Source organism: Amblyraja radiata, chromosome 20 (genome assembly GCF_010909765.2).
Source record: "Amblyraja radiata isolate CabotCenter1 chromosome 20, sAmbRad1.1.pri, whole genome shotgun sequence".
NCBI classification, from domain to species: Eukaryota; Metazoa; Chordata; class Chondrichthyes; order Rajiformes; family Rajidae; genus Amblyraja; species Amblyraja radiata.
Genome location: NC_045975.1, coordinates 12,069,835 through 12,210,741, shown reverse-complemented (window position 1 = coordinate 12,210,741; position 140,907 = coordinate 12,069,835). Strand labels below are relative to the sequence as shown.

Sequence of the window (140,907 nt, the reverse complement as noted above, 5' to 3'; positions counted from 1 at the left end):
TAATTGGCTTCGGTAAAAGTTGTAAATTGTCCATAGTGTGTAGTAGGATAGTGTTAATGTACAGGGTGCTCGCTGGTCAGTGTGGACCTGGTGGGCCGAAGGGCCTGTTTGCGTACTGTATCTCCAATCTAACGTCTAAATGTCGTAGACACCAACAGCAAGGAACGATATGCCTTCTGGCACCATTTTGTCTCCAAAAAGAGAATTGTCCATAAGAATCTTTATCTTTAAACCTGTGTAGAAGCATTTTTTTTTTCTGACATTGAATGACTGCTTTAATCATGAACATATATTAAACAAATTGTCTTTAAGAGCTCGATATAAATTGGATGCAAGACATTATGTTTTCGGGAATTGAATGCTGTAGTACTTTAGCTGGTATTCTGCAGAATCGCTGTAAGGTGATAATTTAACCCAAGCTTAAATCAAATTGTACCTGGGCACAACATTGAAGAGTCCGAAGAAGGTTCTCGACCCGAAACATCACCTACCCATGTCCTCCTGAGAAGCTGCCTGACCCGCTGAGTTACTCCAGCACTTTTTGTCCTTTATTGTAAACTAGCTTCTGCAGTTCCTTGTGTTCCCACGGTAACACATTTATAGTTTCACTCTGTGATTGCATCGGCGCCCTATATTTTATTTTGTTTAATAATTATGGTTTGATATGTAGCAGATGGAAATTAAAATTTCTCCTGAATATTTTCCTTTGCCTCTCCATCCGTTATTTCTTCACTAAGTCATGTCTTCACTAATTCACTAGAACATGTCCCCAAGAACTGTTTAAAATAAAATATGGGCATCAAATGACCATCAGATTTTACTGCGTAGACGGTACTAGCGTGATCCCACTACTAGCCACATCTTCCCATCTCCACCCCTTTCCCTCCGCATCTCCCTGGTCAACTCATCCCTTCCCATCCAAACCACCCCCTCCCCAGATACTTTCCCCTGCAACCGCAGGAGATGCAACACCTGTCCCTTTACCTCGCCCCTCGACTCCGTCCAAGGACCCCGACAGTCTTTTCAGGTGAGGCAGAGGTTTTCTTGCACCTCCTTCACCCTCATAGATACATAGAAAATAGGTGCAGGAGTAGGCCATTCGGCCCTTTGAGCCAGCACCGCCATTCAGTGTGATCATGGCTGATCATTCACAATCTGTACCCCGTTCCTGCTTTCTCCCCATATCCCTTGATTCCGCAAGCCCTAAGACCTCTATCTAACTCTCTTTTGAATGCATCCAGTGAATCGGCCTCCACTGCCTTCTGAGGCAGAGAATTCCACAAATTCACAACTCATCTACTGTATCTGCTGTTGCCAGTGTCGACTCCTGTATATTGACAAGACAAAGCACAGGCTCGGTGATCGTTTCGCTGATCACCTCCGCTCAGTCCGCCTAAACCTACATGATCTCCCGGTTGCTCAACACTTTAACTCCCCCTCCCATTCCCACGCTGATCTTTCTGTCCTGTGCATCCTCCATTGTCAAAGTGAGGCCCAGTGCAAATTGGATGAACGGCACCTCATATTTCGCTTGGGCAGCTTACACCCCAGCGGTATGAACATTGACTTCTCTAACTCCAAGTAGCCCTTGGTTTCCTTCTCTCTCCCTCCCCTCCCCCTTCCCAGTTCTCCGACCTGTCTTACTGTCTCCGACTACATTTTATCTCTGTACCGCCCATTTCCCTGACATCAGTCAAAAGAAGGGTCTCGACACAAAATGTCCTTCTCCCCACAGATGCTGCCTGGGAGTTACTCCAGCATTTTGTGTCTGCCTTCGATTAAAACCAGCATCTGCAGTTCTTTCCTACAGATTTTACTGCGTGTTATGTGTGTGCCTATATGCGAGTGTGTGCGTGCATGCGTGTTTGTGGACGAGCTCTCCTCAGTGTACCCATGTGCATCGGGTGGGGTTGGTGATGTGGTGATGCACTATCCCTAGGTGGATGATGAGGTGCTGATCCTTGGGCTTCACTGGAAAAGCAGAAGAGATGGAGAGATCTGTGTGAATGATGCTGCTGTAGTTGTGGACTCTTGCTGTTCATTTACCGGCATGGAGCAACACAGCACAGAACCAGCCTCTTTGTCCCACCATGTTTATGAAGAGCCATCAAGCCCCATCTATACTAATTCCATGCACCAACACTTGGTCTGCAACATTCCATGCTTTGGAGATTCAAAAATTCATCTAGATGCCTCTTAAATGTCGTGGGAGTCAAACAATGATGGTTAGAAGGAGGCCATTTGGCCCATCAAGCTTCTGCTAACTGTTTGACAAGACTATCCAGTTGCCATAATTATTGAGGTATAAACTGGTGTGCTGTGCAGGCCATGCTTGGAACATCTATTTTAGGAAAAGCATTTTCTTTGGATTCACCGTATATTCAGCTCTAGTCTGTAAACGTTAGGTCAATAATGGAAAAAAAACACAATCCAACTTTTGAAATCTTGTTTATTCCATTAATTATGCACTGTTACATCATACAATTTATTTGCTACATCAAAGTATGAGGGAAAATTAAAATACATTGAAAAATACACAATAAATTCTACCAAACCTAATTTTAATAGACAAGCATGCCAGTGTAAAACTCCCTCTTCCCCCAACACCAACTACTTAGCCTCTCCCAAAAATAACCCAGGTAAGCTAACACACAAGTCTTATATCAGATGCAATCCCCCATAATCAATTTATGTTGTATTTTAAAGAGGGTAATTTAGTGTCATAGAGTTATACAGCACAGAAACAGGCCCTTCAGCCCAACTTGTCCATGCCAAACCTATGCTAGTCCCACTTGCCCATGTTTTGTCCCATATCCTTCTTAACCTTTCCTATCCATGTACTTGTCCAAAATGTCTTATAAATGTTTTGTATTTGCCTCAGCCACTACTTCTGGTAGCTTGTTCCATATACCAATCACCCTCTGCATGAAAAAAATGCCCCTTGGGTTCATATTGCCACAGAGGGCTGTGGAGGCCAAGTCAGTGGATATTTTTAAGGCAGAGATAGACAAATTCTTGATTAGAACGGGTGTCAAGGGGTATGGGGAGAGGGCAGGAAAATGGGATTAAGAGTCAGAGATCAGCCATGATTGAAGGGCAAAGTAGACTCGATGGGCCGAATGACCTAATTCTACTCCTATAACTGGTGACCGTGAACTTATTCCCATTAAATCTTTCCCCTCTCACCTTAAATATTTCCTCTAATTCTTGATTCCCCTACTTTGGGAAAAATATTACGTGCATTTGCCCTATCTATTCCCCACATGTTGATATACATCTCCATAACATAACCCTTAACCTGCGCCTCAATGGTCCCAACCTTCCCAACCTTCCCCTAAAGCTCAGGCCCTCCACTCCTAGCAACGTTATCGTAAATCTTCTCTGTGCTCCCTCCAGCTTAACGGCATCTTTCCTACAGTAAGATGACTGGAGTTGAACACAATACTCCAAGTGTGGCCTCCCCAACGTCTTGTACAACTGTCCATCTGCCCTACAATGCCTCTTTGAATTTTATTAACTACCATCGTTCCTCCCCTCAGCAGCTTCTGCTACCTTGTCAGACAGTCACAATGAGCGGGGATAAACACAAAAGCTGGAGCTACTCAGCGGGTCATGCAGCATCTCTGGAGAAAAGGAATTGGTGACATTCGGGTCGAGACACTTCACACTGAGAGTCAGTGACTTCATTAGACTCTGATGCTGCCTGATCCATTGAGTTACTGCAGCATTTTGTATCCATCTTTGGTGTAAACCACCACCTGCAGCCCCTACTGACACACAATGAATGGGGATTGAGGCGAGGGGAAGAGAAAATGATAACTGCTTCTGTATCTCCCTGGTATTGTTTGCCGATTGATGCATTTACTGAAAAACCAAAGCAGGTCCTTAATGGGAGGCTTTTACTGGCAAGGGGGTAGGCTGAGGTAAAATTTGGTAAAGGTGTTGAAAATCACAGGTTGAGCAAACACAAACAAACTATCTGGCAGTGGGTAGGATGGTTGAAAGACCACAGATCTGAAGTAATCGGCCTAAAGTCTGAAAGAAGCCTGCGGAGGGTCAGAAGAAGGGACTCAACCCCATTCCTTCTCTCCAGAGATGCTGCCTGCCCCCGCTGAGTTACTCCAGCTTTTTGTATCTACCTTCGGTTTAATTTAGGTCATTGTCACGTGTACCGAACGAGGTACCGTGAAAAGCTTTTGTTACTGTCATCAATTCTCTCCAGATTCTACCGTTCACCAACACAAACGGGGGGGCTATTTACAGCAGCCCGATTAACCTACCAACCCGCACATTATTTGGGTGTGGGGGGGAAACCGGAACGCCTGGTGGAAAACCACGACATCATAAGGAGAACGTGCAAACTCCACAGAGTCAGCACCCATAGTCTGGGTCTCTGGCTCTGTGAGGCAGCAGCTCTACCAGCTGCGTCGCTATGCTGCCCAAAGACTTATGATTTGGAATGTGTTACCTGACAGGATTCGTAGAGAGGTACAGCAGAGATTCAGGCCATTCATCCCATCATGTTCATGCTGACCCTTTTGCCCATTTACTTTTAATCACATTTGCCCACATTTGCCACATCCTTCTACACCTTATGTAACATGACATTTATGCCTAGGAAAGATTTAGAGGGCTATGGACCAAATGGGACTAACGTAGAAGGGACTTCCAGTTTGGGATCCATGAGTTAGGCTGAAGGACCTGCTTCCCTTCTGTTTGATTCCATAACCTTCAAAAGATAAATGGATGAATAATAATTTCCAGAATATAGGGAAAGAGTGATGGTGTGGTTTAACTGGATTGCTTCTTGAGAGGACCAACATGGATTCAATGGGCCGAGTGGTCTCTACCCTGGCTAGACTGCTTTATGATCCCCATAGCTCATAGTCCTGATGAAGGGAAATTGCTTCTGTAGACTCGGTCTGTTGGAGGACCCCTAGTGGATGAGATGGGAAGTAGGGAAGATGAACCTTCAAGTGACAAAGGCTTAGCGTGCTGATCTGCCTTGCGTTGGACCTCACCAAGAGCTTAGCCTCGTCCAGGGTCACTGAGTGAATTTGACACAGATTGGCTTCGAGTCCTCGGACGGACCATCCTTTTGAAGGATCAGGTCCAGCATCCTTCCCGGAGTGACGAAGTTCTTGGTCTTCTCCATGCACTCCAGCAGGAACACGTCATCCAGCTCCTGGCCGTTCCCCAGGCGGGAGTGGAAGTCATTGCTGAGGACCCCGCAGATGGACTTGGGGTCTCCCTTGCACCCGAAGAAGAGGAAGAGTCCGTAACAATCCCTGCCGATGGAGGAGCAGAAATCGGCAATCTTCTCGTGGTTGGATTTGTTGATGGTCTCGGCCCTGGCCAGTTTCATGGATTCGGAGGCCTTGAACATCTTCTCCTCCACCTCCTCTCGCTCCCTCTCAATGTGGATCACCTGCACGGCAACCTGCAGCTTGGGGTTCTTGGAAGGCCCGTCGTGCACGGCCCAGACCCAATCTGCCCCCATCAGCATGGCTTGTTCCTCCGTCATCCGCGTACAACTGATGGCTTCCGCCACTTTGCACTGGACGCTCCGGTTAATGTAGGTCATCAAGAAAATATCAGACAGCATGGAATTACGTATCTTCAGCTTGCATTCCGGGTCCTCAAATCCAATGTATTCTTTGACTCTTTGGGATGCAGCGATGACGCACTGGTTGAATTGTTGAACAAAGGAAGACTTCTCCGGCATTTTCAGGAAATCTTTTAAGATATTAGAGTTCATATTTGGCAGTGGCTTAATCCCTTTGGACGATACAGCGGTTTCCCTGTAAAAATATAAACACATTCACCATTGGGCAAAGTTAGAACATCACTACATAAGCAATGGTCTCATCGAAAATAATTGGGCCAAAACCCTGAACATCTAGAGGGGTTGTGACTTTAGAAAGAAGTTACAGAGAAAGGTTGAACAAGATAGGTCTTTATTCTTTGGAGCACAGAAGGTTAAGGGGGGACTTGATAGAGGTCTTTAAAATTATGAGAGGGATAGACAGAGTTGACGTGGATAAGCTTTTTCCATTGAGAGTAGGGAAGATTCAAACAAGAGGACATGATTTGTGAATTAAGGGACAAAAGTTTAGGGGCAACATGAGGGGGAACTTCTTTACTCAGAGAGTGGCAGCTGTGTGGAATGAGCTTCCAGTGGAAGTGGTGAAGGCAGGTTTCGTTTTTATCATTTAAAAATAAATTAGAAAGGTATATGGACGGGAAAGGAATGGAGGGTTATGGTCTGAGTGCAGGTAGATGGGACTAGGTGAGAGTAAGTGTTCGGCACAGACTAGAAGGGCCGAGATGGCCTGTTTCCGTGTTGTAATTGTTATATGGTTATAAAGGACATATTGTTGATTTATCAGAATGATATTGATGATTAATTAATGATATCTGAATGATATCCTGACAATTCACAGTGAACGGTAGGCCCATGGGGAGTGTTGTAGAGCAGAGGGATTTAAGAGTACAAGATTGAGGGGGGATCTTATAGAATCTTACAAAATTCTTAAGGGATTGGACAGGCTAGATGCAGGAAGATTATTCCCGATGTTGGGGGAGTCCAGAACTAGGGGTCACAGTTTAAGGATAAGAGGGAAGTCTTTTAGGACCGAGATGAGAAAATCATTTTTTACACAGAGAGTGGTGAATCTGTTGAATTCTCTGCCACAGAAGGTAGTTGAGGTCAGTTCATTGGCTATATTTAAGAGGGAGTTAGATGTGGCCCTTGTGGCTAAAGGGATCAGGGGGTATGGAGAGAAGGCAGGGATAGGATACTGAGTTGGATGATCAGCCATGATCATATCGAATGGCGGTGCAGGCTCGAAGGGCCGAATGGCCTACTCCTGCACCTATTTTCTATGTTTCTATGTTTCTATGATTCTCTGAACATGCCATCACATGTAGACAGGTTGATTAAGAAATAATTTGGAATGCTAACCTTCATCGGTAAGGCCAATAAATATAGTGGTTGGGATGTTATGTTGCAGTTGTGCAAGACATTGGTGAGATGCACTTGAGGCATTGGCATGGACAAGTTGGGACAAAGGGCTGTTTCCGAGCTGTATGACTCTATGACTATGAAATTATATACTGGGTTACTCTAGTTCAGTTTCTGGTCAGCGATAGCCATCAGGATATTGAGAGTGGGGGGATTCAGTATCTGTAGACTTTAGACGTCAGAGATGAAGTGTGGAAATGGGCCCTTCGGCCCACCGAGATCGTGCTGACCAGCGATCAGCCCATACCTAGCACTGTCCTACGCACTAGGGATGATTTACAACTTCCAGAAGCCAATTAACCTACAAACCTGTACGTCTTTGGAGCGTGGGAGGAAACTGGAGTACCCGGTGAAAGCCCACGCGAGTCACGGGGAGAACGTACAAACTCCGTACAGACAGCGCCCGTAGTCAAGATCAAACCCAGGTCTCTGGTGCCGTTAGGTAGCCACTCTACAGCTGCACCACCGTGCCGACCTAAATAATGCCAGTAATGACAGGGGGCGATTGCTGGACTATTTCTTGTTGGATATCATCATTGGACGGCATTTATGTGGCATAAATATTACTAAAACAGTAAAACATAGAACCGTACATCAGAGGAACAGGACCTTTGAACTTTGACCCAGAACGTCTGTGCTAATTTAATCATGATACTGATTTAAACTAATCCCATCTGCCTGCACATGATCCGTATTCTTCTAGATTCAAGATTCAAGATTCAAGAAGTTTATTGCCATGTCAACAAGTTGATAGGAATGTGTCTTGGTTCGCTCTCTGACAGATACAATACAGTACAATACAACCACCACATACACCACAATAAATAATACAGACAATACCGTACGAAGGACAATATATACAGGAAGGACAGTACCCAGCAGCGTCATGTTAAGCGTAAGTGCAAGTGCACAAGAAAGTGCAAAGTGATTAGTGCAAATTCAAATATCTGATGGCTTGGAGGTAGGTGCTGTCTCTGAAGCGAGATGTTTTATTTTTAATGCTTCTATATCTCCTTCCTGATGGGAGGAGATTAAAGAGGTAATGAGCCGGGTGAAAGTGGTCTGCTATGATTTTTTTGGCCTTTCTGGTGAGTCTTGTTGAGTAAAGTGATGTCACTGAGGGAAGTCTGCTGCAACCGATGATCTTAGAAGCTCGGCGCACTATTCTCTCCAGCCGAATCTTATCCTGCGAGGTTGTGTGACCATACCAGACAAGCATGGAGAATGTGAGTATGCTTTCTATGGTAGACCTATAGAAGTGGGTCATGGCTGGTCGACTGACCCTGAATTTTTTGAGCTGCCGCAGGAAGTAGAGTCGCTGGTGGCACTTACTGATTATGAGACTAGTGTTGAGCTCCCATGATAGGGATTGATGTATGGTGGTCCCGAGGAACTTAAAGAAGGTGACCCTCTCAACCACCTCTCCATTGATGAAGAGAGGGAGGAGGGGGGTGGCCTTCTTTCTATTCCCTGAATGTTGATGTGCCTGTCTAAATATCTTTTAAACATCGATATCATTTCTGCTTCCACTACCTCCCATGGCAATGCGTTCCAGGCACCTACCATTCTCTGTGTAAATAATCTTACATAGATACATGGACATTAGGTGCAGAAGTAGGCCATTTGGCGCTTCGAGCCAGCACCGCCATTCAATGTGATCGTGGCTGATCATCCACAATCAAGTACCCCGTTCCTGCCTTCTCCCCATACCCGTGATTCCGCTAGCCCTAAGTGCGATATCTGAAGGCCCTGTCCCACTTGGCAATTTTTACGGCGACTGCTGACGTCATTGACTGATGTATCAGGGTCGCAGAAAGATTTTGAACATTTCAAAATCCAGCGGTGACAAAAAAAATGTTGCGACACCTGAGGAAACACCGCGTGTCAATACGTCATCACGCCACGTCCCGCCGTATCGTGCCGCGACTTTTTCGGTGACCTGATAGGTTAGTCAATGTTGTCGGCAGTCGCCAAAATAATCCCCAAATGGGACAGGCTCTTAACTCTCTTTTGAATACATCCTGCAAATCGGCCTAAGGCAGAGAATTCCACAGATTCACAACTGTGCGAAAAAGTTTTTCCTCATCTCAGTTCTAAATAGTTCTTAAACTGTGCCCCCTTTCTTCTCTTCCCCCTCTCTCTTGCTCCACCCATCCACCAGTCTTGCACAACACATCTGCTTTAAACTTTTTAAGAAGTAACTGCAGATGCTGGAAAATCGAAGGTACACAAAAAAGCAGGAGAAACGTTGCCTATTTCCTTCGCTCCATAGATTCTGCTGCACCCGCTGAGTTTCTCCAGCTTTTTTGTGTACCTTCCTTTAAACTTTTCCCCCTCTCATTTTAAATCTCCGCCCTCAGTTATTTGACATTTTCATCTTGGGGGAAAAAATTGAGACTGGTACCCTGTCTGTGCCTCTCTTAAGTTTACATACTTATATCAGTTCTCTCCTCAGCTCCTGAGAAAGTGTGGGAATGGGAAGGAGAATTAAAGTGTTTAGCAACCGGGAGATCGGGTAGGTCCAGACGGACTGATCGGCCAGTCTACATTTGGTCGCGTCGATGTATTAGAGTCCACATCTTGAACAACGGATACGGTAGATGAGGTTGGAGGAGGTGCGAGTGAACCTCTAGCTCTAACCAGCATCTGCAATTGCTTCCGACACATTTTGTCTCCTGATCTGACACCCTTTTGTCTCCCCAAGCCTCTCTTCTCTTGCCTCTCTCTCTTGCTCCATCCATCCACCAGTCTCCATCTGTCACCTGCTGGGCTTTTCCAGATTTCTCTTCCCAGCTACAATCAGACTGAAGAAGGGTCCCAACCCGAAAAGTGGCGAACACATTCCCCCCCCACAGATGCTGCCTCACCCACTGAGTTACTCCAGCACTTGGATTGGATTGGATTCCTTTATTGTCATTCAGACCTTTCGGCCTGAACGAAATTTCGTTTTTGCGTTTTTGCGTTTTACTCAATATTCCAACGTCTGCAGTTCCGTGCATCTCCCTGTCAACTGAGATTCCTCGACTATGAGGAATATTCTCTTAATCCCCTTCAGAAATGAACATGTTTCACTTTCTTACGATACAGCAACAAATACATTTGAACAAAATATTCCTTATCTTGATGTATCTCACGCAGAGGGTTAAACCATTTTGATTCTTTGCAAGAGGGAGATACAAGAAACTGCAGATGCTGGAATATTGAGCAAAACATAAAGTGCTGGAGGAACTCAGTGTGTCAGGCAGCATCTGTGGAGGGAATTGACAGACGATATTTCGGACTGAAGAAGGGTCCCGATCTGAAACATCATCTTCCATTTCTCTTCACGGATGCTGTCTGACTTCCTGAGTTGTTCCAGCACTTTATGTTTTAAAATTTACCCCTGGGCAATTAAGATTAAACTATTTTTAGTTTAGTTTAAAGATACCGTGTGGAAAAAGACCCTTCGGCCCAACGGGTCGACCAGCGATCCCCGCACATTAACACTATCCTACACCCACAAGGGACATTTGTTTTTTACATTTACCAAGCCAATTAACCTACAAACCTGTACGCCTTTGGAGTGTGGGAGGAAACCGAAAACCCACGCAGATCACGGGGAGAGCGTACAAACTCGGTACAGCCAGCACCTGTAGTCGGGATCGAACCCGGGTTTCCGGCGCTGCATTCGCTGTAAGGCAACAACTCAACCGCTGCGCCACCGTGACGCCCTATTTATTGTAGTCAAATCCAATTGTCAACCACTTTAATCTCTTCCTTCATCGGACTTTGAACACTACAGGACAGGAACAGGCCCTTCAGCCCTGCATGCATATTCCCTGCATATCCATGTGCCTATCCAAAAGCCTCTCACACGTCGTCTGTAGAATCTGCGTCCCACACCAACCCTGGCGCCCACCACTCTCCGTGTAAAATCCTGTCCCGCAACAAACGTTCCTCCCCTCACCTTAAAGCTCAAGTCTGGAATGCGTGGTGGAGGTAAAGGTTCTGACTGTTTACTCCGTCTATTCCTCTCATGGTTTTAAAAACTTCTATCAGGTCTCCCACCAACCTCCAACACTGCAGCGAAAACAACCCCTTTGCAAGTTATCACCAATGCATTCACATTTCACAATGAGCACACTTGAAACAGTTATTGCTTACCCAGCAGTTACGTTTAGTTCCAATGCAGATCACCTGTGCAGTTGTGCGGGCTGCAGCGTGGGCAATGTGCTGGTGATTTCTGCTCCACTCAAATCTTCAACGATTAAACAAATAGAGAAAGAGTTTGAAACAGACTGGAACCATGAGTCATCCGCCACTAAGTTTACAATTTGCCTTGCAAATAAAGACGTTTTCTAGTGTATCTGGGTGGATCACAGACGGTGACTGCTTTGCAAGCTTATTAAAGAAAAGCTTATCATGAAATGGGTTGCAATGCAAATGTAGAGGGAATTTATTGCACTCAGAAACCCACACCCGTAACGCTGGAGAAGAGTTTACTGAAGTATGTAAACTAAAGTCAATATTTATATAAAAGTATATACATATCCTGATAGAAACATATAAAGTTATGAGAGGCATAGGTTGACAGCCAGAACATTTTTTTTCTCCAGGGTGGTTATGCCAAAGACTAGAGGGCGTAGGTATAAGGCAAGAGGGACAAAACTTAATGGAGATGTGCATGGCAAGTGTTTTACACAGAGAGTGGTGGGTGCCTGGAACGCGTTGAGAGTAGAGGTGGTGGAGGCAGACATGATAGTGTAGTTCAAGAGGTTTTTGGATATGCAGAGAATGGAGGGATATGGATCACCTGCAGGCAGAAGAGATTAGTTTAACTTGGCATCATGTTCAGCACAGATATGGTGGGCCGAAGGGCCTGTTCCTGCACAGTACTGTTCTGTGATCTATGATAAATTGGTAAAGCTCTGTAATTTATTTCCGGCAACAGAGTGACGCACGGTAGAGTTGCTGCCTTAGAGACCCAGGTTCGATCCTGACTATGGGTGCTGTCTGTGTGGAGTTTGTACGTTCTCCCTGGGACCGCGTGGGTTTTTGAGATCTTCGGCTTCCTCCCACACTCCAAAGTCGCACAGGTTTGTAGGTCCTGTGTGTAGGATAGCGTTAGAGGCAGGGGATCGCTGGTCGCCATGGACACAGTGGGCCGAAAGGCCTGTTTTTTGCGCTGTTTCTCTAAACTAAAAATCACGTGCACTCTGGATTTAAACCTCCCCTACCACTGGTGTAAAAAAAGGTGTCAAGCTGTGAGATTCTCTGTGGGACGACAGATGGCACAATGGGCTAAGTGTTCGGCTGGCAACCGGAAGGTAGCCGGTTCGAATCCCGCTTGGAGTGCATACTGTCGTTGTGTCCTTGGGCAAGACACTTCACCCACCTTTGCCTGTGTGTGAATGTGTGTGAATGTGTGTGAGTGATTGGTGGTGGTCGGAGGGGCCGTAGGCGCAGATTGGCAGCCAAGCTTCCGTCAGTCTGCCCCAGGGCAGCTGTGGCTAAAGAAGTAGCTTACCACCACCGAGTGTGACTGAGGAGTGAATGAATAATGCGATGTAAAGCGCCTTGAGTATTAGAAAGGCGCTATATAAATCCCATCCATTATTATTATTATTAAAGTGTCTCACCATTCCTGTATTGCTTAAAATCAAGTCATAGTCACAGTGTGGAAATAGGCCTTTCAGCCCAACTTGCCCACACCTACCAACATGCCCCCATCATCACTTGTCCCACCTACCTACCATAAAAATATACCAAGGATGGCCAACAATATTTCTTCTGACCCCAACCACGTTCTGAACAGTGAGTACAATTTGCTACCATCAAACCGGAGATATAGGGTTCCAAAATTGAATAAGGTTAGACTGAAGCACTCTTTTGTCCTTTGTTATTGTAATGTTGGGTTGAATGTATGTATTTTGGGGTCCTGTCTTGATATCTTAATGCATAACTTTTCTAGTGTCTTTTATCTTTTATGTGATGCTGTAAATGGAGCTGCTGCGGTTCAAAACAAATGTCAGACTTTGTTCTGACTATAAAGTAATATCGTATGATATCGTATCTGCCTGCATTTGGCCCATATCACTCTAAACCTGTCCTATCCATGTACCTGTCCAAATGTTTTTTTGTAAACATTATCATGGTACGTGCCTCAACTACCTCCTTTGGCAGCACACTCCATATACCTGCAACCCTTTGTGGAAAAAAGTTCCCCCTCAGGTTCCTACTAAATCTTTCCTCCCTCACCTTAAACCTATGTCCTCTGATTCTTGATTCCCCTACTCTGGGTAAAAGACTGAGCATTTACCTTGTCTATCCCTCTCATGATCTTATACACCTATATACGATCACCCCTCATCCTCCTGTACTCCAAGGAATAAAGTCCTAGCCAGCTCAACCACTCAGGCCCTCGAGTACTGGTGACATCCTCATAAATCTTCTCTGGACTCGTTCCAGCTTAACAACATCAAATGTGTGATCTCAACAATGGAACATTACAGACCTCCTCTCACACGAACATGGATGTATTTCCTAATTGTGTTTTGCATCTATGTCTTGATTGTGTTTTGCACACTCTTTTACTTTTCATTGCTTTGTAGGATCCTTGAATCATCTAAGTATAAAATATACTTTTGTGTCTGCACAGCCTGTCTGAAGAAGGGTCCTGACCCGAAACATTTCCCTCCACAGCTGCTGTCTGACCCATTGAGTTCCTCCAGCACTTTGTGCTTTGCTCAGGATTCCAGTTTGGAATCAGCAGTTTCTTATGTTTGTGTGTGTTGTCCGAGTCCGTGTGCAAGCAAGACTTTTATTGGATCTCCGCCTCACTGTTTCTGTGCCAAGGACAATAAACTCGACCTGATCTCTTTAAAAAATACCTGCTGGTATTTCAGAAATACAAGAACGGTCCTGCCCTGAAACATCGCCTGTCCTTTTCCCTCCACAGATGCTACCTGACCGGAGTTCCTCCAGCACTTTGTGTTTTGTTCAAGATTCCAACATCTGCAGTTTCTTGTGCACTCACTCCAGTGATTGTTAGGAGTGAAGTGGTAGTTTGATGAGGAATGGGTGAGGAGAATGGGTCTTTGGTCAATGCCACTCAGAAGTGTGAGAGGTGAACTTATGCGCTACCAGGGTAGGTGGTGGAAGCAGATCCGATAGCGATATTTAAGTGGCATTTAGATAGGCACACATGGACTGGCAGGGGATGGAGGGATATAGACCACATGCAGGCAGATGGGGTTAGGGCAATGTTAGTGCAGACTAACCAATACATCCAGTCCAATTCACCCATCACCTCCACATTCACCGACCTAGAAGCACAGTGGTACAACTAGTAGAAATGTTGCCTTGCAGTTCCAAGGGATCCGGGTTCGATCCTAATCTTCGGTGAACTCTGTGTGGAGCATTTACGTTCTCCGAGCAAACTATCTTGGTCAGCATGGACAAGGTGGGTCGAAGGGCTGTTTCTGTGTTGTACAGCTCTATCCCTCTACTTGCAGGCATTTTTCTATGGACATTCAAGCTATTCTTTTTCTTTCTTTTTGTAAATTTATTATAACTACCGGGAGGCACAGTGGTGCAGCAGTAGAGCTGTTGTCTTTCAGCGCCCGAGACCCGGGTTCGATCCTGACTACAGGTGCTGTCTGTGTGGAGTTTGTACGTTCTCCCCGGGACCACGTGGGTCTTCTCCAGGTGCTCCGGTTTCCTCCCATATTCAAAAGACGTGCAGGTTCGTGGGTTAATCAGCCTCTGTAAATTGCCCCTAGTGTGTAGGATGCGAAAGTGTGGACGTGGTGGGCTATAGGGCCTTTTTTCACACTGTATCTCTAAACTAAACTAAACTAATCTACTGCTATTTCATAAGCAAGCATTGCAGCACTTTTGAAGTGGATTTTCACTTGAATCTTCTGTATAATTTTAGATCCCTTTCCAACTATGATCACGACATTGTGCACTTTGCTTTTTATCATTGATTGTACAGAATTAGGTTTCGACAACAGAGGAGTGGGGTGAGGAGAATGGGTCTTTGTTCAATGGCGCTCAGAAGTATGAGAGGTGAACTTATGGGTAAATGGAACAAGCTGCCAGAGGAAGTGGTAGAGGCAGATTCAATAACAACACTGAAAAGACACTTGGATGGGTAGTGTGAATGTGTGTGAATGTGTGTGAGTGATTGGTGGTGGTCGGAGGGGCCGTAGGCGCAGATTGGCAGCCACGCTTCCGTCAGTCTGCCCCAGGGCAGCTGTGGCTACAGAAGTAGCTTACCACCACCGAGTGTGACTGAGTGAATGAATAATGCGATGTAAAGCGCCTTGTGTATTAGAAAGGCGCTATATAAATCCCATCCATTATTATTATTATTACATGGATAAGGAAAGGCATGGAAGAATATGGGCCAGGTCGGAGCAAATGTGATGAGCTTAGTTAGATAGATAGGGCATCTTGGTCAGCATTGATGAGTTGGGTGGAGTGGCTGTTTGGCTGGTGCATGACTCTATCAGAAACCGGTTCTCCTGAGAAACAGCTAATTTAGTGTTCTCACAGTCATGGGACACCAATCATTTATCAGAATGTTGGCCAGTTTGTTATCCAATGTTCACTGACATATCTTTGAATTTGAATCGAGCATTTGCCTAATGAGGCCACGTATGGTGAATCGTACTGTACACACAGTTGCTCCATTAGATGCAGGGTGATGTGGTTGAAGTCTGAGTCATAGAATCACAGAGTCATTGAGTCACACAGCATGGAAACAGGGCATGCGGCCCAACTTGCTCATGCCGACCAAGGTGCCTCATTGAGTTAGCCCCATTTGCCTGCATGTGGCCCATTTCCCCCTGCACCTTTTCTATCCATGAACCTGTCCAAGCTTTGTGGGAGAGGACTAGAGTCGAGTGTCCTTCTGCTGCTGGACTTTGAGGTCCTGACTCTGGTGGGGATATCCCTCAAACAAAGGAAGGGATATCACCCGGTGGCTCCATGTGTGTCAAGGGTGTTTGTTTAAAGTCAGATGCAAACACTATTGAGTATGATACTATTGAATGCATAGAGAATGTATGAAGAGTTTCTGCACAGTTTTTGTTTTGTATATATATTTTATTCTGAGTAAAGTTTATTTTTGAAATATTTTTAAATATTTCAAAATATTAAACCACTTTAAAATATTGCCCCACTTCCTCTGTCAGTTTGTTCCATATACCCACCGCCCACTGTCCCTGTACCTAACATGTAAACTTTCCTCTCGTCTTTGACGCTTCCGCCAAGTGAACATGTTTCAGACTGTTTATCTTATCTATACTTCTCATTATTGTACTTCTATCCGGATTGCAACTGTTGTTGAAACAGGGTTGAAACTACAGTTGCCAACTTTCTCACTCCCAAATAAGGGGCAAAAGGTCGAAATATGGGACAAATTCCCGACGCCAATTCATTGACTGACTCGGCCGTGACTGATCAGTTGGCACGGGTGCTGGATTTTACACAAAGTCCTGCCGGTGGGCCAGCTGAGCAGTTTTGGCCCGGGCCGCGCAACGTCGCACGCAAAGTCCGGCACCCCATCGAACTCATGAACCGATGATCGGTCATGAGAAGGAGGGGTGGTGGTTTGGGCGCTAAGCAAAGGTCCGAAGGTCAGACAGCTGGCCGGGCTGCCGACCAACAGGCGAGGCGCTGCTGCTGCACTCCATGAGCTGCACCAAAGATCTTTGGGCTGCACTACGTCGGGACGGGTGAGGCGGGGCCGGACGCGGCACTCTGACCCGACAGCCCCCTCGAGCAGTCAAATACAGGACTAGGGCGGTCCCGTATGGGACAAACCAATTTGTCACGGCTAATAGGGACAGTTGGCAACCCTAGTTGAAACAGGCTTTTCAGCTACAATGGAGTTGACTGCAAACTATGAATGTGTGAAGAGTTTTTGCACAGTTTTGTTTTGTATGGCTATGTTAAGCAAGCTGGCTCACTTATAAAAACAATTAGGTGTTTAGGAAAATACTTGGACTCACTTGGAAAGATTGGAAAGTCGCAAATCATGCGGGCTTAAGGACATCAAGTAAATCACACTTTTCTTCCCAGAGACATCTGAGATTCATAAGTTCATAAGTGATAGGGGCAGAATTAGGGCATTCAGCCCATCAAGTCCACATGACCTCATTCTCCCTCCTTCTCCCCACATCCCCTGACACCCATACTAATCAATAATCTATCTATCTCTTTCTTAAAAATATCTATTGACGGCCTCCACAGCCTTCTGTGGCAATGAATTCCACAGATTCACCACCCTCTGGCTAAAAAAATTCCCCCTCATCTCTTTCCCAAAGGAACGGTCTTCTATTCTGAGGTCTGGTCCTAAACTCTCCCATTAGTGGAAGCATCCTCTCCACATCCACTCCATCCAAGCCTTTCACTATTTGCCAAGTTTCAATGAGGTCACCCCCTCATGCTTCTAATTAGACTACTCAATCCTGATGTTATAAATAAGCTCCATTTCCAATACTAAGGAGAACACCTTGTTTTAAAACATGTTGTTTGTATGTTAAGGAGGAAACGTGGGCTTATTGACTTATTTGGGACGACAGATGGCACAATGGGCTAAGTGTTCGGCTGGCAACCGGAAGGTAGCCGGTTCGAATCCCGCTTGGAGTGCATACTGTCGTTGTGTCCTTGGGCAAGACACTTCACCCACCTTTGCCTGTGTGTGAATGTGTGTGAGTGATTGGTGGTGGTCGGAGGGGCCGTAGGCGCAGATTGGCAGCCACGCTTCCGTCAGTCTGCCCCAGGGCAGCTGTGGCTACAGAAGTAGCTTACCACCACCGAGTGTGACTGAGGAGTGAATGAATAATGCGATGTAAAGCGCCTTGAGTATTAGAAAGGCGCTATATAAATCCCATCCATTATTATTATTATTATTGAGTATATGTAAGTACACATGACAATTAAACACTCTTGACTCTTGACATAAGTCTTGACTGATGACGTACTGGGTAGTAAAAAGGGAGGAGAGTCTGGATGGATACAAGGGGTAACCTATAATTGGCCAGCGATGACTGAGTGACATGTGATGGAACTGGCTGAGAGTGAATCGCTCAGTGAAGGAGAATCTGGAGGGATGTAAACAGAATGAGAATGAAACCTGACATTTATGAAGAAATGGCAGCATGGTGGCGAAGCGGTAGAGCTACTGCCTCACAGCGCCAGAGTCCCTGGTTCGATCCTGACTACGGGCGCTGTCTGTGTGGAGTTTGTATGTTCTCCCTGTGACCTGCACGAGATCTTCGGTTTCCTCCCACCCTCTAAAGACGTATAGGTTTGTGAGTTAATTGGCTTGGTATAAATGTAAATTGTCCCTTGTGTGTGTGTGTGTGTAGGATAGTGTTAATGTGCAGGGATCGCTGGTCGGTTCGGACTCGGTGGGCCGAAGGGCCTGTTTCCAGGTTGTGTCTCTATCAAGGAACTATAAAGGAAAAAACAGGAGACACAAATAAAATGTAGATGCTGGAATCTTAAATAAAACAAAACTACTGGAGGAACTCAACGGGTCAGGCAGCATCTGTGGAAGAGAATGAACAGACATTTCATATCGTCAGACTGAGGAAGGGCCCCGACCACAAAAGCCATCTGCACATTTCCCTCCATAGATGCTGCCCGACCCACTGAGGTCCTCCAGCGGTTTTGTTTTTTTTAATTAAAAAAAAAATTGGTTCTATTTAATAAAACATTATTGCTTGTGCTCATGTTATTTCCTTCCTTGATTCACTGCCATCCCTCTCATGATTAGATTAAAAAAAAATATTGTGCCTTTCATAGCTTCCGTCGCAGGAATAAACTCACTAGGGGAGAGGATTTGTTTAACATTATTTTTTAATTTATTAAATCACTTTTCACCTTTACAGTTTCCAAGAGTGAAACTGACTCAGTTTGTTGGCAGGTCATTAGAACAAAAGCATTCTGGGTTCTGTATATAAAAAAAGTGGGCAAAAAGTACCTTTAAGGAACAGCACCTTTAAATTTACAGTCCGTTCTTTAGCCGAAGAGTTATGAATTCATTCACAGGATGCACACCTTAAACCACGATGATTGAACACCCAAGATAAAATCTTATTATTTTTTAAGGAACTGTATATATCATCAAAACAAAATCTCCTTATGAAAGGAACCTTTGACGATCGAGACAAAAATGAAATTAGTCATGTATCTGCCGAATGGATAACATTTAATTTAATGGTTTTCGTGCTCTGAATGGAACAAAAATATGTTTGAAATCAATTCAGGTAAGGTCATTGGCATATAGTACAGAAACAGGCCCTTTGGCCTGACATCCATGCTAGTTCCACTTGCCCACCTTTGGCCCATATCCCTCTTAACCTTTCCTGTCCAAATGTCTTTTAAATGTTGTTATTGCCTGCCTCAACTACTTCCTCTGGCAGCTTGTTCCATATACCTACTAGCCTCTGTGTGGCAATAGTTGCCCCTCAGGTTACCACTAAATCTTTCCTCTCTCACCTTTAACCTATGATCTCTAGTTCTTGATTCCTCTCCCCTGAGAAAAAGAGCGTATTCACCCGGTCTATTCTTATACACCCTCGTAATATCACCCCTTAGCCTCCCGTGCTCCAAGGAATAGCCGGCCTGACCTCTCCCTATAGCTCAGGCCCAACGGCAGCAGGAGGTACAGGTCCAGCAGGTCCAGAGCAGAGTGAAGAGCCAGTGAGATAGCATCTACCATTGGCCTGTTGTGGCGATATAGGACTCGGGTAATTTCTGAGTTGACTTGTACCATAACCACCCTCACGAAACACTACATTACGGTGGATGCAAGGGCTACAATGAAGGTAGTCATTGAGGCAGGTAACCGCGTTCTTACCAATTATTAAAGGAAAACGTTATCAGGTGGTCAGCCAGGATTCAGCGGATAGAACTCTTGCCCGGGGAGAAGATAATTGAATTTTATTGCCTTCCCTCACAGTGGGAAACATTGATTCTGCTGTGTGGGGGTGTTCATGTTACATTCTATCGCGTATTGTGTTTTTGTTTTATTCGTATTGCTGTGTGGTAATTCAAATCTCACTGTACCAATTGGTGCATGTGATAACAAATGTAACTTGAACTTGAACTCATGGGTTAAATCCAATTCCACAAAATCAGTCACCAGATTTATGAGCAAAGAAATGCAATGAGCAAAAAACCCCCACAAAAGATACTAACTCAGTGGGTTAGCCTCCAATCTCTGGAGAATACTGATAGGGCTGCACAGCGGTAGAGTTGTTGCCTTACAGCGCTAGGGACAGAGTTCGATCCTGACTACAGGTGTTGACTGTGCAGAATTTGTTTGTTCTCCCAGTGACCGCGTCGGTTTTCTCCAGGTGCTCCGGTTTCTACCCACACTTGAAAGACGTACAGGAGGTTGCAGGTTAATTGGCTTATGTAAAAGTCGTAAATTGTCCCCAGTGTGTGGGACAGTGATGGAGTACGTGAATCGCTGGTGGGCACGGACTCGGCCGGCTGTCGGGCCTGTTTCCGCCCTGTATCTCTAAAGACTAAAGCCCGGTGTTTGAAACTCTCGACAAGCCACATGGTTACCCACGGCGCTACGATTGTTAGGGTTTTGTTGGACAAATGCAAGCTTGGTCTTCACTCCATGACATGGGTCCTAGTCACGGAGCACTTTGAGTACGTTAACTAGTCTCCCGTGCGATGGGAGTGACAGGAGGCACACACAAGCAATGAGAGAACTTCAACAGGACATGCCGTCCTCACTAAGGTTGTTGATGCCTTCAGAGAAAGTCCAAATCTGATGGACTGTCCCTTCAGAATCTTCCACCTGCAAAACCAGGCCCCATCCCCATCAACACTGTATCACAATGGCAAAGACCAACCACAATTAAAGGGGTTGGCGTAGGATTAGAGTAAAATTGAGTGCTTGATGGTCAGTTGGCATGGACTCAAGAGTCAAGAGTATTTAATTGAACAGAAAAATGATATTCTTACTTAGAAACATAGACACAGAAAATAGGTGCAGGAGTAGGCCATTCGGCCCGTCGAGCCATCACCGCCATTCAATATAATCATGGCTGATCTAGGAGAATCAGTACCCCATTCCTGCTTTCTCCCCATATCCCTTGACTCTGTTAGCCCTAAGAGCTATATCTAACTCTCTACATGCTGCAGCTTAACAGAAATAACATAGATAATATATAACAATAAAAAATTACAAATCAATAACCATAGTAGGTAACCATAATTGGTGGGCTGAAGTGCCCGTTTCCCTGCTGTATCTCTCCATGTTCATTCTTCCATGAATGCTGTGAACAGCCCGTGTGGGTAAAGACGTGCAGATTTGTAGGTTATGCATAGGAACTGCAGACGCTGGTTTACACCGAAGATAGACACAAAATGCTGGAGTAACTCAGCGGGTCAGGCTGCTTCTCCAGAGAAAAGGAATAAGGCACATTTCCGGTCGAGACCTTTCTTCAGACGGTTTGTAGAGTTCATTGGCCTCTGTAAATTGCCCCTAATGTGTAGGGAGTGGATGAAAACATGAAATAGCATATAACAGGTGATCAATGGGCTGCGTGGACTCAGTGCGCTACTGCAGTATCTCTAATCTAAACTAAACATGACAACTTTGAGGAAACTCTACTGCCCTCTTTGGTGGGAGTTCTACAAGTAATTCTCTCAGTGTTCTCCCACTGTGACTTCTCTTATTCATTGCTAATGTTCTCACAAATACCCGGTACCACAGCCATGTCCTGAGCGTGCATCCATTTTATTTCCTTGTCTGCTTCCTTCTCTCACCCACCAGCCCCCAGAGGCATCAACCACCCCCTCCGCCCACCTGCGAATCATGCTCACCTCACCTGGCTCCAGATATCCATCACAACCCCCCCCCCCCTACTTCACCCATGACCTTCCAGCCTGTTCTACCCCTCCCTCTCTGTACTGGCCATTAGAAAAGGGAAGTCAAATGACTATGTGCCAGTTTTTAATGGTGGGGCGGTGGTGGAGAGTGTGAGCAGCTTCAAAATGCCGGGCCCAGCACATAAAGGCAATCGTGAAGAACGTACGCCAACACTTGTACTTTCTTGGAGGTTTAAAGAGATTTGGGATGTATCGGAATACTCTAACGATGTACTGTAGAATGTATCCTGACTGATCATGGCCTGGGATGGCAATTCTAACGCAAGAAGTTGCAGAGTGGTGGACTCGGCCCGGTCCATCACGGCCACTGTCCCCTCCACCATAGAAAGCATCTACACCAGGAGCTCCCTCGAGAAGGTGGCATCTATCATCAAGGATCCCCACCATGCCATGCCCACTTCTCTCTGCCACCGTTGGGCAGGAGACAGAACCCGGAAGTCTCGCACCAACTCCACATTCAGGAACAACTACTTTTCTACATCAAGTGGACTGCAGAGAAAGGGGCCATTTGGCCCACGTGACAGAGTGTTGTTGGGGCTCAGACTTGCTCATGCCTACCCCAGCCCAAGCCTGCACACACAGAAATAAACACACACACATACACACGGAAACGCACACACACACACACACAGAAACACACACACATACACACGGAAACGCACACACACACACAGACACGTAGACGTCCACACACAGAAACATGCAAAAACACACAAAACACACACATAAATCACACACACACACACACACACACCCTTCCCGTAAGGAAATGAAAGAGTGCAATCTTGACAATAAAATTCTCTTTATTTGCAATTTTATAAAAAAACAAAAATTAAAACATTTTTGTATATATTCTGTAAAATCTAAGTTTCCCCACAGTGAGAAATACCTTTAAGAAACTATTCAGTGGTGTTGAATAAAGGATATAAACCTGATAGGAATATTTAAGAATATCACTTTTGGAATTTGAGGTTAAAAGTTTCTTCTTTACAAAGATGAGGCTTATCAAAATTGATTTGCATATTAGACTTTACTCAGCGAGTAAAGTAGTTTTCTCTGGCTAGTTGGAGATCATTAGAAATAGAGGCAGAGCGAGGCCATTTGGCCCCATTGTTCCTGCTATACCACTCAGTAATATCACGACTGGTCTTTTACCTTTCGTTCTGCACTAACATCATTGGCCTCGATTTCCTATGAAAGTAAGTAATGTTTAAAATACACTTGGACAGGTAGATGGATAGGAAAGGCTGAGAGGAATATGGGCCAAACATGGGCAAGTGAGAGAATCAGATGATGGCTCTTGACCCAAATATGGACTGTCCGATTCCTTCCACAGATACTGCCTGACCCAGTTTCTCCAGGTACTCTCCAATTCTTGCTACAGGCAAATGGGAAGAGTTTGGACAAGCACCTTTATCAGCATGGACTAGTTGGGCTGAAGGCCCCGTTTCCAAGCTGTAAAATACTGGGAATAGAATCAAGATTAAATCCACATTCCTCTTAATTTGGCTTCATTCATATTTCTGATATGACTTTGTGATTTGTCACCAATGTTAATAACACACATTCCTAAAATTCAGGCCTTGCACATTTCAGCAAGGCAAGGCAGTGAGATAGATATACATGTCTACACCAGTCCAAGGGGTTCATCAGTATTGTTGGGATCTCCGAAAGTTAGTCGATGCAGTGATCGAAACAAGGAACTGCAGATGCTGGTTTACAGAAAAAAAGACACAAAGTGCTGGAGCAACGGGTGAATGTGAATAGGTCAATGGCCTGCTGAGTTACTCCAGCACTTTGCGTCTTTTTTTGATGCAAATATCTAGTTCTGTGGGTAGACACAAAATGCTGGAGTAACTCAGCGGGTTACTCAGGCAGCATCTCTGGAGTAAAGGAACAGGTGACGTTTCGGGTCGAGACTCTGGTGTTCTGTGGATTAATTTGAGTGGACTTTGTTGTATAATACATTGTTGACGTCGGGACTTTGGGTTGGGACCCTTCTCCAGTCTGAAGAAGGGTCCCGACCTGAAACATCTCCTGTCCATTCCCTCCACAGATGCTGCTTGACCTGCTGAGCTCCTCCGGCACTTGTCTTGCTCAGGATTCCAGCATCTGCAGTCTCTTGTATCTCCCGTATGTGTAGATTAGATCTCTTAACCAATGTGAGTGAATCATCTGGGTGAAACATCATCCCACTTACACACCAGGTGAAATATTTATTCTCAGTTTAAAAAGCATGTAGTAAAAACATTGGTTTTAAAGTTAAAAATGCCACAGAGGATCCATGAAATGCAACCCCACAACACAGCCTTGAGTGTTGGAATCCCCGGAGTGGATTTTACACATTAAATTAGATCAGATCTTCACCATGAGGGAGTAATCTGGCGGGCAGGAAAACGGCAGGCAACGGGCCAGTGGCTAAATGTCGAGCCTGGTCGGTGATACGGATGAGACAGCAACTCACGGACAAGCCAATGTTACCAAGAGCAGAGAGGCCGATGCTCCTTGCCTTCGAGTACATTCTTTTAGACTTTAGAGATACACGCGGAAACAGGCCAATCGTGTCGAACATCTCTCACCCCGTACACTACATTTCCTACCCTCTGTATTCCCCTGGAGAATGATCAGGAATAAAAAAACAATTGGAAGATGCTGGTGGCAGTTTGGGGCTAAGAAACAGAATATGTCACAGATACTCGAAACACCAGTTAGCATCTGTGAAGAAAGAAGCACAGATGGTTGGAAACAAATCTTAGCTCTCTCTCTCTCCACAGACGCTGCCTGACCTGCTGAATGTTTCCAGCAGTTTCTGCCTTTATCTGGGTTCATCTGTGGATTTTGACATTTATTTTTGATTAAAAAGTGCGAAGAATCTTGGATTAATTAAATGAAGGTTACCAATGGGGAGAAGGCTTGGCAGTTTGTAGGAGGAAATTCTATGTGTCTCTGGCACCTGATTTTGGCCATTTCTTTGCCCCCCCTCGAGTGGTTTGGGGTGAGGGGGTTTGGTGGCAGGAGGGAGGGGCAGGTGTGTTTTCACAGGGGTACACAGCAGGATCCCACGGCAGTGCCGGCCACAACTACCCCCCCCCCCCCCCCCACTCCACCCCCAACACGAAGCCCGACTTCCGAATCCCATCGGAATTTTTCACCTTTTAAATGGGAGGCCCAACACGTCGGACACAGAATAGCTGTCGGGAACTTACTCCACATTCCCACTCCACCCCACCCTACACAATCCCAAGGACACGATACTGTGGTCAGAGTGGGTCCTAAAAACCTCCCTGGAAAGTTGTGATCGAGACGGCCCCCTCTTTCCACACGAGGTCTACTTCTGGCTCAAGGGGGCCCGAGGCACAACTTCATCTCCGAATCATAAATATAAAATATGTCCCTTTGCACACAAATAATACATTTTACACAGATTTCAATCGTCTAAAATTACACAGTACAAATGTCATTCGACCTGGCTTTACCTCCTGAAAAATATATTCTGGTGAATCTGTACAAAGAATGCTTTGGTTTCACAGACGGGCACACAGAGACGGGCACTGTGTGCACTTGCACGCCAGCTTCTTATGTCATAGACAATGAGTGCTTGTGGCTCAATGTCGGGATGAGCCGTTATCGTCGCCCAGCGATTAGTGTCGTCACACAATGGTTATTTGGCCTGAGGTTGTGGAAGGAAGGCCCACAGAAGGTGTCAGTGAGCTGCTGGGACAAGGCTGGCCAGACAGTACAGCTGGGACCGCGGCCCTCAGTCCAGGCTCCTCACCTGGCCTGGCCGACCCAGGCCCCTGTCCACCACGGCATTCTTCCCTCGGTGACCCGCGCTGCTCCTCTGGGAGCCATTGGCTGCTGGCTGCATGGAGTCCGTCGGGCAAATGTAGTCTGTGCATTCATCGGGCCTCTTCTTCCTCAGATTCCCAAAGTGGGAGAAACTGAGTCTCTTTGGCTACACAGAGTGAGAGAAAAAAATATAAATAAAGATTCGAGCGAGAGACAGAACAGTAGAGGTGCTGAGGAGGAGAGGGAGAGAGGAAAAGAGTGAGAGAGGCAAAGAGAGAGGGAGAAAGAGACAAAGAGAGAGAGAGAGGGGAGGAATGAGAGGCAAAGAGAGAGGGGGAAAGAGGCAGAGAGGCAAAGAGAGGGAGTGGGAGAGGGAGGGAGTGGGAGAGGAAGGGAGAGGGAGTGGAAGGGAGAGAGAGGGAGTGGGAGAGGGAGGGAGAGAGGTAGAGGCAAAGAGGGAGAGAGGCAAGGAGAGAGGGAGAGAGACAAGCATATAGGGAGAGGCAAAGAGAAATGGAGAAGGGGGTAGAGTGAAAGGGGTGACAAATGGGGAAGGAGAAGTATATCAGGTGGGTGGAAGGACTGGATGACATTGTGGGATTGAGGTGGAAAGACAGAGAATGGAAAGTTACTGCGGTCAGACAAGACCGGGTAGAAAGTGGACAGCCCCCATTCCACGGGAGGTTCTGTGAGAGAGGCTGAGGGGTTGGTGTCTGCCGGTACCTACCTTCACTTTGGCTGTGGTGTTGAGGGGCATGAAGTTACTGGACTCTATTAATTCTCTCTTTTCCTGCTGAGCATCGGGTCCGATCAGCGTGTTGAAGTGTGTGGTCAGGTGCCGTCGAAGTAAGGTCTTCTGAGGCGGGATATTGAGTAGCAAAGCCAACGTTTCAGAGTTGAACCGTGGTTCCAATATCTACATCAAGGCAAGGAGTTTAGTTTTGAGATACTGAGCGGAAACAGGCCCTTTGGCCCAGCGAGTGCTCGCTGACCTGCGATCCCCGCACACAAACACTATCCTACACACTGGGGATAATTTACAATTTTACCAAGCCAATTGGCCTACAAACCTCTGTTATCCCGCTTTCACATCCATTCCTTACACATTAGGGGTGATTTACATTCTACCGTTTAACTTGCAAGACTTTGAGATGTGGGAGAAAGCCGGGGCAGCTGGAGGAAACCCACTCAAACACATGGAGAACGGGCAAACTCCACACAGACAGCAACCAGGGCCAGGATTGAACCTGCGTCACCGAAGCTGGGAGGCAGCGCCACTCTGCTGCCGCACTAGTTTCCGTGCAAGAGAACGTGCGCTTGAACCGATGCACTTACAACCAGGCCACCGTGGACTCCACTCCCGCGGAGGTTTGGCGCGTACTCCGCCAGATCGACAGCCCTCAGCCACTCCATCACGCGGTGGTTGGACCACTGGACCACGTCAGAAGGGGTCGTGTGATTCTGCGCACACACAAGCGGAAAACTAAAATTATTCATCGAATCAGAGGTGTGCAGCACAGAAACAGGCCCTTTGGCCCACCTTGTCTATGCCGACCAAGCTGGCATTGCGTGCTACTAGCATAGGCCAGCATTTGGCCTACATCCCTCTAATCTCTTCCTATCCATATATCTGCACTAATGTCTGTTAAAGGTTATACACAAAGTGCTGGAATAACTTAGCGGGTCAGGCAGCATCTCTGGAGAACTTGGGTAGGTTAGGTTTTACATGGGTCGGATAGGTATAGAGGGGTATGGGGCAAACGCAGGCAGGTGCGACTGGTGTAGATGGGGTATGTTGGTCCCTCTTAACTCTCTCCCCTCTCATCATTAACATAGACCCTCCAGTTTTAGAATCTTCTACCGTCGGGAGAGGACTGAGAGGACATAGGAAGAAAAGATTTACGAGGATGTTGCCAGGACTAGAGAGTGTGAGCTATAGCGAGAGGTTGAGTAGGCTGGGTCTCTTTTCCTTGGAGAGCAGGAGGATGAGGGGTGATCTTATAGAGTTGTATAAAATCATGGGAGGAATACATCGAGTAGATGCACAGAGTCTCTTGGCCAGAATAGGTGAATCGAGGACCAGAGGGCATAGGTGAAGGGGAAAAATTTAATAGCAATCTGATGGGTAACTTTTTTTACACAAAGGGTGGTGGGTGTATGGAACAGGCTGCTATGAACAGTCTGCTATCCCAACATTTAAGAAACTGTTAGACAGGTACATGGAAGGCAGCTGGGACGAGTGTAGATGGGACATGTTGGCCGTTGTGGGCAAGGTGGGCCAAAGGGCCTGTTTCCACGTTGTGTCCCTCTATGACTGTGAGCGTTCATTTTATCCATGTCCCTCATGAACTTGTACTTGGGGGATCCATGACAGAAGCCTCCTTGTGGCGCTCCCTGGAAGCCACGACGCGATGCGCTCTGTGACGTGTCGGGCGACAATTCTGTCAACATGTTGGACAACGACAGAAGCTGACGGCGAGCTACATCGTCTGACACACGAGCAAATGATGAATGTACACCTAAATAAGGTCACCTCTCAGCCTCCTACAGTCCAAAGTAAAATTGTTCCTGCCTATCCAAACTCTCCCTATAACTCAATCACGCAAGCCCAGGTAATATCCTGGGGATGAATCTCTTCTGCACCCTTTCCAACTTTAATCATATCCTTCCAGTAACCGGGGAACCAGAATATGTGGGAGAGTTTTGCAAAGTGAATGCAATTTTCTTCAAACCTCTCCTGAAAATTCCAAGATTCTTGTAGAAGGATTGTCTAAACAAATGGCAGTAGTTATCAGGCAACGGAATCATCCTACCACAACCAGAAAGCAGTGCTGGACTACTATCTACCTCTTTGATGACCCTTGGACTATCCTCGACCGGACTTTTCTGACTTTACCTTGCACTAAACGTTATTCCTGTATCATGTATCTATACACTGTAAATGGATTGATTGTGTTCATGTAGTCTTTCTGCTGACTGGTTAGCACACAACAAAAACTGTTCACTGTACCTCGTGACAATAAACTAAACTGAACTGGAAGTAAGTGTGAAGTGAGGTCAGATTCCCACTGACTTCACAAGGACAAGGAAGCCTGACTTTGCCTCAGTTAATCGATGCACACATGCTCTCATAAACAGCACTCTGATTCGGACAAGAAAACACGTGGCTTAAGAACAGTAGCTACGTTTCTGGACTAGAAGCCTGGACGTGAACTGGAGACTCAAGTTCAAATCCCACCAGAGCAGCTGGCAAATTTACACTTAAATGAATCTGGAATTAAAAGTTATGTCCCCATTGGCGATTCCAAATCTTAGTTGGTTTAGTTTAGTTTAGAGATACAACGTGGAAACAGGCCCTTCGGCCCACCGAGTTCACGCTGACCAGCGATGCCCGCACACTTATACTATCCTACACACACTCGGGACAATTTACAATTATGCCAAGCCAATTCACCGACAAACTTACATGTCTTTGGAGTGTGGCGGCAAACCGGAGATCCCGGAGAAAACCTCACGGGGAGAACGTACAAACCGGTGGATTGTGGTAAGAATCCACCATTAGGCGAGATGAGATTTCAACGCTTCAAATCCGATTTGATTCTGTAATTTGGTCCTTGGTTCTGCGCAGACTAGGTTCTCTGCGCTACGACACACAACTGCACAACAAAGCATCGAAGGGGGTAAGTTGGGCACAGGGCCCTTCATCGACATGTGACATTGGGAGACCCCATAGGCCCAGTCTTAGTCACGTGTGTGACCGAAAAGATGAAACATTGTGGAATACATCTCTTCTAATTCTGAAAGCATTACAGGTGCATTGTTTTGTACTATATATATGATCCATATTTTTTTCAGTTTGTTTAGGGTAGGAGGTAAAATACGACTGGTCACGTTAGAATGTTCATGTCTGTGGCAGACATGCATTATAGTTCTGTGGGTAGGAAAATAGTAAGGCATAAGATTAATCTCTTACAAGAATTTTTTAATGCATCACCGAGCGTGATGACATATGGTCACGTGTGTGACACGTCGGGTAAACTCTCCGGAGAATGGGGCCCTTACCTCATCAGAAGGTCGACGTCGCAGGCAGTTTGGGTGGAACTTGTTGGCGTGGAGCACATGGATGGCACACTTGATGCTCAGGTGATGCAACTGACTGGTAACCTTCAGGAACAAGAGGTCGTTCTGCAATAGAACAAAAGAGTGTCACCCAGCGGTATCACCCGTTGCCAACACGTAAAACATGAACAAATGCAACAAGGAACAAGCCCTTCGGCCCACCCTGTTTGCACCTGCCATGATTCTACTTTAAACTAATCCCATCTGCCTGCACCCCTCCATTCCCTGCATATCCACATGCCAGCACAGTACTAGTGGAAACATCCTCTCCACATTCACTCTATCCAGGCCTTTCACTATTCGGTAAGTTTCAATGAGGTCCCCCCTCATCTTTCCGAATTCCAGTGAGTACAGGCCCAGTGCCTTCAAACGCCCATCATATGTTCACCCAATAATTCCTGGGATCATTCTTTTCAGTCAGTTGCTGCATGACCCACTGAGTTCATCCAACACTTTGTTCAAGAGTCAAAGGACGTTCCTTAGCAAAGTTAGCATGCATGAAATGCGATTGACTCACTACTGGAGATACAAAGAGTCGGAGAGGTTGGGTTGAAGGAATGGATGGCACACTGGTGCAGCTAGTACAGTTACCTCACAGTTCCAGTGGCCCAGGTTCAATCCTCCCCTCGGGTGCTCTCTGTGAGGAGTTTGCACGTTCTCCCTGTGACCATGTGGACGTTCTCCAAGATCCTCCCATGTTTCAAAGTAATTTGTGTTGGTGCGATAATCGCATGTTGCCGCTGGTCTGTAGGTGAGCGGTAGAAATTTGGGAGGAGTTGATGGGGATGTGGGAGGGGTAAACTAGGTTTAGTGTGAATGAATGGATGATGGCTGGTGCAGAGTTGGTGTTCTGAAGGGCCTGTTTCCAAGCTAAGGTATCTTTCTTGACAGAAGTTGATTTGAAACCCTTCTCTTTTGACTTTACTTCAGAGATACGGCATGGGAACAGGCCCTTCGGCCCACCGAGTCCACGCCGATCAGCGATCACCCCGTACACCAGCACTACCCACAAACTAGGGACAATTTTACAATTTTTACCCAAGCCAATTTTTACCCAAGCCTACAAAACTGCACTGCTTTGGAGTGTCGTAGGAGACCCCAGCACCTGGAGAAAACCCACGTGGTCACAGGGAGAACGTACAGACAGCACTTGTAGTCAGGATTGAACCTGGGCCTCTGGAGTTGCGAGGCAGTAAGCTTCCCGCTGCGCCGCTGCGCCAACCTTCACGTGCCACGAGTTGTTTGTTTCACGCCACGGGACTCCAAATTGTTCAACATTTCAGACATTCGTTCATTCCAAGAGCCCATAATCGGATTTGCAGCACGGTGCCGGCAACTGGTTAACTCACCACAGTGAGGTACTGCAACACTCGGCCATCAACCCTAGACTCCGTGAACTGGTCCTTGTACTGAGGCAGGCCAATGTCATCCAGCCAACCTGAGACACAACACAACACAAACAGGGTCAACAGAGCTGAACGCAAGACAGCTTAATAGCGAATATCACCACAGAACAAGAACAGGCCATTCAGCCCACAATGCCTGTGCCAAACACGATGCCCAGTTAAACTAATCCCCACTGTCCCATATCCCTCCATATCCATGTGCCTCTCCCAAAGCCTCAAGCACCACTATTATATCTGCCTCCACCAACAACCCCTGGCACAGCGTTGTAGGCACCCACCATTCACCATGTATTAGTGTGGGACACAAACCTCTCTCAGCTCTCTCGTGCTGAGACCCATGCGGGTGAACGCAACTGGCTTAAAACAAACTCAGGAACAGCACCAGCTGTTTGATTGCAGCATGGACATAGGCCCCACGGCCCACTGAGTCCACGCCGACTATTCATGACCCGTTCACACTAGTTCTATGTTATCCCACCTCCGTATCCACTCTCTACACACTGGGAGCAAGTTACAGCAGCCACTTAACCTACAAAACCACATGTCCCTGGGATGAAACCAGAGGACCTGGAAGAATCCCACATGGTCACAGGGAGAACATGTGGACACCACACAGACTGCCCCCAAGATCAGGGTCGATCGGGGGTCTCTGGGGCAACTGTTCTGCCAGCTGTGCCACTGGTGGAGCTGAGCAACCTTTTCTCATCTAAGTCTCTGATCCAAAGGGTGGCGTTGACACTGGATGAAGATCTCTGCTCGGTCCCACACTTGGAGCCAGGAGAAGCATCAAGATCAGCTCACGGAGTGATGTTCGGACATTTTATATGAAGCAACAGAGAGCACCGGGCCTCAGCTTCTATTCAGCGCAGCAGAAATTTGTCGCAACTGAATGATCTTTAGACTTTAGGTACGCTAGGCGGAAACAGGCCCTTCGGCCCACCGAGTCCATGCCGACCAACGATCACCCCATACACTAGCACTATCCGACACACGAGGGACAATTTATAGAAGCCAATTTACAGTACCTACAGACCTGCACGTCTTTGGAGTGTGGGAGGAAACAGGAGCACCCGGAGAAAACCCATGAGGTCACGTGGAGAGGGTACAAACTCCGTACACACAGCACCCGTCGTCAGGATCGAACTGGTGTCTCTGGCGCTGTGAGGTCATAGTTCTACCGCTGCGCTATTGTGCTGCCCGGATCATTGACCGTGGTGGAAGCTCAACATTGTGAAGACCAGGCAGATAGACCTTGGTCTGCAGGCGTGGACTGTACTCACGTGTCACCCAGATGTGGTTAAGCTTCCCTGCACTCTCGTTCAGCCCACTCTCCACTGCCTTCTGGAGCACCTGAATCTTCTTCCTGTGCAGCGGGTGTTTTATTCCCAGCTCCTGCATCCAACATTATTAGAGGAGAGGAAACACACAGAATCAAGAGAGAGTCATTTATCTATTTAACAATTCACCGTACCCAAGCCCAAGATACCCCAGGGACCTTCGAAGCCTATGGAGGAGACACAGGAAATTGCTGATGCTGGAATCTTATGCACAACACAAAGTGCAGGAGGAACTCTGTGGGTCAGGCAGCAGTTTAGTTTAGAGATACAACCTGGAAACAGGCCCTTCGGCCATCCGAACCCGCACCGCCCAGCAATCCCCGCACACTAGCACTATCCCACACACCGGGGACCATTTACAACTTGATCAAAGCCAATTGACCTACAAACCTGTACATTTTTAGAGTGTGGGAGGAAACCGGAGCACCCGGACAAAAATCCGCATTGTCACTGGGTGAACGCGCAAACTCCGTACAAACAGCACCCATGGTCAGGATCGAACCCGGGTCTCTGGCGCTGTGAAGCACAAACTCTACCACTGCTTTTACAGCCGTCCTACTATAAAAAGGGCCCAGGATTGTAGGACTGAATGGTCATTCACCCGCAACAGATCATCAGCTCCACCCGCAGCGACGGAGCCGTATGCCGTGTAACCCACTTCTCCGGCGTTTGTCCGGTGTACCGGGCTCGGCGGGACGACATCTTACCTTCTCGAGCTCCTGAGGGGTTGCCATCAATAGTTTCTTCCCAGACGTTACCCACTGCCTGGCCAACGCCACGTACTGACTGAGGCCAGAGTCCTCGAGCCAAGCGCACACCTGGTCAGTTGTCCACTGGTGGAAGGGCGTGTTCGGATCTCTGAAACAGGACGTCATAGGAGGGGTTTTACTGTGGAGTTATGCAACATTCGGGGAAAGAAATAGGCCATTCAGCCCATCGGGGCAACAGTAGTGTGATAACAAGGAACCGCAGATGTCGGTTTATACCAAAAAAAATAAAATGCCGGTGACACAAAATGCTGGAGTAGCTCAGCGTGTCAGACAGCATTCCTGGAGAACAAGGATAGGGGATTAGTACAGCTGTCGGTGGTTATGGGGAAAAGGCAGGAGAATGGGGTTGAGAGGGATAGATAGTTCAGCCATGAGTGAATGGCAGAGTAGACTTGATGGACCGAATGGCCTAATTCTGCTCCTATCACTTCTGAACATGCCAATCCATATTCTCCAGGGACACTGCCTGACCTGCTGAGTTACTCCAGCATTTTGTATCATTCACTGGGGCAACGGGGGCTTGGGGCTTCTAAACTGAAAAGAGCATCCAGGAATAAGGGGGAGTACGGTGACCTGGTGCAGAGATGAAGCATCAGCCCTGATCCTATTGAATAGAGGCAATTATAAGGTGGACAGTCAAGACTGTGGGGTAATGCAATTGAAGGGATTGCCCTGCTGTGGAACTGACATGGACATAACAGGCTGTATGGCCTCCTCTGTGTTGGGATAAGCAAGCTTTATAAATAAAGACCATACGAGAAAAGCTTATCGTTCATAATTATTTGGACAAGATCCCCCTCCTACCTTAAACATACAGGCACCTTGCGTCTTACGTGGGAGTTATATTCTTGAAAAGCAGCGCGCAATTAAATAATGTGAAAATTAAACATGTGCCCAACTGCATTGTCATGTGTAAATTTGAGTGCATCATCCCATGATGCAGGCGTGTACATCAAACTGTGATCTGAAATTAACAAGCACGTTATTTCAAAAACGCATTAAACAAACACATAAAATGCGAGGTGCCTGCATTCTCTGCCAACATGTCACGTGGGCAGGGAAGGTTTGGAGGGAGATGGGCTAAATGCAGGTAAATGGGGCAAGCTTGGATGGACCTATAAAGGACCCCACACATCTCCATCATGGACTGTTCACTCTGCTGCCCTCGGTCAAAAGATATCATAGCATAAGTAACAGAACGTCAAGGTTTTGCAACAGCTTCTTCCCACGAGCCATCAGACTCTTGAATGCCATGTAATGTGCCGCCACCATTATCTATTGTATCTTTTTATCCATTTTATCCTTCTGTTTATTTTTGTGTTGCACGGGGAGCCAAATGCAACAGAATTTTGTTTAGAATTGCATATATCAATGTATTTCTAAATGACAATAAAGTTTTGATTGATTGATTGATTCAATTGTAATCACGTATTGTCTTTCCACTGACTGGGTAGCACGCAACAAAAGCTTTTCACTGTACCTCGGTACACGTGACGATAAACTAAATACAACTGTGACTCCAATATGTCAGATTCATATTTCTAACAGCACAGGAGGGCCGTTCAGCCCATCGGGGGTATGACGTCTTGAGAGCCATGTCAACAGTCCTATTCCCCCCAGTAATCTCACTGGAACCCACTCTTTCACACGATTCATCCCCGATTCTCTTACCACTCGCCCACGCACCCAGGAGTAATTAACAGTGGCCAATTGACCTACCAACCTGAACGTCCTTGTGATGCGGGAGGAGAACGGAGTAGCCAGAAGAAACCCTCGGGGAGAACATGCAAACTCCACACCAACATCACCGGAGGTCAGGATCGATCCTGGGTTTCTAGAACACTGAGGCAGCAGCTCCACCAGCAGTGCTGCTCTGAACCTAATCTCTCAACATACACCCACTTTAACAGCTTTGCTCCCCAGTTTTGCCGCAACACTTTGAGACTCACATCCGCAGACCGGACCACTCCCCGGACCGTATTAGACAGGGACCCGCGGTCGCTCGTAGTCCGCCTCTCTTGAACTCCGTTGTGCCCTCGTCGTCGTCCTGGAGCGAGCTCGAATGCGTCCTGCGTATTCTAGGTGACGGAAGAGCGAAGGAAGAGAGAAGGATGGTTACAGCATGGAAGGAGATCTTGCGCCCCATTACGTCTACCCAAGAGCAAACCATCTTCCCATTTCCCCCACCTTCTCCCCACAGATACTACAATTCATTACAGATACTGTATTTCACTCATTCATTACAAAATGGAGCATTGCTCGCTCTGCAAAACTACATACAAACATAATTGAAGCAGGCCGTTCAGCCCTACAAGTCTGCTGCCCCATTCAACGCAGTCATGGCTTGGTCAATTCCCTCAAATTGGAGATGCTCGAGATCTTCAAGTTCCTCTGTGTAATTATCACCAACAATGTGTCCTGGACCAACTACATTGAAGCTACAGTCAAAAGCGCACACCAATGCCTCTACTTCCCCAGATGATGAAGAAAGTTTGGCATGTCTTATCAGCTTCCATAGCTGCACTCACTTACACTGCATAACACATCTCATCAGAATGCATCACAGCTTGGTCTGGCACCAATTCTGCCCAATACCACAAGAAATGGCAGAGAGTTGTGGATGTCGCCCAGTCCACACGTTTCCATCCTGGGAAAACGTTGACGATCGCCAACCCTACCTCTGCCTCGCATAATTAAAGAAAACCTCTATCAGCACTCACCGCAACCTCTAACGCTCAAGAGAAAAGAATCTAAGTTTGTCTAACCTCCCCTAATAGGCGATGCCCTCTAATCCAGGCAGCATTTTGATAAACCTTTTCTGCACCCTCTTCAAAGCCTCCCCATTCTTTCTGCAATGAGGTTTCCAGAACTGCACACAATAACCAAAGTCCTATAACAAGGCAACATGATTGTTATACTCAATGCCTCAAACAAAAGCAGGCAAACACACTCGAGGCCTTCGTTGCCACCTCTTCTATGTCTATTGCTACATTTAAAAAAAGTTGTGCATATACGTGTTACTTTTTAAGGCCCTTGACTCAGTCCTGAACATCAATCATCCATCACGGGACAGTGGTTTAGCTGGACGAGCATTAGCCACACAGCGCCGGAGACCCGCGTTCAATCCTGACCTTGGGTGCTGTCTCTGTAGAATCTGCACCTTCTCCCTGTGACTGTGAGGATCTCCTCCAGCTGCTCCGGTTTCCTACCACATCCCAGAGACTTGCGGGCTGGCCCGCTGTAAATCGCCCCTGGTGTGTAGGGAGTGGATGCGAAGGTGTGGTAACATAGGACTCGTGTGAACGGGTGATCGATGATTGGCGTGGACTCGGTGGGATGAATGGCCCATTTCAATGCTGTATGTTTCCTTCAATCAAAATCCCATTTGATCCCGCCCTTATTCTCACCATCTCCCCTCACAGACCCATCTGTTCAATAACACACCCTTTGGCTATCTTTAATTGGACTTGATCTTGCACTGATGTTGTACCTTTATCCGTACACTTGTGGACGGCTTGAATGTAACCATGTGTAGTATTTTCTTTGACTGATTAGCACGCAGCAACAGCTTTTCACTGTACCACGGTGCCCGCGACAATAATAAACTAAACTGAATGAACAAAAAGCACCCGGGGCAATTTACTGCAACCAACTAACTAAAGAACCAAATGTACACAAAAATGCTGGAGGAACTCAGCGGGTGCAGCAGCATCTATGGAGCGAAGGAAATAGGCAACGTTTCGGCCCGAAACGTTGCCTATTTCCTGCGCTCCATAGATGCTGCCTCACCCGCTGAGTTTCTCCAGCATTTTTGTGTTCCTTCGATTTTCCAGCATCTGCAGTTCCTTCTTAAATACTTTATAACTAAATAACCAGCAAGTCTTTGTGATCTGGGAGGAAACCCAGGCGGTCACAGGAAGAACGTGCAAACTACACACAGACAGCACCGGAGGTCACGATCGAACCAGGGTTCCCTGCAGCCATGAGGCAATGGCTCTATTAACCGGCCTTGTTGCATTTGCTTTTAAAGAGACACAAGAGACACAATTCCTCCCGCGCGTTGCTCCTGGGAACAGTGCGCCCTGTTACAGCAGAGTTCACAGCTAGGCATCAATCACACTGCAAGCTTCCCACATGGCGGAGAGGCTGCAGATTCCAACTCACTTCCCCAGGAATTTCTTGAGTCCTTTGTTCTTTTTGTTCTCGGAGGAAATCGAAGGGAACTGGTCTGCCTCGGTGGTGGAGGAGGGAGGTGAGAGGTCAGGCGAGCTAAGGGTGGAGTCGACACTTCTCTCTGCCTCTCCTAAGGGGGGGGGGGGGAAACATAGTTCGAAGTTTAGTTTAGTGATACAAAATGGAAACAGGCCCTTCAGCCCACCGAGTCCACACCGACCATCGATCATCTGTTCACGGGTTCTATATTATCCCACTTTTGCATCCACTCCTGACACCCTAGGTGGCAGTTTACAGAAATGAACGAATCTACAAACCGCGCACGCCTTTGGGATGTGGTGGGAAACTGGAGCACCCTTTGCTGACCCATGTGGTCACAGGGAGAATGTGCAGATTCCACAGAGACGGCACCCAAGGTCAGGATCGAACCTGGGTCTTTGGCGCTGTGTGGCAGATGCTCTTCCAGCTGGACCACTGTCCCACGAGGGAACAATGTCTTGTTCTTGTGAGGCTCACTGTGGAATTACACAGCGTGGAAACAGGCCCTTCGGCCCAACTTGCCCCCATCTACACTAGTCCCACCTGCCTGCGTTTGACCCATATCCCTCTAAACCTGTCTAGCCATGTCATGTACCTGTTCAAATGTTTTTTTAAACGTGGCGATATTACCCGCCTCAACTATCTCCTCTGACAGCTCGATCCTGTCAGAGGAGCTGTCTGGTGTGCCTGGTGTGGGGAGTTCCTCTCACACCCCTCCCCTCCCTTTAAAATGGTGCCCTAACTATTGAAGCAGATCTGTCCATCCCTGGCTATCTGTCCATTACAGTGGTCAAAGAAATGAAAGGATCAGTGACAGTTCCAACCCTAAACTGCCCATCTTACAGCCCTCTCCAGAAAATAAAAATTCTCCTTTAATCACCATTCTTTAATATCTCACCCAGTCTAAAATTGCACTCGTAGCAGCTTTTAATAACCCACCCAGTCTAATCCCACTCTCCACAACCTCAAATACTTCACCCAGTCTAATTCCTCTCGACTCTCACTCACCCACACCCTTAAATTCCCCGCTCAGTCTAATTCCACTCTCATCACATTCTTTAACACCCCACTCAGTCTAATTCCCCTTCCGACCCTTGTTTAAACTTGGTCTGCTACCTCTGTCTGAGTGTCATTAGGTAGGTTGTTGCATTTCTGATTAAACAGAGCCACAGGCAGACTGCTTCTGGAAAGGGTGCAGTGCTAAATTAAAGTTTACACTGTCAACACGTCAGGATCTTGGCGGTGGACTCAGACCGTGTACACTTCAAGTCCACTGCCTGGGATCCCAACATCTTGAGCTCAGACAGTCTCCCTGCCAGAACTGCTGGGAAGTTGGCACTGGCAAGTTGTTGTTGGCTGACACCCAACATGACAAAGCTGTACCTTGCTTCTCCGCAGACATGTTCATCCTTGTCAGAAAGCAATGAACATAGAACAGCACGGGAACAGGACCTGCAGTCCAGACTGGCTGTACTGAAGCGGGGCCTGACCTCGCCCGGCGCGGCTTGAACAGCCGCGGGACTTGCTAGCGCCCGCCGGGGGCTCCAACATCAAGACCCGGAGCAGGGCCTTACATCGCCCGGCGCGGCTTTAAATGGCCGCGGACTTGCTAGCGCCCGCCGGGGGCTTTGACTTTGACATCGGGAGAAGAATGGAGAGCAGGGGAGAGACAAGACTTTGCCTTCCATCACAGTGAGGAGGAGATTCACTGTGATGGATGTTTGTGGAAATTGTGTTGCTGTGTGTCTTGGTCCTTTTCTTGTATAACTGCAGAAACCAAATTTCGTTTTAAACCTCATGTGAGGTTCAAATGACAAATAAATGGTATTGTATTGTATTGAACATTATGCCATGTTAAACTATTCCCCTCTGCCTGCACATGACCCATAACCATAGGATTAGTGTACACGGGTGGTTGGCATGGACTCAGTGGGCTGCAGGGCCTGACATTGACACGACGGGCTGAATGGGCTCTTTCTGTGTTGTAGTTCCTGCGAAGGGTCATCCCAGAACTGGCACGATGGGACAAATGGTGTGCTGTGAGACTCCATGGACCATTTGAGAGACAAATGTTACCAGTCAAACTTACTCAGATTGGTTGCCGCGCTCTCCCAGTCTTCAAGAGCTTCTGATGTTGATGTTGGGCCTGAAGCCGGCCTTGGGCTCCGGGGGAACTGGTTAGAGTTGGCCAAGTGATTGGACGGCGGAAGTTTCCCCGGGAGGGTCTGGTATTTGCTGTCCAAGTAAGGCTTGCCCTGTCGGACAAAGTCAAGAGGCACGGAATAAACGTCCACTCATCCCGAAGACTCGCGAGGCTGCAGATGCCGGAATCTTGAGCTAAAAAATACAAACCTCCCAAGGAACTCGGCAGGTCCGGCAGCATCTGCGGAGGGAAAAGGACAAGCAACCTTCCGGGTCGGGACTTATCTTTTATCCGGACACAAGATGATGGGAAGGAAGAAGCTGGCCTCCCAAACCTGCTCCCTATCCCCCACCATGATCTTAGCATCAGGGTTAAACTTTTCCTCCCTGCACCTTTACTCTCTCAAAAACCCATTCTCAAATCTATAACGTGGTGTTTGAGACATTGGACACAACATTCTAAATCCGACATTGGGTTTAGAAGGATGAGGAGAGGACCTCATTAACACTTACAAAATAGTGAAAGGCCTGGATAGAGTGGATGTGGAGAGGATGTTTTTCACTAACGGGAGAGTCTAGGACCAGAGGGCATAATCTCAGGATAAAAGGATGTACCTTTAGAAATGAGTTGAGGAGGAATTTATTTTCAGTCAGAGGGCGGTGAATCTGAAATTCATTGCCATAGAAGGCTGTGGAGGCTGTCAATGGATATTTTTAAAGCAGAGATTTTTGATTAGTAAGGGTGTCAAACGTTATGGGGAGAAGGCAAGGGAATGGGGGTAGAGAGGAAAGATAGATCAACCATGATTGAACAGCAGAGTTGGGCCAAATGGCCTAATTCTGCTCCTATAACATGAACTGGGGTTCAGAAGGAGACGGAAAAGGAATGGCGAGAGACTGCTTGGATAGAGATGCATATTTTAAGGAACATCATAGAAGGGGCAGGAGATGAGAAGGTTTGGAACCTAGACAGCTGAACCCAGAGCACCGATCTCCAATGCTCCAGGGAAAACAATCCAAGTTTGTCAACCTCTCCTTGTAGTTAATACACAATAATCCAGGACAATTAGGCAGGGACAAGAAACATCAGCCTCACCAGCAGTGCCCGCACCTTGCAAATGGATGAACACCAGACCACCCTTATCCAACATAATTGGCAACGCAGAACTTTGCAGGAGAGACAAGTTAATTTTGTATCAGAGATTCCAGAGGCAGGTTGACAATTCCACAAAGCTTACACCGGGACACACACACACACACACACACAGACACACACCAGACAGTGAGTGACACAGCAACCAGTAGGAGTAGCAGAGTGGAGGGTAAAGATTAAATAAACGAGTTAATACCTCAGACTGCGCTGGTTCCTTGTTTTCCCAGACTGGGAGCTGCTGAGTGGGAGGAGGAGAGAGGAGGAAGGTGGAATCAGTACACGGATTAATGGGAAAATACACACACACACACACACAGAGTTAACGTTGACGTGTGGTTAGGACACTAGCTGCACAGAATGGCAACACAGCAATATATTCGGTTTTGGAGACATTGGAAGACACACCTGTGAATAATGTGTAGGAATGAACTGCAGATGCAGGTTGACACCAAAGATAGACATAAAATGCTGGAGGAACTCAGGAATAGGTGACGTTTCAGGTCGAGACCCTTCTTCAGACTGAAGGCAAGTCTGAAGAAGGGTCTCAACACAACATGTCACCAATTCCTTTTCTCCAGAGATGTTGCTTCACCCGCTGAGGTAATCCAGCATTGTTTGTCTATCTTCAGTGAATAATGTCCCAGGACTGGTTGCGTCGTGGCCGTTTTCGGCAAAATTAAACGCCCAGGAACAAAGGAGACCACAGAGAATGGTAGACACTGCCCAGTCCATCACAGGAACTGAACTCCCCGCCATCGAAGGGATCTACAGGAGGCACTCCCTCGAAAAGGCGCCCAATATCATCAAAGACCCACGCCACCCTTGCCACACTCTCATCTCGCTGCTACCATCGGGAAGCTGGTACAGGAGCACAAAAGCGGTGACATTCACGAACTGCTAATTCACAAGCATCCCTTTAAAATAAGACGCAACTAATTGGGGGTGGGTGGGATATAGAGTCAGGTCTAGTGCTCAAGGCTGTGATTCTCCCTCCTCCTGTAGCAATAGAGAATACTGGTAGCACTAACCTTCTGGGTTCGACTACTGTTCAGCTCCTCCATGCTGGCAGATGAATGTCTTGGTTGTATCCTGTAGACGTTCACAAGAGAATGACAATTGGTAGAGCAGAGGCTGGAGATAGCGCGGACATCCACACAAGTCGCAAGGCTTTCTCTCCCCTCCACTGCACTCTGGACTGCTGCAGGGTTTAAGGGGCGCTGGAAGGAGGGGGGGGGGGGTGAGGGGTCCCTAGGGTGACTGATGGATCCTGAGGGGGCAACTAGGGGCTGATTAACATCCACTCCTGCCAATGGTTGATTCCCTGCCCCTAGTTGGGGAGTGTCCGAGCCAGCCAGGTAGTTGTCGGGGGGTGAATCGTGGGGTCTGATAGCGAGGGCAAGGCTTTACTTTGGAGATTCCGCATGGAACAGGCCCTTCGGCCCACCGGGTCTGTACTGACCATAGACCTGTTCACAATAGTTCTATCCTACACACTGGGGACAATTTACAGAAAGCCAATTAACCTACAAACCCGCACGTGTGGGAGGAAACTGAAGCACCTGGAGGAGACCCATGCGGTCACGGGGACAATGTACAAACTCTGTACAGATAGTACCCGTAGTCAGGATAGAACCCGGGTCTCCCTTGCGCTGTAAGGCAGCAACTCTACCACTGTGCCACCCGAACAGAGAGAAAACACAAGAGTGGGGTAAATGGACTAGTGGGGCGGTGCAAAGAAAAGTGGGGAAGGGGGTGGCCCAAAGACGAGAAGGGAGAACTGAGGGGAGATTAGGGGCGCAGGAATCATGTGAGGGAGGCAGGTGAGCTTGGGGCTGGGAGGGACATGGAGGGTGAGTGGGGATGAGTGATGGAGCGGCGGAGAGATGAGGGTCCTCACTGCATCTGTCAGTGGGTAGGATGGGCGTGTCTCTGGGCTTCACGTCAATGAGCTGTTAGTGAGGCTCACCTCTGGGGCACCATGTGGACCTGGATGGCTTACCCGTACCGGGGGGGTCTAACGGTTCGTGGTAGAAGAGGTCAGACTCACTACCAGACGCTAGATAGACACAAAATGCTGGAGTAATGCCCCTGTCCCACTCAGGCGATTTTTTCGGTGACTACAGGCGACTAGGCTGTTTTCGTGGGGTGATGCCTTAATGGTCGGGAGTAGTCTCATTCAAGTCGCTAAAGAGTCGTAACGTTTTCCTGGTCGCTGCTGGATTTTGAAATGCTCAAAACTTTTCGGCGACTGTGGGCTTGACGTAGCTTGTCTTCTCCTGTCGTAGGGGCTGTTGTAGGTTGTCGCCAGGAAGACGCAGGATGTCGCCATGTGACGTTGGTTGTCGCCGGGTGCCGACTTCGGTGAATTCCATTGGAGACGTCGTATGTCAACCTACGTCAACCGGCGCCAAGTACCGGCAGTCGCCGAAAAAAATCGCTTAAGTGGGACAGGCCCATAACTCGGTAGGGCAGGCAGCATTTCTGGAGAGAAGGAATGGGTGACGTTTCAGGTCAAGACCCTTCTTCAGAATGAGTCAGGGGAGATGGAGATACAGAGGTAAGAAAGTGTAAGGTGTGAAAACGAGACAAAGGGGATGAGGATCAAGGAAAATGTAGAATAGATCATTTGTTAGCAAGGAGAAGGTAACAACAAAGCAAACAGAGATAAAATGTAAACGAGGGCAGTCAGACTAGTTGGAGAACTGGAAAGGAATGGAGAGAGGGAAGGCATGTGTTACTTAAGATTAGAGAAGTCAATATTCATACTGCTGGGGTGTAAGCTGCCCAAGCGAAATATGCTGTTCCTCCAATTTGCGCTGGGCCTCACTCTGACTATGGAGGAGGCCCAGGACAGAAAGGTCAGTGTGGGAATGGGAAGGGGAGTTAAAGTGTTTAGCAACTGGGAGATCAGGTAGGTTTAGGCGGCCTGAGCGGAGGTGTTCAGCGAAACGATGTCACAGCCTGCGCTTGGTGTAGTGCAGATACACAGAGCTCTGGGCAGCCGTGGTCATCACCACCGCTGGATCAACCAGGGATCCATGCTACTTGTTCTACTCACCAATGCATGGGAGCCTCGATTTCCTCGTCTGCAGACATGTTTCTGTCAGGTTGAAGCTGGGCGCTTCTAGAATGCAAATAAGGCTTGATTAGTGCCTGAGGTTGGGGGCAGATTTGTATTGGTTCATTATTGAAACGTTTACATTGATACGGAGAAACACTTTATTTGCATGCTATGCAATCAAATTATAGACTATACACTTTAGAGATATGGTGGGGAAATAGGCCCTTCAGCCCACACCGACCAGCGATTACTCCGTACGCTAGCACTATCCTGCACACCAGGGACAATTTACAATTTTTACCGACGACAATTAACTGACAAGCCTGTACGTCTTTGGAGTGCGGTGTGGGAAGAAACCGGAGCACCCGGGGAAAACCCACACGTTCACAGGGTGAATGTACAAACTCCGTACAGACAGCACCCATAGTCAGGATTGAACCCGGGTCTAAGGCAGCAACTCTACCACTACGCCACTGTGCTGCCGTACATAAGTACAATCAAGCTCTACACAAAGTGCAAGATGTAGTGCAATGGGAAAAATACCAGAGTGGTAGCAGAGTACCAGTTTTCAGCATTGCCACCACCCTTTGTGTGAAAAAGGTACTCTTCCTATTCCTATTAAATCCTATTCCTATTAATCTGGTCCTCTGGTCCTCGATTCCCCTACTCTGGGCAAAAGACACTGTGCATCTAACCGATCTATTCCTCTCATGATTTTGTATACCTCTATAAGATCTGTCCTCATCCTCCTGCGCTCCATGGAATAGAGACCCAGCCTACTCAACCTCTCCCTACAGCTCACATCCTCTAGTCCTGGCAACATCCTTTTAAATCTTTTGCTGAACCCTTTCAAGCTTGATAATATCTTTCCAATAACATGGTGCCCAGAACTGAACATAATATTCTAAATGTGGTCTCACCAACATCTAACTGCAACATGACCTCCCAACATCTATACTCAATACTCTGACTGATGAAGGCCAAAGTGCCAAAAGCCTTTTTGACCACCTTATCTACCTGCGACTCGACCTTCAAGGAATCATGCACCTGTACTCCCAGATCCCTCTGCTCTACAACACTACCCAGAGGCCTCCCATTTACTGTGTAGGTCCTGCCCTCGTTCGACGTCCTAAAATGCAACACCTCACACTTTTCTGTAAATTCCATCAACCGTTCCTCCGCCCACCTGGCCAATCATTCCAGATCCTGCTGCAATCTTTCACAACCAGCTTCACTATCTTCAAAACCGCGCACTTTTGCACCATCAGCAAACTTGCTAATCTTGCCCTGTATGTTCTCATGCAAATCATTGATGTAGATGACAAACAGTAACAGATCCAACGCCGAATCCTGAGGCACACCACGAGTCACAGGCCTCCAGTCCGAGGAGCAACCTTCCACCATCACACTCTGCTTCCTTCCATGGAGCTAATTTGCTATCCATTCAACTATCTCTCCTTGGACCCCATGCGATCTAACCTTCCAGAGCAGCCTACCATGCTTGTCGAATGCCCTGTAGTCTGCAGCCATCTTCACCTCAGCAGTTCAAGAGGACTCCAACACATTCTGCAACCCCTCCAATAACATATCCCTCAGGTCCCATACCTATGCCCTCCTAATACCCCTATCATGGGAAAAATGACTGATTGTTTACCTCTCAAGATCTTATATCATAAGTCATACAGTAGAGCCATGGAGCCATAGAGTCATACAGCATGGAACAGGACCTTCAGCCCATCTTTCCCATGCTGACCACCATGCCCCATCTACACTAGCCCCAACTGCCTGTGTTATTCTATCAGGTCGCCCTTCACCTGATCAGTTTAAAGGACAGTTCTGACCCGAAATGTCATCTGTTCATGCCGCTCCACAATGCTGGCGACCCGCAGCGTTCCTCCAGCACTGTTTTTTGGCTCAAGATTCCAGGGTCTGCAGTTCCTTGTCTCTCCATTCAAACGCTCTCGATGAGACACAACGGCCTCTGCCCCAACCTCTCCACCCAGAGTTGAGTTTCTCTTTACCTCATTTCGATCTCAACAGGAGTCGGACACAATCCCGCCAGTGACGAGGGGACTCTGGGTGACAGCTGTATCGAAACAAGAAGAAATTAAAAAAAAACATGTTTAGCAAAAGGCACAACCGTGCAAGGCCAGAGTTCCTTCCATGTTGTCTGGACATCTCAAATTGCTTTCTGAGCCGGGTTAAATCCAGTCACTGAAGTTTAGGTCAATTTAGAGATACAGCGGAGAAACAGGCTCTTCAGCCCACCGAATCCGCACCGACCAGCGATCCCCGCACATTAACACTACCCAACGCACACTAGGGATAATTTTACATTTATACCAAGCCAATTAACCTACAAACCAGCACGACTTTGAAGTGTGGGAGGAAACCGAAGATAGCTAAGAACACCCACGCAGGTCACGGGGAGAATGTCCAAACTCCGTACAGACCAGCACCCGTAGTCAGGATTGAACCCGGGTCTCTGGCACTGTAAGGCAGCAACTCTACCGCTACGCCACCGTGAAGTGACGCGAGGAAAACGGTGACCATGTTATGCACAGCAACATCCCACGACAATCGCTGGATCAAGCCCACTCTCTGGTGGGAGAAGTCTTTAGGCGACCAGGGCAACATCCATAGAAAGCAGGCCCTTCAGCCCATCTCGCCCGTCCCAACCAAAGTACCCTAAGCTGGTCTCATTTTCCTGCCCTTGATCCATATCTCCCCAAACCTTTCCTATCCATGTTCCTGCACAAATATCTTTTAAATGCTGTTGTTGTACCTGCCTCGACTACTTGCTCTGGCAACCTTCAGTTTGACCCATGGGCTCTTTGCATCCACCTGATTGCATGTCATCTGCTGTTGGACTTCACTTCCTTTGGAAAATACATTTCCCTGTGAGTACAGCATTTTCAGTTCTGCACAAATTTGTCCAGTGCTCAAATTCCTAGAGTTCTGGAGAGATACTGCACAGAAACAGGCCCCTCGGCCCACCCAGTAGCTCTTAAAGATAGCGGAGTCTGGGGATATGGGGAGAAGGCAGGAACGGGGTACTGATTGGGGATGATCAGCCATGATCACATTGAATGGTGGTGCTGGATCAAAGGGACGAATGGCCTACTCCTGCACCCATTGTCTGTTGTCTATTGACCCACATGCTTTTGAGATAGGGGAGGAAACCGGAGCACGGGGTGACACAGACACAAACTCGACACAGAAAGCACAAGAGGTAGCATCTCTGTCCCAGAGGGAGATTTGAATGCATAACCGTCACGGGTAAACAAGAATGCTGCCCTCTGAGCCCCACCGACGTACACAAAATGAAAGGTGATGGGACACATTAGAAGACAACTGAAAGGACATTACCTCGGGTTTCATTTCTTCAGCGTACCCCATTTTGGTGGGGGTTGCTCTCTTTGAACAGACAGTCAGCTCCTCTTCACTGCTCTCCAGGTGTATTTGTTCTGAAGATCCTTAGGCAAAACATTGGGAGCAAGTTTACCATAAGCTTATGTAGTGGCAAGATATAGAGATGCACAGCATAAGGCCAAGATAAACTAATCTCCTCTGCCTGCACGGGATCCGTGTACCCCCATTTCTTGCATATCCATGCACCCATATCCATGGGCAGCACAGTGGCGCAGCGGTAGAGTTGCTGCCTTACAGCACCAGAGACCCAGGTTCAATCCTGACTACGAGTGCTGTCTGTACGGAGTTTGTAGGTTCTCCCAGTGACCTGCATGGGTTTTCTCCGGGTGCCCAGGCTTCCCCCCACATTCCAGAGACGTGCAGGTTTGTAGGCCGATTGGCTTCAGTAAAATTGTAAATGGTCCCTAGTATGTAGGATAGTGTTAATGTGTGGGGACTGCTAGTCGGCGCAGACTCGTTGGGCCGAAGGGCACTGTATCTCTAAACTAAACTTAGATGCAAAATCTTGAACCCACATTACACCAGATACAGGAACGGCTTCTTCCTCACTGTTATCAGACTACTAAACAGTCCTCCCATAAGCTAGGGCTTTAGTCCTGATCTTCCAATCAACTTCATTGTGGACCTTGCACTTTTTAATCTAAAAGCCTTTTAAACACCACTATCGTATCAACCTCCAATAGTTCTGACACCCACTACCCTCTGTGTGTAAAAAAAAAAACTTGCCTCATTCATCTCCTTAAAATTTTGCTCCCCTCACCCTTTTGCCCATCATGCCCACTCCATCCTTTTTTCCCCAACCACTTTAATCCAATTTGCCCACGTTAAGGCCCATATACTTCTATGCTTTCCTATTTAAATATGAATCTAAAGGGCCTGTCCCACGGCAATTTTTTCGGCGACTGCCGGCGTCATATCAGTGTTGCCAAAAGATTTTGAACATTTCAAAATCCAGCGGTGACAAATAAATGTTGTGACACTTGAAAAAACACCGCGCGTCATACATCATCACGCCGCGTCACGCCGCAAATTTTTCGGTGACCTGATACGTCAGTCAATGATGCCGGCAGTCGCCGAAAAAAATCACCAAGTGGGACGGGCCGTTAAATGCCTCTATAATAGTGGTGTTGTATCCAATTCCACCACCTCCTCTGGCAGCACGCAACAGATATCAATTACTCTCTGCGTAAAAATAAACCTGCCCCTCAGATACTTCTTTCATGGGAAAATGATTATGAATCTCCACTCTATCTAAACCTCACGTGATTTTATATTACTCCACCAGTTCACCCCTCAGCCTACTTCTTGGCAGAGGAAACAAGGGTAGTCCAACATTACTTGAGGAGACTGTGTGCCAGTTATTCGTGTAGGAAGGAACTGCAGATGCTGGTTTAAACCGAAGATAGACAAAAAAAAAAAGCTGGAGTAACTCAGCGGGACAGGCAGCGTGTCTGGAGAGAAGGAATGGGTGATGTTTTGGGTCGAGATCCTTCTTCAGAGTCAGTTATTCGACTCTCCTGGGAGATTGGGACAAAATTATGACTCGAGCACAGACACTGGTGACGCATAAACCTTGGAGAAAATCAAAGTGCTGCAGTTGCTGGTTAATACCAAAGGGAGACACAAAGTGCTGGAGTAACTCAGTCGGTCAGGCAGTTTCTCTGGAGGGAAAGGATAGGTGTCGTTTCAAGTCAGGACTTCGGACTGAAACTAGGAGGTAGGGGTGGGAGAGGGGTTGAAGAGCTGGAGGCGAGAGGCTGATCCTGGTCACCCCACCCCCTATTTTCAGTCTGAAGGAGGGTCCTGACCTGAAACATCACCTGTCTTTTTCCTCCACAGGTGCTGCCTGACTCACTGAGATGCTCCAGCACTTTGTGTCTATCTGGTGATGCATCACTCATTACTTGCCAATTCCCAGATGTGGTCATAGAGTCATACAGGGTGGAAACAGGCCCTTCGGCCCAACTTGCCCACACCGGCCAACATGCCCCAGCCACACTAGTCCCACCTGCCTGCGCTTGGTCAATATCCCTCCAAACCAAATGTGGTCAGAACATACAAAACCATAGGAACAGGTTCACGCCCGCTGTATCCGATAAGGTGATGGTGCATTCCCGACAGGGCGCTTTTCGCCTCCTGACTTCCTCGAACCCACCATCTCCACTGAGGCTTTCAGTGACCAGCCCGTGCCCAAATGAGTCAATGGTGGACGCCAGGCCGGAATCATCACCAGCTTCGGCAAAATGCCACACAGAGAGTCAGGCAGCGTGGAAACAGGCCGTTCAACTCCTCCACGCTAACCAAGATGCCTTCCTGGGGTGGTCCCATTCAGCGCAAGATAAAGCCAGTAAAGTCTGATCAAAGATAGTCCCAGGGTTCTCATGCCCGCCAACATCCTTTATGACCAGGTGTATCACTGACGGGGAGAATTGACTGGGAGATGAAGAGCGGCCCCATTGGGCTAGGCCAGGAGGAGGTGACGGAGTGGCCTTCCTTACCTTGGACCATCAGCATCATCTGCTTCATCATTTTGCACTGGACCAGCAGGCGACTCAACTCCTCAATCCTCAGATCCTGGCCAAAGAAGAACCATTTTTAAAAACTGTTGACCACTCCCACAATGAAAGACATACATTTTTTTAGCTCCTTCCACAGCTTTGGAATCACCTTGCTTAGACTCTTTGCAACGATGTGCAATGCAAGGTTTAGAGAGGAGTGTTCGGGCCCAGCTTTGCACAGCAAGATCTCGCCAATGGCAAGCAAACCAGGACATCTTCTTTGTAAATAAAGAAGGGATGCAAGAAGGTGGATAGAAATTCTTCTGCGTCTATGGATCTGCTACATCCACCTAAGAGGGCAAAGGGGGCCTCGGTCGCTGGTCTTGGCACTGACAATACTGGCTCCAATCTGCGTAGCATTAGCTGCTGATCCACAGCAAGAGAAGCAACCTGAAGCCGCCACTACAGCATCAGAGGGAAAGCAGGAAGGCAGGAAGACGTGGATGGCGAGTGGGGAGTGGGTCCGGGCTATGGCTGGAAGGGTAGAGGGGAGGGTAAGATGGGCTGGGAAGATATTTCTGGACATTATCCCTTACCTTCTCTTCATTGGAAGCCAGGAGAGAGTCCAGTCCAACCTTTAGCTTCTGCACCTCTTGGTCTGTAACAGATTTGGTGACATTACCAACATGCTGCTTTGCACACTTCACCATCACTTATAGAGTCATACAGCATGGAAACAGGCCCTGTGATATTCACGTTGAAAATCAAGGTGGGGGGGGGGGGGGGGGGGAGGAGAGATAGAGAGGGTGTAGGCACACTATTTTTCTCCAGGGTAAGGGAATTAATAACTAGATGTCTTAGGTTTAAAGTGAAGGGAAAGATCTGATAAGAAACTGAGGGGCAACTTTTTCCACATAGAGTTTGGTGACACTGACCATTCAATAGGGGTTGGTGGCATTGAGTAGTTTGGCCACTCCGAACTGCTTTGGTCACACGAGGGACTTTGCTCTGTTTATGCATTAAATTGGACTTCACATTTATTGAGCCTTTTAGTGCTTGTTTATAATATTATATATTGAGTACAGGTACTGTGTTTACAAACCCGTTGTGCTGCTGCAAGTAAGAATTTCATTGTTCCAATTCGGTACAGACGACAATAAAACACTCTTGATTCTCTTGTAAATGGGACGAGCTGCCAGAGGAAGGAGCCGAGGCAGGTACAATAACAACATTTCAGTGATGTTTGGACATTTACATCGATAAGAATAGTTTAGAGTGCTATGGGCAAAGGGGACTGGCTTCCACAGGGCATCTTGGCTGGCATGCATGAGTTGGGCCGAAGGGCCTGTTTCCATGCCGTCTGACTCTATCACACCGAGTGAGTCCCTAGTGAGGGTGCAGGAAATGGAGAAGGATCACCTCCGAAAATGTTGATGGCACGAACTAAGCAAGTCTCACAATTTAGGTACGCCCAATAAATTTGCATTGCAAAATTGCTCCAATTTTCCTACTCGCTGCATCAGGGATAATTAGTTTAAAAACATCTTGATCTCTCTGTCTTTTTCTTACAAGCTACTGTTTAATGCTGAGAGCAAGACCAATGCACTTTGTACTGGGCAGCGCAGTTGTGCATTCAATAGTGCAGCTGTCTCACAGTTCCAGTGACCTGGGTTCGATCCTGACCTCTGGCGCTGTCTGCATGGACTCCCTGTGACCCTTGGTTTCCCCTGGGCGCTCCGTCTTCCTCCTGCGCCCCAAATAATTAGAGGCAGCACGGTGGCGCAGCGGTAGAGCTGCTGCCTCATCGTGCCAGAGACCCGGGATCCACCCTGACTATGGGTGTTGTCTGTGCGGTGTTTGTACATTCTCCCTGTGACCGCGTGGGTTTTCTCCGGGTGCTCCGGTTTCCACCCACATTCCAAAGGCTTGCCGTTGTAGGTCACTTGCCCCAAGAGTGTAGGACTTAGAACTAGTGTACACGTGATCGAAGGTCGGTGTGGACTCAGTGGGCTGAAGGGCCTGTTTCTAAGCTGTATCTCTAAACTAAATACCACTCCTCTCCTGAATCTTATCTCTTGCTTGCATCTATTTCCCTTACCTCTTTGTACCAACCTTCACATCCCAAACTCCTGACCCTACCCTCTATATAACTTGCCCTGTCCCACCCACTATATTACTTCTCCCATCCCTCTCACCCCAACTCCCACCACCACACCCAGCAAAGAGAAGATAAGTGCTTACATTTGTCTTTGAGCTTTTTCCTGTACACGTCCTCTGTGATGTCCCCGGGGAAGAGTGCGGGCAGGAGGAGATGGCACAAGGCAAAGATTAGTCATCGACACCATAACTGGGACATATTACATTGGGTGATCAGGAGGGTTGGCAGTGTGGCGGGGAGGTATGTGCACTTTTGGGAGGGTACTTGGAACTTCAGCACTCTGGCCAAAAATCTTCCCCCGAAAGACCGCTCCCTGCAATCCTCATCTCCCCATCCTCTCTTCAGAATCATTCCACGCCACCACAAAATAAATTGCTTCATTTTGGTCTTTGAGTTCCATCAACCATAGAATCTGCCATTTTGTGACCTGTTCATTGCCAACGGGAAGAAGCTAACTGGTCCTGGGAGTTAGATCACTGGGGATATTTAAGGATGAAGGGGATAGATTTTTGATTGATCAGGGGATGAGGGAGATGGGAAGCCGGCACAAAAGTGAAGAGGTCTAGGATAGTCCACCATGGTAAGCTGAAAGGCAGGGCAGGCTTGGTGGGATGTGGAGGATTTGGAGAGTGTGCAGAAGAAGTTTACCAGACTGCTACGGATGCAGTATAATATAGATAAATGTGAGGTTATCCACTTTGGCTGCAAAAACAGGGGGGCAGATTATTATCTCAATGGGGTTAGGTTAGGTAAGGGGGAGGTACAGCGAGACCTGGGTGTCCTTGTACACCGGTCACTGAAAGATGGCGTGCAGGTACAGCAGGCAGTGAAGAAAGCTAATGGAATGTTGGCCTTCATAACAAGAGGATTTCAGTATAGGAGTAAAGAGATTCTTCTGCAGTTCTATAGGGCTCTGGCGAGACCACATCTAGAGTATTGTGTACAGTTTTGGTCTCCTAATTTGAGGAAGGACATCCTTGTGATTGAGGCAGTGTGGCGTAGGTTCACGAGATTGATCCCTGGGATGGCTGGACTGTCATATGTGGAAAGATTGAAAAGACTAGGCTTGTATTCACTGGAGCTTAGAAGAATGAGGGGGGGATCTTATAGAAACATATAAAATTATAAAAAGACTGGACAAGCTAGATGCAGGAAAAATGTTCCCAATGTTGGGTGAGTCCAGAACCAGGTGCCACAGTCTTAGAATAAAGGGGAGGTCATTTAAGACTGAGGTGAGAAAAAAACTCTTTCACCCAGAGAGTTGTGAATTTATGGAATTCCCTGCCACAGAGGGCAGTGGAGACCAAGTCACTGGACGGATTTAAGCGAGAGTTAGATAGAGCTCCAGGGGCTAGTGGAGTCAAGGGATATGGGGAGAAGGCAGGCACGGGTTATTGATAGGGGATGATCAGCCATGATCACAATGAATGGCGGTGCTGGCTCGAAGGGCCGAATGGCCTCCTCCTGCACCTATTTTCTATGTCTATGCTACTGTCCTTAGTGGACATAAGCTATTAGGGGAGGTTGGACAAATGTCAATTCTTGCCCTGGAACGGCAGAGGTTGCGAGGGGACCGGCTCTGCCGAGTGAACATATTCAGTGTTTAGATGATCCAGGATGCCATCAGATGCCAAGCTTCAATATTTCTTCAGAAGTAAATCCTCTCCGTTAGTTCACGTCATCGGGAGAGGTTGGGTGGGCACGAACCTTTTTTTCTTTGTAGTGTAGGTGTCTGAGGGATGACCTTGTTGAGTTGTACAAGATGATGAGGAGCATGGATAAAGTGCATGCTTACGGTGCTTTTCCCAGGGTTGAGGATTCTAAAACTAGTGGGCGTAGGCTTGAGGTGGGAGGGGTAGGATTTAAGAAGAATATGCCACAAAAAGCTACAGAAACAGACGTGCGTAGATGTCTTTTTGGGTCAGGAGCCTTCTTTAGTATGGAAGTGACTGAAGGCATCGCAGGGAATGAGGGTGGGAGGAAAGGCTGACTTTGGCTTCCAGCAGCCTCCTCCTCACCTTTTTATATGGCTGACGCTGGGATGAGAGACTTTTAGTTTTTCTTTCAGAGATACAGCGCAGAAACTGGCCCTTCGACCCACGCTGACAAGCCATCACTACACGTACACAAGCACTATCCAACACACTAGGGACAATTTGCAATTTTACCAAAGCCAATTAATCCACAAACGTATATGTTTTTGGAGAGGAAACCGGAACACCCTGACAAAACCCACGCGGTCACAGGGAGAGGGTACAAACTCTGTACAGACAGCACCCATTAGTCAGGATCGAACCCGGGTGCTGTATGCTGTAAGGCAGCAACTTTACTGCTGATCCACCATGCCGCCCAAAAATGGCCGTCAAAGATTACGGAGAGATGGCAGGACAATGGGGTTGAGAGGGGGATAACAGGTCAGCCATGGTCAACGACAGAGCGGACACGATGGGCCGAATGGCCTAATTATGCTCTATTGCCTTATGTTCTGAACAACCACTGGCTGGGGATTAGCTGGGACAGCAGGAGATGGGCCAAAAAGCTACCTGAAGCTGCTAGTGCAAGACATAGCTCAGAATACAAAGTAGTCTACATTCCTGAGACAGAAATCATAACCGCAGCCCACACCAAACACAATGAGCTACACAATGGAGTCATTGACGACTTGTGCCAAAAGAACATCTGGCTTTTTGCAAGGATTCACATTGACCTGTTGCCCTGGAACTTACTGTAACAAATGTGTTTGCGAAAGACAAATTATTTCTACCGGTTGAGAAATGTTGCTACAACCTGGTCAGGTTGTTTACTTAATGGATTTTATGCTGAATATTATTCAGGTTCTATCAGGGGTGGTGGTGGAGGCAGATATGACAGTGTGATTTAAAAAGCTTTTAAGTAAGCCCATGGTTATGCAGGGAATGGAGGGATATGGACCAAGTGCAGGCAGATGAGATTAGTTTTACTTGGCATCAAGTTTGGCTCAGTTATCATGGGCTGAAGGAAGGGCCTGTTTCTGTGATGTACTTTTCTATGTTTTATGTTCTAAGTCCAGTTAATTGGCTCATTGGTTGAACGGGTGTCCAATTGTCATTGTGGATTCTGTCAGCTGATTTACATCGGCGAGACTAAGCGGAGGTTGGGCGATCGTTTCGCCGAACACCTCTGCTCAGTCCGCAATAACCAACCTGACCTCCCGGTGGCTCAGCACTTCAACTCCCCCTCCCATTCCCAATCCGACCTCTCTGTCCTGGGTCTCCTCCATTGCCAGAGTGAGCAACAGCGGAAATTGGAGGAACAGCACCTCATATTCCGTCTGGGGACCTTGCGTCCGGATGGCATTAACATTGAATTCTCCCAATTTTGCTAGTCCTTGCTGTCTCCTCCCCTTCCTCAACCCTCTAGCTGTCTCCTCCCACCCTCCCATCCGCCCGCCCTTGGGCTCCTCCTCCTCCCCTTTTCCTTCCTTCTCCCCCCCCCCCCCCCATCAGTCTGAAGAAGGGTTTCGGCCCGAAACGTCTCCTATTTCCTTCGCTCCATAGATGCTGCTGCACCCGCTGAGTTTCTCCAGCAATTTTGTGTACCTTCGATCTTCCAGCATCTGCAGTTCCTTTTTGAACACGAAGTCATTGTGGATTCGGTGGGCCGAAGGGCATTTTTCAATGTTGTATCTTTCAATCAATTAATTCCCTTAACATCCATGAATAAGTGTTGTGGGAAGGAACTGCAGATGCTGGTTTAAACCGATGATAGAGACAAAAATGCTGGGGTAATTCAGCGGGACAGAGGCCACATCTCTTGATAGAAGGAATGGGCAACGTTTTGGGTCGAGACCCTTCTCAGTCTGCAGAAAGGTCTCGACCCGAAACGTCCGGCAGAGATGCTGCCTGTCCCGCTGAGTTACTCCAACATTTTGTGTCCATCCATGAGTTACTCCATCATTTTGTGTTCAGTTACTGCAGAGACTGCTGGAACCAGTCAGTGTATCAAGCGCCCCCCTGTGGGGGGAGAAAGGTAGTGCTGGCATTTCAATTCTATGGCCCTTTCACCAGAACCAGTCTCTCCCTCCACAGCTGCTGCCTGACGTACTGAGTATTTCCAGCATTGCAGAGTAATTTGAGTTGTACAAAATTTGTTGAATTACTACTATTTTCACCCAGCCCCTCTGGAAATACACAGCTATCGGGGCAGAATAGGCTATTCCTGCTACTGTAGCACAGATTCTAATGACTCAGATAGGCTGCGAGGACCATTCCTACCTCGGTCTGAGCCATCACTCTGCACAGAAGCTCTGGAAGATAGTTGGCTCTGAAGCCGCACAATCTCCATATCTTTTACGCCGAGCTGTTCCTGAAGATCTTGGATTTCATCCTGGATCGGAGAAGAAATTTCGAAACATTAACCAGATCAATAATGTCCAAGTATCCAAAATTTGTCATCTTGTTCGTATAAAATGGAAAACTATAACTTTAATAAGCCTGTTTGTCAAGTTCAGTTCATATTCGAGATACAGCGTGGAAACAGGCCCCTCGGCATATGGAGTCCGTGCCGACCAGCAATCATTCATACACTAGTTCTATCCTGCACACCAGGACAATTTACAGAAGCCAATTAAGATCATAAGAGATAAGAGTAGGCCATTCAGCCCATCAAGTCTACTCCGCCATTCAATCATGGCTGATCTATCTCTCCCTCCCAACTGCATTCTCCTGCCTTCTCCACATAGCCTCTGACACCCGTAACCTGCAAACCTGCACATCTTTTGGATGTGGGAGGAAACAGAGAAAACCCACGTGGTCATAGGGAGAACCTACAAACACCATTCAGACAGCATCAGTCGTCAGGATTAAACTGGGGCCTCTGGTGCTGTACGGCAGCAACACTACCGCTGCGCCAACATGCCACCCTAAAGTTTATTGTCATATGCCCAATTTTGGTGAGATACTGATATAATGAACATTTTGCTCGCAGTAGCATCACAGGTACACAGACCCAGACAACACACAAAATATAAATGATACATAAAATCTGCACAAAATTCTACAAGACAGTGAAAAGAAATAGTGTGGCAGACAAGACACTAGCGCTAAAAACAGAATTAGAAAACAGATCTATGGTCGTGCAAGTGGCGTTCCATAGTGTTCTGTTGCCTGCGTAGGATCAAATATGCACACTGTAGGAAGGATATGATGAATCTAGAGAGGGTGCAGAAAAGATTCACAAGAATGTTGCCTTGACAGGAAGTTGAGATTTGTTTAGAGATACAGCGTTGAAACAGGCCCTTCGGCCCACCGAGTCTGTGCGGCCAACGTTCACCCGTACATTGGTTCTTCACCCGGACAAAACCCACGTGGTCACGGGGAGAACGGACAAACTCCTATCAGGCAGCACCCGCGGTCAGGATCGAACCCGGAGGCAGTTTGTGAAGGAGGCCGAGGGATTTTGGTTTAGATTTGTTACTGCCACATGTATCACATAGAAACATAGAAACATTGAAAATAGGTGCAGGAGTAGGCCATTCGGCCCTTCGAGCCTGCACCGCCATTCAATATGATCATGGCTGATCATCCAACTCAGTATCCTGTACCCGCTTTCCCTCCATACCCCCTGATCCCTTTAGCCACAAGGGCCACGATACAATGCAAAGCTTTGTTTTGCTATCAAATATACCATAAATATCGGTCAATATGTAGGTGTAACTCAAGTACAATAGAGCAAAGGAAAGATACAGTGTGCAGATTATAATTCTCAGCATGGTCGTGCATCAGTTCCATAGACAAGGTCTAATGTCCACATTGGGGTCAAACTTAAGTTAACCCACTCATTTTTGGGATCTTCTGGATCTGATTTCTTTTGGATCAACGTCAAAATGTGTAAAATGTCTGAGTAGTCATCTTGCATTTAAGAACAAACGGAGCTGGTGGTGATGGATTACAATGAAACTCACTGTTCGACGGGGAAGAAACACATCAGGCAGGAGGATGATGCCTGGCCAAAGTCTCAGCAAACCTGACCAAACAATACTGCAACTGTGCTGACTTTGAGGAATGCCAAATATTATGAGTAAGAACACAGTAAAGTACAGCACAGGAACAGGCCCTTCGACCCACAATGTCTGTGACGATCAAGATGCCAAGATGAATCAACTTCATCGGCCTACATATGATCCAGATCTCTCCATCCCCAGCAAATCCATGTGCCTATCTAAAAACCTCTTAAATGCCACTATCTTATTTGCCTCTCCCTGGCAGTGCGTTCCAGGCATGCAAGATCCGTTGTAATGCAAGAAAAAAAATCACCCAGAGGACAGCACAGTTGTGCAGCAGCAGAGTTGCTGAGACACGGGTTCGATTCTGACTACGGGTGCTGTCTGCACAGTGTTTACACATTCTCCCCGTGACCGCGTGCGTTTTCTCTCCGGTTTCCTCCCACATCCTCAAGAGGTGCAGGTTGGTTGGCTTCTGTAAATTGTCCCTAGTGTGTGGGATAGAACTAGTAAACAGGGTGATCGCTGGTCGACGCGGAGTAGGTGGGCCGAAGGGCCTGTTTCCACGCTGTATCTCTAAAACTAAAAAACTAAAACAGATGTGATTTGGAAGAGACGGAGCCACTGGTTGAAGGTAGATGAAGAAGCATTTTCATTGCATTAAAAAAAATATCTCCAAGACATAGAAGGTCTGTAAATGGTTTTAGTGTATGATCATAAGGTCACAAGTGATAGGAGTAGAATTAGGCCATTCAGCCCATCAAGTCTACTCCGCCATTCAATCATGGCTGATCTATCTCTCCCTCCTACCCAATTTTCCTGCCTTCTCCCCATATCCTCTGACACCTATACCACTCAAAAATCCATCTATCTCTGCCTTAAAAATATCCACCGACTTTGACTCCACAGCCTTCTGTGGCAAAGAATTCCACAGAATCACCACCCTCTGACTAATTGTGGGCATTTGGTACCACAGCTCATGAAACCTGGTTATAAAATCCATTGTGGTCCACTGCGTATTCAAGGAAGGTAATCTGGCATTCTATGGTTTTGTTTTGTCGTGCTATCCAGTTCACACCATGCCATACAGAAGTTCCAAGAGTTAGTGCCAAGGAGAAACATTACCAGAGTGCAGAATATAATGTTACAGCTTTACAGTTGCAAGAAATGTGCATATTAAAAAAAAGTACCACAGTGAGTCTATGTTTCTATGTAAGGTAGTTTGGGAGACTGGCACTACACTCTTGGCTTGTGAGAGGAGTGTTCCAAGAGTCCGATAATAGCGGGGGGAAAGAAGAAAACCCACGCGGTCACGGGGAGATTGTACAAACTCCGTGCAGACAGCATCGGTTGTCAGGATCGAACCCGGGTCTCCGGCACTGCAAGAGCTGCAAGGCAGCAACTCTTCCGCTGCGCCACCGTGCCGCCCTCTTTGCAATTTCTGCCGGTCTTGGGCAGAGCCCCATGTGATCCCAAACCCACCAAATAATGTTGGCCCTTAACTACCCTCTAAAATGGCTTGGGAAGCCATACTTTATTCAAGGGCAATGGGGGGGGGATGGGCAATAAATGCTGTCCTTGCCCAGCGGCTGGTGAATGAACAAAAATGCACATCATCAAAACTCCAGGAGGAGGGGTGGCGACCGTTACTCCCTACCTTTGTGGCATCCAGTTCCTGCTTGTACTCTATCTTTTCAATTTCTAGCACCTCCACCTTGGACTTCAGCCTTTGTAGTTCACGGAGCAGGTTCTGGAAAGTCAGCGAATGCAAGCGATGTTAGCAACAATGGAACAGGGGTCGCCAAGACAGCAACAGAGTCTAAACGCAGACCGGCCTAACGGAGTTGGCTGGAGGTCAGAGAGCGAGGATGTTCCTAAGGTGTAGGAGCGGAATTAGGCCATTCGGCCCATCATGTTCAGTTCAGTTCAGTTTATTGTCATGTGTATTGTCATGAATAGCTTTTGTTGCCTGCTAATCAGCCAGCGGTAAGAAAATACACAATTACAATAGAGCCATCCACAGCTTACAGATTACATAAGGGAAATAACATTTAGTGCAAGGTAAAGCTAGTAAAGTCCGATCAACGATTGTCCGAGGGTCCCCGGTGAGGTAGCTAGTAGTTCAGCACTGCTCTCTGGTTGTTGATAGGATGGTGCTGTTGCCTGACAACAGCTGGGAAGAAACTGTCCCTGAATCTGGAGGTGTGCGTGTTCATACATCTATACCTTTTGCCCGATGGGAGAGGGGAAAAGAGGGAGTGGCCAGTGGTCAGACTCATCCAAGTTTACTCCGCCATTCAATCATGGCTGATCTATCTTTCCTTCTCAACCCCATTCTCCTGCCTTCTCCCGATATAGAGTTATACAGCAAGCACACTAGCCCTTCGGCCCAACTCATCCATGCCGACCAAACTGCCATATAGCTGGCCCATTTACCTGCGGTTGCTCATATCCCTCTCAACTTTGAAAATAAATGCTGGAACTTGGATTGCACTCGAGGCCCTCAGCGGGTCAGGCAGCATCTGTGGAGTGAATGGTCGGAAGAAGGAACCCAAACCCGAAACATGGACTATTCCTTCCACAGATGCTGCCTGACCCGTTGAATTCCTCCAACAATTTACCTTTTCTAAACCTTTCCTATCCATGAATCTGTCCAAATCTTTTTCATCTGTTGTTATTCTACATGCTTCAACGATTACCTCTGTCAACGTGTTCCATGTACCCACCATTCTCTGTGTGCAAACATTGCCCTTTCAGGCTCCTATTAAATCTTTCCCTCTCACCTTAAACCTCTGCCCTGCCGTTTTAGACGCCCCTATCCTGGGAAAAACACTGTGACCCTTCACCTTATCTATGCCCCTCATTATTTTTACACACCTCTATAAGATCACTCTTCAGCCTCCTATGCTCCAAGGAATAAAGTGGCAGTCTGCCCAACCTAGCCTATAATTGACAAGGCAGCATCTCTGGAGCGAAGGAATGGGTGATGTTTCAGGTTGAGACCCTTCTTCAGACTCTATTCTTTAATTCTCTCAATATCTCTCAGCAATTCTTTCAATAAAATCATGAAAGGAATATTGTACCTAGTGGGTATAGGATAGTTTTAATGTGCGGGGATCGCTGGTCGGCGCAGACCCAGTGGGCCTAAAGGGCCTGTTTCCGTGCTGTATCTCTGAACTAAACTAAGATCGGGTAGATGCACAGTCTGTTGCCCAGAGTAGGTGAATCGATGACCAGAGGACATAGTTTTATGGTGAAGGGGAAAAGATTTAATAGGAATCTGAGGGGTAAATGTTCCACACAAAGGGCGGTGGGTGTATGGAACAAGCTGCCAGAGGAGGCCGCTGAGGCAGGGACTATTCCAACATTTAAGAAACAGTTAGACAGGTACATGGATAGGACAGGTTTGAAGGGATATGGACCAAACGCAGGCAGGTGGGACTAGTGCAGCTGGGACATGTTGGCCGGTGTGGGCAAGTTGGGCTGAAGGGCCTGTTTCCACACTGTATCACGCTATGACTCTATCCAGAAATCTATAGGGATGCCGGTTTTGAGTGAACTCAGTGAAGGAGTGTCCAGACGGCATTTGAGGTGGAGAATTCCAAAGGATCGCTTCCCTCTGATTGAAGAAATGTTTCCTCATCTCAATCCTCAAAGGCTGACCCCTCATTCTGAGATCTTGCCCTCCTAGTTCCACACTCCTCGGCCGATGGGGAACATTGTCCCTGCATGCAGCTTGCTAAACCCCAGCAAGAATATTGCAGTGAGATCTTCTCTCATTCTTCTAAGAAAAGTAATACATGCCAATGTCTCCTCATATTTACCACTCCCTGGAAATACTGGAATGAATTTTAGTACAATTAGATCTTCATGGAAAAAAGGAAAGAGAGGGAGAGGGAGAGAGAGGGGGAGAGGGAGAGGAGAGAGAGGGGGGGGAGGGGGAGAGGGGGAGAGGGGGGGGACGGGGGGAGAGGGGGGGAGAGAGGGGAGAGGAGGAGGCAGTACCCGTTGTCAGGATCGAACCCGGGTCTCTGGCGCTGTTAAGCAGCAACTCTACCGCTGCGCCACCATGCCGCCCCCGTTACACTGCCGTTGCTGAAACAGGCCATGAGGCTTCAATTAGAAGTAAGAATAACCTCGCACATCCCCTCAGCAAACCCCTACCCCACCCCCCACATCTTGATTATGTGCCTCAGGAAAGTTTATAAAAACGTGATAGAAACCAGCTTGGAGAACATAAGAGATTTGTCCATTACTGACCCATGGCTTCGACTGAAACACACTGAATCAATTTAATCATTCTGAAACCCTCAGGCCCCTCTCTCTCTCGTCTAATTAAGTTGCTCGAAGCTTTCAAAAGATACAGACAGAACAGCACGCTGAAACGGCAATATAATTTACGCGGAAATTGGAACCAGCAGCGGTACTAAAGTTTGTGTCAAGTCAGGTTTATTGTTCCATGCACAAGTTCGGTGAGGTGCAGGTACAATGAGAATCTTACTTGCAGCAGCATCACAGGCACACAGACTCAGACAACACACAAAGACATAAGTTACACATACATTCTGAAAGAGAGCGAAAAAGAAACTGCAAAAAAGGGAACACATTGGGGCGGTACGGTGGCGTGGCAGTAAAGCTACTGCCTTACAGCGGTAGATACTCGGGTCAGTGGCCAATCTGACTACGGGTGCTTGGGTTTCCTCCGAGATCTTCGGTTTCCTCCCACACTCCAGGTTTGTAGGTTAATTGGCTTGGTATAAATGTAGATTGTCCCTAGTGTGTGTAGGATAGTGTTGATGTGCGAGGATCGCTGGTCGGGGCTATTTCTGCGCTGTATCTCTGAACTAAAACACACTGAGGGAACAAATCCATGGTAGTGCAAGATGTGGGCTGTAGTGTCCCCTTGTCGAGGTGGGGTTAGGGTTGTGCGGGTTGGTTCAAGAACCTGATGGTTGTTGGTAAATAGCCGTTCCTGAACCTGGTGGTGCGGGACTTCAGACTTCTGTACCTCCTTACTTAAAGAGAGTTTCTAGTTTTGGAAACTTCCAAAAGGAAACTTCACTAAAGACACCCCTGAGAAGCTGTTGCTGACCTTAAGGTTGAGTTCCCAGGATTATTTATATGCGTAAATGCAAACTCCAAAAATCTTCCAGGGACCAGTGCAACCTGACAATGCTATAGTAAAAGGATTTGCGTATAGGAGCAGGGAGGTTCTACTGCAGTTGTACAGAGTCTTGGTGAGACCACACCTGGAGTATTGCGTACAGTTTTGGTCTCCTAATCTGAGGAAATACATTCTTGCCATAGAGGGAGTACAGAGAAGGTTCACCAGACTGATTCCTGGGATGTCAGGACTTTCATATGAAGAAAGACTGGATAGACTCGGCTTGTACTGGCTAGAATTTAGAAGATTGAGGGGGGATCTTATAGAAACTTACAAAATTCTTAAGGGGTTGGACAGGCTAGATGCAGGAAGATTGTTCCCGATGTTGGGGAAGTCCAGAACTAGGGGTCACAGTTGAAGGATAAGGGGGAAATCTTTTAGGACTGAGATGAGAAAAACATTTTTCACACAGAGAGTGGTGAATCTGTGGAATTCTCTGCCACAGAAGGTAGTTGAGGCCAGTTCATTGGCTATATTTAAGAGGGCGTTAGATGTGGCTCTTGTGGCTAAAGGGATCAGGGGGTATGGAGAGAAGGCAGGGATGGGATACTGAGTTGGATGATCAGCCATGATCATATTGAATGGCGGTGCAGGCTCGAAGGGCCGAATGGCCTACTCCTGCACCTATTTTCTATGTTTCTAGTACATAGCTCATTCCCATTAGAAAAGTTGTTTTCATAATTCCCCTACTCTGGGCAAAAAACTCGTTTACCTGATCTATTCCTCTCACGATTTTGTACACCTCTATAAGAACATCTTTCAGCACTCCAAGGGATAAAGTCCTAACCTGCTCAACCTTTCCCCTTTAGCTCCGGCCCTCGAGTCTTGGCAACATCCTCGTAAATCTTCTCTGCACCCTTTTCCAGCTTGACAACATCTTTCCTATAACATGGTGCCCAAAACGGAACACAATCCAGTCTCTGTCACTATCTCCATTATCTTCCCATTACCCCCCTCACCTGGATCCACCCATCACTTGCTAGCTCTTTGCTACACCCCCACTTTTCCAGATCTCTCCCCCCCCTACTGCATCAGTTTGAAGAAGGCTCCCGACCAAAAACATCGTTCATCCACTCCCTCCACAGGTGACCCGTCGAGTTCCTCCAGATAGTCCTACAGGAAAAGAGTCCTCATCTTAGAAAAGGTGATTGGGCGAGTTGGGCTGTAGGGTCCGTTTCCATGCTGTATGACTCTCGAGGCATAAAGAAGGTTATGTGTCTGAAGAAGAGTACCAAGCCAAAATATCACCTATCCATGTTCTCCAGGGATGCTGCCTGACCCAACGAGTTACTCCAGCACTTTGTGCATTTCTTTGTATACCAGCATCTGCAGTTCCTTGTGTCGCCAGACTACCTAAGTACCTGCTCAGAAAGCTCGCTCATGAAATCCACCAGGAGACGGAGAGGGTTGGGGAGAGGGAAGAGAGGAAGGGGAAAGGACACAAGCGGGGAGGGATAGATCCAGATCGCAGAACCACAACATGCGGCCAAGGAGGTGGTGTAAATTAATTGGGGAGGAGGAGAGTTTAGGATGAGTGGAGTTCAAGATGAGCTCAAAGTTGACGGGGGGGAGGGGGGGTGTAAAGGTTGACCCAGGCTGGTCGTGGCGATAACAGAGAGAGTGAGAGAAGATGTTGCTGACCTCACTCCTGTGCAGATCCTCATTCTCCCACTGATCCTCTATTTCAGCCAGCTTGATTTTCAGGCTTGTTACTTCCTCCATCAGATCCAGTTTCTGGGTCTCCAGAGATGTCCTGCTGAGCAGCTCCTAGAAACAGCAGGAAGGAACATTTACAGACCAGAAACTCTTCCCCCATTACCAGTCCACGGATCCCGGAGAGAGCTTCGCAGCATGGAAACCTAGTCCGCGCCGACCAGCAATCACCCCGTACACTCGCACTATCCCGCACACTAGGGGTAACATACAATTTCATCAAAGACAATTAACCTCCAAACCTGCACGTCTTTGGAATGTAGGTGGAAACCGGAGCACCCACACTGCTAAATGGAGAACCCCGTACAGATCCCGTACAGACAGCACCCGTAATAATAATAATAATAATGGATGGGATTTATATAGCGCCTTTCTAATACTCAAGGCACTTTACATCGCATTATTCATTCACTCCTCAGTCACACTCGGTGGTGGTAAGCTACTTCTGTAGCCACAGCTGCCCTGGGGCAGACTGACGGAAGCGTGGCTGCCATTCTGCGCCTACGGCCCCTTCGACCACCACCAATCACTCACACACATTCACACACATTCACACACAGGCAAAGGTGGGTGAAGTGTCTTGCCCAAGGACACCACGACAGTATGCACTCCAAGCGGGATTCGAACCGGCTACCTTCCGGTTGCCAGCCGAACACTTAGCCCATTGTGCCATCTGTCGACCCGTAGTCAGGCTCTCTGGCGCAATAAGGCCGCAACTCTACCGTTGTTCTGTGCCACCTACTGAAAGGGTTAAACAAAATAACTCAAGAACTTATACCTTTCTGTTTTGCCCCTATTGCAATCATTTCTGGACTATTTTAATTTCAGCAATTTTCCTTCCCATCTCGTTTTTACTAAATACGTTTTTTATTAATCCCCTTCCTCTTGCAGGTCGTGAGAAATAGTTCAACTCTGACCTGAAAAAAAAAACTTCTCAGAATTCCAGCTGGTGATATCTCTCCCATTTAACCCTATCACAGGGTGAACTTGTTGTTCTATGGTTAAGGTATCTGCTCCCTCAATTGTAAAGGGATCGCATCATAAAGTTTCCATGAGAGAAATGGGTCGGGTAGACGCACAGAGTCTCTCGCCCAGAGTAGGGGATTCGAGAAGCAGATGACATAGGTTTAAAGTGAGGAGAGATAGATTGAATAGGAACCCAAGGGGTAATATTTTCATCCTAATGCCCCGTCCCACTTAGGAAACCTGAACGGAAACCTCTGGAGACTTTGCGCCCCACCCAAGGTTTCCGTGCGGTTCCCGGAGGTTTTTGTAATTCTCCCTACCTGCTTCCACTACCTGCAACCTCCGGCAACCACCTGCAACCTCCGGGAACCGCACGGAAAACTTGGGTGGGGCGCAAAGTCTCCAGAGGTTTCCGTTCAGGTTTCCTAAGGTGGACAGGGGCATAAGGGTGGTAGGTGTAAGGGTGGTAGTTGCCGGAGGAGGTAGTTGAGGCAGGTACTATCACAATGTTTAAGAAACATTTAGACAGGTGGGTGGGACTAGTGCAGATGGGACATGTTGGCCGGTGTGGGTAAATTGGGCCGAAGGGCGTGTTTTCATGCTGTAACTCTATGAGTCTAAAGTCATAGCATTATACTACAGGGAAACAGGGTGTTCGGCCCAACTCGTCCATGCTGACCAAGATGCCCCATCTGAACTAATCCCAATTGCCAATGTCTGGCTCGTATCCTTCTTACCGAATCAATCCAATTACTGAATTTTGACCCATTAGTTCAGAAACCTGTGTATTGGTGACAATTCCAGGCTTGTGTATGGAGAATATCTCTGCAAGGCAGCCTCCTCATTCCCTCCCACTTCATCCATAGGGCGTAGCTCCAAGGGAGCGGCAATACCGAGAGAGGTCGCGCTGTGGGAAAGGGGCCACCAGGAGGGCCGTGGCAGAGGGAGTATCACACCATGGGGGAGAGAGGGCTGGTTGAGGGAGTACGGCCCCATGGAGGTCCTAAGAGAAGGCCACACTGCTTGTAGGCACTGTCAGGAGAGCACCTCCCAGTGCATGCAGCACTGGAGGAGATGCAGCCTGTTGGCCTTCTCTGCTCTCTGGCATTCTGCCCAACAATTAGCCTTTAATAAACATTGCTAAAAATAACTGGCTCTTTCTCAGTTCTCACACTGTTGTTTAAGGAATATAGATTTCTCCAACTTCAAGTAACCCCGGCATTCCCTCTCTCTCTTCCCATCCCTCCCCCACCCAAGTCACACCAGCTTCTCATTTTTGCTCAACAAACAGCTAACAATGGCCTGTTTCCTTTATCATCGTTAGTTTTTTTGCATATCTTTCACAGTTCTATATCTCCCTACATCATCGTCTATATATCTCATTTCCCTTTCCCGTGACTGTCACTCTGAAGAAGGGCCTCGACCCGAAGCATCACCCATTACTTCCCTCCAGCAATGCTGCCTGTCCCGCTGGGTTACTCCAGCTTTTTGTGTCTATCTGCTGTTTAAGGAACCATGTGCATCCAATCGACTGTCAAGTTTATTGCAGGAGTGACTGATTATGAGGGGCAGAGTTAGCATGGAGGCAGGCCCTTCGGCCCACTGAGTCGATGCCAACCATCAAGCATCCTTTTACATAAATCCCATGTTATTTTCCCCACATTCCCATCAACTCACTTCAGAGTCCACCACTCACCTGGACACTAGGAACAATTTATAATAGCCAGTTTACCTACCAATCTGCATGTCTTTAGGATGTGGGAGGAAACGGGAATACTCGGAGACCCACACTGTCATAAGGAAAACGTGTAAACTCCACACAGACATTACCCGAGATCATGATTGAACCTAGATCACTGGGGCGGTAAGGCAGCAGGTCTATCAGCTCCACCGTTCATTTAGTGAAAGAGAGCTAGCAAAGAGCCCAAAGTTGTGAAGAAACACATGCATAGAAATATAGAAAGTAGGCGCAGGAGTAGGCCATTCGATCCAGCACCGCCATTCAATATGATCATGACTGATCATCCAGAATCAGTACCCTGTTCCTGCTTTTTTCCCCCATATCCTTTGATTCCGTTAGCCCCAAGAGCTAAATTTAACTCTCTCTTGAAAACATCCAGTGAATTGGCCTCCACTGCTTTCTGTGGCAGAGAATTCCACAGATTCACAACTCTTTGGCTGAAAAAGTGTTTCCGCATCTCAGTCCTAAATTGCCTGCCCCTCATTCTTAAACTGTGACCCCTGGTTCTGGACTCCCCTCACCCCATGCGTCATGTTCACCATCGTTATTCCCCAACCTGGTATCCATCAACTCTGTCAACTGTCAGGATAATCCTCAATTCCCACAAAGTAGTCCGGCTCGCTCCGTGCAGACAGTCATGGGACGTGTTGGTAACTGCCCCGTATTCCATGAATCCCACTCCAAATGATTTTCTCAGGAATTCATTGTTGATAGTCATTATAGATGCAAAATGCTGGAGTAACTCGGCGGGACAGGCAGCATCTCTGGATGGTCTCGACCCGAAACGCCACCCACTCCTTCTCTCCAGGGGTGCTGCCCGTCCAGCTGAGTTACTCCAGCATTTTGTGCCTATCTTCGGTTTAAACCAGCATCTGCAGTTCCTTCCTACACATGGATAAGTTGCATGGTCAGGGACCAATATGTCACCATGAATCATGGTGTGGATTCAAAAGGTTTGGAGACACAAGAAACTGCAGATGCTGAAATCCCGAGTAGGACACAAAATAAGGCGGAACGCAATGGGTCAGGCAGCATCTGTGGAGGTAAATGGATAGATGACGTTTTGGGCTGTCTGACCTGCAGAGTTCTTCCAGCACTTTATTTTTACCTCTCAGCAAGTTTCACATTCCCGCAGCGAGGGACAAAGTTTAAAGGAGATGTGCAGCAAAAGTTTGTTTTTATATAAACGCAGAGAGTGGTGGATGCGTGGAACGTGGTGGTGGTGGACGCAGATACAACAGTGGTGATTAAGAGGCTTTTAGATAGGTACGTGGATATGCTGGGAGTACGGATCACATGCAGGCGGAGGAGATGAATTTTACCAGGCATCATGTTCTGCACATTGTTGGCCGATGGACCTGTTCCTGTGCTGACCTGTTCTACGTTCCAAACCAGCAGAGAAATCCTGTAACAAGAGCCTGCACACAGCTGCCTGGAAAGTTGTACAAGGACACTTGCTGCTTGCTGCCGCTGTGGGCACCCTCTATACAAAGTCCGGGCACAATCCAGGAGGCAACCCTACAGCCCTTCACACCCCTTTGCAAGAAGCCTCCATTTTGTCCCATTCCACTGCTCCACCTTGCAAATTCTTCTCACTCTGCACCCGACCCATCCCCTCCACAGATGCTGCCTGCCTGTGGTATCTGTTCCCTCCATCCCCTCAGGCAGATGAAAACAAGTCCGGCAAGCAAATTAAAACCAATCCCCGCAGCTATTTGGCAGCTATTTGCATTGGCAGATTTGCATTTACTGTAATGCAATGTATCTCACACCCATCGAATGCTCCTGAACTCAGCCACCCTCTCCTTGTTGGGTGAAGGCAACACATGAAGCAACATGCCCTAACCCTTGGAAAGCCCCTGGTGGGTATATTGGTCACTGACAACACATCTATAATGCTTATCCACAGTGAATTCCTCAGAAAATAACTGGGAGTGGTTGTAATCCCCATGGATTCCAGGGAGGTTACCAACGCCTCCCACCACTCTTAACAACTTCTACAGATGCGCTTTAGAAAGCGTTCTGCCGAGGTGCATCTCCGCTCGGTTCGGCTACGGATTTGCCCCAGAGCACAAGTAGTTGTGGATGTAGCCCAGTCCATAACACAAATCAGCCCCCAACATCGCCCCATCAACTAACTGCATTTACACTTCAAACTTCCTACGGAAACTAATGCCACCAATTTTCCGGCACTTGGTGACTCGGCACCTCCTTTAACTACGAGGGTCACATCAAATCCCCCTGGCCGTCCCCCGAACACGTGGCACTTAGGCCAGGTGAGGCGACCGATCTCGACCTCATCAGGAGCTCCGGGTCAAATTTGCCTCCCTGCGGCCGGAGCTCCGGCAGATCTGTTCTCGTAGCCGACTTGCAAGGCTGACTTCACAACGCCGGCATCGCGACCCCTGGGCGGCCTCGGCGGACCGTTCCGGTACCGCTCGACGTCTCTCGGAGGCCGAGACCGCTATTTCTCCGGTAAAACGGATAATCCAGAAAGGCTCTGGAACTAAGCTTGCCTGAATATCGATGGTGGGCCTGCATGGTGTTTACAGGCCCGTTATGTTTCTGCATGCAAGAATTATCATTGTTCTGTTGTTTTGTACACACGACAAATAAACTCTCTTGGCTCTTGAGCATCTTGATTCAACTGGAATTAATGTTATCATTCAACCACATTGGTGTGCACACGACAGCACTTTCAAATTAGCAGAACCTCCCGCCTCATCATTTCAGCCACTTTCAACAAAAGGAGACGTGCGTCAGTTTCTAAGAAACATGGAAAGGGAGGGAGTGGCCACCCAGGGAGGCTCATGTAGAACAAGCACTAAAACTTGGAACCGACTTATTCAGCACCTGTACTCGGGTCTCTGGCGTTGTAAGGCAGCAACTCTATCGCTGCGCCACCGTGCCGTTCCCCATGTGAAAAACCTGCCCCTCAGGTTCCCTTTAAGTCTTTCCCTGCTCACCGTAAACCCATAGCCCTCTAGTTTTATACTCCCATTCCCTGGGAAAAGTACTGTGACCATTCTCTTTATCTACGCCCGAAGGCAAAGATTATGGTCGTGCACTGCATTGAAACGCACCACGGCCCAAAGTTGGGTCCAATTAAATCAGAAAGCTGGGGAGGCGCTTTTGAAATCCCTCGCCCTCGTTCATCACTGAAATTCCTATTGCTAATTGTAATCCTTTTGTGTAGGAACATCGATAGAGGGAGAGGCCATTTAGCCCTTTGAGCTAGTCTTCCATTCAGTTGGATCATGGTTAAACATTCCATTTATTTGTTTTGATGTAGAGTTTAAAACTGGAGCTAAAAAGGGGGTGGCACAGTGTTGGAGTTGCTGGCTTGCAGCGCCAGAGACCCGGGTTCGATCCTGACTACGGGTGCAGTTTGTTACGGAGATTGTACATTCTACCCGTAACCGCGTGGGTTTTCTCCGGGTGCTCCGGAGTCCAAAGACACAGGTTAATTTGCTTCGGTATAAATTGTCCTTAGTGTGTGGGATAGTGCTTGGCGCACAGGTGACCGCTGGTTGGCATGGACTCAGTGGGCTGAAGGGCCCGTTTCCACGCTGGATGTCTAAAGATTAAAAGTTCCAGATTGATGGGTGGAAAGAGTTTCTTTACTCAGAGAACAATGGCCCGGAGCTCACCGCCTGCAGGAGATAGTTTCCCTGTGCCTACTCATCACCTCCCTGAATCGTCTTGTAAACATCTCAATAGATCAATGCCTATCACTGCTTGAAAGGACATGACAGATCTTGTCTATATAACCTCCTAGCGCTGTGAGAAAATTTGGAATTAGCAGTGGAAGGAACAGCGAGTCAGCAGGGTAGCGGAGTGGCGCAGCGGGTGGAGCAGCTGCCTCATGCCTGGGCTCGATTTTGACCTTTGATGCCGTCTGTGTGGAGTTCGCTTGTTCCATAGGTCCTCCAGTTTACTCCCGCAGCCCAAAGACGTGCGGGTTGGTGTGATAATTTTGCTGCTGTATATTTGCTCTAGTGGGTAGAATCTGGGGGCAGTTGTTGGGGGAAGTGGGAAGAATAAAATAAGGTTAACGTACGATTATATAAATGGGTGGTTGACAGTGGCAACAGATTCGATGGGCTGAAAGGCCTGTTTCCGTGCTCAACTCTAAGGTGAGAGCTTTAACTGGGACGTCACGGGCAACTTTTTCCACGCACAGGGTGAGGGATACATAGAGCAAGATGCCAGTGGAAGAATGCACAAAATGCTGGAGTAACTCAGCGGGTCGAGCAGCATCTCTAGAGGAAAGGAATAGGTGACGTTTCAGATCAGAACCCTTCTTCAGTCTGAAGATGGGTCCCAACCCGAAACGTCACCAATTCCATTTCTCTAGAGATGCTGCTTGACCCGCTGAGTTACTCCAGCATTTTGTGTCTATCCAGTATAAACCAGCATCTGCAGCCCCCTTCCTACACATGTTGTCTGCCTGAGGAAGTAGTTGAGGCAGGTACAATAACACATTTAAAAGACACTTAGACTGGAACACGGATAGGAAAGATTTAGGGGGATACGTCAGATGGGACCAGCTTAGATGGGACACCTTGGTCAGCATAGACAAGTTGGGCCAAAGGGCCGGTGTCTGTGGTGAATGACTCTATAACTACGACAGGGGCACGGTGGCGCAGCGGGAGAGTTGCTGCCTTACAGCGCCAGAGACCCAGGTTCGATCCTGACTACAGGTGCTGTCTGCTCGGAGTTTATAAATTCTCCCCGTGACCTGCGTGGGTTTCCTCCCACACTCCGAAGACGTACAGGTTTGTAGGCTAATTGGCTTGGTATACATGTAAATTGTCCTTAGTGTGTGTAGGGTAGTGCTAGTGTGCGGGGATCACTGGTTGGGCCGGACTCGATAGGCCGAAGATCCAGTTTCCGAGCTGTAATTCTAAACTAAACATACAATAGATGCAGTGACAGGCAGTGAGTGACATCTCTGTGAATGAGTCTCTCGGTCTTGGCCGGGTTTCACCGCATCTTACCTGCTGCAGCATCTCCTCGGTTGAGTTGAGCTTCAGTTGGTGGTCTTCCAGACACGTCTCCAGGTCCCTGATCTTCTCCCCCTGGGCTTCCACCTGGTCCGTGAGCACACTCACCTGGCGGCAGAGAAGTGTCAGTTTAACAAGAAGGCTGGGCTCAATTCATCCTCGGCTCGATGGGGAAAAATACACAGCAGAACAGCAAAGGCAGCCATATCATCGTGCCTCTCCCCTCTGTAACTTTTGAGGCAGTGACAGGTTTTGCCAGTAAACTTCTACAGTCAGTGCCTGTAAATGAGGAAGTAGGGTTGTTTTGGTATGTACATTTGCATCGGGCGTGTGTGTGTGTGAGTGAGTGAGTGCGTGAGGATTACGGTGACTTGCTGTAATTCCCTCTCGGAATGCGGGAAGGGGCAGTGCAGTGCTGAGGCCGGCGTTGATAAGGGCCTGGCCTGGCTGAGCAAGCCCGAACTGGAGCCTGGAATGCGAGGGAACACGACAAATAGCAAGTCGAACCTGCTGGCTCTGTCCCAGCACTGTAGTGTACAACAGTGCTAAAGGTCACCACACTAACCACATTGCACTTCCAGGGAGCAAAGATTGGTCCCTTGCAGAAATGTCAAAGGTCAGGTGGCGTTTAGGATAAGCGGGGGAGTCAAAGTCTAACAGAGAAACCCAGTCTTGGATACACAGAAATCATTCCAGTTGCATTTCAAACCACCAATTCTATTTTCAATGAATCTCCACAGAACAGTGCAAATTCTGCTGTCGACTAGACGCTCTGGTACCCCTACTGGCTGGAGGGATTCATTACTGCACGATCGTACAGCATCTGGCACAGGCAGGATGGGCCAAATGGCCTTTTTTGTGCTGTGATTTTTGTTTCGATTCCAATACAATTGCAGAGTGAGGCCATTTGGCCCATTGTGCTTCTGCTGCTCTGCTGTCCAAAGAATCCCACCCTCCTGCCCTTTCCTCAACGTGCTGCGCAGTTATCAAAAGACAAAGTGCTGGTGGAACTCAACAGGTCAGGCAGCGGCTGTGGAGGGAATGGACAGATGACGTTTCGGGTCGGGGCCCTTCAGACGGATGGTGCGGGAGAGGGGGTGGGGGTGGGTATAAATTTTGTTGGGTATAAATGCAGGAGTAGCAAGATGGATTCAGCAGTGGCTGAATGGGAGAAGCCAGAGGGTAATGGTGGATGGCTGTTTGTCGGGTTGGAGGCAGGTGACTAGTGGGGTGCCTCAGGGATCGGTGTAGGGTCCTTTGTTGTTTGTCATGTACATCAATGATCTGGATGAAGGTGTGGTAAATTGGATTAGTAAGTATGCAGATGATACCAAGATAGGGGGTGTTGTGGATAATGAAGAGGATTTCCAAAGTCTACAGAGTGATTTAGGCCATTTGGAAGAATGGGCTGAAAGATGGCAGATGGAGTTTAATGCTGATAAATGTGAGATGCTACACTTTGGCAGGACAAATCAAAATAGGACATACATGGTAAATTGTAGGGAATTGAAGAATATAGTTGAACAGAGGGATCTGGGAATAACCGTGCATAGTTCCTTGAAGGTGGAATCTCATATAGATAGGGTGGTAAAGAAAGCTTTTGGTATGCTAGCCTTTATAAATCAGAGCATTGAGTATAGAAGCTGGGATGTACTGTTAAAATTGTACAAGGCATTGGTGAGACCAAATCTGGAGTATGGTGTACAATTTTGGTCGCCCAATTATAGGAAGGATGTCAACAAAATAGAGAGAGTACAGAGGAGATTTACTAGAGTGTTGCCTGGGTTTCAACAACTAAGTTACAGAGAAAGGTTGAATAAGTTAGGTCTTTATTCTCTGGAGCGCAGAAGGTTAAGGGGGGACTTGATAGAGGTCTTTAAAATGATGAGAGATAGACAGAGTTGATGTGGACCAGCTTTTCCCTTTGAGAATAGGGAAGATTCAAACAAGAGGACATGACTTCAGAATTAAGGGACAGAAGTTTAGGGGTAACATGAGGGGGAACTTCTTTATTGAGAGAGTGGTAGCGGTGTGGAATGAGCTTACAGTGCAAGTGGTGGAGGCAGGTTCGTTGGTATCATTTAAAAATAAATTGGATAGGCATATGGATGAGAAGGGAATGGAGGGTTATGGTATGAGTGCAGGCAGGCGGGACTAAGGGAAAAAAGTTGTTCGGCACGGACTTGTAGGGCCGAGATGGCCTGTTTCCGTGCTGTAATTGTTATATGGTTATATGGTTATATGGTGGGTGGGGTGGAGGGTGGGGAATGCTGGAAAAGTGAAATGGAGATGGGATGAAGTCTGACAGGTAACATTTACCCAGTTTCTTTCTATTACCTCTTGTTGTATGTTCCTCTACCACCCAGGACAAGGGCAGGAAGCATAGAAACACCACCTCCTGCAGGTTCCTCTGTGAGTGACACACTATCCTAACCTGGAAACAAATCACCACACTTTCTAAATCCTGGAGTCAAAGACCAGAGGGCACAGCTTTTACGTAAGAGCGGCTGAGATTAAATGAGATTTGTGAATCAAGTTTGTTTTTATATTATGTACACACATAGAGCGGTGGGTGTCTGGAACACAGTGCTCGGGGTGGTGGCAGGAGTAAGTACAACAGTGATGTTTAAGAGTCATGTGGCTCTGCATCGAATGAATGGACAGCCAGAGATTGGTTTAGGTGGACATCATGTTCAGCATAGACATTGTGGGCCGAAGGGCCTCTTCCTGGCTGTATGGTTCTATATTCCATGTTCTGTAGCATAGTGCGAGCATCTTCAGCAGACTGTTGCCATTCAAGAAGACCTTTGTACTTCAGGCTGGTGGGAGAACACTTCTCAATGTTTATTGTTTCACTCATTTTAGTTTTGGTTTAGAGATACGGCGCAGAAACAGGCCCTTCGGCCCACCGAGACCGCACTGACCAGCGTTCCCTGCACACTAACACTATCCTACACACACTATGGGAGGAAACCGGAGCTTCCAGAGAAAACCCAACTGTAGTCAGGTTCGAACCCGGGTCTCTGGCACTGTCAGGCAGCAACACTACCACTGTGCTGGCTCAGCCTGGCATTTTCACACCCTCCCCCCCCTTTTCCTGCCTTGGGCAGCACAGTGGCGCAGTGATAGATTGCTGCCTTGCAGCAACTGAGACCAGGTTCGATTTTGACAGCGGTGCTGTCTCTCTGGAGTTTGTATGTTCTCCCCTTGACTACGTGGGTTTTCCCTGGGTGCTCCCGTTTCCTCCCACACTCCAAAGATGTCCACGTTTGTAGGTTAATTTGGCTTCGGTAAAGATTGTAAATTGTCCCTCGTGTGTAGGATGGTGCTAGTGTGCGGGAATCGCTGGTCAGCATGGACTCGTTGTCCGAAGGGCCTGTTTCCGCGCTGCATCTCTGAACTAAACAAAACATGATCTACACTAATCAATCACAAACACACCACTTAAATAGATGGCACAAATTCATATTTTTAGCCACTGAAAGGCATTCGGGATGTAAACTACCAAACATAATTATCATCCCAAGTGTGATGGTTCACGCTGGTACCTCTAACAAATTTAAAACATCCGCCGAGTCCCCGCTGACCTGCGATCCCCGCACGCCAGCACTATCCTGCACACACTAGGGACAATTTACATTTTTACCGAAGCTAATTAATCTACAAACCTGTATCTTTGAGAAGTGGGCGGAAACCGGAGCACCCGGACAAAACCCACGCAGGTCACGGAGAGAAGGTACAGTGACTGTCTCACTCACCTGTAGCACCAGGCACTCCCGATCGCTCTCCAAACGCGTCAGTCGGTCCTGGCAGCTCTCATTGCTCGCAGACGTACGGTGATTGCCCTGGAATAGAATAAAACCAACTATCAAGCTCAATAACAGTTGACGAATCAGCATTGCATGTAACAGGGCAATCAGCCTTCTTCTCAGGGGCCCGCGGTTCAGGTGACCAAATCTAATTAACTTTCAACGCACACAAATCTAGATTTGAAGACAGAAAATGCTTGAAACACTCAACAGGTCAGGCAGCATGTGCGGAGGGAATGCACAGATGATATTTCGGGTTGGGAACCTTCTTCAGTCTGGATTGGAGGACTTCAGTTTGTGGGGAGATTGGAGTGGCTGGGCTCATGTTCCCTGGAGCGATGGCTGCTGAGGAGTGGACTGATATAGGTGTAGATAGAGGGAGTGGCACGGTGGCGCAGCAGTAGAGTTGCTGCCTTACCCGCCAGAGACCCAGGTTCGATCCCGACTATGTATGTTCTCCCTGTGGCCAGCATGGGTTTTGTCCGGGAGCTCTGGTTTCCTCCCACACTCCAAAGACACACAGGTTTGTAGGCTAATTGTCTTGGGATAATTGTGAATTGTCCCTAGTGTGCGTAGGATAGCGTTGGTATGCGGGGATTGCTGGTCAGCGTAGACTCGGTGGGCTGAAGGGCTTGTTTCCGCTCTGTATCTCCAAACTAAACTAAATCATAGGGAACATAGATAGGGAAGATCGACAGACTCTTTCTCCCATGTTAGAGGTATTAAAAACAAGAGGGCATAAGTTTAAAGTGAGAGGAAAGAGTTTAAAGGGGATCGGAGGGGAACGTTTCGTTTACACGGACAGTGGTTGATATCTGGAAATGCACTGGCAGAGGAGGTGGTGGAATCAGATACAATCACTGTTTTTAAGAGGTCATAAGTCATAAGGACATAAATGATAGTAGAATTAAGCCATTCAGCCCATCAAGTCCACTCCACCATTCAATCATGGCTGATCCATCTCTCCTAACCCCAATCTCCTGTCTTCTCCCCATAACCTCTTACACGTGTACTGATCAGGAATCTATCTATCTCTGCCTTAAAAATATCCATTGACTTGGCCTCCTCAGCCTCCTGTGGCAATGAATGCCACAGATTCCTCTGACTAAAGAAATTTCTCCTCATCTCCTTCCTAAAAGAGCGTCCTTTAATTCTGAGACGTTGAGACAGAAGGCACAGAAGGATAGGGGCCTAATGCAGGCAAGTGGGATCGGTGTAGATAGACAAAATGTTTGGTGTGGACATGCTGGATAGAGCTGATTTTCTGCTGAAGAATTCAATAATTCTCTATGCTCGATGCTTACCCTGAGGGTTCCTTCAGCCCCTCTTTTCACTCAGTGAACCAAAGAACTACCTCTTCGACTGGATGGATCAAGCACATCGAAAAAGGGCCCTGTCCTTATCCATAAAGATTTTAAAGCCAATAGAATTGTGGGCCCAAAAGGCTCCCCACTGACACTTCAGTCACTTGCTTCACTTCAGACTTTAGAGATACAGCAGGGGAACAAACACACCGGCCACCGAATCAGTGCCGACCAGCGATTGCCCCGTACACTAGCACTATCCTGCACACTAGGGACAACGAACATTTTTTTTACCAAAGCCAATTAACCTACAAACCTGTGCGTCATTGGAGTGTGGGAGGAAACCGGAGCACCCGGAGAAAACCCACGTGGAAAAGACCAACTCCGTACAAACAGCACCCGTAGTCAGGATCGAAGACGGGGCTCTAGTACTGTAAGACAGTAATGCCCCTGTCCCACTTAGGAAACCTGAACGGAAACCTCTGGAGACTTTGTGCCCCACCCAAGGTTTCCGTGCGGTTCCCGGAGGTTTTTGTCAGTCTCCCTACCTGCTTCCACTATCTGCAACCGCCGGCAACCACCTGCAACCTCCGGGAACCGCACGGAAGCCTTGGGTGGGGCGCAAAGTCTCCAGAGGTTTCCGTTCAGGTTTCCTAAGTGGGACAGGGGCTTAACTCTACCGCTGTGCCACCACAGCAATCAACTTTAGCAAGTTCCCAATACTTCAAAGTTGGCCTTACTTACGAACCTAAACTTCTGGGCCTGCCTTGTCGTTGTCCATCATGATTTTAAAGCTAATAGAACAATGGTTGCTGGTCCCAAAAGGCTCCCCACCGACACTTCAGTCACTTGCTCTTCCCAATTTACTTAGAGTGGGTGACGCTCTGCCCTCCCCTGTGTAGGCCCCTCTACATGTTGGCTAAGGAAACTTTCCTAAACACTTTTGACAAATCGCTCCGCCGAAGCACTTGTCACTACGACAGTCACAGTCTATATTGGGAATGTTAAAATCCCCCATCTCGACAACCCTATTAGATTTGCAGCTGCTGGCATACTTGTTCTTATAATTCCCGCCGACTATTTGAGGGCGTATAGTACACTCCCAACAAGGTGATCATCCTCTTTTTATTTCTCAGCTCCACCCATATAGTTTAGCTGAGCAAGCCGCCAGTAATGGTCATCTCAGATCCTTGCCGTGATGTTCTCCACTATCAGTAAGACACCACGCCCCCCCCCCCCCTTCTCTTTTACCCCCACCTCCAGCTCGCCTGTAACACCTGCACGCTGGAACGTTAAGTTGCCAGTCCCGTTCCTCCCATAGCCAGGTTTCCGCAAGGGCTATAAGGTGCCACTACCTATCCACGCCCTGGGTTTATCCTCCTTACTCTTCAGGGCCTCTCACGTCCCTGCAGAGCGAGATGTCCGTCGGTGAATGTTGCTGACTGGCCAGCTCCACACTGCAGGAGTCTGTGCTGAGGGAAACGCTGAAGCTTGGGGCAGCCAACGTCAAGGCTCTGTGAGGGAGGACCACAGTCTAGTGCCCTTCTGCTGCTGGACATTGGGAGTGGGAGTGGGAGTGGGGGGGGGGGGGGGGTGTTAGGTATGGTGGAAACGTCCCTCAAACGAGGGAAGGGATATCACCTCAGGAGGCCACATGAGTGGCAAGGGTGGCGGATACAATGATATTTCTGTGAACACTACGATACGACGCCAATGAGTGTATGTATAGCCTCCGAGAATGTCGGAAGAATTTTTTGCACAGCTCTTTCTTGCGTACATTTTAAATTTGAACACAGTTCATTTCCTTTTTTTTTTTTTTTAATTGAAATAAGTGCAGGTTAATCCGACAGTTCTTCCTCACTTCCTGCTGTGCTCGTGCCTATTCTGTCGGCGGAACTCGCTTTTATTCACTTCCAGCCTCTTATCTGACACACTCCTGCTTTGGATTCATTCACCCTGTCCCAGCTGGTTTATAGGATCCCAAGTAACATGCTTGACTGGAGACTGGCTCCCGTCCAGTTCAGGTGCAACCCATCCATGTTGTACAGGTCAGCTCTGCCCCAGATGACATACTGATCGTCCAAAAACATATGAACCCCTGCCCCCTACACCGGCCACACATTCACCCGTCCTGTCCACCTCCCCTTTATACACCCAGTCACTCCATGATGTTAACAGTTTTCAGCTTCTCCAGCTGAAACTCACCTCATCTCATCTCATTAATCGTGTGGCCGCCATAAGTGTGTGGCCTTTTTATTTATTTATTTTTTTAAAATAAAATAGTCCCGCTCCTCTGGCCCTCCTTCCAGCTACTCCCACTGAAGCTTGCAGATGCTGCCTGACCTGTTGAGTTCCTCCAGCACTGTGATTTTGGGGCTCAGGATTCCAGCATCTGCAGTCTCCTGGATAATATGCAATCTGGCACCTGCTTTAACTCATCCCCAGCCAGTGCTATTTCTCAGCAGCCTGTCCAAAGCCGATCTCTCCTTCCCGCATCCAGCCACTGTACACAATTGAACAAGTTGCACAAGTCGCCACACAGCTTAACCACAGATCCCTCCTTTTCCTGTTTCCACACTTTGTACCACAGCCGCACACTCCTTTACTAGTGTCGGTCACGTGTGCCGAGATTTGTTTGTGTGCTATCCTGTCAAATCATACCATCACGCCACACACAAGCACAACAGTGCAGGAGGGAACTTCAGATGCTGGTTTACACCGCAAATAGACACCAAATGCAGGAGTAACTCAGCGAGACAAGAAGCATCTCTGGAGAGTGAGGATGATGTTTCAGGTCAGAATGGTCTCGACCCATTCCTTCTCTCTAGAGATGTTGCCTGTCCCGCTGAGTTACTCCAGTATTTTGTATCTATCACGTACAACAGGTTGTACAAAGAGAAAAATACCAGGGAGCAAAATATACTGTTGCAACGTCCCAGTTACAGAGAAAGTGCAGATTTAAAAAGCGCAAGGCCTACAATGAGGTAGACTGGAAGATCAGGACTAAATCCCTAGCATATGGGAGGACTGTTCAGTAGTCTGATAACAGTGAGGAAGAAGCCGTTCCAGTCTCTGGTGTAACGTGGTTTCAAGATTTTGTACCTTAGTTTAGTTTAGATATCCAGGGCGGAAACAGGCCCTTCAGCCCACCGAGTCTGCGCCAACCAGCAATCCCCACACACCAATGCTATCCTACACACACTAGGTTACAACTTGCAATTATATCAAGCCAATTAACCTACAAACCTGCACGTCTTTGGAGTGTGGGAGGAAAGTGGAGATCCCGGAGAAAACCCACGCATGTCACAGGGAGGACGTACGGACAGCACCCGTAGTTGGGATTGGACCCATGTCTCTGGAGATGTAAGGCAGCAACTCTACCGCTGTGCCATCAATGCCCCACCATCTGTGCTGGAGGATCTCGAGAGAGAGGAGAGAAGAGGAAACCTAAAGAGGTGAACATGGTCCTTGATAATGTTGTCTGCTTCCCGTGGCAGCGTGAAGTGTGGAAGGAGTCAACGGGTGGGGGAAGGGGAGGCTCGTCTCCGTGCAGTCCACAGTTTGAACAAGTTCAAGTATAAACAAAGCGGGACTGTTTCCTATAAACAGCAACCGAATGCTATAAACTGCCGACGACAATCAGATGCTGTGTGTGAAGGAACAGCAAATTTACGGTAATCTCAGGTTAACAATCCAAATGGAAGACAGGATGAAGTACAAAGTCGCCCGAAGGAGAAAGACCATGAACTTTAATAGCCCTGTACCCAACTATTTCACAGCCAAATCTGGAGCAGACAGAGCAGAAGTAGTGGGCTGCTATTAATTAACTGAGCTGCCTGTTTAGAGTGAATTTAGTTCATTAGAACATGGAACATAGAACAAACAGCACAGCACTTCAGCCCACAATGCCCATGCTGAACATAATGCTAAATTATGCTTCGGCACGGACTAGAGGGGTCGAGATGGCCTGTTTCCGTGCTGTAATTGTTAAATTGTTATATGGTTAAATGAAACTAAACTCCATTGCCAGCATGTGATCCATATCCCAGCATTTTGTGAATATCTATGTGCCTAACCAAAGGTTTGTTAAACACCACCATCATATCAGCTTCCATCACCACCGCTGACAGCACATCTTTAAACGTTTCGCCCCTTCATCCTTGAAGCCATGCCCTCTGGTCTTTGACATTTCCACTTTGACTGTCCACCCCATCTATGCCCCTCATCATTTTATAAACTTTTATCAGGTCTCCCCTCAACCTTTGAAGAAACAATCCAAATTTGTCCAACCCCCCCCCCCCCCACCCCACCTTGTAGCCAATACTCCCTCATCCAGGCGCCAATTCCCTACTGTGTCCTCTGCACAGCCTTGTATCCTTCCTGTACTGGGGTGACCAGAACTGCAAACAATATTCCAAATGCAGCTGTACCAAACATTTATAAATCTGCAACATAGCATCCTGCCTCTTATTCTCAATGCTCTGACCAATGAAGGCAAGCACACCATACACCTTCTTTATTAGAACCTGTACTGTTCTGTATTCTAAAGAATGTAGAACAGTACAGCTTGGGAACAGGCCATTTGGCCCATCTATGTTTCCATGTTACTATAAGGGATAGGAGTAGAATTAGACCACTCAGCCCATCAAGCCCACTCCACCATTCAATCATGGCTGATCTATCTCTCCCTCCTAACCCCATTCCTGCCTTCTCCCCATAACCGCTGAAACCCATACTAATCAAATAATTTATCTATCTCTGCCTTAAGAATATCCACTAGCGGCCTCCACAGCCTTCTGTGGCAAAGAATTCCATAGATTCACCACCCTCCGACTAAAGAAATGTCTCTTCATCTCCTTCCTAAAAGAACGTCCTTTAATTCTGAGGCTATGTCCTCTAGTCGTAGACTCTCCCACCAGTGGAAACATCCTCTCCACATCCACTCCCCGTCATTCTTCTAAACTCCAGGGAGTTCAGGCCCAGTGCCAACGAACACTCATCACAGGTTAACCTACTCATTCCTGGGATCATACTTGGAAACCTCCTCTGGACCCTCTCCAGAGCCAGCACATCCTTCCTCAGATATGGTGCCCAAACTAGCTCACAATATTCCAACTGCAGCCTTACCAGTGCCTTACAGAGCCTCAACATAACATCCCTGTTTTTGGATACAAGCCCTCTTGAAATAAATGCTAGCATTGAGTTTGCTTTCTTTATTATTGATTCGACTTGTAGTTTGGGCCGGACTTGATGCCAAGTTAAACTAATCTCCTCTGCTTCGTTTAGAAATCATAGTGGGATATGGTTTGGCCAAACTAAGAGATGGCGCATTCTGGAGGGATCAACCAAATGCCTCCTGATACAGATGAGGAGTTCAAAAAATAGGAAGGACCCCTTTGTTTTGAAAATCACGTTTACCACTATGAATATCCAAGCACCGACTTTGTACGGAAGCGTAGATGTAAAGGAAACACGGCAGCCAATTTGTGCACAGCAAGATCCACAAAGAGTACCTCCATCGGCAACCAGATGGCACAATTACTGGGACAGTCTGGGGAGTATTGAGGAACAGGGTGATCTTGACGAACTGGAGTCATAGAGAGTCATAGCGTCATACAGCGTGGAAACAGGCACCTTTGGCCCAACTTGTCCACACCAACCAACATGTCCCACCTACACTAGTCTTACCAGCCTGCGCTTGGCCCATATCCTTCTACAGGAGTAACTCAGCAGGTCAGGCAGCATCTCTGGAGGAAAAGGATGGGTGATGTTTCGGGTCGAAGTTTCGGGTTGAAGAAGTGTACCTGACCAGAAGCATCACTCATCTTTTTTCTCCAGAGATGCTGCCTGATCTGCTGAGTTACTCCAGCACTTTGTGTCGACCTCCTGTGCCATACTGTTCTATGTTCTCTCGTTGGTTACAGTAGGTCTACAGTATATAGATCTGGTCACCACACTACAGAGGGAATTGGGGAGGCTGCAGAAGAGATTCACCCCCAGGATAATGCAAGATGTAGTCTCTCAATCATGAAAAGAGGCTGGATAGCCAAGGTTTGCTTTCCTTGGGGGACTGGGAAGGAAGATGATTGGGGTATAGACAAGGTAGCTGTGCTCCATATCTGAAACCAGAGTATGTGGGTTTAGGGCGAGGCTTGAGAGATTGAGATAGAATCCGAGGAAGAACATGGAGAAATAAAGAACTGCAGATGCCGGTCAATACACTAAAAGATACAAAGTGCTGGAGTAACTCAGCTGGCCAAGGAGGGCTTAGGGGATGAGTATATAGTTCCCAGAAAGTGGCAGCACAGGTAGATAGAGTGGTAAAGATAGCGGAGTCAGGGGATATGGGTAGAAGGCAGGAACGGGGTACTGATTGTGGATGATCAGCCATGATCACAGTGAATGGTGGTGCTGACTCGAAGGATCAAATGCACCTATTGTCTATTGTCTATTATCTACAGCATGCTTGCCTTGACTGGCCGTAGTTTAGGAATTGGAACATCGTATTGCTTGACTAGGCTGCACGTAGAGCATTGTGTGCAGCTCTGGTGGCCGTGATGTGGGCAGGATGTGATTAAGCTGGAATGTGTGCAGAAAAGATTCACAGTAATGTTACCTGGAACAGAGGGCTCGCAGCAACAGGAGAGTCTGGTTAGGCTGGGACTGTTTTCTCTGAAGCATCGGATACTGAGGGGTGACCTTATGGAGTAAGTACAGTTATGAGGGGCAAAGTGGATGGTTATAATGTTTCCCCCAGGGTTGGGAATCCAGGGTGGGGGAAATCAGATGGTGCAGCAGTAGAATTGCTGCTTTTCAGCGCCAGAGACCCGGGTTCGATTCTGACTACGGGTACTGTCTATACGTTCTCCCTGTGACCATGTGGGTTTTCTCCGGGTGCTCCAGTTTCCTCCCACACTCCAAAGGCGCACAAGTTTGAAAGTCATGTTTAAGAAGGAACTGCAGATGCTGGAAAATCGAAGGTAGGCAAAAATGCTAGAGAAACTCAGCGGGTGCGGCAGCATCTATGGAGCGAAGGAAATAGGCAACGTTTCGGGTCGAAACCCTTCTTCAGAATTCTTCGGTTTGTTGTTTAATTGGCTTCGGTAAAGAATGTAAATTGTCCCTAGTGCGTAGGATAGTGGTAACGCACGGGGTGATCGCTGGTCGGCATGGACTCTATGGGCAGAAGGGCTTGTTTCCACACTGCATATCAAAACTAATCGAAACAAAACAGAACTAGAGGGCATAAGTTTAGTGAGAGGGGAAAGACTTAAAGACCCAAGAGGCAACATTTTAACTATCGATAGTGTTTGCCAGAGGAAGAGGTATAATTACGACATTTAAAAGATCTTTGGACAAATAAATGGATAGGGATGGTTTAGAAGGACGTGGGCCAAACACTGGCAAAGGGAATAGGTTAGATGGGGCGTCTTGCTCGGCTTGGGCTGGTTGGGGTGGAAAGGGCCTGTTTCTGTGCCGTACAACTGTATTAAATATTATCCCGGGAACACCGGAGAGCTGACACCAGCACGGTTTAATGCCTCATCCAAAGATTAAAGAACAAAAATACAAGTTTAATGCTACACTTTTAAGCATGAAATGGTTGAAGGTTCCCACAGACAGAAATACACGCTGGTAAGAGAGGTGTGGTTACATGTTGCTTGGTCAGAGCGGTGGCAATTAAAATATTAGATAAACATGAAAGGAAATTGTGGTTAGAAATATGTTTTAAGGGAACAGTTTCGAGATGTTGGAGGAATTTAGTGGGGTGCTCGGTATTTTGGAAGCTCAGTTCTGGTATGGTAAATAAGACCATTTAGGGCGGCGCAGTGGTAGAGTTGCTGCCGTGCAGCGCCAGAGACTAGGGTTCGATCCTGACTATGGGTGCTGTCTGTACAGAATTCATACGTTCTCCCTGTGACTGCGTGGGTTTTCTCCGAGTGCTCTGGTCTCCTCCAACACTGCAAGGGAAACACTGCGGAGAACTGTGGAACTGGTAAAACGACTAAGCGGCAAGGAAAGGAGTAGGGGATGAAGCTACTTAAAATTAGAGAATTCAATGTTCATCCCGCTGGATTGTGAGCTGCCCAAGCGAAATATGTGGTGCTGTTCCTCCAATTTTTGTGTGTGTGAGTGTGTGAGTGTTTGGCAATCGTGAGATCGCATATGCTAACGCGGACTGAGCGCAAATGTTCAGTGAAACGCTCGCCGTGTACGTTTGGTCTCGTGCGGCCTTGCTCTTCCCCTCTCGTGACATCCATTACGTAGACACAAGAGACTGCAGATGCTGGAATCTGAAGCCAGAAACAAAGGACTGGAGGAACTCAGCGGGTCAGGCAGCATCTGTGGAAGGAAACGGACAGTCAACGTTTTGGGTCGACTCTCTTCACAGGCCCAGATGAAGGGTTTCGACCCGAAAAGTCAACTGCCCGTTTCCCTTCACGGGAAGTGTATATCTCCTTAACCCCCCGGTCAAAGGTCAGGGAAGGGTTAAAGGTGGTGGTGGTGACGATGGAGAGGGGAAAAGTGACCTCGGGGACAGTTGAAGGTGGGTCTGTTGGGCCAGTGTGGGGGAGGAGCTTCTGCCGAACAAATCAGGGAACCAACGCTTGGATTGGCAACAGCTCTGCGTAAGACTACACAGAGTGTGGTGAATGCAGCCCAGTCAATCACACAAACTAGCCTCCCCATCAACTCCATGCATATGTCACGCTGTCTTGGGAAAGCAGCCAACACAAACAAGGACCTGCGTAGTAGGAAGGAACCGCAGATGCTGGGGATCCCTCCTCAACCCGAAACGTCACCTATTACTTTTCTCCAGAGATACCGTCTGAACTGCCGACTTACGCCAGCTTTTTGTGTCGCTAGTCAAGGACCTTTAATCGCGACCCTCTCGCCGGGTGGAAGACTCAAAAGCTTGAAAACAAATACCACTGGATTCAGGAACAGCATCTTCCCCATTGTTATTAGACTACAGATTGGATCTTTCATAAGCTAGATCTCTTAACCTACTGCATTCTGGCCACTGCGCTGTTTTATCTGCACTTTCTCTTTAACTGCAAAACTATACTCAGTAACACTATATTCTACACTCTGGCATTTTTCTCTTTGCACTACCTGTTGTGATTGTGTACGGCTTGACAGCACTCTTGCATGGTATGGTTTGCCTGGATAGCATGAAAGCAGAGTTTGGCATTGTATCTCGGTAGCCCAACCATGACTAGTCACGGGGACAATTTACACAGGCCAATTAACCTACAAAATTTCTCTGGGAAGTGGGAAGAAACCAGAGCACTCGGAGGAGCCCCACACAGTCACAAGGCTGGCGCAGCAGTAGAACTGTGGCCTCACACCACCAGAGACCCGGGTTCGATCCCGACTAAGAAAGCTGTACTGTACGGAGTTTGTACCTTGACTGCGTGTGTTATCTCTGGGTTCCCCAGTTTCCTCCCACATCCCAAAGCTGCGCAGGTTTGCAGAATAATTGGCTCCTAGTTTGTAGGATGCAAAACTGGGATAGCATAGTGTATAGGGGATCGCTGTTTGGCACGGACTTGGTTGGCTGAAGGGCCCGTTTCCATGCTGCATCTTTAAACTAAACGAGGAGAACATGCAAACTCCACAAAGACAGCATCCAAGGTCAGGATGGAACACGGGACACTGGCGCTGTCAGGCAATGGTTCCACCAGCTGCACGGTCCCACCTAAGGCACTTTGTTATTTTACCTGAATGCTAGCTGCATTAGAAGGTATTAGCTGTAAGGAGAAATTGTACAAAGTCGAGTTGTTTTCTTTGGAGCAGGTACTGTGGGCCGAAGGGCCTGTTCCTGTGCTGGAACTGTTCTATTTTCTATGTTCACACAACGAGGTTTCTCTCTGCACAAAGATTCACGGTTTTCCACACTTTGAGCAAGCTTCCACTTTTCTGTGCACACTCTCGCCTCTCTCAGCTGCGGACGGCATGTATACTTTTAAACACTCGGACGGGGAACCTGAACCTCCCCTCTCCCCCCCACCCCTGCCTGACCGAGACACCCTCTCACCCTCCACTGTGAACATGCTGCTCCAATAATACAGAAATGCAAACTATTTCCTGATCTGTTGTGTAGTGAAGTGAAAGCTCATCTGCTCTGTCCCCATCGCCTTACAAGCCTAACCTCCTGCCCACCCCCCCCCCCCCCTCCCTCCCTCCCTCCCTCCTTCCAAATCACTGCTGTACTTATTTTTAAAAGAGGAATGAACAACAGGACCTGTGCAAACCTTTCAGTAACTTTTAAAATCACAAACTTAATATGAACTGCACATAATTGCGACACCATTTAAAAATTCCTTAAGTACAAGCCTCACAACGAGCAGAGCAACAATTTTCTTGCAATCATCCACCCGATGAGAGGGGGTAGCAGGACCCTGGGGGGTGGGGGCGATTTAAATGCAGAATGAGCTTTTTTAAACTTGCACGGTTTTCTTAAGTTAGGCACAAGACCTACTTACCCTCTTCAACCAAGTGAGATGCCTGTAAATATCGATCTCACCATCCATGCTACACACTAGCCATCATCCCGAGGAGGCAGAGAAAGGAGGAATAAGGGAGGGAGGGAGAGAGAGAGAGAGAGAGAGAAAGAGAGAAAGAGAACAGGTGAGAAAAAGAGAGGAGGGAAGAGAAAGAGAAAGAGAGAGAGAAAAAAGAGAGAAAGCGAAAAAGAGTGAAAAAGGGAGAGCAAGAGGTGTGAGTGAGGAGAAAGAGAGAGAAAGAGAGAGAAGAGAAAGAGAGAAAGAGAGAGAAAGAGAAAGGAGAGAAAAAAGAGGAGAGAAAGAGAGAAAGAAAAAGAGAGAGAAAGAAAGAGAGAGAAAGAGAAAGAAAGAAAAAGAGGAGAAAGAAAGAGAAAAAGAGAAGGGAGAGAAAGAGAGAGAGCGAGCTTTCAGTGCAGTTGTAATTCCTTAGCAGCTGCAGTGTGTTGACTGATATTGCAGGCTGATAAACACTTCAACAGCTTCCCCCTCACTGCCTGCTCTCCCTGAAGTCGAGCTGAGACTAAAGCCGAGGCGACGTACAACATGAGCCCAAGACAAGCCGTCCCGCCTCAGTAAATCCACAGCATCTGGTTTGCGGCACAAATCCCCAACTTCAACCAGAGGTTTGCAGCCCGGCCGGCATTGGGTTACAGTGGCATCAAAGCCGCCAGCAAGCTCACTGTGGCCGCCAACGCAACCCGACCCGCACACTCCATTTAAAAAGAGAAGTCAAGTGTTTGTTGTTAAGGCAGCAATCCCAATTCAATGCAGATCGAGTGGGGACCAGCCGGTGTCCAATTGCTTCTGAGCGCATTAGCAGTGTGGAAACGCCAAGAGCCCACCCTCCGCCCTCAGCCACCAGGCTAAAAATAACATCTTCATCCACGTCCGTGACCTCTTGAAGGTGAGCCGGTGAGTTCTGGAGAGTTAGAAGCTTTCTTTTCCCCTCACTGGGTAAACAATTGGTCAAAAATAAGAAGTTGAACACCGGTTTACTTTGATCTATTTTTCATATAAAATCAAGATAAAGGCTGCACAGTTAATGGGAAGCAGACACCAGAGTCTGAAGAAGGGTCTCGACCAGAAACGTCCTTGTCCCTGTGTTCAAGAAGGAACTGCAGATGCTGGAAAATCGAAGGTACACAAAAATGCTGGAGAAACTCAGCGGGTGCAGCAGCATCTATGGAGCGAAGGAAATAGGCAACGTTTCGGGCCGAAACGTTGCCTATTTCCTTCGCTCCATAGATGCTGCTGCACCCGCTGAGTTTCTCCAGCATTTTTGTGTACCTTACATCCTTGTCCCTTCCTTGGCCCCAGAGATGCTGCCTGATCCGCTGTGCAAGTCCAGCTGTTTGTGTCTGGCCTCGGTTTAAACCAGCATCTGCAGTTCCTTCCTACACTAAATGCTAGAAATACTCAGTGGGTCAGGCAGCCTCTGCGGCGAGCGGAGCAGAGTTAGTGATTTTGCTTGAACTGTGTAGGGAGGAACTGCAGATGTTAGTCTACACTGAAGATAGACACAAAATGCTGGAGTAACTAGCGGGTCAGGCAGCATCTCTGGAGAATAAGAATAGGTGACGTTTCAGGTCGAGACCCTTCTTCAGACTGAGAGTCAGGGGAGAGGAAACTACAGGTTTATTTTCATACCTTTTCTGAAATTTATCATTCCTCTAGTTTCCCTCTCCCATGACATTTAGTTTGAACTGAAGATTCTTCTTCAGACTGAGAGTTAGGGGAACGGGAAATGAGAGATATAGACGGTGATATAGAGAGAGATATAGAACAAAATGAATGAAAGATATGCAAAAAATACCGAAGATCAAGGAAAGGTGGAGCCCACAATGGTCCATTGTGGGCTCTGAGCTAGGTGATAACTATTTTATGTCTATATTGCATATAAACCATCATCTGCAGTTCCATCCTACACATCCAGGTGATAAGTTATACAGATAGCGGATCTCAACCGGATGACAATGAAACTAGTACAACTAGGGTGGGGAGGGACGGAGAGAGAGGGGATGCAAGGATTCCTTGAAGTTAGAGAAAACAATTTTCATACCGCTGGGGTCTAAGCTGCTCAAGGGAAATATGAGGTGCTCTTCCTCCAATTTGTGTTTGGCCTCACTCTGACAATGGGGGAGGCCCAGGACAGAAAGGTCAGTGTGGGACGGGGAGTTAAAGGGGAGATAAAATGTTTGGCAACCAAGAGACCATGTAGGCCAAGGAGGACTATGCGGAGGTGTTTAGCGAGACGATCGCCTCGGCAGCATTTGGTCTCACCTACAGTATGTAGGTTGTCGTATTAGTTTCACTGGCGTCCTGTTGAGTTTCATTGTATCACTTGTTACCTAGTGAGTTGCTACAGGCCCTTCGGCCCACAGAGTCCGTGCCGACCAGCGATCCCTGCACACCAATACTATCCTACACACACCAGGGACAATATTACAATTATATCAAGCCAATTAATCACAACTCTGTACGTCTTTTTGGAGCGTGGGAGGAAACCGGAAAAAAACCCGCGCAGGTCACGGGGAGAACGTACTAACTCCGTATAGACAGCACCTGTAGTCAGGATCGAACTGGGGTCTCTGGCGCTGTAAGACAGCGACTCTACCGCTGTGCCGCCGTGCCGGCCACCGTGGTGTGGAAACCTCGGTGGAACACTCCGATACTCATCATCCAGAACTGTCATATCAAGATAAATGTGTTTCCTGAAAGGATGTGAACTGCTTCGGAATAACCACTCAGCTTCACTTCCCCTGCTCCTTCCTGGCCAGAGATGAATGCCGGATAAGCCTGGGTGGACTTGTTGGTCGATGCGCTCGTTCACACGCCCTCTCCACACACAACGATCTGTCTGGGTTGATGCAACCTTCTAACGTTAGTAGAAGCTGGGACAGAGCTTGTAACATGTCCCCTGTCCAGGGATGCAACCAACACAAGTGGATCATCTTGCAGCCCTGTGGCCAGTGGACGATTTACACCTCGACCACTACCCTCCACTTGCCAGTGGTGTGTAGGAAGGAACTGCAGATGCTGGTTTTTTTTTTTTTAACCAAAGACGGCACGGTGGCGCAGATGTAGAGTTGCCGCCTTATAGCCCTTGCAGCGCCAGAGACCCGAGTTCGATCCCGACTAAGGGTGCTTGTCTGTGTGGATTTTGTACATTCTCCCCATGACCGCATGGGTTTTCTCCGAGTTCTTCGGTTTCCTCCCACACCTCAAAGATGTACAGGTTTGTAGGTATCTGTCTGAAGAAGGGTTTCGGCCCGAAACGTTGCCTATTTCCTTCACTCCATAGATGCTGCTACACCCGCTGAGTTTCTTCAGCATTTTTGTGTACCACAGGTTTGTAGGTAAATTGGCTTGGTATACGTGTAAATCGTCCCGAGTGTGTGTAGGATAGTGTTGATGTGCGGGGATCGCTGGTCGGTGCGGACTCGGTGGGCCGAAGGGGCTGTTTCTGCTCTTTATCTGAAAACTAAACTAAAACAAACACAAAGTGCTGGAGTAGCTCAACGGTTCGGGCAGCATCTCTGGAGAAAAAGAAGCGGTGACGTTTCTGGTCAGAACTCTTCGTCAGGCTCCAATGGTAGCCCAATGGTATAGGGAGAATGGCAAGTGAGTGTGTAGATATATCTGTGAAAGAGTGCAGACAGTAGAGGAGTCCAATCATAGGATCACTGCAGACCAGCAGAACCTGGCGAAAAATTGTACCGCTATCGTGTACCGTTTTTGCGCAAATAGAAAAACTCTGCTAACCGGAAGGGCACAAGATCAGTTTTAGTTATGCATAGATACATAGATAGATCGATAGAAGAAGATAGATAGAAGATAGGTTATCTCACCCTGGATCCCATGTGACCCAACTTTCCTAACCAGTCTACCATACGGTACCTTGTCAAAGACCTTGCTAAAATCCATGAAGATAACCACACTGCCCTAATCAATCTTCTTGGTCACCTCTTCAGAAAACTCAATCAAATCGTTGAGACAATTTTCCACATACAAGGTAATGCTGACTATCCCTTATCAGTCTAGTTTAGATTAGATATACACCGCAGAAACAGGCCCCTCGTCCCACCGAGCGTACGTCAACCAACGATCCCTGAACACTACACACACGAGGCCCCCGACCAAGGAAGAACAACAAGGGAAGGACTTGAACTTTATTTTCACCTTTCATCACAGTGAGGAATGTGTAGGAGTCACTGTGATGGATGTTTATGTCAAAATGTGTTTTTTTGAGTCTGTTGGTTTTTTAAATTGTATGACTGACCTGGCCAGTGAAACTTCATTACACCAATTGGTGTATGTGACAATAAATGAACTTATGAACTAAAGACAATTTACAATTTTACCAAAGCCAATTAACCTACAAACCTGTACGTCTTTGGAGTGTTGAAGGAAACCGGAGCTCCTGGAGAAAACCCACGCAGGTCACAGGGAGAATGCATAAACTCTGTACGTACAGCAACCGTAGTGAGGATCGAACCCAGGTCTCTGGTGCTGTAAGGCAGCAACTCTACCGCTCCGCCACCTATGCTGTGCCGCACTGCAGTTCTTGCCTTTCCAGATGCATGTAGACCCTGAATCTCAGAATGTTAATGTTTCCCCTTTAAGCTAATATTCTCGCTTGAATTACAGGAAAGCAGACTAAAAACAGGAAAGCAGACTATTATCTAAATGGTGGCCGACTAGGAAAAGGGGAGATGCAGCGAGACCTGGGTGTCATGGTACACCAGTCATTGAAAGTAGGCATGCAGGTGCAGCAGGCAGTGAAGAAAGCGAATGGTATGTTAGCTTTCATAGCAAAAGGATTTGAGTATAGGAGCAGGGAGGTTCTACTGCAGTTGTACAGGGTCTTGGTGAGACCACACCTGGAGTATTGCGTACAGTTTTGGTCTCCAAATCTGAGGAAGGACATTATTGCCATAGAGGGAGTGCAGAGAAGGTTCACCAGACTGATTCCTGGGATGTCAGGACTGTCTTATGAAGAAAGACTGGATAGACTTGGTTTATACTCTCTAGAATTTAGGAGATTGAGAGGGGATCTTATAGAAACTTATAAAATTCTTAAGGGGTTGGACAGGCTAGATGCAGGAAGATTTCTCCCGATGTTGGGGAAGTCCAGGACAAGGGGTCACAGCTTAAGGATAAGGGGGAAATCCTTTAAAACCGAGATGAGAAGAACTTTTTTCACACAGAGAGTGGTGAATCTCTGGAACTCTCTGCCACAGAGGGTAGTCGAGGCCAGTTCATTGGCTATATTTAAGAGGGAGTTAGATGTGGCCCTTGTGGCTAAGGGGATCAGAGGGTATGGAGAGAAGGCAGGTACGGGATACTGAGTTGGATGATCAGCCATGATCATATTGAATGGCGGTGCAGGCTCGAAGGGCCGAATGGCCTACTCCTGCACCTAATTTCTATGTTTCTATGTTTCAACAGTTACTGAAAGATGGTGATTATTCAGATGCCAAACTGAACGGAGGAACAAGTTCTTTAACACCAGGATTTAGGCATGGATGTGACCTTCTAGTGAGCCGAGTCAACTTCCCTGTGAGATCGCTGCCGGAGGTTGTCCTGTGCCCATCCAAGTATTGAGCAGGAGATTCGTTTCATTGCACATTCTGAAAATTGTACATAGTTCAAAGCTACCATTTTCTTTTGAACAGGAGGTTCGGTTCATTGGCGAGAGGGACTGAGTCCGGATCAGGGGAACCGCAAGCATCGAGATGTTGAGTAACAGAGCCATACATCGTGGAAGCAGGCCCTTCGGCCCAACATGTCCCATCTACATTAGTCCCACATGCCCATGTATCCCTCTAAACCTGTCCTATCCATACACTTGTCTGAATGTTTCTTAAAAAGTGTGATAATACCTGCCTCAACTTCCTTCTCTGCAGCTCATTCCATACACCCACCACCCTGTGTGTGAAAAGGTTGCCCCTCAGGTTCCTATTACATCTTTCCACCCTACCGTAAACCTATGACCCGTGGGTCTCGATTCCCCTACTCTGGGCACTTTCGCTGTGGTAATGGAACTTTAGCGGTTTTTCGACAGGCACATGGTTATGCACGGAATGGTTGATATGGACCACATGCAGATAGAGGAGATTAGTTTAATTTGACAGACTAGACATTGTGGGCCGAAGGGCCGGCTCCTGTGCTGTACTGGTCATAAGGTCATAAGGAATAGGAGTAGAATTAGGCCATTCAGCCCATCACGTCTACTCCACAATAGGGGAGCTCTATGTTCTATCAGTCTGAGTGGCTCATCCCAGTCAATGCCGAGGATCACATGGGCAAATTGAGAAACTATGGAACACATCTTGCTAAAAGATGGCTGTGGTTGTTGGAGGACAGTCACTGCAACACCAGGACGTCACTGCGAGAGATCCTTCCACGATACGGTCAGAGGCAGGGATGGTCCCTGATGGTTACACTCAATTACATTCTCAACTCCTCAGCAAATGAACCACCCGTATACCTGGATGCAGCAAGCCTGAGACCAAGTTCAGGCACTGGATGAGAAGTAGCCGGCCACATCTGGACCACAGGCTTATTTGGCAATGACCATCTCCAGGAAGCCTAACCACCTACCTTCGACGTTCAATAGTTTTGAGTTTAGTTTATTGTTTGTGTACTGAGGAAATCCGCCCCTAACATTATCTTTTTTACCCTCTTTCTATTCCTCTCCCTTTGTCTGTCCATCCATCGGTACCTCTCCCCCTCTATCAGTCAGTCTGTCTGTCTGTCCCTCCCTCTCTATGCGAGTGTCTGTGTTCCCCATCTGTTAGACTGTCAACCCCCTCCTCTGTCTGTGTCTGGCCCCCACCCTCTCTATCTGTCTGTCTTCCCCTCTTCTCTATCAGCAAGTCTATCACCCCACTTGCTGTCAGTGTGTCTGCCCCCTCCTCTGTCAGTCTGTCTGACCCCCCTCCCCCCCCCCCCCATCTCTGTCAGTATGTCTGTCCCCTCTGACAGTCAGTTTGTTTATTTCCCTCCTATCTATCTGTCAGTCTGTCTAACCGCCCCCTTCTGTCAGTCTGTCTGACCCTCCGCCCCCCCCTCTGTCAGTCTGTCTGACACCCCTCCCCCCATCTCTGTCAGTGTCTATCTCCCTCCACTCTGTCTATCCGTCTATCCCCTTTTCACTGAAGATAGACACAAAAAGCTGGAGTAACTCAGAGGGACAGGCAGCATCTCTTGAGAGGAGGAATGGGTGACGTTTCGGGTCGAGACCCTTCTTCAGACTGGTTAGGGATAACGAGAGATATAGACGTTGATGTGGAGAGATAAAGAACAATGAATGAACCCTTTTCACTATCAGTCTCACTCCCTCGCTCGCTGTTTCTCTTATTTCCCCCCCACCCCCCCTCCCCCCCTCCCCCACCCTCCCCCCCCCCCCCCACCCCTCCCCCCACCCCTCCCCCCCCTCCGTCTCATAGTAGTAGATCCAGGTAGCCCATTTTCCTTACAGAACCCACACTGATTGCTAATTTCTAAGTAAAATGCCTTAGGATATAGATGAATAGATTGTAAAATTAAGAAACCTTATTCATTGCCAGGGATGGAAGTTACTGTTTTCCAAAAGACTTGCTAGAGGAGACCGAAGTTTAATTTCACCGTTAAAAGATTAAACTGCAAGCTGCCAGATTAAAAAAAAAACATCTTTTAAACAACCGTACAATTCTCCTCCACAATGTAAACAGTGTCATTTGTTTGACTTTAGTGTTCAACGCCTGCCTCCTTCTCAAGCCTGCAACCTCGGACAAATCTGGCCTCCCACATCCCGGGCCTGCTCCCTCCTCCCTCCCCCCTCCCCTCCCCACCACCATTCTCTAGAGTCCAGGAGGAAAGCCCTCTGTGTTGAGTCATTCCTCAGGCCCACACAGTCTGTGGGTCAGGCCCATTATCCGGTTCAAAATGCGGGCAGGGACAAACCCTCTCAGCGGCCCTCCCCCCACCCCTGATCGCACGGTTTGATGCCTTTTGCTCAACACACGCAGTTTCCTATGCTCTTAATCAAATAAAACACCAAGTGTGGCATGGTGGCGCAGCGGTAGAGTCGCGGGTTCGATCCTGACTACAGGTGCTGTCCCGACAGCGTTTGTATGTTCTCGTCCTGACCTGCGTGGGTTTTCTCCAGGTTCCTCCCACACTCCAAAGACGTACAGGTTTGTAGGCAAATTGGCTTGGGATAATTGTAAATTGTCCCTTGTGTGTGTAGGACAGTGTTAATGTGCGTGGGGATCGCTGGTCGGCGCAGAATCTGTGGGCCGAAGGGCCTGTTTCTGCGTTGTATATCTAAACTGAACAAAATGGCTTACATGCCCTACTGGTTAGACCCGTTCATGCACATTTAGGTTTTAAAACACTGGCACGCCAGAGTTCGCTGGAGAAACTAATCTAAACTGATGCTGACAACCTGTGAGTAAAGAGGCATCTGGAACCCATAACAGATGGGATGAAAAGTACATGAGAGCAAAGGTTACATAGTCTCCAATCTGGGATGTTAAGTGGTCTCTACAACCTACCCCTAATGAAGGGGCGGGGGTGGGGGCAGGAAAATGAAGGGGGATTACAGCCATACAAGGGTGGCACAGTGGTGCAGTGCCAAAGACCTGGGACCCTCCTTCATAAAGTAACATTGTCTGTCCAGTTGCCTCCACAGATGCTGCTTGAACCATTGAATACCTACAGCGTCTTTTCTTATTCAAGAACACAGTGGCGCAACAGTAGAGTAGCTTCCTTACAACTCCTGAGACCCGGGTTTGATCCTGACTACGGGCACTTCCTGTACGGAGGTCTCCCTGTGACCGCGTGGGTTTTCTCTGGGTGCCCTGGTTTCCACCCACACTCCAAAGATGTACAGGTTTATAGGTAACTTTTTTGCAAAAATTGTAAATTGTCCCTAGTGTGTAGGATAATGCTAGTGCATTGGCTGGTCGACGCAGTCTCGGGGTGCCGAAAGGCCCGTTCCCGCGTTAAATCTCTAAAGAGAGAGAAGTTACAGAGTAATAAGTGGAGGATTGGGATGGATAGCATTGTACTGACAACAGTCAAATTCAATGTGCTATTTATTTAAGAAAAAAAAGTATACAGCGGGATTGAGTTCAGCTACAGAAATGGGCAGAGAAATGGCAGATGGAGTTTAATCCAAGCTAGTTCTAGGTGCTGCACTTTGGGAGCTTGAATATATGGGGAAAGTGTACTGTTAATGTCAAGATCTTTAACGTCATTGATGTACAGAGGGATCTGGGCTCCAAATCCCATAGCTCCAAAAGTGACAACACAAGTGAATGGAGTGGTGAAATTCAGCAGGCAGGGCATTGAGTGTCAGAAAGTCAAGATGCAGCTTAATAGGACTTTGGTTAGACCACACTTGGAGCAAGGTGTGTCGTTCTGGTCCATCCCAATACAGGAAGGATGTGCAGACTTTGGAGAGGGTGCGGCAAAGGCTGACCAGAGTGCTGCCCGGATTAGAGGATATTATTTCCACAGAGCAGTTGGCCAAACTTGAGATATGTTTTCTTTAAAGTGTTGTAGGCTGAGGGGAAACTTGCAAGAAGTGTATAACATTATGAGAAGCTTAGATAGGGTAGATAATCAGAACCTTTTTCCTCCCACTGAGTAGAACTGTCAAAGACTAGAGGGCATCATTTTAAGGTGAGAAGGACAAGGTTTAAATGATGTATGGGAGGTTTTTCTTAAAACACAGAGAGTGGTGGATGTCTGGAATGTGTTTCCAGGTGGTGGAGGCAGATACAATTGTGGCATTTCAGAAACTTTTGGATAGACACGTCGATATGCAGGGACTGGATCACGTGCAGGGGATATGGGGAGAAGGCAGTAACTGGGTACTACTGATTGTGGATGATTAGCCATGATCACATTGAATGGCGTTGTTGGCTCGAAGGGCCGAATGGCCTACTCCTGCACCCTTCGTCTATTGAGATTAGTTTAACTTGGCATCATGTTCAACGCAGATATTATGGGCTGGAGGTCCTGTGCATGTGCTGTACTGTTCTATGTCCTTAGATAAGATTGGAAGGAAAAGTCATAAAACTACAACTTTCCAACTCCAATAACTTTCGAAATATTAAAATCTCCACAGTCAACTTTCTGATCAGGGGAGGCAGCTTGGGCGAGTGGGAGCAACTTGTTACCTATCGTTACCTATGCTGATCCTTTAAATCAAACTTAAACCTGCCATGAGTTTCATTGGTAATTGGACATGCAATTGGAGCAATGTTGCAAAAATCACAGGGGGCACGTAATTGGAGAGGCGGGTTTAAAGGAATTAGTCGAAGGATTGGAGAGGAGACACAAGAGACTGCAGGTGCTGGAGTCAGTTTTGGCGTGGGAACAGGCACATCAGCCTCCCATCGGGCCGAGCCACGATCTCCCACACACTAGTTCTATCGTAGACATTACTGCCAATTTACAGAAGCCAATTAACCTGAAGAAGGGTCTCGACCTGAAACATCACCCATTCCTTCTCTCCAGAGAAGATGCCTGTCCCGCTGAGTTACCCCAGCATTTTGTGCCTATCTTCGGTTCAAACCAGCATCTGCAGTTCCTTCTTAGACAACCTACAAACCTTCACGTCTTTGGAATGTGGTTGGTAACCAAAGCACCCGGAGAATACCCACGCGGTCACAGAGAGAATGTAGAAGCTTTGCACAGACAACACTCGTAGTCAGTAGATTGAACCCAGATCTCTGGAGCTGTAAGCAGCAACTCTATTGCTGCGCCACTGTGTTCTTCTGTAAGAAAACAGTGCTGGAGGTACTCAGCAGGTCAGGCAGCATCTGTGGAGGGAACTGGACAGACAAAGTTACAGTATGTAGAAGGGTCCTGACCCGAAATGTCAAATGTCCATTTCCCTCTGTAGATGCTGCCCGACCCGCTAATCTCCTCTAGATGCTCGTTCGTTTTCCGCCCAGAATCAGAGAGGTGTTGAAGAAAAGGAGAGTGTGGAGAGGTCTGGAATTCACTGTTAGAAGGGTGGGAGAACATTCAGAGTACCTGGATCTGTACTTGCAAAGCTGCGACTTACATTGATATTGCTACAGGTATATTATTGTCACGTGTACTGTGAGCAGGTACATGGGCAGGAAAGGTTTGAGGAATTTGGGCCAAACGAGGAGGATTTGGGGCAGCACAGTGGCACAGCTGTAGAGTTGCTGCCGAAACGGCACCAGAGACCCGGGTTCGATCCCGACTACAGGTGCTGGCTGAACGGAGTTTGTACGTTCTCCCCGTGACTGCGTGGGTTTTCTCCGGGTGCTCCGGTTTCCTCCCACATTCCAAAGACGAACAGGTTTGTAGGTTAATTAGCTTGGGTAAAAATAAATGGCAAATTATCCCAATTGAGCAGGATAGTAAAACTGTACAAGGATCACTGGTCAGCACTGACTCGGTGGGCCGAAGGGCCTGTTTCTGCATTGTAAAATTGGACTAGCTCAGATGGGACACTTGAATGGCATGGACAAGTTGGGCCAAAGTGCCTGTTTCCCTGCTGCATGACTCCATGCCTGAAGCAGCTCCCACACTTGGAAATAGTTTCCAGTCTTAGATTCTTCATCTTCAAACACGCAGCTTCCTGCGAAGCTCAAAGACGTGCACAATTCCAGAAGTAGATGCTCAGCCAACAGCAAGAGCCGGCCAAAAGGCAACTAAACCCCCGCAGAAGGTCACGGTGGAAGACGCTCTCTTTCCCAAATTAGGAATTGTCAGCTGCAATTGGATCCCAGGCGAGTGGGAGAGTAAACAGAAGTGTAGCTGAAATGTCAGACAAGATAAAGTGGAGCATCAGAAGCAGCCGGGGTTCAGCCTTGTGTTGACGAGCAGGACATAAAAGTGTTGGAGTAACTCAGTGTGTCGGGCAGCATCTGTGGAGGGACATGGACAGAAGACCTTTAGGGTCTTCAGACTGATGGAGTGGAGGGGAGAAAGCTGGGAAAAAGAAGTGGGGGGTGCTGGGCAAAGCCTGGCAAGTGATAGGTGGATACAGGTGAGAGGGGGTGGAGTATGTAGTAAAGTAATAAAGGGTCGAGGTCAAAAATGGGAAAGGGTGTCAGATAAGGAAAGAAGAGGATTTAAATATAAAGCTGGAAGGAGACGAGGTGGGGAGGGGACGGGGAGGGGAGATTGAGAGTAGGATAGCGGGTGCTCTACAGGGTGGGTGGGGGCACAGGAAGGAGGGAAGGGGATGGGAGGGATTTGCATTGCATTGGGTAAGTGGGGTTAACTCTTCGTTAAAAGCACTGGGTGTGTGGATATTCTGCAAACCCTGCCATTGTCCACATTGCCAACTCTGGTTGGGTTCTTCCTGAAGTTCACCTCACCTCATAACCCCCACCCTCGCATCAATCCCACCGCTTGCCGACCTGCTACTCTTGTTGCCACTCCCCCGCCCCCCCCGCCCCCCCCCCCACACACCATCTGCCTCTCTAGATTAAACCCTTCCCGAGCGGCACTCATCAACCTCCCCGCAAGGATATGGATTGGTTCTCCCTCCAGTTCAGGTGCAACGATTGGGACCAGCGCACAAACAGTGACCGCGCTTCGGTGCCATCTTGAGTTCAGGTTCCAATGTGGACGACAACCTCAGGCTGCTCATCCCCCTCCCGCTCAGAATGTCAGACACGGACACACAGACGCAAACACAAACAGACACACGCACGCGCACACACAGGCGCACACTCGCACAGACACTCAGACACACACGCACACACGCACACAGACACACACGCGCACACACACAGAAACACACACAGAAACACACACGGTCTCTTGTACAGGTCACACCTTCCTTGGAGGAGCACCCAATGCTTCATATATCTGAAACCCTCCCTCCAGCACCAGGTCCACAGCCATGCAACATCGTTCTACTTCCAGCCTCACTTACCAGTGGCACAGGCACTAACCATGAGATTACAATCCTGGAGGCCCAGTGTTTTTTTTTTTAAACCTACTATCCAACTCCCTAAATTCGCTTCAAACACCTCACCTCCTTTCCGACCCTGGTTTTGGTTTGCTATGGTCACGTGTACTGAGAAGCAGCAAAATGCTTTTGTTTGTGTGCTAGCCGATTAAATAGATCGCCCTGTACACAAGTAGAATCACACCATAGACAAGTGCAACAGATAAGGCAAAGAGAAAAATACCACAGTTCTGAATGTTGTTTTAGTACAGTATGTCACAGAGACACGGAGACAGTTACTAAAACTGGAGAATCACTCAATGACTTTCTCTCTGCACGGTATAGAGGGTGTAAGGGCCTGGGGTCTAAGATGCTTAAATCCCCCCCCCCCCCCCCCACTCAGAGTTGTCCTGAAATGCTACATCCTAGCTTCAAGAGTCATAGATAGAGTCATAGAGTAATACAGCATGGAAACAGGCCCTTCGGCCCAACTTGCCCACACCGGCCAACATGTCCCAGTTACAGTAGTCCCACCTGCCTGCGGTTGGTCCATATCCCTCCAAACTTGTTCTATCCGTGTACCTGTCTAACGGTTTCTTAAACGCGGGGATAGTCCCAGCCTCAACTACCTCCTCTGGCAGCTCGTTCCATACACCCACCACCCTTTGTGTTAATAAGTCACCCATCAGAATCCTACTAAATCTTTTCCCCTTCACCTTGAACCTGCGTCCTCTGGTCCTCGATTCCCCTAAACTGGGCAAGAGATTCTGTGCAATCAAGAGAGTGGAAACCACGGCCAAAACCTGGGGGAGGAGTGCTTCCCGCCTGCACCCAGACATGTAGACTTGAGACAGCCGCTACCCCAACAAGGGGGGGACAATCTCTGCCCCAAACAGGGACAGACCCCTACAGCAATACCCCCACAAAGTGGGGCAGAGAGTCACGTAACATTGAAACAGGTCATTCGGCCCATCATGTCCATGCTAACCATCACCCACCCATTTTATTCAGTTCAGTTTATTGTCACGAGTACCGAGGTACAGTGAAAAGCTTTTGTTGCGTGCTATCCAGTTAGTGGAAAGACAATACATGATTACAATTGAGTCATTTGTAGTGTATAGATACGTGATAAGGGAATAACGTTTAGTGCAAGGTTAAGCCAGCAAAGTCCGATCAAGGATAATCCAAGGGTCCCCAATGGGATAGATAGTAGTTCAGCACTGCTCTCTGGTTATGGTAGGATGATTCAGTCGCCTGATAACAGCTGGGAAGAAACTGTCCCCGAATCTGGAAGAGTGCATTTTCACATTATCCTATCTGCATTCCCATCCAGTCCCCCACCCCCCCCCACCCAAATTCTGCCACACATCTACACACAAAGGGCAATTTACAGAGTCTAATTAATCTACTGACCCACACATGGTCACGGGGAGAACATGCAAACTCCACACAGGCAGCACCGGAGTTCAGGATCGCACCCGGTTCTCTGGCGCCGTGAGGCGGCGCCACTATCCAGCCACCCGTTTTATGCAGCGTTGGTGTCACTTACAGGGTAGGCCTCCAGCCAGCTAGACACGGCCTGCAGCGTGGTGGCGGGGATCTGACTCCGCACTTCTTCCTTCTCGCGCTCGCTCCCCATCATCCCCAGCGCCTTCCGTAGGTCATCCACCAGCTGCAAGATCTGCAGGGACCTCAGGTAGCAGGGGGGGATGGGGGATGTGATGTCGTACACCCCATTGGAGTAATCTGCCACTGCCTTCGAGCCTGAGGAGCAAAAGGAGAAGCATTTTCACCTTGGGACTTTCAATCAGAGCTTTCTCAGAATCTGCTACACCAACGAGCCGCAGGGATTGTGAAGGAATAGAATCGTACAGTGATACAGCCTGTAAACAGGCCCTTCAGCCCAACTTGCCCACACCGACCAAAATGTCCCATCTACATTAGTCCCACCTGCCCGTGTTTGGCCCATATCCCTCCAAACTGGACTATCCATGTACCGCTCAAATTGTTTCTTAAACATTACGATAATCCCTGCCTCAACTATCTCTTCTGGCAGCTCATTCTATACACCCATACACCCCCTTTGTCTGAAAATGTTACCCCTCAGAATACTATGAAATCATCCCCGCTCACTTTAAACCCATGTCCTCATGCATTTCCAAACCGCAGGAAGAAACCGCACTGCAAAGGCGTACAGGTTTGTGGGTTAATTGGCTTGGTAAATGTAAAAATTGGCCCTAGTGGGTGTGGGATAGTGTTAACGTGCGGGGATCGCTGGTTGGCGCGGACCGGGTGGGCCGAAGTGCCTGTTTCCGCGCTGCATCTCTAAACAAAACACGAGATCAGAGAGTCATACAGCAAGTCCACTCCAACAAGAGCGGCACAGTGGCACAGCGGTAGAGTTGCTGCCTCACAGCACCAGAGACCTGGCTTTGATCCTGACTACGGATGCTGCCTGTACGGAGTTTGTACATTCTCCCTGTGACCGCGTGGGTTTTTTCCAGGTTGCTCAGTTTCCCTCCCCCACACTCCAAAGACATACATGGTTCGCAGGTTAATTGGCTTCTGTAAATTGTCCCCAATGTTTAGAATAATGCTCGTGTATGGGTGATCGCTGGTCGGCGCGGATCCAGTCGACCGAAGGGCCTGTTTCCACGCTCTATCTCTCAACTAAACTAAACGCTGGGCAACCATTGAGTATCATTTACCCGATGGGAAAAGGGGAGAAGAGGGAATGACCAGGGGACCATTGATTATGTTGCCAGCTTTCCCAAGGCAGCTTTCCCAAGTGTCGGTGGAGTCAATGTTGGGGAGGTGAATGTGTGTGATGGACTGGGCCACATCCATAAGTCTCTGCAGTTTCTTGCAGTCTTGGGCCAAGCTGTTGCAAAACCAAGTGTTGATGCATCCAGAGAGGATGCTTTGTGCATAGAACCCTTCATCCATTTAGACTCACCCCAGGAAGCAATGTTTTGTCCAGTGTTTTTTGAGTGGAAGCCTGAATCATAGTGACCCCTTGCTTTTTGAAAGAAGTACTAATAGTTTAGAGCTCAAAATAAGGAAAAAAAAAGTAGTTTGAAGATAATAGGAAAATTGGCCATGTGACGTGGAAAGCTTTTAAACAATTGGAAGGAGGTAGTTAGGGTCATTGAGTTATTAAGCACGGAAACAGGCCCTTCAGCCCAACTCATCCATGCTAACCAAGGAGAGGGGGAAGGAACAAGCTGCCAGAGGAGGTAGTTGAGGCTGGGACTATCTCAACGTTTAAGAAACAGTTAGACAGGTACATGGATAGGACAGGATTGAAGGGATATGGACCAAACACAGGCAGGTGGGACAGGTGTAGCTGGGACATGTTGACCAGTGTGGGCAAGTTGGGCCGAAAGGCCTGTTTCCACACTGTATCACTATATGACTCTAAGAAGGAGCATAAGCTTGGGAAACTGTAGTTACTGAATGGGACCACATGGTGGCAGGGTTGTGCACAAATTGGTACCCAGGTCACAGTCAGATTCTGAGACATTCTCACTGAGATTGTTCACAAATCAATCCACGTCAAAGCTGACACGGGCGGTCTTGTGGATGTCAGGCTGAGGGCATCAACGTCTCATCATTGATGTCAACACACCTTTGACACCGAGACCCTGAGCTGGATAAAAACGGAGTCAGGTGTTGAATTGGCCAGGAAGGAACTGCAGATGCTGGTTTATACTAAAGATAAACACAATGTGCTGGAGTAACTCAGCGGGTCAGGCAGCATCTCTAGAGAAAAAGGATAGGTGACGTTTCGGGCCAGAACCATTCTTCGGATGGAAAGTAGAGGTGGGGGGGGAGGGTGGGGGGGGGGGGTGATAAACTGGACGTAGCAAAAGGGCAACAGAAAAGGGCAACACATCAGGTCCGGCAACAGATGACCTCAGTAAGTGTGGAGCCCACAATGGTCCATTGTTGGTTGGGGATGGTGTACTAACGAGAGGGATACAAGGATGTGACCAGTGGAACTGATAGAACAACTATGAAGGGGGAGGGAGGAGCAAGGGGAGGGGAGAGAACGCAGGTGTTACTCGAAATTAGAGAAATCAACATTCATACCGCTGTGTTGTAAGCTGCCCGTGAAATATGAGGTACTGTTCCTCCAATTTGCATGTGGCCTCACTCTGACGAAGTGAGTGAAGGAAGCCCGGGATTGAAAGGTCAGTGTGGGAATGGGAAGGGGAGTTAAAGTGTTTGGAAACCAGGAGTTCATGTAGGCCAAGGCAAAACGATCGTCCAGTCTGCGCTTGGTCTCGCCGACGTATAGGAGTCCACACCTGGGACAGCGGATACAGGAGATGAGGTTGGAGGTGGTGCAAGTGGTGGACTCAGCCCGGTACATCATGGGCACAGCCTTCCCCACCATCAAGAGCACCTGCATGAGGTGTTGCCTCAAGGTGACATCTTTCATCAACCATCCGGGACATGCCCTCTTCTCACTGCCACCGTTGGGCAGGAGGTACAGTAGGCTGAAGATTCAGGAACAACCATCTTTCCTACAACCATCAGCACAACCCTAATCCCACCTCAGCAACAGGCCACCTCTTGCCATGGAATTGTTTTCCCCAATTGTGTTTTGCACTAGTTTAGAGATCTAGCATGGGAACAGGCCCTTCGGCCCACCCTGGGTCCACACCGACGAGCAATCGCCCCCGCGCTCTATCCTACGCACGTGAGGGACAATAACAGCATACCTACAAACCCGCACGTCTTTGGAATGTGGGGGAAACCGGAGCACCCGGAGAAAACCCACGCTGTCACGGGGAGAACGTGCAAACTCTGTACAGACAGCAGGGGTGTCAGGAGTTATGGGAAGAAGGCAGGAGAACGGGGTTGGGAGGGGAAAATAGATCAGCCATGATTGAATGGCAGAGGTGACTGGATGGGCCGAATGGCCTAATTCTGCTCCCATAACCTATGAACACGAGCCTTCGTAGGTCAAGATCGAACCCGGGTCTCTGGCGCGGTAAGGCAGCGACTCCACCAATCCACACCAATGCATCGCTTTTTGTAAACCTTTTTCATCTCAATGTCTCATAGAATTATATTATTTATGTATAACGTATGTTGGATAGTTGGTTCCAAGAAAGTGGTTTGCCACTTCCTTCATTGCAACACTCTCCTAGCCAAAGACACCCAATGGTGCGGTACAGGCACTCTACACATGCAAAGTCTACTTCCATCCATCGGTCCGCTTTTGCCCATCAGGAGCTTACCGGCGATTATGTCATCCATTTGTTCCAAAGCTGCTTCGAGCATGTGACTGGCATCAGAAGCCATGCTGGTGGCCGGCACGTCTCTTTAATGAACCCGGCGAGCGTTCCTGCTGTGAAGAACAAGGAGGCAAAGCCAAGTTTAGAGATACAGCGTAGAAACAGGCCCTTCGGCACACCCCCTCCCCCCCCCCTCACATTAACACTATCGACACACACTAGGGACAAATTTTTTTTTGCGCATACACCACGTCAATTTACTAACATACCCGCACATCTTTGGAATGTGGGAGGAAACGGAAGATCCCGGAAAAAAAACAACGGTTAGAACGTACAAACTCCGTACATACAGCACCCGTAGTCAGGATCGAACCCGGGTCGCCACCGTGCAGCCCACAGCCAAGGCTGGGCTACAAGGAACAACAACAAAGGCCCCTTCCGCACAGCTGGACGTTCTGATGCTCTTCACGAAAGGTTTACACGATCAAAAATGGAAACTTGAGAGACACGTGGAATAAATGACCGACAGCATGGTCAAAGAGGAGGCACTTCGGAATAAATGAGGAGAGGAGGATCTTATGGCTGAGCATCACCATAGTCACCATCAGAAGTCGTCAGAAGGTCAGAAATGCTGGAACCCAAGTGATTCCAAAACCCAAGAGATTTGGTAAATACAAGCATTTAAGAAGGAACTGCAGATGCTGGAAAAATCGAGGGTAGATAAAAATGCTGGAGAAACTCAGCGGGTGAGGCAGCATCTATTAGCGAAGGAATAGGTGACGTTTCGGGGCGAGACCCTTCTTCAGATACAACCAGTGGGTTCTACCGTTGCCAAAGCTTGATCGCATTCAATGTTTGTGGCTTCTTTGATCATTGACTTAAAGTCATCATTTCATGCCTGTTCTTCAATTTCCCCATACCTTCAATTTCTCCCTCCTTCCCTCCCTTCCTCCCTCCCTTCCTCCCATTGAAAAAAAATCCAACCCAGCCGAGAATTTGAACGCAAATAAAAAAAACTGCAGAAATGTTGGAAGTTTGAACTAAAACATTAAATGCTGGAAACACTCGGCAGGTCAGGCCGCATCTGCGCAGGAATAAATAGCTAACATTTCAGACCCTTCGGAAGTTCTGATCTGGGATCCCGGAAATATTAACTCTACTTCTCCTTCCGCAGATGCTGCCTGACCTGCTGAGTGTTTCTGTTTCTATTTCAGCCTTCGGAGTCGAGATGCAGGGAGAACAACCCTCCTCACCGTGACCTCAGCCTGCAACATAGGGCTGAGATCGCAAACACCCATGAAGGGGGAATATTCCCACACCTTGGTCCCTTCTACACTGCCCGATGTTCAGTTCAGTGATACGGCATGGAAACAGGCCCTTCGGCCCACCGAGTCTGCGCTGACCAACGATCACCCATACACTAGTTCTATCCTACACACTAGGGGCAATTTACAGATGCCAATTAACCTACAAACCTGTACATCTTTGGAGTGCGAGAGGTAACTGGAGCAGCCGGAGAAATCCCACGTGGTCACGGGGAGAACGTACAAACTCCATGCAGACAGCGCCCGGAGTGAGAATTGAACCCGGGTCTCTGGCGTTGCAAGCCAGCAACTCTACCGCCGCGCCACTGTGCTGCCCTAGTTCTGACCCACTTCGTGGGAGGGTTAATGAACAAAACTGGAATCTCGAGGAACGCCCCTTGGAATAAATAACTGACAGCAAGGTCAATGATGGTGGCCTGTTAAATGCCCTCAGAATCTCACAGGAGTGGAAATGTGAAAAAAGTGGGAAAAAACTGCAGATGGGAAGTGAGGAAATGGTGGGATTTAGGAATCTTCATCCCAGGTAACTGAGGGTATGGACGCTGAAGGCAGAACGACCAAAGCATGAGGCGATGAGATCAGTTTAGATCAGAGATCGCAGAGACCTCTAGAGGTGGTATCATTCTACCCTTTTAATGTCCCCCTCTCCTTCCCAAGCTGAGCCATACCTGAAACCATTTATGTAGGTCAATGCATGATTTCCAATGCTTTGGCTTCTAGCAATTGCAGGCAATTATTTAATACCATGTAGACTGTTGGCAGATGTAGGTATGGATGATAACAAATGTAACAAGGGCAGGGAAAGGGTGGCACAGTGGTAGAGTTGCTGCCTTACAGCGCCTGAGACCCAGGTTTGATCCTGACTACAGGTGCTGTCTGCATGGCGGAGTTTGTACGTTCTCCCTGTGACTGCATTGATTTTCGCCGGGTGCTCCGGTTTCTTCCTACACTCTAAAGGCCTGCAGGTTTGTCGTTAATTGGCTCCTGTAAATTGCAAATGGCCCCTAGTGTGTAAGATGGTGTTGGTGTACGGGGTGATCGCTGGTCAGCACGGACTCAATGGGCCGAAGGGCCTGTTCGTCCGCTGTATCTCCAAAAGTCTAAAAAGTCAATAATCTAAACGCAAGTATTATGGGATGTGGAGTGCCAGAGGGTCGGCATGTGGGAGAAGAGAAAATGCAAAGTACAATTTTTGGCATCGATGCGCGTTTATCTGAATCACAGGGCATCAAGCGACAAAGTTACTGCACAAGTAAATAACTCATTACCATGAGGTTTTCAGAAACCCATTTACTTGTTGATCTTTAAAGTGGGGTTAATTACTCAGCTCAAATGGAATTGAAATTTGTCCTTTTGTTTGCAACACCATCTCAATGAGTCAGGGCGTCCTGACCACATGCAAAGTCATCTTGTGGTTATGGTAACAGAAGAGACTGCAGATGCTGCAATCTTCTACAAGAAATACAAATTACTGGAGGTGCTCAACAGGTCAGGCGGCATCTGTGGTGGGATGGGACAGACAGTTTCCCTTTCCCCTGACTCAGTCTGAAGAAGGGTCTCGAGCCGAAATGTCACCTATTCCTTTTCTCCAGAGATGCTGTCTGACCCGCTGAGTTCCTCCAGCATTTTGTGTCCATCTTCAGTTTAAACCCCCCCACACACATTTTGACTACGATGGATTTCCAACACCACTCCCTGTCATCTTAACACCTTTCACTCAGAGGGTAGTGGATAAATGGTTCACTCGGAGGATGGTCTTCTTCTTGCGGATGGCGTGCACAGCCTAAAGTTGTAGGACAACTTGTTCTATTTGATCTCATGTGATTGTGCACGCCGGGTTGATTGCATTTATCGAAACAGGGCGGACCGCGTGAAGGTTGCAATCCCCCCACCCCACTCGGAGGATGTTGAGTTTTTGGAACAAGTTGCCAGACGAGGTCGGGGTACGAGAACAGCATTTAAAAGACACCTAGACAGGGGCATGGATAGAAAAGGTTTAGAGGGAAATGGGTCAAACACAGGCAAAGAGGACATCTTGGTCAGCATGGACATGTTGGACCGAAGGGCCTATTTCTTTGTTGTCTGGTTCGGATTCTATGAATCACTGGAGACCCTGCATAGAGGCTCTGTTCTAGAGCAAAGCCTCGCACTTACGGATGGGAAGGAGGTTGTCGTAACCTTTCTGATTTACAGCTGTCCTCAAACTGAACACCATTGAAATATAATGTCCATCCTTTACTTAATTTTGCATTAACTGCTAGCGGCTGGGTCTTATTAAAATGGCCACGGTGGTGCGGCAGGTAGTGCTGCTGGCTCTGCTCCAGCGACCCAGAATCGATCCTGACTCCAGGTGCTATCACAAGGTCATGTGATAAGTGAATTAGGCCATTCGTCCCATCTACGCCATTCAATCATGGTTGATGTATCTTCCCCTCTTAACCCTATTCTCCTCTCTTCTCCCCATAACCACTGACACCTGTGCTAATCAAGAATGTATCCATCGCTGCCTTAAAATTCTTGAGCGTCAGAGGCCGAGGGGAGACCTGATAGAAGTATCTAAAACGATAAATGGCAAATAGATAGGCCAGTCTTTCTTCCCCCGGGTGAAAATTAGAGGGAAAAGGTTTAAGGTAAGAGTATAAAGGTTTAACACAGAGAGTTCTGAGTCTGTGGAATTCTCTGCATCAGAGGGCAGTGGAGGCCAGTTCTTTGGATACTTTCAAAAGAGAGCTAGATAGGGCTCTTAAAGATAGCGGAGTCAGGGGATATGGGGAGAAGGCAGGAACGGGGTACTGATTGAGGATGATCAGCAATGGTCACATTGAATGGCGGTGCTGGCTCGAAGGGCCGAATGGCCTACTCCTGCACCTATTGTCTGTTAAAGATGTTGAGGGCAAGTTCTCGTACACAGGGTGTGGGGGGGGATGCCTGCAACACACTGCTTCTGGAGGTTGTACACTGCAAACAGACAAGACAGCAACGCACAAGGGGCATTTAGACAAGCACATGCACAGGAATGAGATGGTGAAGTCTGAAGGGTCTCGATCCGAAACATCACCCATTCCTTCTCTCCAGAGATGCTGCCTATCCCGCTGAGTTACTCCAGCATGCTGTGTCTATCTTCAATTTAAATCAGCATCTGTAGTTCCTTCCACACAGGACTGGGATGCTGGGCAATGGGCAGGCACTTACGATTAGTTTAGTTTGAGTTGAGTTGAGTGGAATATCACGTGGACCGACGGACGGTGAAAAGCTTTAGTTGCAGATACACGATCAAGGGAATAACGTGAATGTTTAGTGCAAGATAAAGTCCGATTAAAGATATTCCAAGGGTCGCCAATGAGGTAGATAGTAGTTCAGGACTGCTGTCTAGTTGTGGCTGGATAGTTCAATCGCCTGACAACAGCTGGGAAGAAACTGTCCCTGAATCTGGAGGTGTGCATTTTCACACTTCTATACCTATTGCTCGATGGGAGAGGGGAGAAGAGGGAGTGGCCAGGGTCCTTGATTATGCTGGTGGCATTGCCGAGGTTGGCATCATGGTCAGCTCAGATATGATGGGCTGAATGGCCTCTTCCTGTGTTGTACTGTTCTTTGCTCTGCTGTAAATTGCCCCTCAGTTATAGAAGTGGCAAACGGATCGAATGGAAATTGATGGGGCATGCATAGGAGGGAGAATGTCTGAAGCCTAAATAGAAATCAGGGATGGATAATGGAATTGCAAGGATTGTTCAACTAGAAGCTAGCCAGGACATGATGGGCCAAATGTCCTCCTGTGCATTACATACACAAAGGCATTTCTACAATACCTTTTCATATTCCTCGCAGAATCGTATTACAAACACTGCATGGAGTTTGGCCATTGCTGTATAATGTTTAAAGTCTACTGGATGTGGTTTAGTTTAGAGATACAGCGTGGAAACAGGTCCTTCGGCCTACCGAGACTGTGCCGACCAGTGATCCCCGCACACTAACACCATCCTATACACATAGGTATAATTTTACCGAGCCAATTAGCCTACAGTCTTTGGAGTGTGGGAGGAAACCGAAGCGCCCGGAGAAAACCCACGCAGGTCACGGGGAGAACGTGCAAACAAGGCCCGTTTCCATGCTGCATCTCTAAAGTCTAAAATTATGAGGGGCATAGATAGGGTAGATAGTCATAGTAACAGTCCCAGTTCCCCCCCACCCACACGCAAGCGAGTTTAAAACTAGAGGGCATTGGTTTAAAGTGACAGGGGAAGTTTTAAAGGGAACTCGAGGGCAAATTTTTCATACAGAAGATGGAGGGTAAATGGAACGAGCTGACAGAGGAAGATGTAGAAACGGGTACAAGAACTACCTTTAAAAGACAGGTACGTTGATAGGAAAGTAAAGAGAGAGATATGGGCCTAACATAGGCAAATTAGTGCAGCTAGGCGTCTCGGTTGGCATGGAGAAGGCAGGCCGAAGGGCCTGTTTCTATGACGATGATAACTTTGCTTTGTTTTTCCTGTCAAAATATTCAAATTAAAAGGCTGCTAGGTAAAAAGATTCATGGAGCACGAGAGATAAAAAAAGTGCCCGGCATTTAAATGGTTAAATGGCTGAAATTCCCGTTTCCACACAAACCAAAGAATGGAGCACAATGCACGCCCTTTCACCTCCAACTCTGTTCCTGTTAATCTTTGTATCCAGACATTCGAGGCCCAAACTAAGACGGAACTGTACACAAAGAATTTTAAGCTTGGGAGACTGTTCCACAGGGTACTTTCTTTGGCAGATAATGAGGTGCTGGCATACATATCAATTTTAAAAAAAAGCTACATTTATCAACAATTATTTTTCAATACACCCCTGTGTACAATTATTAATCAAAGCTATTAAAAGTTAAACAATCATCAGAATAATGTACACGAGATTTTCAAATGTTTTGAATTTTTTGTTTTTTACCTCTTTACTGTCTATAGAAAAGCACCGATTCCGTCCAACCTGACCATTGTTTCAAGCCCCATTACATTATCTTTGAACCCCGCTCGCAGCTCTGCTAGTTTCCTATTTTTTTCATTCATTTCCTCCCTCCATGTTTATTGTTAACTTAGTTCGACCACCCAGTCTCTCTGTTCATCTTTCACTCTCTGTAGACCAGAGAGGATACCAAACCCTGCCATCCGTTACTAAGTTCTAGCAGCAGAATTAGGCCGTTCGGCCCAAGTCTACTCCGCCGTTCAATCATGGCTGATCTATCTTTCCCTCTCAATCCCATTCTCCTGCCTTCTCCCCATAACCCCCGACACCCGTGCTGTCTGTACGGAGTTTGTACATTCTCCTGGTGAACGCGTGGGCTTCCTCCGGGTGCTCAGGTTTCTCCCCACACTCCAAAGACGTGCAGGTTTGTGAGTTAATTGACTTCTGTAAATTGTCCCTCGTGTGTAGGATGGAGCTTATGGGTAATCGCTCCTCTGTGCAGACCCGCGCGGGCCGAAGGGCAGGTTTCCAAACTAGTGCAAAACACAATTGGAAAACAAGTTCATGGCAATGCAAGAGGTGGTCGGTGGTGTTGTGTCACTGAGGTGGGATTAAGGTTACATGAATCAAGAATCTATCTATCTTGGCCTTAAAAATATCCATTGACTTGGCCTCCACCGCCTTCTGTGCAAAAGGATTTGAGTATAGGAGCATGGAGGTTCTACTGCAGTTGTACAGGGTCTTGGTGAGACCACGCTTGGAGTATTGTGTACAGTTTTGGTCTCCTAATCTGAGAAAAGACATTCTTGCCATAGAGGGAGTACAGAGAAGGTTCACCAGACTGATTCCTGGGATGTCAGTACTTTCATATGAAGAAAGACTGGATAGGCTCAGCTTGTACTCGCTAGAATTTAGAAGATTGAGGGGGGATCTTATAGAAACTTACAAAATTCTTAAGGGGTTGGACAGGCTAGATGCAGGAAGATTGTTTCCGATGTTGGGGAAGTCCAGAACAAGGGGTCACAGATTAAGGATAAGGGGGAAATCTTATAGGACCGAGATGAGAAAAACAATTTTCACACAGAGAGTGGTGAATCTCCGGAATTCTCTGCCACAGAAGGTAGTTGAGGCCAGTTCATTCGCTATATTTAAGAGGGAGTTAGATGTGGCCCTTGTGGCTAAAGTGATCGGGGGGTATGGAGAGAAGGCAGGTACAGGATACTGAGTTGGATGATCAGCCATGATCATATTTAATGGCGGTGCAGGCTCGAAGGGCCGAATGGCCTACTCCTGCAACTAATTTCTATGTTTCTATGGCAATGAATTCCAGATTCACCACTCTGACTAAAGAAATTCCTCCTCATCTCCTTTCTAAAAGTACGTCCTTTTATTCTGAGACTATGGCCTCTGGTCCTCGACTCTCCCACGATTGGATACATCCTCCCCACAACCTCACTATTCAGGCCTTTCACTATCCGGAAAGTTAAAATCAGCGTACCATGTTTCCCAAGTTCCCTTTAAACTTCCCTGCTTCAATAGGGGGATTTTTGTCTACCTGCTTCAATAGGGTAATTGTTTCTTACTTCACTTTTTTTATGTTACAGAGAATTGATTGTGTGTTGGTATATTAGCATGCAATAGACCGCACAGTCTGTATGTAGGTCCAGCACTACTGATAGGGTTGCCAACTGTCCCGTATTAGCCGGGACATCCTGTATATTGGGCTAAATTGATTTGTCCCATACAGGACCACCCTTGTCCCGTATTTGACTGCTACTACACGGGTCGAGGGGACTGTCGGGTCGGAGCGCCGCGTCCGGCCCCGCCTCACCCGTCCCGACGGTAGTGCAGCCCATGGAGTGCAGCAGCAGCTCCTCGCCCATGGCCCCGTCGGTCGGCAGCCCAGCCAGCTGTCCGACCTTCGAATCTTCGCTTACTGTCGACACCACCACCCCTTCTTCTCCTGGCCGATCATCGGTTCATGAGGTGAATGGGGTGCCGGGCATTGCGCGCAAAGTGTTACTGATGTCTTCTCTCTATCTTGGTGATGGCACATGCTGTGGGTCAGCTGTAGTGGGCAAAGAGGGGGCAACGATTCATTACCCCGATGGGCATCAGTCACGTTTGCTGCATGATTCTATCTGCCATGTTTCCATTTTGTTCTAGCCACAGAAAGAGACCATTTGGCCCATGAAATCCATACTGGCTGGCAGGGATTTCCCAATTCCCCGCCCCCACTAATTTCCCTGCTACTCTATTTTTTTTTGTTGCACAACTGACCACATTCGGATTGAAAGCCTCATGGGCCTGTCCCACTTACGCTACTTTTACGGCGACTGTCGGCACCCGTCATAGGTCATTGCCGGTTGCCGAAAATTTTCAACGTGTTGAAAATCCAGCGGTGACCAGAAAGATGCTACGACTCTTTGGGCGACTGAGGAGACTACTCACAATCATACAGGCGACACCCTGGAGACATTTCGCGAGGTGAAGCCTGTATGGTCGAGAGTAGTCGGCCAAAGAGTCGTACCTTGTTCTGGTCACCGCCGGATTTTTAACATGAAAATTCGAAAAAAATTGCGTGGGTGGGACAGGCCCATTAGTCACCAAGTTCCCAGTGCACCAGTGCCATATCCATTAGCAGAGAACATAGTGCTGGAGGAACTCAGCGGACCAGGCAGCAGCTGCGGAGGGAATGGACTGACGACTTTTCTGCTCGGCACCCATCTTCACTGATCAAGTGGGGAAGGGGGAGAAAGCTGGAAAAGAGAGGTGGGGCTGGAACAAAGCCTGCAAGTGATAGGCGGAGGAAGGAACTGCAGATGCCGGTTTAAACCGAAGATAGACATAAAATGCTGGAGTAACTCAGCGGGTCAGGCAGCTTCTCTGGAGAAAAATAGACGACATTTCGAATCGAGACCCTTCGTCAGACAAGTGATAGGTGGATAAATACAGGTGAGGTGAGGGGCGGGGGGTGAATGTTTTATGAGCAGCACCTCTTATTCCACTTGGCTATCTTACAACCCAACTCCAATTTGAAGTAAACTCCCCCATTCTCTTCCCTCCCACCTATCCGCACCTGATTCTCCCACTACCCGTCACCCTGTTCGTTTCCCCTCCACTTTATGCTCATCTCGCAACAATCCCTACTACAAGATCCCCGCTCCATCTACTACTTGCCAGGTTTTGCACCACTCCACCTGTTTCAAGGCAGAGATAGATAGATATTTGATTAGTACAGGTGTCAGTGGTCATGGGGAGAAGGCAGGAGAATGGGGTTAGAAGGGAGTAGACTTGATGGGCCAAATGGCCTAATTCTACTCCTATATCCCTTATGACCTGTTTCTTGGTTTCTTGGTCCTCCAAAATATTCCAAATGGAATTTAAACTGGAGGTGTTTCCAGTTTTATATCACCCCACCACTCATTCAGTCTGAAGAAGGGTCCCCAACGCAAAGCTTCTTATGTCATTTACTCTATATCTCTCTGTATCATCGTCTATATCTCTCGTTTTCCTTCCCCCTGAAACTCGATCTGAAGAAGTGTCTCGACCCGAGATGTCACCTATTCCTTTTCTCCAGGGATGCTGTCCAACCCACTGTTACTCCAGTATTTTGTGTGTATCTTTCATCCTATTCAAAGTAAGTTATCGTATAACACTACACAGAATAATGAGCAAACACACCCTTCAGTGCATATTGTATGAAGTTAATATTATATTACACTAAACACACACACACACACACATAAAGACAGTGACAGTCTGAAGAAGGGTCCCAACCAGGAACGTCACTCATCCGTTTTCTCCAGAGATATATTCGGGGTACGCAGCATCTGCAGTTCCTTTCCACACAGTGAAATTAAACCAAGCGTACCTCTTCCGAAGTCAGGAGGCTCGCCAGTAGTGTGGAGTGAGAGCCATGCCTTGTGTCCACTGTGGTTGCACAGACAGTGACTTGCTGTCACAGTGGGTCAGTAATTTACATGTGAACTCTGAAGAATGTGTCCTGCTCGTTCACTCTCCCAATGCTGGCTTCAGCCCAGCTTCCTGACAGCTGCCGTTAAACAACACAGCCCACAGAATGACTGAAGCATTCATAAACTGCGAGCGAGAGATCTGCGTCTTTGTTTCTGCAATGTCAGATTATTAGCTTCATTTGTTTCCCCAATAACACTCCTCCTCTTCTTTGGGGCTGTCCCTATATATTGATATGTTTCAGCAAGAGATGGGAATGACTAGGGTTTGTTCTTCACATTTAGACCCTCAAACCTTTGCTGGTTAACAGCTCCATGGCCTTAGACTTAGGAGATACAGCGCGGAAACATGCCCTTTGGCCCAGCGAGTCCGCGCCGACCAGCGATCACCCCGTACACTAGACTACCGCGCACACTAGGGACAACTTTACAATTTACCAAAGCCAATTAACCTACAAACCTGAAGGTACACAAAATTGCTGGAGAAACTCAGCGGGTGCAGCAGCATCTATGGAGCGAAGGAAATAGGCGACATTTCGGGCCGAAACCCTTCTTCAGACTGGGTACAAAAACCTGTATGTCTTTTGGGAGAGTGGGAGGAAACCGGAGCACCCGGAGAAAACCCACGAGGTCACAGGGAGAACGTACAAACTCCGTAGAGACAGCATCCGCAGGCAAGATCGAACCGGGTCACTGGTGCTGTAAGGCAGCAACTCTACTGCTGCGCCACCATGCTGCCCCTATGTGAAAGGGCTGTGTAAAAGGGGATACACTGTTTGTTTTGTTTTTTTAACCCATTCACTGCCTTAATCTGATCATGTTCATGGTAGAGGTGGGCCCAATTATAATGTTTAAAAGGCATTTGGACATGACCATGGATAGGACAAGTTGAGGGGGATATGGGCAAAATGCAGGCAAACAGGACGTTCTGGTTGCCAAGGATGGGTAGACTTCAAGGCTATTTTATTATTACGTGTACCAATTAAGGTACAGTGAAATTCGATTTACTATTGGATGGTAAGGGTGGGTTGGGGTGAAGAGCCTGTTGCTCTGCTGTGTAACTCTATAACTCAATCAAAGGTGAAACAAACAATTAGCTACCATCCTCTCTGCCAAGCAGCACATTTATTGGCCTATAACCTACATTCATTCCCAATCATAGAAACATAGAAAATAGGTGCAGGAGTAGGCCATTCGGCCCTTCGAGCCTGCACCTGCAATCGATATGAATGAATGAATACTTGTCACAAGTCACAGTGATATCCTTTGTTTAGCAAAGGGCGCCCTCAATGTTACAAAGTATCCCACGCCAGGTTCTCCTTAGTTGTTGCCTCCCTCCCCCCCCACAACACAGCGGGTATACAAGGACTTAATGCCACTGCCTCCCAGAGTCTGGGACCCAGGCTCAATCCCGACCTCTGTGTGGAGTGTGCACGATCTCCCAACGATAGTGTGGGTTACATCCGGGTTAGACAGTAGGTGCAGGAGTAGGCCATTGGCCCTTCGAGCCAGCACCGCCATTCATTGTGATCATGGCTGATCATCCACACTCAGTATCCCTTTCCTGCCTTTTCCCCCATATCCCCCGACTCCGCTATCTTTAAGTTCTCTATCCAACTCTCTCTTGAAAGCATCCAGAGAATTGGCCTCCACTTCCTTCGGAGGCAGAGAATTCCACAGATTCACAACCCTCTGTGTGAAAACGTTTTTCCTCATCTCTGTTCTAAATGGCCTACCCCTTATTCTTAAACTGTGGCCCTTGGCTCTGGACTCCCCCAACATCGGGAACATGTTTCCCGCGTCTAGCATGTCCAAACCCTTAATAATTTTATATGTTTCAATAAGATCCCCTCTCATTCTTCTAAATTCCTGAGTACACAAGCCCAGCCGCTCCATTCTATCAACATATAACAGTCCCGCCATCCCGGGAATTAACCTGGTGAACCTGTTGTCCCGTTCCCTCCCAGATCCCAAAGAACATGCGGATCAGAAGGTAAATTAACTGCTGTAAATTGTCCCCAAGTGAGTAAGTGAGGGGTAGAATCCAGGGGGAATTGTTGGGAATGCAGGGAGAATAAAAATGAGATCCACATTGGATTAGTATAAATGGGTGGTTGATAGTCAGTGCAGACTTGATGGGCTGAAGGGCCTGTTTACATGCTGTATCTTTCTCTGCGACTCTAAATCTGCATGTATAAAGCACCAACTCGCCTCAAAACATTTCACAAACATTTGGAACTCAATCCATGACGATGTGGGCAGGTTTATAATAAATGTGAATGCAGACTCCCGACACAAGAAACTGCAGATGCTGGGATCCTGAGCAAAAGATAAACTGCTGGAGGAACTCAGCAGGTCAGGCAGCATCTGTGGAGGGAAATGACTGGGCACGTTTAGATCAGGACTGACGGGGTAGAGGGCAGGCAGCTGGCAGAAGGAGATGAGACTTCTCCTACCTACACCATCAGTCTGAAGAAGGCTCCCAACCTGAAATGTCATCTGTTCGTTCCATTCTCGACTGCTGCCGGGCCCACCGAGTCCCTCGCTCCAGCATTTTGTGTTTTGTTCAATGCAGACTAGGGTGGAAACTGGTTACTCTGCTTTTGATCTTGATAGGCAACACTGGCCTCCAGCCACAGAATGGTTTACCTGCCAAACCTAGGCCTAGGAGCTGTACAGGAAAGGTGTTTATCAGCTGTGATACTTACAGTCAAAGTGCCCTGTATTCTGGACCTGACATCTTGTCTCACTCACCATGACCTCCTTTGTATCTCTGATGGCAGCTCAAGCCAGTAGTGCTGAAGGTTCAATTTTACCCTGGTGCAGCGGTAGAGTTGCTGCCTTACAGTGCCGGAGACCCGGGTTTCAATCCTGACTACGGGTGCTGTCTGTACTTCGTTTGTACTTTCTCCCTGTGACCGTGTGGTTTTTTTCCGGGTGCTCCGGTTTCCTCCCACACTCCAAACAGTACAGGTTTGTAGGTTAATTGGCTTTGGTAAAACTTGTAAATTGTCGCTAGTGTGAAGGATAATGTTAGCGTACGGGGATCGCTGGTCGATGTGGAAACGCTAGGCCGAAGAGCCTGTTTCCGCACTGCATCTCTCAACTGAATCAAGGAACCATCACAGTTAGATATGGTGGTGAAGAAGGCTTGCTTTCATCGGTCGGGGAATTGAGTATAGAAGTTGGGACATTATGTTCCATTGTTCAAGATGTTGGTGGGACCAAACTTGGAGCGTTGTGTTCACAGCACAGATAGGGGCCCTTTGGCCCACCACAGCCATGCTGATCCTTTTTCTCAGCTATATTAACCCCATGTGTCCATGTTAGGTCTATTCCTTTATGCCTTGCCTATTTAAGTCTCTGTCTATATGCCTCAGTCATAAAGCACAGGAACAGGACCTTCAGACCAACTTGTCCATACCAACCAAGCTCACGTTTGAGTCCTGTCCCTCTAAACTTTCCTTTCTATGTACCAGTCCAAATGTCTTTTAAATGTTATTGTTCCTCCCTCAGCTACTACCTCTAGTAGCACGTTCCCATATACCTACCATCCTCTGCATGAAAAAGTTGCCCTCAAGTTCCAATGTCTTTAACCTCGCATCTTAAACCTACTCCCCCCGACTCATGATTCTATAACCATAGGAAAAGGACTCCGTGCATTACCCTATTACCCCTACCCCACCCCCCCCCCCCCCCCCCCCCCCCCTCCCTCCTCACCTCCAACTTGTTAGATCACCCTCAGCCATCCTGCATGCCAAGGAATACAATCCTACCCTTCCCAATGTCGGCCTACAGCTCAGGCCCTCGAGTCCTGGCAACACCCTCATAAATCTTCTCTGCGCTCGTTCCAGCTTAATGGGATCGTTACAATAGCAAGGTGACCAAAGCTGAACAAACGGTTAATAGTATCTGATTTCATCATCTCCTCTGACTGCATGTTCCATATATCAACCAAAACAAAACTACCCTTCAGATCCCCTTGAAACTTCTTACTCTCACCTTAAAGCAGCAGCACCTTGTTTGTTTTTTTAAACCCCTTTTACGAGTAAACGATTTTAGCTATTTACTCCTGAAATGCTGCACATAATATTTCCATCAAGTCACCCCTCAGTGTCCTTCACTCCTGTTATTCATGGCTGGGTCACTCTTCCTGTTGTGTTTTTGTGCCACAAAGCAATACAGGTTTTTGGCATTTAAATATTATATCTTTCAATATTGTTCATTGTCCAACACTGCTTTACCTTTTGATGAAGTTTTCCCCAACCTACCCCATCCAATCTGCCCCATCCTCTCACACCTAGAACATAGAACTGTAAACGTAGCAAACATAAACTAATCCCCTTTTCCTGCACTGAATTCACATTGCTTCATATCAGGTCGGGTCGGGGGGAGCTCCCCCCGCCACGGGTACCATGTAATCCCGTGCTACCTGCTCCATGGTCGGATAGTCGGCGACTAAACCGTCTCCCCCACCTGGTTTGCCAGGTGAGGAGGGGGCTGTGGACCCCCAGCAGGACCAAACACAAGACCTGTCAAAGTGAAGATGAGCTCCTAGCGAGCCAACAGCCATCCACACTTCAGTCGAAGTTGTGATCACTGTTGTACATAGCACTGTAAGGAATGATGATAAAGCACACACACCAATATCCTATACTTCCAGCGGCGGAAGTCTGCAGGAACTGGAGGACAGAGATGTGTGGTGCGTCCGTCACCGTCGGAAACCAGCACCACTGTGTCGCTAACATTTTGAACGATGATGAATGAATGCTTCATATCCTGTCATATTCATGTGCATGTCTAAAAGTTTTTTTAAATGCCACTATCGGATCACAGTCCACCGCTGCCCCTGGCAGTAGGTTCCAGGCACCCATTACCCTGGGTAAAAAATTAAAAACAACTTGCCGTTCACATCTCCTTTAAGCTTCCCCCCCTCTTGTCCTTAGAGCCACGCCACCTAGTCTTTGACATTTCCAGTTGCCTTTATTTACTAAGCAAAGAAACCTTCAGTTCCCTTTGTTTTGGTTGCAAACACTGCCTCAGATTGAAGTTCCAAAGTGATGTAAAGTTTGATAATATAATGACGGCTCTTTCCCGACTGCCTCTTTAAAAGATGATTAATTTACCCTTTCTCATTAGATCCAAAATTGCTTGTTTCCCCAGTCAGTACGTCAACATAATGCTCCAGAAATCCACACTATCTTCAACAATGTTGCACCTACTGTAACACCAGTCAATATGTGGATGAGAGCTTTAAGGGCCTGTCCCACGAGCATGCGCCTGCATGCGGCAAGCGCGACCTAACGTGGTCGCTTGGGCCGTACGGCCTCGCGGGGCCGGTCCCACTTCGATCGCCGGAGCCGTATGGAGTTGTCCTGACAACGCGCGGGGCTCCGAAAAACTGACACTGTTCAAAAATTCCGTGCGGCAACGGCCTGCCTGCCCGCAGCCGCATTGAGGCCATATGCACCGCCTCGAAGGGAGTGTCCAGCATCTTGACGCCGTACGACACGCACGAACTTCCCGCGAACTTCACGTCACTCACTCGACCCCCGCGCAGCCCCCGCTTTCGGTTTGGTCGCGCTCGCCGCATGCAGGCGCGTGCTGATGGGACTGGCCCTGTACGGGGATCACTCGACCTCCGTGCGGCCCCCGCTTCCGGTTTGGTCGCGCTTGCCGCATGCATGCCGCATGCTCGTGGGACAGGCCCTTTAGTATAGTTTATTATTATCTTGTGTACAGTGAAAAGCTTTTGTTGCATGCTACCCGGTCTAAAAGATTATACGTAATTACACTCAAGCTGTCCACAGCGTGTAGATAAATGATAAAGGGTACAACATTTAGTGCAAGATAAAGTCTTGTGAGTGATTACTGTGTCACTAGTTATATGCAATTCTACACAAGCCTCCCTTTATGTTGCTGAAGTTATGGATATTTTTTTCCCCCAATCCCAACTCTCTTATATCCCTGCAACCTCTAATACATTGGCTTTCTCGGCATCCACTGTTCTTTGAAGCTTGCTCCAACAACACAACATCAACTTTCCAGCCGTAAATCTTCATTCCAGAAATCAGCATCAACTCATTAACCCTTGGAGTGCTCAATGCAGCTCTGCTAATCAGAGTAGGACGGAATTGAATGTGCTGGTTTACACCGACGATAGGCGCAAAATGCTGGAGTGACTCAGCGGGACAGGCAGCACCTCTGCCTGGAAGGCACCCTTTGTCTCGTTTTCACACCTTGCACTTCCTTGTCTCTGTATCTCCCTCTCCCACGACTTCAGTCTGAGGAAGGGTCTCGACCCGAAACGTCACCCATTCCTTCTATCCAGGGATGCTGCCTGTCCCGCTGAGTTACTCCAGCAATTTGTGTCTATATTCTGCTAATTTGAGTCATTGAGTCGTACAGCACAGAAACTGGCCCTACCTGTTCATGCTGAGTAAGATGCTTCATCTAAGCTCATCAGTCTCATTTGCCTATATTCCTTCAAACCTTTTCCATCCACGTATTAGTATAAAATGTTTTTTAAATGTGGTTATTGTACCCACCTATGGCAGCCTAAGCCATATACACGCCACCTTCTGTATGAAAATAGTTGCCCTTCATATTTAATTTAGATTTTAGAGATACAGCGCGGAAACAGTCCCTTCGGCCCACCGAGTCTGCGCCGACCAGCGATTCCTGTACACTAACATTATCTTACACACACTGGGGACAAATTACAATTTTGCCAAAGGCAATTAACCCACAAACCTGTACATCTTTGGAGTGTGGGAGAGAACCGGAGCACCCGGAGAAAACCCTAGCGGCCACAGGGAGCGAATGTACAAACTCCGTACAGGCAGCGCCCGTAGTCAGGATCGAACCCAGGTCACTGGAGTTTTAAGGCAGCAACTCTACCCATGCCGCCCCATGTTTTTAATAAATCTTTCCCCTTCACCTCTAATTCTTGATTCCCCATACCGTGGTTAAAAGACTGTGCATTCAGCCTTTCTACATTCTCCTTTTTAGTCATTCCTTGTACACTCACATCCAAGTCATTGATGTAGATGGCAAAGAGCAATGGGCCGATTATTGATATCCGAGGCACACCACTGGTCACAGTTCTCCAGCTGGAATAACAACCTTCCCCCACCACCTGCTGCTTCCAACTATGAAGCCAACGCTGAATCAGTCTGAAGAAGGATCTCGACCCAAAACCTCACCAAACCATGTTCTCCTGCGAAGCTGCCTGACGCACTGAGTTACTCCAGCACTTTGTGTCCTTCTGGATCCGGTTAGCTAGCTCTCCCTGGATCCAAGAGGGGGGTTGAAACTTCAGAAATGACTGAAAGTCAGTGAGTGAAAGTTCATTTTAACAAGGAGGAAGGGGAAAAAAATCTTAAGCTTTTGAAAATAGAGACACACAATATGTGGCTCAATATTTAAATGCTTACAGAAGGTACCCACATGGAATTTACCCTTGAAGCATCATTTTGTGAAAGTCATTAGCTACAGCAGCAGCAGGAAGGAACAATATACTCATTAAGCTACTGATATTTCCAGCCAGTTGCAGTATTTCCAACTTATTGCTGATTAAGGCATATGTTTAAAGTGAACTGCAGGGGGAAGTTGGGCAGGCTGGGACTTTATGTCGTGGAACTAAGGAGGCTGAGGGGTGGACGTATCGGGTGCATAAAATCACGAGGGGAATAGATGGGGTGAGTGCACAGTCTTTTTCGCAGGGTTGGGGGAAATCAAGGACTAGATGGCATAGATTTAAGGTGAGAGAGGAAAGATTGGTACCCAAGGGGAACATTCGCACAGAGGGTGCCGAGATACTCCTCCCCCTTCTGTCATGGGGTAGACTGAGACAAATTCCCCTCCCCCATCTTTGCATAACCCCAATCCTTTCCACTTGTCACTTTAAATTCATGTTTAGCTTAGAGAAACAGCGTGGAAACAGGCCCTTCGGCAAACCGGGTCCGCGCCGACCAGCGATCCCCGCACATTCACACCATCCTACACCCACTAGGGACAATTTTTACATTTACCAAGCCAATTAACCTGCAAACCTGTAAGTCTTTGGAGTGTGGGAGGAAACCGAAGATCTCGGAGAAAACCCACTCAGTTCACAGGGGAGAACGTGCAAACTCCGTACAGACAGCACCCGTAGTCGGGATCGAACCCAGGTCTCTGTATTTTGTGTTTTTATGACTGTTGGCTGATCAATTCCCCTCCTGGGATAAATAAAGTTCTAGTGTATCATATCGCATATGGAACGAGCTGCCAGAGGAAGTAGTCGAGGTAGCCACCATACCAACATATATAGGATAGTAGAACAAGGAACTGCAGATGCAGATTTACACAAACGGATACAAAGTACTGGAGTAACTCAGTGGCTCAGGCAGCATCGTTACACAATGTGGGTAGCTGACTCTTCTTCAGAAGGAAGGTCCCAACCTAAAACATCACCTATCTACGTTCTCCAGAGATACTGCCTGACCCGCCGAGTTACACAGGAAAATGCTGGAAATACTCATTGTGTCGTGCAGTACCTATGGAGAGACAAACAGGTAATATTTCAAGCCTGAGCCCCTTCCTACAATGAAGTCTCAAAGCAAGGTTAGTGTCAAAGTACATGATGGAAACAGGCTGTTCAGCCCATCGAGTCCATGCCAACTACCAATCACCAATTCACACTAGTTCCACATGTTATCCCACTTTCTCATTCACTCCCTACACATTGGAGGCAATTTACAGAGGGCAATTTACCTACAAACCCACATGTCTTTGGGCAGTTTGTTGGAGGAAACCAGAGCACCCGGAGGAAACCCATACGATCACAGGGGGAACAATCAAACTCCACTCAGACAGCACCTGAGGTCAGGATCGATCTCGTGTCTCTGCTGCTTAATGAGGCAGCAGCTCAACCAGCTGCGCCACCTTGCCGGGTCTCTGTTTAAGGTAGTGAGTTTTCACATGTTCCGTGGAGGAAACCTTCCGAACATTTCACCAGCAAGAAATACTCAGCGCACAGTTTCTCTCCGAATCTTTGCGCTTCACTCTTATTTATGGTGCCGTACATGGCAGAGCAGCTGCAGATCCAGAGAGCGTGGAAGTGGCGCGTTATTCTTCCCAAGCACTCCCCAGGCAAGTCTCCTGGTTCAACAACAAGGATAAACAGCCCATAACAATGGAGCCTCATTCCGTGTTGTTTAAAGTTCATCTTACTAGAAAAGAGATTTACTAGAATGTTGCCTGGGTTTCAGCAACTAAGTTACAGAGAAAGGTTGAACAAGTTAGGTCTTTATTCTTTGGAGCGCAGAAGGTTAAGGGGGGGGACTTGATAGAGGTCTTTAAAATTATGAGAGGGATAGACAGAGTTGATGTGGATAAGCTTTTCCCATTGAGAGTAGGGAAGATTCAAACAAGAGGACATGACTTGAGAATTAAGGGACAGAAGTTTAGGGGTAACATGAGGGGGAACTTCTTTACTCAGAGAGTGGTAGCTGTGTGGAATGAGCTTCCAGTGGAAGTGGTGGAGGCAGGTTCGATTTTATCATTTAAAAATAAATTGGATAGGTATATGGACGGGAAAGGAATGGAGGGTTATGGTCTGAGTGCAGGTAGATGGGACTAGGGGAAAATAAGTGTTCGGCACGGACTTGAAGGGCCGAGATGGCCTGTTTCCGTGCTGTAGTTGTTATATGGTTATCTAAATCACGCACTGAGTTTTGACTTAGACCAACATGTTTTATATCAACTGGGAAACCCCAAGCTCAAAAAGGATAAAAGACAGTGTGGAGGTGGGAAGGGGAAGAGGGATTCAAAGAGGGGGCGCAAAATAGACAGATATAAAAGCTGTTGGAGGAAGCAAGGATTCGTATTTCTCGACTTCCTTTCACAACCCGTTAGCTGAAGGTATAACAGCCAACAATGTCCTTCTCAATTTAGCAGCCTGCATGGTACAACAGTAATTACAGGGCTGGGTGTTGTAATCAGCGGCTTAACTAATAATCCGGAGGCCGCTTCACAACGAGTTCAATTAAATTAAAAAAATATCAATCTGGTGGCAGAAGGTTGATGTCAATAAAAATCTGAGTTGAAGAGACAATCTGCTAGAGGAGCTCAGGCAGCATCTGGGGAGGGAAGGGAATTGTTGATATTGAGTCAGGATTCTTCTTCGGACTGGAAGAACGTCCTCCTCGTCTCCGAAATGGGGAAGAGGTTTCTAAAACTAGAGGACACAGGCTTCAGCGAAGAGATTTAAGAGGGACCTCAGATGCAGCTTTTTCACTCAGTGGGTCATCTGTAATTGGAATGAGCTGCCAGGGGAAGGTTTAACTTAGGTACACAAAAATGCTGGAGAAACTCAGCAGGTGCAGCAGCATCTATGGAGCGAAGGAAATAGGTCTTCTTCAGACTGCAGTTCCTTCTTGAAGGTTTAACTTAGTTCAGTATAGGGATGCAGCGTGGAAACAGGCCCTTCGGCCCACACAGTCCGTGCCCACCAGCGTACATCGGTAAACTAGTTCTATCCTGCACGCTTGGGACAATTTAAAAAGCCAATTGACCGACAAACCTGCACATGGGAGGAAACCGGAGCACCTGGAGAAAACCTGCGTGGTCACAGGGAGAACGTACAAACTCCGTACAGACAGCACCCCCAAGCAGGATGGAACCCGGGTCCCTGGCGCTGTAAGGCAGCAACTCTACCACTGCACCAGAGCAGCCGGAGGAAACCCATATGATCACAGGCTGCCCAGATAAAGGAAGAGAAACTGATACAATTGTAACTTCTAAAAGACACCAGGACAGATGTATTGATAGGAAGGATTTAGAAGGCAGTGGACCAATTGCAGGCAAATGAGAATAGCTCAGCGTGGCAAATTGATCAGATTGGACAAGGTGGGCTGATGATAGACATAAAATGCTGGAGTTATGCCCCTGTCCCACTTAGGAAACCTGAACGGAAACCTCTGGAGACTTTGCGCCTCACCCAAGATTTCCGTGAGGTTCCCGGAGGTTGCAGGTGGTTGCAGGTAGTGGAAGCAGGTAGGGAGACTGACAAAAAACCTCCGGGAACCTCAGGGAACCGCACGGAAACCTTGGGTGGGGCGCAAAGTCTCCAGAGGTTTCCGCTCAGGTTTCCTAAGTGGGGCAGGGGCATAAATTAGCGGGACGGACCCTCTGAAGAAGGGTCTTGACCCGAAACATCGTCCATTCCTTCTCTCCAGAGATGCTGCCTGCCCCGCTACTGTAACCGCTGTTCCAGCTGTGGACTCCTATATATCGGCGAGACCAAGCGCAGGCTCGGCGCCCGTTTCGCTGGACACCTCCTCTCAGTCCACTTAAAGCTACCTGATCTCCCGGTTGCTAAACACTTTAACCCCCCCCCCCCCCCATTCCCACACTGACCTTTCTGTCCTGGGTCTCCTCCATTGTCAGAGTGAGGCCTAGTGTAAACAACACCTCATATTTCGCTCGGGCAGCTTACACCCCAGCGGTATGAACATTGACCTCTAACTTCAAGTAACCCTTACTTTCCCTCTCTCTCTCTCCATCCCTCCCCCTTCCCAGTTCTCCAACCAGTCTGACTGTCCCCCTGATTACATTGCATCTCTGCTTGCTTTGTTGTCACCTTCTCCTCCCTAACAATGGTCTATTCTACATTTTTCTTGATCTGCATGTTTTGATCTCTTACACTTCCTCATCTCTGTAATTCCCTCTCCCCCGGCGCTCAGTCTGATGATGAGTCTTGACCCGAAACATCACCCATTCCTTCTATCCAGAGATGCCGCCTGTCCCGCTGAGTTAGTCTAGCATATGTGTGTCTATCTTCGGTGCATCTGCAGTTCCTTCCTACACAAGGTGGGCTGAAGGGCCAGTCTCTGTGCGTGTACAGCTTTAGGATTCCAAATGGGTGGCCACTTATTCTGAAACAAGTTGTAGACACTCACGCAAGAGGAAACATCATTTTCAAAGGCTCACTGCACAAGCACAAGATTGGGTGTAAAGCAGATGGGTTTCAGGTTACCTTTGACAGTGAAATATGGAAATATTGCACAATTGACATTGCCAACAAACATCCCAACTCAGCCAGCCCCAAGGTGTCCCATGTGTCATCCCGTGAAGCACAGGTTCCCACCCCTCCCACTGACATCAGTTCCAGATGAAACTGCAGAACAAGCGACTGAATGCAACTACCAACCAGTGACTCACTCACTCAAAGAACAGGTTTTAGTAGTATGGCTGAGCACCTGCCGAGAGCCAGTGCAGAGGTTTAACCCGTGTTGTACCAGAACTATCGAATACATCCTCACCGTCTCTCCAACGCAGCCCAGGATGGGGCAACTGTGCCAGGCGGAGAAAAGAACAGGAAACAGGAGGAGAAATGGAGACCATTCTGCCCATCGAAACTCCTCCGCTGTCCAATATGACTGATGTCATGGCTTCCACAGCCGTCTGTGGCAATAGATTCCACAGATCACCACGATCTTCGATGGTGATCAGAGATCATGGCGATGAATCTGTGGAATTCATTGCCACATTCAGCTGTGTATGCCAAGCCAGAGAGCATTTTTTTTTTTAAAGCAGAGATTGATAGGTTTATGATTAGTAAGGGTGTCCAAGTTTATGGGGAGAAGGCAGGAGAACAAGATTCCAGCGTCTGCAGTTCTTTGTGCCTCCTTCTTAAGTTAAGATCCTCATAATACCCCTTGCACTTAAAAAAAAATATCAGTATATTCTCTATAGCCAAAACTCTCTCCATTCCGTACTAAAGTATGATATCATAGAACTCGTGTATGCTATGATTTGCCTGGATAGCACTCAAAACAAAGATTTCACTGTATCGCTGTACATGTGATAATAATATTCATAATACAATCATCTTTACAGCAATTATGTGCACTTTGTTGAATGGCAATAAGTTGGAAGCTATTAAAATATAAACAAGCGCCATATGAATTCAATCATACTCACATAGTCTGTTGTCTCAGTGCAAGCTGCAATCGAGTTAGATGGGAACGCAATGCCAAATATTAACAAGTTTATTCGCAGAAGTCACACAAAAGCCATTTGCAGAGAGTTCGACGTGAACCTTTGAGAGAGTAAAACCACATCTGCCTTCGAGCAAAGTGAGATGGAGCCACCCACAGCGAGCCCAACCTCTTTACCCGGAATCTACATACAATGCAACACTTGCCAGTCGCTTGTCTGTCCTGTATGTCCGTGTTCCACTGATCTGTTCCCGCCCATTGTTGTGGCAGTGTGCGGTGTAGGGATCCACTCCTGCTCAAAGTACTGAAGCTGGCCACTTGTAAATGGAGACTGGAGCAAATCTGAAGTGGGTCAGGTTTACACAGAAGATAAACACAAATTGCTGGAGGAACTCAGCGGGACAGGCAGCGTCTCCGGATGGAAGGGATGGGTGACGTTTCAGGTCGAGACCCTTCTTCACACTGAAGTCTGGGGAGAGGGAGATACAGAGATAAGGAAGTGCAAGGTGCGAAAACAAGACAAAGGGTTCCTTCTATCCAGAGATGCTGTCCGAAACGTTGCCTATTTCCTTCGCTCCATAGATGCTGCTGCACCCGCTGAGTTTCTCCAGCTTTTTTGTGTACCTGCCTGTCCCGCTGAGTTACTCCAGCAGTTTGTGTCCATCTTCAGTTTTAAACCAGCATCTGCAGTTCCTTCCCGCAGGTTCACACAGATCAGTGTCGGTGAGAGCAGGTGACTATAGCCTTTCTCCACAGATAAAAAAGTCATTCGAGGGGGTCATAAATTGTCCCCTGTGCAGAACCATGCACGTTCAGCATCTGAATGGAGACACAAGAAACTGCAGATGCTGGAATCTTGCGTAAAGACAAGGAGAAAGAGGACATCTCTGATGTCCGAGTGGAAAATCTCATCTTGTGAGATGCTGCTCCCATCATTTATGAACTTATGAATTGATTAATTCTATTCAAATTTTTGGTCACACTTTCCTTACACCCCCCCCCTCTCCCCTGCACCCATTTTCTCCACTAGCCGTCCCACTTCCCCCTCCCCCATTGTCCCCTTCCACTGATATCCCTCCCTCCAGCCTTACATTTAACCCCCTCCTCGGCAACTATTTTGTCTCCTTTTCACCTCTAGCCTTTGTCACTCACTCCACTCATCTGCAAATCACCCCCCCCCCCCCGCCCCCCCCCCCCCCCCCCCACCAGGCCCTCACCTGTATCTATCACCACCCAGGATTTCCCTCTTTTCCAGCTACTACAATAAGTCTGAAGAAGGGTTCCAACCCATGACATTACATCCATTACATTCACAGAGGGCGATGGGTATATGGAACGAGCTGCCAGAGGAGGTAGTTGAGGCAGCGCATTTAAAAGACACTTGGACAGGTATATGGGCAGGAAACGTTTGGAGGGATATGGGGCAAACAGGACGAGCTTAGATGGAGCATTTTGAGTTGGGCGAGTTGGGCCAAAGGGCCTATTTCCATGCTGTACACAAAATGCTGGAGTAACTCAGCGGGTCAGGCAGCATCCGTGGAGAACATGGATAGGTGACCTTTCAGGTCAGGTCAGAAGAGTTCCGAAAAGTTAGCTATCCACGTTTTCCAGAGATGCTGCCTGACCCGCTGAGTTACTCCAGCATCTTGTGTCTTTCCTTGGTGAACCAGCATCTACAGTTCCTTGTTTCGCCATGCCGAATAACTCTATGCTGCCTGACTCTCTGAGTTTCTCCAGCATATGTTTTGCCCAGTGTCCCAGCATCTGTCCCTGAATGATTGTTGCTCCACATACTACCAAATGCTTCTCCAAGGTCCCTTATACCCTCCGCTCCAAGAGTGACCCACAATTGCTTACTAATTGGATTGTCACAGTGGCGCAGTGGAAGAGTTGCTGCCTTACAGAGCCAGAGACCAGAGATCCTGACTATGGGTGCTTGTCTGTACGGAATTCATACGTTCTTCCCGTGACCACATGGACATGTAGGTTAATTGGCTTGGTATAATTGTAAATTGTCCCTTATGTGTGTAGGATAGTGTTAATGTGCGGGGATCGCTGGTCGGCGCGGACTCAATGGGCCCCAGGGGCCTGTTTCCGTGCTGTATCTCTAAAACTAAAAAAAAAAAAAACCTTAAATTAAACTTTACTAACTAATACTTCAAACAGCCTCTGGTTAAGCTGACATTGATCACAAACAGAACAGGCCCCCTACTCCACTTTGCCAGATAAGAACATTCCAAATAGTATGAAATCGCATTCGTGGAAAGCATCACAAATGGTTTGAATTAGCCATGACCACATCAGCAGACCCGCTACCGACAGTCGGATTTCATTAGCACAGAAAGAGTGTGCAATTAAATGCCCATTTAACCAAGCCCACGTTCCCTTTTTGAAAGGAACTGGGTGAAGGTGCAATTTAATTGCTTTTCAATGCGCAGGAAGTGAGCTTACTTAATGCCACATGAAATAAATAACCCCAACAACTCTCTGCTCCAGTGTCGCCCCGAGAATCCATTTGATCCTTAGTCCACCCTGTTCTCTGCACAATGCATTCCTCACGACAGTCACATCCCATCTCCATCCCTGCCAATTTGCACCGTGCAAATGAAGGCTACTTTTTACAGCTCATTAACAGCCCGTCATGTAATTAATTCAGTGCAATAATCTCGTCAGAAACGATTAACCTTCCACTCTGAAGTGCAGCACCAAAACACCAATAGGCGGGTGACAATTACTGACTTGTATCCAAATATTCCTTACAGCGAATTCCACCAAAGCAATGCAGCAAATAAAGAGAAAATTCATATAGATATTGCCCGATCCCTCACAGGTGCTGATCCATCCCACCTGCAACTGAAGGGATCTATCTATAGGAGGCGCTGCCTCAAAAAGTTAGCCAATATCATCAAAGACACCCTGGCCAGTACAGTTTAGTTTATTGCCACGTGTACCAAGGTACAGTGAAAAGCTTTTTGTCGCATGTTAACCAGTCAATAGAAAGATAATACATGATTACAATCTATCCATTTACAGTGTACAGATACATGATAAGGGAATAACGTTTAGTGCAAGGTAAAGCCAGCAAAGTCCGGTCAAGGAAAGTCCGAGGGACATCAAAGAGGTAGATAGTAGTTCAGCACTGCTCTCTGGTTGTGGTGGGATGATTCAGTTGCTTCATAACAGCTGGGAAGAAACTGTACCTGAATCTGAAGGTGTGCGCTTTCACACTTCTGTACCTTTTGCTCGATGGGAGAGGGCAAGGAGTGGCTAGGGTGCAACTCGTCCTTGATTATGCTGCTGGCCTTGCCGAGGCAGCGTGGGGAAAAATCAAAGGGATGTTTGTTTGTGTGATCGCCACACTCCCATCTCACTGCTGCCATCAGGAAAAAGGTACAGGAGCCTGAAAACCGTGACCTCCAGGTTCCAACCATCAGGCCCTTGGAAAAAAAAGAGAAACACAATACTCCAGGTGAGGTCTCACCAGGGCCCTGTACAACTGCAGAAGGACCTCTTTACTCCAATACTCAAATCCTCTCGTTATGAAGGCCATCATGCCATTAGCTTTCTTCACTGCCTGCTGTACCTGCATGTTTACTTTCAGTGACTGGTGTACAAGGACACCCAGGTCTGAAGAAGGGTCTCGACTCGAAACGTCACCCATTCCTTCTCTCCAGAGATCCTGCCTGTTCCGCTGAGTTACTCCAGCTTTTTGTGTCTATCTTTAATTTAAACCAGCATTTGCAGTTCCTTCCTACACATCATGGGGCATCTTGATCGGCATGGGCGAGTTAGGCCAAAGAGCCTGTTTCTGCGCTCCATGACTGGAAACATTAATTTGGGTTCAAAATTGGAATCAATGGAACTCCAGTACAGATGACAACCTTAATTTCAGATCAACCAAAGACAGTAGACTTAGTATTTGTGGTACTGGTGTTTGAAAGTAAATCAAAGCCAGAAAGATGGAGACGTATTAACTATCTACGTAACTATCATCAGCGTCTGTTTACGTGCAGATAAGTAACAAAATCCACACACATTTTAAACACACCATCCGGAAACCTGAACTCCAATTTTATAGCAAATATTAAAAGATGCTCATCCCATCGCCAGGAAAAGCGCCCTAGTATTGGACAGGTTTATGTGCTGTTAGTTCTACAGGTCAGAGTTGCTTTGTGGCCATTTCCACTGATCAAAGCTGAAGCAACATGGAGCAAGCGTGTGTACGGAGCAGATAACATTCATGTTTAGCAAGAGCCTTATGCAAGCGGTGATTGCATCACACCACACAATGCCCTCGCCAACCCAACCCCATAGATCAGGGAAGCAGCATAATCAAGGATGAGTCGCACCCTGTCCACTCCCTCTTCTTTCGGGCAATAGATAGGGAAGTGTGAAAATGCACACCACCAGGTTCAGGGACAGTTTCTTCCCAACTGTTCTCAGGCAACTGAACCATCTTACCACAACCAGAGAGCAGCGCTGAACTACTATCTACCTCATTGGTGACCCTTGGATTATCTTTGATTGGTCTTTACAGGCACTAAACGTTATTCCCTCGATTGTAATCATGCATTGTCTTTCCGCTGACTGGTTAGCACATTAAAGCATTTCACTGTACCTCATTGCACGTGAGATTAACTAAACTAAACTGACAAGCCTTGGTTCTGCAAGATGGAAAAAAAGCAGATCAAAAATGATTCAACATTTAGAAGGTGGCTTGTTCACCAAAAACCACTGAAATATTGTTGAAGCAAGAGAGAGTTAGCAGCTACATATTCCTGGGCGTTTACATCTCAGATGACCTGTCCTGGGCTCTGCACAAAGATGCAATCACAAAGGCGGCACACCAGCGCCTCTACTTTCTTTGAGGTTTAAACAGATTTGGCGCGTCGCCAAATACTCGAGCAATCTTTCACAGAAGCACTGCAGAAAGCACCCTGACTGGTTTAATCCTGGCCTGATACCCCAATTCCAATGCTCAGAAAAACAAGAGGCTGCAGAGAGTGGAGGACTCAGCCCAGTCCATCATGGCCACAGCACTCTCTGGCATCGCACTCTCAGGATTAACACTGCCTCTGGAAGGTGGCATCTATCATCATCCTCACTGCACGAGGTATGGATGCCCGCACCTCCCACGTTCAGGATCAGCTGCTTCCCTACAAAGATCACGTTCTTGAACTGAAGATAGACACAAAGTGCTGGAGGAACCCAGCGGGCCAGGCAGCATCTCTGGAGGAAAAGGATAGAAGAGGTTTGGGTAAAGGAGGCTTCCCAAAAACGTACAGATTTGTAGGTTAATTGGTTTTGGTTAAAATTGTAAATTGTCCCTAGTGTGTTGTACGTGCTAGTGCACGGGGTGATTGATGGTCAGCGGGGACTCGGTGGGCTGAAGGACCTGTTTCCGTGCTGTGTCTCTAAACTAAACTAAACCAAATTACATACACAGAGCATGGAATAGCACAGCACAGGAGTTCCAGCAGCGAATGTCCTTTCCCTAGGGAGCTGATCCCATTATTCTCCTCCCCTTATTTTCATGGACCACAATAACTTGCTCTCTCTCTCTCTCTCACACATACATGCCCATCAACTCCCCCGTGCTTGCCGAGTCACTGACCTCCTCTGGCTCAGCTGGTTTCTCTCTGCCAGCCGGGGACTGATAGCAGGGAGTGACCCGCTGGGCTGGGCACCCCTCTGGCGGGAAAGACTGGGTTAACATATGATAAGCGTGGGATGACATTGGGCCTGTACTCACTGGAGTTTAGAAGAGCGAGGGAGGACCTCATTGAAACTTACCGAATAGTGAAAGGCCTGGATAGAGTGGAAGCGGAGAGGATGTTTCCACTAGTGGGAGAGTCTAGGACCAGAGAAAGGAGATGTGGAGGGATTTCTTTAGTCAGAGGGCAGTGAATCTGTGGAACCCATTGTCACAGTCAGCTGTGGAGGCCAAGTCATTGGATGGAGATTGAGAGATGCTTGATTGTTAAGGGTGTCAAGAGTAATGGGGAGATGATAGTCTGTGGTGGAACTGCCAAGTTCCTGGCACGGCCAGACAGAGTCACACACTTGGCACTGACGGTGAACAAAACCGCCTTTGTGCTCTGCAGAATGGAACGACTCAGGGACCCATTTAGCTGCAGCAGGTGACAGGACAGAGTGCCTATTATCAGATGATTTCGCCTTCAGAATTGACTCTTAGTAATGTGGCAAATCGAGAAATAGAGTCGTGCATCTATCCAACATGGAAACAGGCCTAAAACGTGGTCGTAGAGGCGGAGAGCAGGAGGAATCATAGAGGGGGGGGCAACGAGAGAGGATGTTGCTGAACTCTCATAGGAGAGAGGAGGAGAGCTTGTTCAAAGTCTGCGTACCTTGAGGAGATTTTGCAGTGGAGCAGACACATGTGCAGGATGAAACTGCATGTCTTTGGTTTACACCGAAGATCGACACATAAAATGCTGGAGTAACTCAACGGGCCAGGCAGCATCTCTGGAAAAAAGGAGTCTGAAGAAGGGTCTCGACCCGAAACGTCTCCTATTCCTTTTCTCCAGAGATGCTGCCTGTCCCGTTAAATTATTCCAGCATTGTGTCTATCTTTGGTGTAAACCAGCATCTGCAGTTCGTTCCTACACATGGAAACAGGCCTATTGGTCCAACGCATCCATGTTGTCTAACTGAGCTACTGCCAAAGCTTTCCTGTCCATGTACCTATTTTTACCTGTTATTAGTGTACCTGTCAAATTTAGAAAGTTTTCTTTGGAGTGTCGGCGGTTGAGGGAAGACCTGATAGAAGTATTTAGTATTCTGTGAGGCATAAAGAGGGTAGACAGTCAGAACCTTTTCCCCCCAGGGTGGAAATATCAAAGGCTGGAGGGCAGAACTTTACGTGAGAGCGGGGGGTAAAAAAATTAAAGGAGATGCGTGGGGGCAAGTTTTTTTAATGTTTTCACAGAGAGTGGTGGGTGCCTGGAATGTGCTGCCAGGTGGGGTGATGGAAGCAGATACGATAGTAGCATTTGAGAGGCTTTTAGATAGGCACATGGAAACAGAGATATATGGATCTGGTGCAGGCAGAGGCTATTGGAGTAACTTGGCGTCTTGTTCGATATTAACATTGTGGGCCAAAGGGTCTGTCCCCGTGCTGCACTGTTTCATATTCGATCTCTTACATTTTGTATGAGAGGAAAGTTCCAGTTTTGGGGAAAGTTCTTGCTACACCTGAATGCTCCATCAGCTGATACCTGCCCCCCCCCATGTCTGTACTTAGCTTGGGTCAATAAACTGCAGGCAGTCACTAACTGCTGCCCTCGTCATCCCGGATCAATAGATTGGAGGTCGGGAAAAACCAAGCAAAGCACACGAGGAGCAGAGTACAAGGGGACGTGAAGTGAAATAGAATGTAAAAACATGGATGTAATGCTGCAACTTGATAAAGCACTGCTTAGACCCCATTTGGAGGATTGTGAGCAGTTTTGGGCCCCCATATCCAAGGAAGGATGTGCTGGCATCAGACAGAGTCTAGAGGAGGTTTACCAGAGAATGGGTTAACATATGATGAGCGTTTGACGGCACTAGGCCTCAACTCGCTGGAATTTAGAAGGGTGAGCGGTACCCTCATTGAAATTTACTGAATAGTGAGGAGCCTGGATAGTGGACATGCAGAAGATGTTTCCACTAGTGAGAGAGTCTAGAAACAGAGGGCATAGCCTCAGAATGAAAGGACGAACCTTTAGAAGGTAGATGAGGAGGAATTCCTTCAGTCAGAGAATGGTGAATCTGTGGAATTCATTGCCAGAGAAGGCTGTGGAGACCAAATCAATGGATATTATTAAGGCAGAGTTTGATAGATTCTTGATTAGTATGGGTGTCAAGGGTTATGGGGAGAAGGTAGGAGGGTGGGGTTGAGAGGGAAAGATGTCAGTCATGATTGAATGGTGGAGTAGACTTGATGAGCCAAATGGCCTAATTATGTTCCTATAAATTGTGAACATGCATCAAAGCTGTGTAATGGAATGAAAAATACAAATTTTAAAAACATGAGTAGAATGACCAAGTCAGCTACACAGCCTACAATTCCTTGGCATTAATATTACCAACGACCTGTCATAGTCCAACCACATTGATGGAACAGCCAAGAAGGCACATCAACATCTCTACTTCCTTATGAAGCTGAAGAAAAAAACGTACGTCTCCCATGACTCAAACATCTACAGATACACTATAGGTTTCATCTCAGGTAGGTTTGGGAGCAGCTCTGCCCAAGACCGCAAGAAATTACAGAAGGTAGTACATGCAGCCCAGTCCATTACACAGACCAGACCTCTCACCATTGACTCCATCAACACTTCATGCTGCCTTGGAAAAGCAGCCAACATAATCAAAGACTTGTCCCACCCCTGTCACTCCTTCTTCTCCCTACTCCCATTGGCATAAGGTACAAAAACTTGAAAGTGCACACCTCCAGACTCAAGAATGCCTTCTATCCCTCTTATCAAGCTTCCCTATGGTCCCTCCATAAGCTAGAGTACTGTCTGACTCACCTCTACCCCCATTGCAGACAGTGGACATTGACCATGAACCTGACGTGCTAGAAAGCTGAGAACAATATTCTGCATTGGGTATCTTCCCCTTTGTTTCTACCTATTTTACTCGTATTTAACTATGTTTCACAAATGTTTGATTAGTGCCCTTTTGAAATAATGCACTTGTTTAATTAACAACAAAACATAATTTATATGCGGTATTTTGGAAATAACGCACTGAAATTTATGCCTATTTAAATGTATACGCTTCATTTGTGCATTTCTGAATTAGGCCCTGCTTTTCAGGGACTCAATCCCTGCGGTAAACACGAGATGCCGGTGTAGTATCTAATAGCATGTCACTGTGGCTCCAAAAACATTACACTAACAAATCTAAAACAAAACCTTTTTCACCTTATGACAAAGTCACATATGGCATGATTTGACTGGATCGTGTGCCAAACACAGCTTATCACTATATCTCGGTACACATGGTGAAAGTAAATTATTACCAATAAATTCAGTCCATTTTACCTAGACTTTATTCCTTGGAGCGCAAGAGACTGAAGGGTGATCTTATAGAGGGGTATAAAACAACGAGGGGTTGCTCACCTTGCTATAGGAAGGATGTTGTTAAGGTGGAAAGGGCGCAGAGAAGAATTATGAGAATGTTGCCTGGACTTGAGGGCCTGAGCTATTGGGAGAGATTGGGCAAACTCAGACTTTATTCCTTGGAGCGCAGGAGACTGAGGGGTGATCTTCACAAGTTCACAAGTAAAAGGAGAATTAGGCCATTTGGCCCATCGAGCCTATTCAATCATGGCTAATCTCTGCCTCCTAATCCCATTTTTCTGCCTTCCCATAACCCTTAACACCGGTTCTAATCAAGAATTTGTCTATCTCTTCCTTAAAAATATTCACTGACTTGGCCTCTGTACGCATTTGTGATTACACAGATTAATTACCCTCCGACTAAAGAAGTTCCTCCTCACCTCCATTCTAAAAGAGCGCCCTTTAAGTCTGAGGCTATGACCTCTGGTCCCAGACTCTCCCACCAGTGGAAACATCCTTTCCACATGCCTTTCATTAGTATGTAGGTTTCAATGGGGTCTCCCCTCTTATGGAGGTGCATAAAATCATGAGGGGAATAGATAGGGTGAATACAGAGTTTGTCTCTGCCTAGCTTTGTAATGGCCATTCGTTACTTTTGCTCACACATAGAAGCCATTTCACCAGAAGCGAAACACAAGAATTTCTCTTTAAAAGCCACATGCACATTAGCCTTCCGGATTCGAGGAAGTTTCCTCCTGTGCCCACTGCCCAAACATCTGCTCTGGACAACCTACTGCAGCTGGTAGTTTGCATTCTAATAGCCAGTTTGTGAAGACCAGGCACAGTACAATGCCAGCAAGGCAGATTTAGTGTCATAGAGTCATACAGCACGGACACGGGCCCTTCAGCCCAACTCATCCATCCTGACCTAGATGCCATCCCAGCTAGTCCCATCTACCCACATTTGGCCCTTATCCCTCTAAAAATCTTTCCTATCCATGTACCTGCCCAAATGCCTTTTAAATGATCTTATCGTTTCTTCCTCAACTACTTCATCTGGCAGCTCGTTCCATATACCCATCACCCCATGTCAGAAAAAGATGCCCCTCAGGTTCACATTTAAATCTTTCCCCTCTCACCTCAAGTCTAGGCCCACCAGTTCTTGAAACCCCTACCCTGGGGGAAAAAAAATTACAATCACCCTATCTATTCTCCTCACGATGTTATGCACCTCCATAGGATCACCCTTCAGGCTTTTGTGCTCCAAGGAATAAAGTCCAAGTTTGTCCGACCTCTCCATGAAGTTCAGGCCCCGCAAATTCCTGGCAACATTCTCATAAATCTTCTCTGCACCCTTTCCAGTTTAACAACATCCTTGCATCTAGGGTGAACAATCAATTCCCCTCATGAGTTATACGTTCATAAGTTGTAGGAGCTGAATTAGGCCATTCGGCCCATGAAGTCTACTCCAGCATTCAAGCACGGCTGATCTATCTTTACCTCTCAAGCCCATTCTCCTGCCTTCTTCCCATAACCCCTGACGCCCTTAATAATCAAGAATCTATCAATCCCTGTCTTAAAAAATATCCATGGACTTGGTCTCCACAGCTTTCTGTGGCAAAGAATTCCACAGATTCACCACCCTCCGACTAAATAAATTCCTCCTCATCTCCTTTTTAAAGGTACGTCCTTTTATTCTGAGGCTATAGACTCTGGTCCTAGACTTTCCAACTAGTGGAAACATCCTCTCCGCATCCACTCTATCAAGGCCTTTCACTATTCGGTAAGTTTCAATGAAGACTTCCCCCTCATCCTTCTAAACTCCAGCGAGCACTGCCTGAAGTCTGCAGATTCATCCATCTCTCCAAGTTACCTTTTGTTCTTGGGCGTCTCTCCAGAGACTCAGTTTAAGTCGGCCTCTGCAATTCCTTCCTACACACTACAGATGTAACATTTGCTGCTTCAGTGTCGTTAATCTTCTCCGACTTACACACGACAGACGTGGCTCACGAGTTCAACGCTCTCATTGCAAACAGCAGCTGTGCAGATCACTGTGATAGCAGGTCAATAACCAGTGAAACTCTGCCCTGGGAACTCAGAGCCACGCACGTCCACTGATTCCTGAGATTTATCCATCGATGGAGGGGAGGGAGGAAAACAGATTTCAGTAGAAAGAAGAGGGGAAAAGATGAACAAGATTAAACAGCAGAGGAGAGAAATAA

At 47.6% G+C, this 140,907-nt stretch overlaps 2 protein-coding genes across 7 annotated transcripts; both read right to left on the bottom strand.

The window, feature by feature from the left end:
- Positions 1-3,657: 3,657 nt before the first annotated feature.
- rep15 (RAB15 effector protein) lies at positions 3,658-11,268 on the bottom strand. The gene is made up of 2 exons (XM_033038817.1): positions 11,168-11,268; positions 3,658-5,801 (listed from the first exon to the last, which is right to left on the bottom strand). The coding sequence occupies exon 2, from the start codon at positions 5,756-5,758 to the stop codon at positions 5,045-5,047; it is 714 nt and encodes a 237-aa protein (XP_032894708.1). The 5' UTR covers positions 5,759-5,801; positions 11,168-11,268; the 3' UTR covers positions 3,658-5,044.
- A 12,858-nt stretch (positions 11,269-24,126) lies between these two features.
- On the bottom strand, positions 24,127-129,790 carry ppfibp2 (PPFIA binding protein 2). 6 transcript variants are annotated; one of them, XM_033038811.1, is made up of 26 exons: positions 129,598-129,789; positions 106,389-106,498; positions 102,689-102,903; positions 76,340-76,426; positions 72,576-72,689; positions 64,797-64,922; positions 59,649-59,741; positions 56,265-56,376; positions 52,095-52,127; positions 50,450-50,511; positions 49,854-49,929; positions 47,293-47,399; positions 45,945-46,009; positions 43,921-43,986; positions 41,891-41,951; positions 41,059-41,100; positions 39,657-39,822; positions 37,520-37,658; positions 35,305-35,433; positions 33,293-33,443; positions 32,529-32,640; positions 31,192-31,280; positions 29,786-29,908; positions 27,059-27,184; positions 26,451-26,639; positions 24,127-25,889 (listed from the first exon to the last, which is right to left on the bottom strand). In XM_033038811.1, the coding sequence occupies exons 2-26, from the start codon at positions 106,450-106,452 to the stop codon at positions 25,692-25,694; spliced, it is 2,745 nt and encodes a 914-aa protein (XP_032894702.1). In that variant the 5' UTR covers positions 106,453-106,498; positions 129,598-129,789; the 3' UTR covers positions 24,127-25,691. The 6 variants fall into 6 exon arrangements, with proteins under 6 accessions (XP_032894702.1, XP_032894703.1, XP_032894704.1 ...); XM_033038812.1 differs by having other exon boundaries at positions 41,059-41,097; XM_033038813.1 differs by lacking the exon at positions 52,095-52,127 and having other exon boundaries at positions 129,598-129,790.
- Positions 129,791-140,907: the final 11,117 nt, after the last annotated feature.

Bases quoted from the DNA above. Each gene is read 5' to 3' on its own strand.
- rep15 (XM_033038817.1), bottom strand. From the start codon at position 5,758: ATGAACTCTAATATCTTAAAAGATTTCCTGAAAATGCCGGAGAAGTCT.
- ppfibp2 (XM_033038811.1), bottom strand. From the start codon at position 106,452: ATGGCTTCTGATGCCAGTCACATGCTCGAAGCAGCTTTGGAACAAATG. The intron at 64,923-72,575 runs GTAAGATGCGGT...TGCTGTTTCTAG, and splicing joins CCGAGGAGATGCTGCAGCAG to GAGCTGCTCAGCAGGACATC. The intron at 50,512-52,094 runs GTAAGCACTTAT...AATCTGTTACAG, and splicing joins GAAAAAGCTCAAAGACAAAT to ACCAAGAGGTGCAGAAGCTA.